At 39.8% G+C, this 121,896-nt stretch overlaps 2 protein-coding genes across 4 annotated transcripts; both read left to right on the top strand.

Moving 5' to 3' along the window:
• Positions 1 to 23,096: 23,096 nt before the first annotated feature.
• CITED2 (Cbp/p300 interacting transactivator with Glu/Asp rich carboxy-terminal domain 2) lies at positions 23,097 to 25,479 on the top strand. Its single transcript, XM_032651737.1, has 2 exons — positions 23,097 to 23,332; positions 23,793 to 25,479. Exon 2 carries the CDS (start codon positions 23,801 to 23,803, stop codon positions 24,617 to 24,619), a length of 819 nt encoding a protein of 272 aa, XP_032507628.1. The 5' UTR covers positions 23,097 to 23,332; positions 23,793 to 23,800; the 3' UTR covers positions 24,620 to 25,479.
• A 59,086-nt stretch (positions 25,480 to 84,565) lies between these two features.
• TXLNB (taxilin beta) lies at positions 84,566 to 121,642 on the top strand. Of its 3 annotated transcripts, XM_032651915.1 has the most exons (10): positions 84,566 to 84,641; positions 86,880 to 87,332; positions 93,871 to 93,962; positions 99,461 to 99,631; positions 103,604 to 103,798; positions 105,626 to 105,745; positions 109,501 to 109,575; positions 116,703 to 116,795; positions 118,922 to 119,017; positions 120,248 to 121,642. In XM_032651915.1, the coding sequence occupies exons 2-10, from the start codon at positions 86,894 to 86,896 to the stop codon at positions 121,295 to 121,297; spliced, it is 2,331 nt and encodes a 776-aa protein (XP_032507806.1). In that variant the 5' UTR covers positions 84,566 to 84,641; positions 86,880 to 86,893; the 3' UTR covers positions 121,298 to 121,642. The 3 variants fall into 3 exon arrangements, with proteins under 3 accessions (XP_032507806.1, XP_032507807.1, XP_032507808.1); XM_032651916.1 differs by lacking the exon at positions 99,461 to 99,631; XM_032651917.1 differs by lacking the exon at positions 86,880 to 87,332 and having other exon boundaries at positions 84,606 to 84,641.
• Positions 121,643 to 121,896: the final 254 nt, after the last annotated feature.

Genomic DNA, 121,896 nt, shown 5'->3' on the forward strand with positions numbered 1-121,896 from the left:
CACTTTTCAAGTATTTCCCAATAAACTGAACAAAACAACAGGATGGTGCAAGAGACCAGAGCAGAAGCAACATCTTGAAGAATCTAAGGCACTGTATTAAAGCAATTACAAACTAAAGTTCTGGAAATTTCTTTTAGAGCCAATATTCATTCTTTTTGGATGTATTATCCTGACTCAGTTTTTCTTCTCTCTCCTACTCTCCTCATCTTTTGGCCAAGATTTGTGAACTCCAAAAGCCTCAACCAGATGTAATTCATGACAAAAATTGCCAAGTATGTTTTCGTTCCTTTTTCATTCAATATTTGTGGGCAGGTCAGAGTATGACAAACACAATGCTAGGTGCTCAAAGATTGTGACTAATTTCAGTAATTCTTCTTTGTTCCCATAGGTTGAGAGAAAACACAGGCCATGAGGACAAAATGGGACAAGCCATCAACCACTCTCTAAATACCCTTTTTCTGAGCCTGGTAACACATCTCTATACCAAGGGTGTCACTTCCTGGCCATGGATTGAAGTGACAGAAGAGGAGAGTAGATGATTTGGATGTCTTTTCCCAGGAAAAAGGTGTATGGATGTGATTCATTAGTGCTTCACATGGGACACTGGTTTCTCCAATTTTCCTTACTTCAAGCATTCTTTATGAAATTCAGTTACTCAAGTGCTCAGGATTTAGGAAGGCTGGCTGATATTATGAGGTAAAGAGAAATTTCATTTTGTTTTCTAATTCAGTCACATATGAACACAGAATTTTCCCCCAAATTCCCAAGATATTTCATGTGGAATTGACACTCTTCAGAAAAATCGATCCCAGACATCCCCTCAAAATTTTTTTAAAGCCAGAATGCTAGTTAAAGGATTACAGGTCCAACAGTTATTTTTAAAAATGGTACAAAAGAACCAAAAATCAGTTACATTTCAAATAAAAACCATAATTTGGTATTTAGTATCAGATGTATAAATTTCAACAAACAGTAATGTAACATTTATTAAAATGTAAAAACAATTTCAGTCCCAGAAACATATGTTAAATAAATAGTAAAGGGGGAGGCTTCCCTGGTGGCGCAGTGGTTGAGAGTCTGCCTGCCGATGCAGGGGACACGGGTTCGTGCCCCGGTCCGGGAAGATCCCACATGCCGCGGAGCGGCTGGGCCCGTGAGCCATGGCCGCTGAGCCTGCGCGTCCGGAGCCTGTGCTCCGCAACGGGAGAGGCCACAGCGGTGAGAGGCCCGCGTACCACAAAAAAAAAAAAAAAAAAAATAGTAAAGGGGATGTTCCAAAAGATTTAATGGATTTGCCACCTAAAAACTACGGTAATTCCAACGTTATGCTTAATTCAATTGACATTTATTAAAATAGTACAGACTGACTGGAAAACAGAGATGAATAAGATGTAATCTTTGCCTCACAAAGTTCCAGCCTAGCTGCACAAAGCAATGAAGAAGCGAATTGGTGTAATACAAAGTAGTATTGCCATGCTTATTGCTGGCAAGTGTCCCAGAATGAGCTTTTAGTCCAATTCTCCTAGTCCACCAGAGAACCCTGAAAGGTGAAGAGGAATCTTCCAGGTGTACGTGGCAGAGGCATAGTGATGGCAGAGACCAGCATGGAACACAAGATAGTTTGGTGATGCTAGTGCGAAGCATCTGTCTTGGGTGGTGGCAGGGAAGGAGATCGGGTAAAGATAAAACGGGAAAGTAGGTGAAGGCAGGGACACTGAAAGGCTTGGAGTGATTGGTAGGGTAACAGCACATCCTGTATTGCCCAGGCAAATCTGGCTTATAACTATGGCCCCAACATAATTATTAACAGTGCCCCTTACACCCTCAAAAGTGTCCCAAATTGACTGGTAAGTTTTATGGTCTTCCCAGTTGGTTGGAAGCTATTGGCCCTAGGGATCCAAATATAAATAAAACCTTGACTCTTGCCCTCAAAGAGTTCACAAAAATGGAAGAGGCAGACAGAAAAAGAGATAATTATAGTACAAATCAAAAGGTGATATATGCTATAACATAAGAATGATATACACACCCAGAAGTGATGACATTTGAACAGAGTTTCAGAGAATGAGTGGGAATTGAACATGAACACAAAACACTCTAGGCATGAAAGGTCATATACCATGTTGGAGAAAAGAGGGCATCCAAGGTGGTCGGACAGAAAAGAACCTCAGTGGCTCTGGTGGCAAATGAAACTGAAAAGTTAGCCTTTAAGATGAATTGTCAAGAGCCTAGAATATCACATCAAGGAATTTGGAGCTGAAAATGTCAGCAATAAGGAGCCTTCAAAGATTTCTAATCAGAGGACCCATAGGATCCAATCTGGCTTTTGAATTGAAAACTCCAGCTTCTCTGTGGAGGATGAACTACAGCAAGGAGATAAATGATGGCTGCACTTCAAACGGAACAGAATTCAGTGCTGCAGATATCAGAGCTCTCTCTCTCTCTCCTTCCTTTTGGAAAACAGTAATGACAAAATTTTTGAAAAGAACATAACTTCAACTGTATATTACATCTGATGGTCAATGGATGGCTATTAAAGAAACTAACATTCAATGGTCAACGGAGAGGTTTAAAAAATGTTCAATAAAAAAGCCTTATTTGCACAAACATAAGATAATTTCCTCAGCTTTCTGAAAAAGGGGATTCTGTGCGGATAAGAAGATTGTGGTCTACATGAGTCCATTAACTAAGGCAGAGACTTCCCCATATTTGTGAAGGATCACAAGGATCACAAGGAATCACCATAAAGAATCACTTTTATTAGAGTTTTCCCGCTTATGATTCCAACTTTTGAGAAATTTCTTCCACTAAACAAGCAGCATTTTAGGTACAGATAACTTATTTTCTAATTGTTTTATTAATCACACATAAGACTTTCCTGCCAAAGTTTCTGATCATTAGGAGAAAATCTCTGTTATCACACCAAGTTGATATGATTTTAGCCAAAAGCAAAGAAACTTGACATTTTATTTAGCCTGTAGGGACTTAGGTTAATAAATGGTTTCTGTTAGCATTTTTGAAATATTGAAAATATCTCAAGGAGTCCATTAAAATCTTCAAGGACCCTGAGGGATGTAGAAACCTTTTGACAGGGAACTTGTGCACCAGAGAATAGACTTTAAAGGGTGATTGAGAATAAGCAAATCCAACATGCATCTTACTCCCCCCAACTCCTATACATTCATTCTGTTTGACAAGAGTTTATGGCACACCAACTAGTCATGCACTAGGCACTGAAGTAGACATTGGGGATACAAAGACAAAATTCCTTGCCCTCAAAAAGCTCACAGTCTAGTCAGAGACATAGAGATGTAAATGAACCCAATACAATTTAATAAGGGTTCGACTGTACACACTAATTTCGTGCTATGGCTGTAGAGGCATCATTTCCCAACTCTGCCTTGGGGAGCCTGGGATGGCTTCCAGAGGAGTTAGCAACTGAGCCATGTTACGGTGGAGAAGCCAGCCAGCCAGCTGAACAAATGGGATAAGCCTTTCCAGGAAGTGGGAACAGAAACAACTTAGCAATTCAGCAGGAGAGACAGTATAGTACACTTGTTAAACTCACAGACCGTGATGACAAACCACCTGGAAGGGACTCTACCCTCCACCACTCACAAGCTGATGACTTCCCACAAGCTACTTAACCTCTCTAAGCCTCTGTTTTCTCTGTAAAATAGGGACATCTAATTTTTGGAGTCATTAAGAGGGTCAAAGTGCACACAAAGCATTTAGCTCCAAGCTTGGTACTTAGTAGTAACTAGTGCTTATACATGCTGTTTCTCTATTGCTCTTAGAAAGCATACGGATTGTGGGAGAGTAGATTTGGGCAGGATGGCAGGGACTAGGGCCTGAAGGATTTCTCTGCTATACTGAAAAGGTAGCATTGCCTTCTGTGGATCCTTGAAGGATTTTAAGTGGGGAGGAAGGAGTAACATGACATGATTTTTGTTCGAAAGATCACTTTAGCTGTAGTGTGTAGAATGCATTGTGAAGAAATGGGAGACTTGGAGGCATAGGGATAACTTGGAGACTTCTCACAATGGCACCAAACAAGCTTAGTGTCACTAAATGGTAATAGTTATAACTGTGATTGCCAAGATGAATCGGCTAAGGGAAGAAAAATCCTAGTTACATTCACTCACACCAGATCTGCAATATTCTGCGAAAACTTCTCTTCCTGAAGTGTTTGCTTTTCTGCTTAGAGCAACAAAGCATCTTTTGAATTAGCACAGCAATGCATGTGGGAACTTCTTGTCAGCTCAACACAGGGGAACGTATAGAAAGTCCTTTCTAAAGAGTTCCACACCTGTAAAAAGCCTTTTTGCCTTAAATGTGATGACTTAACTAATGGCATAAATAAACCCTCTTTGAAATGCAGAAACAGCATAGAAGGAGCCTCTAGGAAGTCGCATTTGATATGCACAAGCATCCTGAAAAAAAAATGGTCTCCCTCTCCCCCGTCCCCACTTGACAATTCTGCAAGCCAGGCAAAGAACACCAACAAAGCAGGGTCTTCACAGCTTGAACTCCACCCCCTAGCAGCTGGGCTTTGAGAAGAGTACATGTTGCAAACCACCTTTTGCCAGAAATCCCCAACTTCAGGCTAACACCAGGCCTCCAAGGGAGATGAGGAGCTTGAGAGCTATGAGCCAGAAAAAAGAGACCACCAAAGTTAGGGGGTCGTGAGGAAACGATGCAAAAGGAATTCTGCCCACCGGGAATACAACTCTACTGTCAGTGTTCTACTTATGTTAAAAGTGTGTACCACTAAAAAAAAAAAAAAATTGTCTGGAGAGATATGTAGAAAGGGAAAGCCCAACAGCTTTAAATAAAAGTTCTTAGGCAAGGGGGTGGGGAAATAGAGTATTTAGAGGGAAGAAAAGGAACTTAGAGCTGAAAGCAAAGTGCCATGTTTGAACGTACTATGTTTTGCCCAAATAAATGGTTTCTTCACAGCCTGTTAACTAACAGCTGAGGCTCTTTCCTATAACCAAGACCACCCTGATGTGATAACTTGGTTCTGAACTCACCTTAGTGGCATGCATAAAGGCAGCTAGCTGCCTGCAGCCCAGAGAGTTAGACACAACCCACAGAGCAATTCCAGTCACGTGCAAGGTCAAGGTACATAGCTTTGCAAGCAATACTGCTGGAGAGAGTCCTGTACTTTCACCCCAAACCCATCTGGAGTCCTTGGAGAATCCTTCTGAAAAGTACCATAAGAAAAATTCCTAAAATGTCAACTTTAGGAAAACTAGCAATTTTTGTGTCATTTTTTAAAATATCTTTTTGTATTTTCCATGAAAGTTATTTTTCTATAATGGAAAATGAATTTTTCTATAATTTTACTCCTCTATAATGTGTTTGAATCAGTTGCTTTCATAACAATCATACAGAATTTATTAGAAATCAGCTGTAAATGTATTGTGCTGTTACAATATAATCTCCCCCTTGGTCTGCCTCAAACTTCAGTGAAGCTTAATCCACATGCAAACTTTTAAAAAAGTTATATACCTGTATAATGCCAGATGTACACAAAATCTATGGATGCAGAATCAAAGAAAGGATGCGTAGAAATGCAACTGAAAAACTGTTATGAATAGGAGGAAGTTGGAAAATAACTAAAAATTGTTATGATTCTAATAAAGATGGGAAAGAAGAAATGGATTATTCAAGTCCAAAATTATCCATTGCAGTCTGTAGAAAGTTTTGATTTCTGGCATGTGCAACAAGAAATAAAGCAGAAACAGAGAAAGACTTGTGAATGGTTCAGTCTGGCTTGTTAGGAGCTTTAACAAGGAGAAAAACAAATACATCAGTGGGTCATAGGTCAGATGTAAAAGATATGGTTTAATGAATTAAACTCAGATGTCTGGCATGACTGCTATGTTTCCCAAGTAGATATTGATAGTAGATTTATTTTTAAATATAAAACATTATAAAAATCTAGCCTCCATGGAAAGATCCTTTATATGCTGTATACTGTGTGTGTGTGTGTGTGTGTGTGTGTGTGTGTGTGTGTTTTATACAAAGCACAAGAAGCCAACATGGTCCTTCTTCAAGGATTTTCAGTCTAAAATGCGGCAGGGAAAGAATAAAGAGACCGCCCCAAAAAACTTCTGGGAGAAATATTCTGAGTGGTATCATCAAAGGAAACTATTGAAGATTTTCAAGGGAAGACTTCCTATGATCAACCTATCAAAAATTTTTGTGCCATATTGAATAAACAACTAAGAACATAAAAATTCACTTCTGGACATCTGTAGTGGACAAAAAAATTACCTTAGTTTTTTTTTTTTTTTTAATAAAACTATTCTCTAGTATTTTCCCTTATGTCATTGAATATCCCTTTCAGGATAACTCACATGATAAATTCCCTTCCAGAACTAAGAGTAACTACAAAGAAAAGAGTTTATCTTTCCTAATGAACTAGTCCTTTCCTCATTTGACACTGAAGCCATATAACCCAGCATACTTCTCCCTTTGCCTTGGCTACCAGGAAGCTCTGAGAAAATTTGCTTCCCTCAGGATTTACCGATCCCATTATCCGTTTTTCTTCCTCCATTTATGTTTATCTTTTGCTGTTTTATTCTTGTGTGTAGGTCCTTCTATCGTACTGTGTCTTTTGAAAAGCTGTTATCTCATTCAAAGTTGGGAGGTGAACAGTAGGAGAAAGAAAAGGATAAGCATTTTCTTCCTTTCCATCTAGGATAGTGCCCTTTGCTCAAAGTGGAGGAAAAAAGGGATGAAAGGCCAATGAACTTTGAAGCCATTTTTCTGGATTTGGAGAAACAATAAACACAACCCTTGCTTTGCAAAAGGTAACTTTGGTCTGGAGTCGTGTTCCACTGTCTTTTAAAGGTAATAGACAATGATAGAAAGTCTTTCACCTGTGAAGTCAAGCAGACTTCATTTAAAACCCCAGCTCTGCCCCTTGGCAGCTGAGTGGCTTCAGTCGAATCACTTTACTCTCTGGGCCTCAGATAATAATACTTTTTTAGCAGAGTTGATATTGAAATTAAATAAGACAGTGTATACAGAAGCAAATGGCATATTATATGGCACACAGCAGGCACCTCAGCAAGTGTCGTCTCCCTCCTTTCTTTCTTTCTTTCTTTTTTTTTTTTTTGAGGTACGCGGGCCTCCCACTGCCATGGCCTCCACCGCCGCGGAGCACAGGCTCCGGACGCGCAGACCCAGCGGCCACGGCCCACGCGCCCAGCCACTCCGCAGCACGTGGGATCCTCCCAGACCGGGACACTAACCCGCATCCCCCGCACCGGCAGGCGGACTCAACCACTGCGCCACCAGGGAAGCCCTCTTTCTTTCTTTTATTTTCCCCGAGGGCACACTCTTTTTCTATTTCTAAGACATTAGGCATAGTGTTGTCTAAGGAGGAGAATTCAGTGTGGCAGTTGGTGATAGCCAAAAGCCATCACCAAAGACTTCTTTTATTGTTTTTCTCCCTTAGAGACTATTTGGGAGGTGTGGGGGGGGGGTGGGAGGGGATAAGAGGGATCCCTAGCCAACTGGATAAGTTAATTCTTAACTTTCTTCTTCTGTTAAATATAATAATATATTATTGCCAATTAGAGTTTCTGATCAACTTGAGGTTCTTATTGTTACTGATATTATTTTAAATAATTCAAGTCAAAAGCAAAACCCCCTGAACATTTTAAAAAGCTTGAGCAGCTTGATGGCCTACAGGCTTCAGAAGTATTGAAAGGCACTAGAATGCTTCTCTCGCTACCTGGCTGACTTGCAGGAGTCCGGAAGCTTCCAGTGAGGCATCACTAGGATGCTGGCTGATGTGGAAGCTATTGCTGATGAAATCTATCGGGCTTGAGATAAACTAACACCAAGGGCATCAGTGTCAAGAGATGTGGTCTTCATAGAGAATGAACTGTCTCTCCATGCCCTAGAGGGTGTCCATTTAGCCATCAGATGACAATACTTGGTTGGGGGGCGGGGGTGGGCGTCACCATATTGCAGAATATGATTCTTAGCTTTCAGGTACAGAAACTCAATGTTTTAAGTGCTTAGCAGACGCTATAGTCTGACATGTCCTAACCAAAATTAAGATAAAATACATATTCATCCCCAGATTTATTCATTTTTAATAGGAAAGGAATATGCTTTTCCAGTGGCTGAAATACTTTGGGGTCCACCACGTAGATTATCTTCTTACATTTATCACCCTATCCTGATTCTTTTCTTTTTAATATCTTATCATTTTCTTAATTATACATAAACAAAGCTGAAAGAAAAAACACTTTTTTGAGAACGATTTATGTAGATTTACACAGACCTACCTAGCTTCTTTCTTTCAACTGCTATATAGTGTTCTATAGTATGGCTATAGTATATTTTATCCATTCCCTCCTTGCACACACATACAAGAGGCTCTCTAAAGTATACACCTGGAGGCAGGATTGCTGATTTACAGGATATGGGCCTTCCGATATGATTATACCTATTCACACCCTAGCAGCCATGTTGGTTTGCTTCCCCACATTCTGAACAACAAATAGTATTAGAGTTTTTAATTTCTCCAAACTTATGAAAGTGAAATTAAATCCCATTGGCATTTTATTTTGAATTTCCCTGGTTACTGCTGAACTTATGAGCACCATCTCATGTATTCATTAATCATTTGGTTCCCTGTGGTTTACTATGAGTTGCTTGTTCATTTTTTTGTCCAGTTTCTTATTGGGTGGTTTCATCTTTTTTTTTTTTTTTTAGCTTGATAGCATTTTTAAACATATTTTTACAAATTTACATATTTTATACATTTTGGGTAATAATCCTTTTCCTATCTTATAATATATTATTCTAGTCCACTATTTGTCTTTTAACATTATTATCTCATTTGTCATTCAGAAGCAGTCTTTTTGTGTATAACTTATGCTTTTTTCATATATTGCTTCAGAAGTTTTTCCCTACCGTAAAATCTTAACATTATTCCCTATGTTTTCTTCTGGTTCTTACAAGTTGAATTATTTATCAGAAATTTCCTTGGTGGACATGTAGTCAGAGCAAGAAGACTGATCATGGAAGATAGCTGACAAAGGCCATGGTAAAGCCAGTGAGCAAACACCCCCATGTAGCAGAGGACACTTCTCAAGGGACCAAAACTTGTGTCTTGTTTGTCTAGTGCCGATAATCACAGCCAAATTCTTAGTCTTTAGATTCCATTTCATCTAGGTGCCATGCTGACCATCTGCCTTCAGTTAATACCTCTTCCCCTAGACAACTCATTAGACTTTGACGTTCATAGTTGATTCGAATCATTTATGTTGCTTTGGGGCTTTTCCAAAGTGGTTCTATTGCTCTGTTGTCATGGGAGCACCTCCCTGAGACTCATAGCCTGGTCACCTTGGTTAGATACCGGGTGATCTCTGTTCTCCCCAATCAAACCCACGTACACAGTCTTGTGAGTTACTTCTCTAGATAGCTAATCTCACCCATTACGTGTGGTCCTTTCTAGTTTTCTTACTTTCAGAGGGCAAACCTCATGTCTGTTTACGCTTCAAAATTCCAGTGATGCCTTATCTCATCTCTGTGTTCTGAAAATTAAAAGAACTTTGTAATAAACCACCTTGTTTGGAAAGAAAGGTGATCAAGTGGTCTCTCTAGCACTGATAAAGAGACACAATTAATTTGTCACTAAAAACCATATCAGGCACTTTTCTTTTTCAGATTCTATTTGTCCACTGAGCAGTCTTCACCCAAGTCAGAACTGCATCATGGCCTCTAGGTGTTCCAGAATCCTAGTTATAAACGCTGATTTCTACCACGCTTGCCTCTGGTATTCTTCAAACCAGTGCTCCGCCTGTCATAAATGGTTCTCGTGAAATAATCTGAAAGCAGAACATCAAGAAGTTATCAGTGAACTGGTTCTGCACCTTTGAACAGGGGTCCTTTTTCTTTCATCTGCTTCAGAGCACACTCCTGGCTACCAGCACAACCTACATGTACTCCCTGGCATGAGTTCTGATAGGGGCTTGCCTGTCTAGCGATTCCAGAAGCTAAGAACAACCCTGGCAGTCTCATGATGACAGTCTTTGGCCTCTACTGTGAGGGCAGCCTTCAGCTACCTGTAGCTTCTCTGTAGCACCAGCCGGTGAGCACTTGATCTTCTCAAGTTTGTCGGCAAGGCATAGGCAACAGGGCAGTGAACTCTGCAGAACAGTTCATATCACCTTGTGCAACTTTTTCTGGCTTGCTCTTGATTCCCTCTGTGTCCTTGGGCAAGTCATTTCACTTCCCTTAGCCTGAATCTCTGTAATCTCCAAATGAAATAGGTTGGACTAGATGGTTTTTATGGGCCCTCCCATCTGTAACTGTAACAATCAGTATTCCATGACTCTTATGAGTTTACTTCAGAAACTCCAGCATCTTTCAAGGTGTGGCTAGAATCAGGCACACGTTTGCATATGGCTTATGAACGCTTCCCTACTATTTTATAGTCACAGTTTGTGCACCAACTAGATTTTTTTTTAATTGAGAAATAGTTTATAACATATTAGTTTCAGGTGTACAACATAATGATTTGATATTTGTATATATCGTGAAATGATCACCACCACAAGTCTAGTTAACAGCCATCACCACACTTAGTTACAAATATTTTTTTCTTGTGATGAGAACTTTTAAGATGTCCTCTCTTGGCAACTTTTTTTTTTTTTAAGCAACTTTCAAATATGTAATACAGTATTTTTAACTAGAGTCACCATGCTGTATGTTACATCCCCGGATTTATTTTGGTTTATAACTAGAAGCTTGTACCTTTCGATCCCCTTCACCCATTGCCACCACCAACACCACCACCACCTCTGGCAACCACCAATCTGTTCTCTGGATCTATGAGTTGGAGTTTTTTGCTTTGTTTTTTTAGATTCCACATACAAGTGAGATCTTGTCTTTCTCTGCTTGACTTACTTCACTTAGCATAATACCCTCAAGGTCCATCCATGTTGTCAGAAATGGCAAAATTTTCTTCTTTTTTATCCATGCATCCATCAATGGACACTCAGGTAAAGATTTTGATGATGTTGGTAACTTGACGCATTTAAAGAAAACTAAACCTTTCCAGCTCTAGCTGCCCAGGCCCTCTCACTTTTAGGAGAACACCTACATCAAGTTAAAATCACTACCATCATGATTCAGTTGCACACTCTTGGTGGCAAAGAGGGGGATACAAAAGAGAACCACCAATGTTGATGATCAGAGAACAACAGATCAAGGCACAGACTCAAACCTCAGTGAACTTCCTTAGTATCTAAGCACACTTTGTAACTTAGTGACCTCCTCCAAAAAAAACTCTTTAAGAGTTTTTTGTTTTGTTTTGTTTTTTTTGCGGTATGCGGGCCTCTCACTGTTGTGGCCTCTCCCGTTGCAGAGCACAGGCTCCGGACGCGCAGGCTCAGCGGCCACGGCTCACAGGCCCAGCCGCTCCGCGGCATGTGGGATCTTCCCGGACCGGGGCACGAACCCGTGTCCGCTGCATCGGCAGGCGGACTCTCAACCACTGCGCCACCAGGGAAGCCCTCTTTAAGAGTTTTGTAAAGCCAATTAGTCCACTTTGTTGTTTACCAAATTAATATATATCAGAATATAGTTTCTGTTCTCCATTTAAAGTCTATATTTAAATAGATTAAATCTATTCTGATCTATTTTTGAGCCTGTTTTTATTGCCTGAGAATAATTTTACTTATCCAAATCTCTCCCCCATCCCCGAATTAATAACTCTCTATAGGCCAAGTAAAGTGAAAAGGAAATAGGTGGCAGTGTCATACAAACCATATTACGAATTCACACTGTGCCAAGCATTAGGACACAAAGAAAAATAAGTTATGATCCCCAGCTTGGAGGAGTTTGTGGTGGTAGCAATGACAGAAAGGGGGTGACCTGTAGGAAAACCATGCTCTGTTAGAGCTAGCTGAATGAGTTTCACTTTGCGGGTTCCAGTCTTGCACCTTTTATCTAATCACCTAAGATCTCAGATAGCAGAGTCCTCTAGCCTCATGAACTCTGGACTCTTTTCTTTATAACTTCACTAGCTTTTCCTGTCTCCTCTGCAAGGAGGTCTACCTATTAAACAACAAAGACCACAGAAAGGACTCCTTGTTGGTGTTATAATGCTCTGGAACTTACATCTAAATTAACATTTCATAAAAAGCATCCTTATGCTCCACTATTGCACCAGATAATATGGGAACACACGAACACACTGCATGTGGGTTCATCTTCTGCTAGATCCACTTCCAAAATATCCTCTTAAATGTAGAAAGAAACATGGATGAGGAGCCCCTACCTCCAGGCAGAGAATCGATTCTTTCTTAGAATTTTCTTCCTCCTGGTAATATGTAATGAAGGATCCACAAAGCCAATAAAAAAAAAAAATACAGGAACAGCGGCCTAGAGAAGAGCTTAATTACTGGGGAGAATGTGGAATCTCAAGAAGGTGGTAAATGCAAGAAGAGCTAAGGAAGTTTTGAAAACATAAATAATAATTAATTTTATGAATGCTCTTTCTAAATTATTTAGCATAGATTAGCACTTATAGAGAAAAATTTTACAGAGTCCACAGAGCAGCAAACTAGAATATTGGAAAACATTTTAATTTTTTTTTTTTTTTTTTTTTTTTTGCGGTACGCAGGCCTCTCACTGTTATGGCCTCTCCTGTTGCAGAGCACAGGCTCCGGACGCACAGGCTCAGCGGCCATGGCTCACAGGCCCAGCCGCTCCGCGGCATCTGGGATCTTCCCGGATCGGGGCACAAACCCGTGTCCCCTGCAACGGCAGGCGGACTCTCAACCACTGCGCCACCAGGGAAGCCCTTAAATTTTTTTTTAAAGAAGGTTTTAAATTAGATCTCAATGGCTTAACTGTAAGGGTTAAAGGAATTAGAATTTTTAGCTTTATGATCACTGCCTCTGAGCCAGGTACTGTTTCTGCACTGGGGATATGATGCTGTGACACTGGGGTAAGCGTGGTCCCTGCCATCATAGAGACAGTAATTAAAGAGTCACAAAATAAATGTGTAACTACACATTGCAAGAAGGACTATGACGGAAGATCACGAGGCATTATATATAATGTGGCAATAATGGAGGTCCTAACCCGTCTGGAGCAAAATCACAGTAAAGCTTCATAGGATGGCAAGGTATTACAAGCTACCAGTAAGTAGGATTCTAATGATTCAGAATTTCAAATTATTTCAGCAGCCCACTGTAGTTGTAGCTCAGAGATAATAGGAAGAGAGGGAGGCCGAAGGATCGGTCATTGCACTTATGTCTTTCCTTTGGTGAAGACACCACAGACCAAGGCCTGGTCCTCAGCTTGGCTGGTCCATCCATCCAGAGCTGAACTGGCTCCCACACTCATCAGACCACAAGAGATTGATGAAGAGCAGGTTATTAATTTACAACAGGAAGTATGCGCTTCTAGTGCCTGGAATTTATGTGGCTACTAAATCTCAAGGGGACCCAGGAGGCCTAAGAAGCTGGGGCTTTCCTGCTAAGAATGCTGATCTTATCTGCAACACATTTATGCTCTTTTCTTTCACTCCTGGGAAGATAATCTTATCTCAAAGTTAATCTGAAGCTGCTTCTCTGATACCCCTACATACCGATTCCAGAAGCTAGGCTGCACAGCAAATTAGCTTAGAAATCCCTTGCTCACTACAAATTGATGGTGTAAACAAGATTGTTTAAATTACTTAAAAGAACTGAAGCACCTACAAGCACTCCAGAAAATACCACTTAAAATACAAATAATTCACACACTCATACAAATCATTCTTATCTAGTTATTACACAGGCATTTGAATGAATGGAAGAAGGAACTAATGAATCAACAAGTGAAAGAAGACTGAACCCACAGACAACTTTGGGGTCATATACTTTTTTGATATTAAAAAGAAACCTATATTTTTAAAAGGAATTGGTTAACATTCAGACTTCCCAGTAGCTTAAGCTCTCCATTCCCTGCCCTGACTCGGCCATTGATCCAAATTATTTATTATAATAAATAATTATATGATCCAAAATATTTATAATAATAAAGACTGAACACCACCAAAATCAGTTTTTATTCAACTAGGGTTCATGGATCTTTCATAGTCCTTAAAAGATTAGGGGGGGAAGGGGTCTCTTTTTCTCTTCAAGACCTCTTTAACTTTATGTTTTCATTTTGTTGTTAATTTTTAATAAATTATTACAAGCATATTATGGATTATCCAAATTGACCTTCTTTCAATATCCAGATCTGTGATTATAATCATGGAGGTGCCAAACGGCATTACTTTAACTGTTAAATACTAGTTAAGACAAGAATAGACGTGGATTTAATATATAAGTGATAGCTTCACACCATGTGAAAACCAAAAGTCATGGTGCATTGTACATAAAGTTTTGCAATGGTTCAAATAGAGAATTTCATTGAACAGCAAGCTATAGCATCAGCTAGCCGAACTTGATAGTAAAAAATCTCGTGCTGCAATTCTTTTTGCTAGATTCACCCTGCAAAGGATGACTTAATCTTGACAAAATCTGCCATGTAAATGCTGTTAATTTCTATTTTTATTGATTCTCTAGTTTCATTTATTATTTAGCATGCAAATGTGTTCTAGTATTACAGTTGTATAGGAGCTATAAACATAAGTGTGTCACATATCATTTTCTACTGTTCCATACTTAAGAAATGTAATAAAAATAATGTAAGTAAGCATTTGAGGCCTTCCTTAGAGATGTTTTTCTTTTGAAAGGGGTCTATATATTACTCTTGAGAAGCACTGATTCAAGCCAGCATTTTTCAATATTTCTATTCTGTGAGTCCCCGTCACTATTATTTCACAAACCATTTAGGCATTTTTAAGTCATTTTTAAATTTTTTATGGCATACAGAAAGAAGAGAGTTCACATGAAATATTATATTTTAGATAAATATATTATTGAAGTTTATTTTGAGGAGTTTATTTTAACCTGATTTTTAATAATATTTATTACACAAAAATATAAAAACAAATTCTTTTTTTCTTATGTACTGGACTTCTATTGTATGACTTCTTTTGAATCAAATCTTAAGGAAAAGCATATTTTGTTGACAAATTTAAAATAGGCAATATATCCTCTTTGGATTTTGTGCTAAATGTGTTTTTAACCTAGATTGAAATATAACTACATAGAATGATATCAGAAATTGACACAAAATACTTTCATTTCTCCATGCTTTTAGTTCTTGCATTTTGTACTTAAAAACCAACTAGGTTTTTAAAAAATAACTTTTGTGTTATTTATAACTAATTAGAGAAAAGGAATAGTTTCAGGCCATTATTTGTAAACGTAACTTCACTATTTTTCCATGTGGCAGGTGAATCTTTATTTCTAACAAATTGAAGGCCAATCTGGGTGTAGTCATCACTATGTTTTCTCTATCTAGCACTGATTTTTGAGTTCTAGAGTTAGGTATTTGTGCTATATAAGAATTTTCATTATATGAAGGAAACCCCTGCATGGGGTGAGCATCGTCATAAGTCATTTGCAAAATAATTATCACAATGACATTTTTCATTGGTTTATTTTATTTTATTTGGGACTATTTGTTTTCTATCTTTAAAAAATTCATATGTGAATGAGAATCAAAGCAACTTCAAGTAGGAAAACAGTAAAAACCTCCCCTTTGACTGAGGTATTTGGCAAGCGAGTAACTGAGTTAAGCGCTTGCTGTTGATGTTCGATGTCTATTACCAGCTTAGTAGGCTCACTCAGCACACTCTCAGAAACTTTCAAACTTCCATTTCCAACTGCAAAAAATACTTTTAAATGATTTTATTTCCCACTTTTTAAAAAGCAGAAATTGATACAGATTCTGTTACTGCCTTTTACAACCCTCCCACCCATAACACAGAAGGCCAGTTGGGAAAAGCTGATCGCAACCATTCAACACATCTCTATCCTATTTCACTGAAGTCTTCATAAAGACTTAGTTCCCTCTGATAATCTGCTCTGGTGTTTTAAAATCCTGATGTTTAGGAAGTCCTTTATGAGCAGTCATTTAACTTCTCAGGACTTCAGATTTCTCATCTAGAAAATCAGGGAGTTTGGATAAGATTATTTTTAAAGTCCCACCCCAAATTAGAATTCTGTGATTTTTGTATTATCCGAAGCTTTAGTTTTCATAACTGTTTAACATCAGAACAATGTTTTAAAACAAATTCGAACAAGAAATCCTTTATATATAAAGCACGTAAAAGTGAAGCTAAGAACACTCAAGGTCTGAAGAACACAATTTGAAAAGCACTGATCTAAAGCTCTTTTTTAAAAAATGCTTTCCTTTCTTCTTTGTCTCAGTGGAAAAGGAAAACATCTGGAAAGGATCCACCATATTAGTTTCCCTATGCGTACACCAGAACATATGGATTAAGTCACCTGTCAGCTTTTTCTTCTCCAGATTAAATAGCCATTATAAGTCCCATTTCCCATCCCTTTAAAATATATTTCCCTTTTTTTAAATGAACCTTATTTAGTTTCTGTAACTCTTTATTAAAATGTAAAGTTAAAAACCAACCACAATCTCTAAAGAAGAGCCAAGTGTAGCAAAAGGACTACTTCCAGCTCTATCATTTGATTTTTCTCACTCCTAACACACTCCAAGTTGTTTCCTTTTTAATAACAGAATTGCATTGCTGCCTTCCATTCAACCAATAGCTCAGTTTGACTCACAATTTTCTTTTCTTTTCTTTTTTTTTTTTTTTTGGCTGAATTTGTTATACCTAGTCGGTAATTTCCCATCCAATACCCGTGCAGTTTGTTATTGTCCTCTGGGGTCTTTGAAGTTTTTCCTATTGAATACAATCCTGATTTTGATGGCTTTTTTTTTTTTTTGCGGTTCGCAGGCCTCTCACTGCTGTGGCATCTCCCGTTGCAGAGCACAGGCTCCGGACGCGCAGGCTCAGCGGCCATGGCTCACGGGCCCAGCCGCTCCGCGGCATGTGGGATCTTCCCGGACTGGGGCACGAACCCGTGTCCCCTGCATCGGCAGGCGGACTCCCAACCACTGCATCACCAGGGAAGCCCTTGATGGCATATTTATCTAGTTAAGGTCACTCAATTCTTCTTCTGCTTTCCAACATACCTCATCCAACTTTATAACCCAAATAAGTATTGTCTAGTTTATTGTTAAAGTTGTAGACTAATAAAATGTCATTTATCAGAACACGCATGAGGTATGTTATGGGCTAAACTGTGTCCCCCAAAATTCATATGTTGACGTCTTAACCCCCAGCATCTCAGAATGTAACTGTATTTAGTTATAAGGTCTTTAAAGAGGTGATTAAATTAAAATGGGGCCATATAGGTGAGTCCTAATCCAATCTGATTCGTGACACGCAAAGAGACACCCGGGACTTCAGCACAGAGGAAATACAGAAAAGACCAGGTGAGGACACAGCAAGAAATCGGCCATCCGCAAGCCAAGGAGAGAGGCCTCAGAAGAAACCAACCCTGCTGACACCTTGATATTGGACTTCTAGCCTCCAGAACTATGAGAAAATAAAGTCTGTTGTTTGAGCCACCCAGTCTGTAGTATTTTGTTAAGGCATCCTGGGCAGACTAATAAAAGCTACTCTATGCATGACATTGTGTAGTCCCTGGGGGCTCACCAAGGAACCTCTGCCATTACAGAGAAGGCTACAGGAGGGTACAAATGCCCATAACTCAAGCCAGAATAAGTCATAAAGGAAGATCTGAGCAAAATGCCTTGGGAGCACCAAGGGAGCCAGAATCCTTTCTATCTGGGAGATCAGGGAAGGCTTGAAAGAGGAGATGTCAGTTGAACTGGACCTTCAAAGATGGGCAAAATTCCAATCATGGCGGGGGTGGGGGCAGAGGGCAGCAATCCAGGGGAACAGGACTTTATGAGCATAAACCAGGCTTACCCCACACCCGTGATCACTTTTAGAACCCCAGTTGTCACCCACCTATGAACAAGATGGGTAGTTTGCAAACTTGGCTAAACATCAGAACTAACTGGAAGATTTTTTTAAAACATGTAGATCCTCAGGCCCCACGCCCAATCTGCTGAATCAGAGATGATGTTCTAGAATCTTTAACCATCTTCTCAGGTGAGACAGAATCAACTCCATCAAGTTTAAAGGCCCTTTTTAACAAAAACATTTCACTGTCCCCCCCTCCATGGTAATAACTGTATTTCTTACCAAATGTGAAAATACATAAAGACAGAAAAACTATTCTGAGTTTAGTGATGATTTCCAGTAAATTTGCACTTTATTAATTAGAACCAAATCCATAGGTTTAAAAATTATATGAATTTCTTATTTTGACATATACACATACATGTAAGACATTATTTCTTCAACTTGCAGATAATGCAAGGTTGTACATAGGGCTTTTGCCTCTTTACTAACCATGTGTCCTCACCCTGCCACTAAAGTCCATCCGCAGTTTCTGGATCTGGATCCACTGACACTTCCTACCCCCAGTTATTCCACAGACCAGTAAAATATCAGAATTTTCCATCCTGTGAATGAGGGAGAATAGGAGAGAGAAGGAGAAAGGCAGAAATGGATTGTTGCCACACTTCATGCTCAGTCAGAGGTCCTGTGTCATTATGGCGGCAGAGTGGATGGTGGAACAAAGCAGCAGCAGTGTTTTTCTCACCTGCTAAGACCTGGAGTCAAGGTCTTGGGAGGAGGGGAAGAGGAGAATGGGCCCAACCAGTGTCTGGCTCTGACTGATTCCTTCTCTCCCCTTTTCCCTAATCCCTCTGAGAAGATAGTTTGGGGGCTGCGGTAGGGTTGTTTTGTTAACTCTCAAAGTCCTCCTTTCAGAAGTGATGAAAGTAATCCCTACTTGCTAAGGTGAGGATTAGGTGAGATCATTTAGGTAAAGCACAAAAAAGACCCCATATTAAACCCCACACTGCGCCCCAACCTCACCCTAGCTCCACCACACAGGTATGAACTCTTTCGTATATTTTTTGAAGCTGGGTCCTTCAGTCAGCCTTTCCTCAACTCAGTTTAGCTGAAGCCCAAGGCTTACCTCCAAAAGCCTTGAATGTGAATCAAATTCAAATTTGATTTGAATTTCAATCAAAATTGCACACCAATGGGGACCTTCCTCCATACTCAGCAGCCAACGATCCCTCCCAAACAGATCAGTTTTCCTCAAGTCCATAACAGGCCACAATGCAGACAGTGGTAAGCTGCTGTTCTCCTTTCCACTAGATTTCTCTACTGCCAGCATTAAAATTAACATTCTCCAGAAAATCTTTCCTGACCACCGGCCCTTAAGCCCTTTATTTGGGTTCCCTTGGTAATTCTGCTATATTCCTTCCTTCCATCCACCCATCCATCCATCCATCCATCCACCCATCCATCCACCCATCCATCCATCCATCCATCCATCCATCCATCCATCCATCCATCCATCGTCTCACTAATCTAATCAGTAAAAGACTTGTTTTAGACACTGAAAAAACAAACAGGCAAGGTCCCTGCTCTCCTGGAGCTGCCATTCCAGGGGGGGAAGAGAGTGAAAATTCAATATGCAACAAGTCAGGTGGGATAAATGCTAAGAGGATAAACAAAACAGTGTAAGAAAACAAAGAGGGATATTGCTAGTTGGGAAGGATAATCAGGAAGACCTCATAGAGGTGGTGTCTGAGCAGCAGAAACATGAAGAAATGAAAGTGTAGGCCAGCAGGAGAGCTGGGAAGAAAGTTCCAGGCTATGTCTTTCTTCCATAATGGGGGGGGGGGCGCCATGTGTTATTCAGTTTCTCCACCACTGGTATGGGTTGAATTGTGTCCCTCCAAAAATGTTGGAATTCTAACCTCTAGTACCTCAGAAAGGACTTCATTTAGAGACAGGGTCTTTACAGAGGTAATCAAGTTAAAATGAGGTCATTAGGATAGGCCCTAGTCCAATATGACTGGTGCCCTTATAAAAAGGGGAAATTTGGACACTGAGACACACACAGGGAAAAATACCACATGAGGATTAAGACGGAGATTGGGGTGATACCTGTACAAGCCAAGAAACACCAAAGATGGCCAGCAAACCACCAAATCTAGAAGAGGGGCACGGAACAGATTTTCCCTCACAGCCCTCAGAACCTACTCTGCCAACATCTTGATCTTGGACTTCTAGCCTCCAGAACTGTGAGACAACAATTTTCTTTTGTTTACGCCTGAGAATTGTAAACGAAGTCTGTGGTACCTTGTCACGGCAGCCCTAGGAAACTAATACAACCATCTAGTACCATCAGGGCCACGTGCAGACCACTGCCTCACCCCGGTTCACAGGATAAACCCCTGGTTACACTGGGCTTTGCCTACCCCTGGATGACTGTAACAGCCCCCTAACTGGACTCCCTGTCCCCGGTCTTACTTTCTCAATCCATTCTCCACAGTTTTGTCCCGGTCTCTCTAAAATGAAAATTTGATCATCTCACTGGTTCACAAGCCTTCACTCACTTCTCATTACCTTCAAGATACAACCCAAATTTCTCAGCATGGGGACCAGTGCCCATAGGATCCAGCCCCTTTACCTCTCCAACCTTGTTTCTCTCCCCGCCCCCCCTGCCTGGGATGGCCTAACTTCTACACATAGTCAGGCCTCAACTTATCACCACCCCACTGGGAAGCCTTCCCAAGGCCCGAAAACTAGGTTGGGTGTCCCTCCTGTGTGACCCTGGAAGTGCCTGTGTGTAATGCTGTTGTGACACTTATCAAAGTGTGTCCGAGGCTTGTTTGTCCAGCTGCACAGTTTGACCATGAGTTCCTGTCTTGGTTGTCTCTCCAGAAGCTAGGAAAAGTGCCTGGCACCTGGTAAATATTCACTGGAAGAATGAATAAATGAACAAAGCATACCAGGTTCTAACCAGCTGGCCCCAGAAGGAATTTCTTTTCCCACTAAGGGGTGGAGGATGGGGAGGTGACCTTTCAAGGGATTTCCCAATAGTATGTGGAACCACTGGAGCAGCATGGAGCTGCACCTTTCCTTAATGGTTGCAAGAGGAATTTAGATTAGACATTCAGGAGCTGGTCTTTGTGTCGCAAAACACTGCAGTACTAGGAAGGGAAGTAAACAATCTATCTGGCAATTTTTGAGTCTGGGGTTGACCAATATTTTCGAGTCTGTTTTTTGATAGGAAGTGGCAGGTCTCTTCCAAGCCTCTGATTCTGTAGCTGCAAGTCCATGACCTACAGGTAAAAGTGGTGGGTGGACAGGAGATGAGGCGACTGTTGCAACCAAAACTGCGATGTATTCTGTGCACAAGTATCCAAAAAGCAAGTATTTCTGAGCTTTAAAAATTATTGCATACACGGTTACAAATACTGGAGAGTGTGCAAAAGGAAAGAAAGGAAAAGAGGAAGACAGTAACAATGTTTAAATATATATATTAAATATTCTATACATATATTATAACTAGAGGAAGACAGAGAGGTAATCGAAACAAATAATCAGGATTCGTTCTCTTCTGCAAATTCCTGAAAGGGGAAATATATCAGAATTTCCAGTCCTCAAGAAGGGCCTAAAGAAGTCCTGCGAGCAAGAAGGGAGAAAAAAAGAGGGGGGCGGGGGGCTTGCTCTTCGCAGCAGGAAGTCGTCAATGGATATCGAGTTATGAAGAAACAACTCTGAACAGAAGTCCTTATTCGGAGCGCTAAAGTCACTTTTACCACATAAAGAGCAATATAAAATCTCCGAGCAGCCTCATCATGGTGTTGGGGAAACAACTCGGCTTCCCCATTTGAAAAAGCAAGAGAGCTCCGACTGGGTAGTGGCCCAGACGGGCGTTAGGGCTTTCATTTGCAAGTCAGTGAGCCAAATGGACGACCAGGCTAGTTGTGCCGCGTTCAGGGAAGCAAGGTTATTATTATCGCCTATTACCCCACTGAGCAATTTCACTGAAAAGGAAGAGTCCCAGCAGTGTGTGCCACGGTGCCATACGGGACGTGCAGCTACGTGCCCACCTCCAGAACGACTTTATTTACAGAGCGATTACCATGTTATCTATTTGTTTTCCTTTTCCAGCTACAGCAGCCTTACTCAGCCCCCGAATTTCTTAATTACAAATCCGTTCGCTTCTAAATCAACCCCAAACCGTCAGGCAGAGCCCGGAGGGAGGCTATGCAAGTTTGCACACACCCCCATCTCCCGGATCAAGGGCAACAGCAGAAGCAAGAAACTGCGTATGTGCAAAAAGGTGGATCTGGGGACGAGGATCGCTGAGTTTGTTTACAGAGCAGAGACGCCTCAGCTCGGATGCCAAAGCTACCAAGAGCTGCAAACGCAAACTTAGCAGAAGCACACGTACCCCGGGAGCGGCGAGCGGCCCCGAAAGCACGGACCGGATTCCAGGGCGCTGGAGCGGAGGCGGTCGGGCCCGCGAGCGCGCTGAGTCCACCTGCAGGTGCTGCCGCTCCCCGCCCCCCGCTCCTGTCCTTGAAAGGAGTGGGGAAAAAATGCATCTACACGCAGAATGTCTAGATTGGGTTTACCTACTGCCCCCATAAAACCACAAAAGCACAGCCCAGGAAAGCGCGCACAGGGGAAGGGGCATTATTTGCCCGGGGCTTAAAAACCCACACGGGTAAACACAGCCATTCTTTGCAACCTGGGTAGGCTTTTGCAAAGCCGGGGAGGTAGAAGGGCACTATGGACAGGGCGCTGGGTAAAACCCGTTTTCCCACAGAAAGCAGCACAGATCGCTAGGTGAGCTCGGGGTGGGGAATCCGGCCAGAGGGGGGCGGTGAGTTTTCCTCGCTGCTCTCCGGGCAGGCGCTACCTTCGGGCTGAGAGTCCAGAGAGGATTCTGTCCTTGCTCCGGGGGCGGCCTGGTCTGGTATTTGTGGGCCGGGAGGAAGCCAGCATCCGGGGTCAGCGGGGCGGCGCCTGGGCCCGCAGCCTCTGTGCACGTGCCTCCAGCAGTGGGGACTCGGCTGCCCGACACGGTCCGGTGTGCCCGATGTTCCGGAATCCGCGTTTTCCCGCCGCCCTCCCGGAGGCTCTCGCTCCGCCCTTCCTGAAATCCCTTATATTAACTGTGGCCAAAGCCCTAAGAAACACAGCTCATTGTTGGCAGCTGCCGGGCGGTCTTGCCGAGCTGTGAGGGCAGCAGAGGGGGAAATAAAAGGGAACGGCTCCGATTCTGCCCCAGCGGCTGCTGCAAGACTTCGGCGCCGACTTCGCGACAGCGAGCGCCTTGCACGCCAGAAAGGCCCCCTCTATGTGCTGCTGAGCCGGTCCTGGACCCGACGATCCCGCCCTCGGTCTTCGGAGCAGAAATCGCAAGGACGGAAGGTAAGCGCGGCGGGCGAAGCTGGCTGGGGCTTCTGCCAGCCCAGTCCTCCGAGGGCTGGGTTTGCCCGGAGGAAGAGCGTGAGGCGGAGCTGGGGAATAACAACAGGATGTGCAACAACAGGATGAGGAGGGCTGATTTAATACCTGAAGTTCGCGGCAGAGCTACGGGGCACTTCCTTTATTAGGCGACTTCGGGGAGCAGAGGGGGGTGTGGGCTTGGGTCCCCCGCCCGATCGCAGGGGAAAGGGCTGTTTGTGCAGCGCGCGGCTCTGTTGTGGGTGGCAGGTCCGCCTTGGTGGCGAGCCCGGGTGCACAGGCTCCTAGTGGGATCCTCGGGATGATGATTCGCAGCCGAAGTGCGTCGGGTGAGCCTGGGGGCCAGAGCCGAGAAAAAGTGGGGTGCACCGAGGTGGGCGACACGTGTGGCGCAGGGCTTACCGTCTGCCCTTTTCACTTTCAGGACTGGAAATGGCAGACCATATGATGGCCATGAACCACGGGCGCTTCCCCGACGGCACCAACGGGCTGCACCACCACCCTGCCCACCGCATGGGTGTGGGGCAGTTCCCGAGCCCCCATCATCACCAGCAGCAGCCCCAACACGCCTTCAACGCGCTAATGGGCGAGCACATACACTACGGCGCGAGCAACATGAACGCCACGAGCGGCATCAGGCACGCGATGGGGCCGGGGACTGTGAACGGAGGGCACCCCCCGAGCGCGCTGGCTCCCGGGGCCAGGTTTAACAGCTCCCAGTTCATGGGCCCCCCGGTGGCCAGCCAGGGAGGCTCTCTGCCGGCCAGCATGCAGTTGCAGAAGCTCAACAACCAGTATTTCAACCACCACCCCTATCCCCACAACCACTACATGCCGGATTTGCACCCTGCTGCAAGCCACCAGATGAACGGGACAAACCAGCACTTCCGAGATTGCAACCCCAAGCACAGCGGCGGCAGCAGCACCCCCGGCGGCTCGGGCGGCAGCAGCACCCCCGGCGGCTCGGCGGGCACCTCGGGCGGCGGCGCGGGCAGCAGCAATAGCGGCGGCGGCAGCGGCGGCAGCGGCAGCAACAACATGCCCGCCTCCGTGGCCCACGTCCCTGCTGCAATGCTGCCGCCCAATGTCATAGACACTGATTTCATCGACGAGGAAGTGCTTATGTCCTTAGTGATAGAAATGGGTTTGGACCGCATCAAGGAGCTGCCCGAACTCTGGCTGGGGCAAAACGAGTTTGATTTTATGACGGACTTCGTGTGCAAACAACAGCCCAGCAGAGTAAGCTGTTGACTCGATCGAAATCCCGGCGAAAGAAATCAAATCCCCCAATTTCTTCGGTGTGAATTAAAAAACATTCCCTTAGACACAGTATCTCACTTTTCAGATCGTGAAAGGTTTGAGAACTTGGAAACAAAGTAAACTATAAACTTGTACAAATTGGTTTTAAAAAATTGCTGCCACTTTTTTTTTTCTGTTTTTGTTTCGTTTTTGTAGCCTTGACATTCACCTCCCTTATGTAGTTGAAATATCTAGTTAACTTGGTCTTTTTTGTTGTTTGTTTTTACTCCTTATTTCCTCACTTTCTCCAGTGCTCAACTGTTAGATATTAATCTTGGCAAACTGCTTAATCTTGTGGATTTTGTAGATGGTTTCAAATGACTGAACTGCATTCAGATTTACGAGGGAAAGGAAAAATTGCATTAGTTGGTTGCATGAACTTTGAAGGGCAGATATTACTGCACAAACTCTGCCATCTCGCTTCATATTTTTAACTATGCATTTGAGTACAGACTAATTTTTAAAATATGCTAAACTGGAAGATTAAACAGATGTGGGCCAAACCATTCTGGATCAGGAAAAGTCATACTGTTCACTTTCAAGGTGGCTGTCCCCCTCCCCGATATGTACAGACAATAATAGGGTGTGGAATGTCATCAGTGGCAAACATTTCACAGATTTTTATTTTGTTTCTGTCTTCAACATTTTTGACACTGTGCTAATAGTTATATTCAGTACATGAAAAGATACTACTGTGTTGAAAGCTTTTTAGGAAATTTTGACAGTATTTTTGTACAAAACATTTTTTTGAAAAAATACTTGTTAATTTATTCTATTTTAATTTGCCAATGTCAATAAAAAGTTAAGAAATACTTGTTTTCTAGAAGTCATTTGGGGGTGGTTATTCCCTTTGGTGGCTTTCTTTTTTTCTCTTGAACACTTTATTGATGAGAGTAAGCATTCCAGAGGATAAATTACAGGACACTAAAACAGGTCATGATGAGCTTAAAGCGGAGAGCAGGATTTAACATAATTGGCATAATGCTTCATTGTTATCACTGTAACATGCCTCTTGGTGTGGTTTAATCAAAAGCTGCGGAAGTTGTCAAAGAGCATTTTTTTTCTTAATTGCCATCATCTTCAAGCGTACTCCAGAGTTTAAAAGGTTTGTAATACTAAATGTTATAAATATTATTTCACAGGGTGGGAGGGGAAAAATCAAGTGTTTCTGGTTATACCTGACTCAACTACTTAAGTGGAGGTAGACTGGAATAAAATACTGGAAGATTGATGAGGATGGCATTAAATATAAATCTACCTTTATCTCTTAGTGACGAATTTTATTTCTCAGCAAAAGTATTAAAGAGAGGCACACATTTTCTAGCTTAATCTCTGAAAAAGCTTCTGGCTGGTTTATAGTTCTAAGAAGAAGAGGGAGTGGTATTCCACCTTGAAGCTTTCGATTTTGTTCTCTTATAATATTTAAAATTTACTCAGCAAGGTTGACGCAAAGGTCAAATTACAATCTTTACAAGATGTTCCCTCTCAAGCATGCCCTGTTTTCCAGAATTCTGAGCTTTTACTGTTACAGGCATTGGGTGCAAAGGACATGAGGATAAGATCCTTTTTAATTTTACCTGGATGCGTTATCAAGAAGACATAACTACAGTCAAGTAGGTGTCAAGTTTTGCCTTATATAATCAAGCACAGGAAAAAGTAATATTGTTAAAATCTCAAATGATCCCAGTTAGAAGGAGAAAGAATTTTGTTTTCCCTTTCATGTTTTCCTAGCTTATAAGAGCAACACACGGTACACTCATGAAAAAATACGGTCTTGTATATAACCTACTGGAGGAGTACAGAAATGTAGGTTGTGGAAAATCTCACAAATAATCCTTTAAAAGAGCATTTCATTTAGACTCTTAGATTCTGATCTTAAATCCCATATTTCTTAATAAAAAAATCAGGAGAGGAGGGTATATAGAAGTGTTAAATTACAGTGAGTCTGGCATAAAAGCTGATTTCGGTATAATTCAGATCACCTACATTCTATAATTCTATTTCCAAGGCAGGCCATTAAAATTAAGATGCATACTGCACTGGGTTCTTTTTACACCTCTTAATTGACACTTCCTTATTAAAAATTATGTTGTAAGTAAATAATTTCTCTGCAAATACATAGTTTAAAGCTCTTTACTCCATTTTAAAGGCTGATCCAGATTTTCCATATTAATAGTTAAAACTTCAGTTTTCTTCCACTTAGACATGTCAATAATAAATCTGCAATCAGCAGTAAATCTTCCTGGCTAAGCATTTTCACAGCAAGTTCTTTTTTCCTTTTTTTTTTCCAGAGGCTCAAGTGAAAAAATATGTTTGCATACATATTAATACAACAATTCTAGTTCTTTTCCACTTGTGCCAGGAAGAAAATAAAAAGGAAGGCCATTGGAGGCACTTTTTTTTTTTGCATAAAGGAATCAGGAGAACTGCCTTGCCACCACCCTTCACCATTTATTCTGCCAGGGAATAAGCCACAACACCTGCTCTGTCACTAAATTCCTCCTGCTGCTCTAACGCCGGAACACGTATGTGGAGATGCAGAGCCGGAGGAACTATTATTAGATCCTGAGCCTATCTCTGCCAGAACAGGGGACTCAACAGGAAAAGCTGGGTTAAAAGCACAATTTCTCTTCAGTACAAACTCTCCCGTCCCCTTCGTTCGAATGATCTCTGTTTCATTAAAACTCTTTCATGATCAACAATTGAGCAGATTCTATGTGATATCTGCAGGTCTCTTAAGCAGGGAAAAATAACTCCTTGTTTGAACAACCTGATTAATGAAACCTGTACAGTGACCTAGATCACCAGCCTACTGGCAGACATTTGCAAAACCTTTAGCGGTCTTGCTTCCTACTAAGTTGCTTGTAGCATATGGGGAAATTTGACCTCTGTACGTTGGCCGTTTTTCAAAAAGTTCTAATATGGTACAAGAGAGCTTCTATTCTTTAAGCTTTGCCCACAATTAGACACTCTTGATTTTCAAGAAGAGATCACTGATAGGCCACAGCAAAATATCATAGAAACACATGAGAAAAAGAAGAACACATTATAAAAAACTTATACCTCTGCTGTGGCTGCTAAAAATCCTGGTGGCAGTATCCCTGCTGGAGCTGATAAAGACGTTACAGCTACGGATGGGTGTTTGAAGAACAGTTACCTAATCACCACTGTTTATGGGGTGCTAGTCTAAAGCACTAGTACCAGAAGGCTGACATCTATTGTGAAGTTTATGGTCTCCAAGACTTTTACTACTGTAAACTGGGATAGCAATAAATTGATGTCAACATTAAAGGCCAGATCCTTTAGAGCATAATAATAATCCACTAATCTATTATGGGTGGCCAGCTTTGAAGTATAAACCTTGCGGTCCTGGACCATTAGGTGTTTTCGCCCCCTTGTGGAATTTATTTAGAAGGTCAAAGAAAAGTCTTTGCTCAAGAGGGTTTTTTTTGTTTGTTTTTTTACCATTTCTGAAGACTTCATTTTCTCTCTTGAAGCAAACAGCATATACTTGAGAAACAAATTTTCTATCAAAGAAGATTCCAGAATAAACACTCATTATGAAAATAAGAGCATTTTACTTATTACCAAAGACCTTAACTTATGATTAAATGTACATACTTGAAATTTCAAAATAGGCATTGGCTAAGGGATTTTCTTACTAAAAGCAATGCTTTTTAGCCTGTCAGTTAAAGCTGACACACTCTTCACCCTCACAACAGAACTGTCGATTTGGGATCAGTGCAAATAATAATGCATTTGATGTACGGGGTTAGAAAGGTGGAGGAGAATCTCCAGGAATGCAGAATGAAATTACCTACATTGGAATGTGATCAAGCCACAGGCTCTAATCTTGTGAAAAGGGCCACAGGATGTTTAATGAGACTGAGTGTTGCTGCCTAATTGATTCAGTAAAATTTACTTTAAAATAAACTTGGCAGATAACATTATCTCCCCAAAATAAACAAATGTAGAATTCAAGGAATTTAGGACTCAAGCCATCGGCAATTTTCTCCTCTCCTCTATTGTTTTACTGGCACAAGAGAGAGACACAGCCTCAGAGATGGTAGTCATCATTTTGGTACTTATACTACTATCATCAGAATGAAGCTCCCGGGCAGGTTGAAGCAGGAGACCCCATAGGTAGTAACACCAAGTAACTTAGCCAATGAACCCCTATTACCATGTGTTCTGTTTGTCTTTTCCCCTCAGAATAGAAGGAACAATGGCAATGTCAGAATTTTAATTGCAATGGATTGGCTTAAATTACTTGACCTATTTTCATCCAGCAAGGAGAAAAATGATTTTTTTTTCCTGGTAGCCATACTTATTTAAATTAGAAAAAACAATATAAGGACATTTTCTAACAAATAGTGTACTGTTCATAAAGAGTTTTAGTTTGCCTTATAGTAAGACCCACCTATATTTTTGAAAAAAATTGACACCTGAAGTAAAGAATGTTTTCCCTTCACAGGAAGACTTAACTTCATAAGTAATGCTAAATAATGAATTGAAAATATTCTAAGAGCTGTTGGTGTGAATTTCTATAGTATTTTGCTATTTATGAACATAGTAAAGAGAAGTTAAGAGAAATAGGGGTCTACTGTGTTGAGGAACCGAACCCACGGTCCTCGGGAAAGAGAGAATATCAACCAACCCCACCCCCCACCCCCATATTTTCTATGAACAGACAATGAGTTTTTAGTGGTTGGATCCTTATCAGTTACTTCTTTCCCTAAGGTGAGCACTAAAGTTGTCACCCAGGAGCTGGTTGGTAGGGCTTCTGGAGAATTCTGCTTGGCTAAACCGAGGCATGCAGAATGAAACAAAGCAGACGAAAGACAAACGATGAGTATCATTACTTGCTTTATTATGTTGTTGGTTTTCATTAGGCTGAACTAATCCGAAAGATTAGTAAGGCAGGGCAATTCCTGGAATTTTCCCATGGCCTGGCCATTGTGCTCCGCCCTGGAATCCTTCCCTTTCTTCCCTCTCAAGTAGAGGGGTTCCTTGAGCATATTTCGGGTTGCTGAACAAAGCAGACAAGGAATTCTGGCTCCAAAGCAGCCTGTGGCAAGACCAGGTTGGTGTGGCGTGCCTTGCCGGAGATATGCAAATAGATGAGCGGCTTTGAAAGTTAATAGTGCTAGAGGAATCCTGTCAATCCATTCTGAAGGCTGGGTGGGAAGCAAGCTTTAGGCTTGAGTGAAAGTCCAGCTAGCAGAAAATCAGAAAAAGCCATGACAGGACAGCCAACTCCAGGTCGTGATATTATTTTGTGAACACCTGTAGGAGACAGTATCCTGGAGTGACGGAAATGTGATCAGGGCTACTGAAGGCTTTTTTCTTTGTATCTCCCTAGGGACTGGTATGAAATTTGGCCTTGTGTTTCTTTAAGCAGCTTGGCCCACAGAGCTTTTTTAAATTTCTGGTATCCCAGCTTTAAAAAAAATTTTTTTCCCCTTGGCTTTCTGACAGTTAATATCTCCATGCTGACAAACACATAGTAGTAAAATTGTGCATAAAAATCGATAGGTCACCTTGTAAATACTGTCCCATTACATTTATTTGGATTGACTCTGAAGGAGGATACGCAGGATGATGGCTAGTTCCACGTTTCTTCTCTTTACCCAATGTGTTTAGCAAATATACGGATGATGAGGCCAGGAGGTAAAAAGTGATTGAACTTCTGTACTCCTAATATGAACCTAAAATAAATATGTAAATCTTTCTTAGGTCTCGCTGTCTGATACCATGTTTTAGAGCAATTACTCTTAGCTGGGTGGGGCTACCCCTCTAGGAGGCAGATCATAATGGGAAGAGGGTAAAAGAGGGCAGTAACTTGAAAAAAAACATATTCTATACTATTATTATATTGGAGAAAATGCTTAAATACATTATACTTTCTGTAAAACATAACGTAGAAGACTTTGAAAAATCTTCTTGACTAATGGGGCATGGATTTTGAAATGGTGAGAAAAACTCTTTAGACTACATGGGACCAAATCAGAGAAATGCACCCTTCAGCCAGCATTACTGAAATCATTTTGTTGACTCAAGTTTCCAGTGGCTGGGCTGACTTTGCTGAGTACCTGCAACATGTCAGGCATTGTGGTAGGCTCTTTACATACATAATCTTATTTAATCCTCACAATATTCTTTCAAGGTACATACAACTCATTATTTCAGTTTTAGATAAGGAAGCTGGTATTTAAAGAGGAAGTGAATTGCTCAAGGGCAAAACAGTCAGTAGGAGGCTGAGTTGCTTTATAGATCTAGCTTCCAAGACAGTGTTCTTTCTAATACATAACACTGCTGTTCTAAACCAAATTACTCCTATTCTTATCACTGATTGTAAGATGATGAGACAACTTAATAAGAGTGCTTCAGGGAAAAACCCACTACCTTATATGTACACAAACTGTAAACTACACTAACACAACTATGACATGTATCTATCCATAAAATTACATACCACTTCCTTTTGGGATTCACAAGATTTGGGTCTACACTTTTTTTCAAACCCATAATAAAGATTCTTCCAACTTAAGTGTGGCCCCTGCCAGTGCAAGAACAGCACGGATGATGAGTCTGCCGAATTCTTTCCTAACACCTTCACCACATTAGCACTTGAAGTCAAATGAAAGAATACCAGTGATTTAAACTAATTTTGTTTTTTTCTTAATTGAATTACATATTGCTGGAGAGTAAATAGTTTTCTTTCAGAAATTAAGCCAACACCTTAGCTTTGTCAATTCTATAATCTATTAAGTGAAAATGTCAGTGGCTAAATTCTTCCATGTAAAGATGACCATATCACAACTGCACACACTGCCTGGAAGCAACTATAATTTAACATTAATTATAAGATTCAGGCTGATTTAAGAATATTAATATGTGAAAAATAAACATCTTAGCATAAAGGAAATACAATATTTAGTTATTTTACACTTAATCTCCCTCAATCTATCGAAACTTTCTTGATGTAGGTGTAAGCCCACTTCCTTTTGCTTTGGTCTTCTACTGAAATGGAGAACTCTTCCATTAATAGTTGGAGTAAAAAGAATAGCAGATCAGGAGTAAAAACCGTTGAGTTGTATTGTAGCCTTAGCTCTGCAACCAAATAGCTGGGTAATTTAATCACTATTGGCTCAAGTTTCTCCATCAGTAAAATGAAGGTGTATGTTTAATTAATACATCCTGTATTCGAATTCTCATGAAGGAAACATAAACCCATTCCTATCATTAAAGTTGGAGTAAAATATTATAAAACCCCTTCGAAATATCATTTCTTGCTGTTCTTTCTCCAAGCTAACTGTGAGCCTGGGGGTGAGCCACAGACCTGATCCAGTTGAGTCATCTCTCCAAGGGTTGGAATCTTGTCTATAAATGTTCCACTTCAATGTCAAAACGACCATAAGTGTTGGCTACTGAGATTTCCCTATCTGTAAGCAAACACCAAAAAATTGCCACCCACAAAATATTTCTAGTACATGCACTTGCAAAGATACAGGTGACTATATAACATTGTTGAAAATAATTTGATCAGGTCTACATTTCAGATTCTGTTCTATTTTCTTACAGATTAAATTCATTTTTTCCAACCTCATAAATAACACTCTTAAATATTTACCCTCTCTTTCCTTCAGACAATTCTTCCTGAACCACAATCATCGTCATCATCACGGTTATCGTTGTTTATTTTCTCAAAGAGACAATCCTATACATAATGCTAAAGTAGAGGAATCTAGCAGGTGTCAAACACTGTAAGCTGGTCCTTAAGAGTTACCATGAAAAAAAAAAAAAAAGAGTTACCATGGAGATAGGAGGCATGCCGCTATGCCCACTGACTTCCCTTTCCTCAACTTCTCAACCCACGGTCTCTCTCTTTTCCCCCACAACATTCCTCCAGTTTGGAGAATCAGTTATTTAGCTAGACGATAAACTAATAGACTAGTCAAAAATAATTATACAGTGGGAATTGTAGAGTATAATTGTAGAGCATAATTCCTATAACTACCCAAGAAATAATTCTTAACTGATTATAAAAGTAACTTAGCTAAAGGACCATGATACAATATTACAATAAAATATCTGCTCCTCTCCCTACTTGGCCACTAGGTGTAGCTAAAGGTCTGTTAAGTCCACCATTGCATTTTTCTCCCGGGCAACTGTTAGACAGACTACAGTGTCACATGCCTAAAGAAACTGCCCCTCCTCCACTGCTGCTCATGTTATTGAAACATACAATATCCCATGTGACCTATTATAACCTTCAAAATTAAAGACAAGCCGAGGACACTTCGATAACACTCTGCCCAGGCACCATTGCTCACTACAGTACTCTAAAATTACAAATTGACGAAAGGTGTGTCTTTGAGCAATCCTCCACTTTTTTACCCTAATTATCCTCCCTTTTTGAAGTGCTCTCATCCTGCCTTCCATTCACTCAGGTACCAGTGGCTCAATTTTCTGCCCTGCTGGGGACACTTATACCTTGAGAGAAATTCTAGAGAGAGGACAGCTTTAAAACTACAGGAATGTTTTGAGTGGTAAGAATGTGCATCAGTCAGAAAGATATTTGCAGGTCGTTAATCCTTTTCCTACTTTCCTCTGACGCTTAAATCATTCCTCTCTCCTGTTTCTCCTCTTGCCTCTCAAGCCCGTCCAGTTCAATGTCTTTCGTAGGCCCTTTGCTCCTACCTTAAACTTTGGTGGACTGGACTACAGCCAGTTAGCTTGTCTGAAGGCTAGCACATTGGCTGACCAGGAAAATTCCAACAGAGAAACTATAGTCAGATCACAGTGGTGCTTAAACTGAAATTATCTTGATGTGAGCCTGAGATGTCCTTCTGGGGCTGTATATTGTACTTATACTGAAGACCAGAGAAACTAGCTTGCCAAAGTCAACAAGAGAGTTGGTGTTCCCAGGCTTCTTCCCTCACCGCACTAGCCAATTCCATGAATCCAGGGGAGTGGAACACCTGGTCAGAAGAAAGCAATACTAAGAGACCATATGACCCCAAATACAGATGGAGAGAGAAGGTACATCTGTCCTTTTAATTCCCTGATTCAGCACCCAGCACCCCCAGCTGTCAGCTACGTATAATTCCTATGAAATATCCCCAGACTTGTCTTTATTTTTTCTATCTTGAGTGAGTTTAAGTTGAACACCTATTTAATCACGCTGTGCTTCTGCATGTTGTTCCCTGTGCCTGGAAGGTCCTTTTTCATCTTCACCCCATTGTTGAAGTGCACTTCAAAATCCATCTCAAGTGTCTTCCTCTCTGAGAGACCTCCCTACATTGTGGCAGATTGGTTAATTCACTAATTTAATAATGTCAACAAGGACTTGGATTTTTTTCATCTCTCTACTGGGCTATCCTCAGTGCTGGCCTCACCTTAGACTGGTGACAGGTGACATTAGCAGAACTTACATGATGTATGGACCCAACAATGTCCAAAAGAATGGCTGTCTCTTTCTGTGGCTTTCTTCTTTTTTCTTTTTTCTTAAAGGGAAAAGAAAACTTCACAGAAGCACTCCTTCCCTCAGTGTATTGTGTCACATTCCCTTTTGTGAAGCAATCAACGACTGGGATTGGTTTTACCATGGGATGGAATTAACACAATTGACTTAAACTAATCACCCAGGGCGGGGTAGGCCAGCAACTCCATCACTAGAAGAGTTAAAAGCTAAAATTTTTGTTTCTGAAATTTTTGTTTCAAGGCATGGATTTTTTGCTGGAACTGAGAAGCACTATTTTTAAAGTTTTTATATTTTCAAATAAGTCTACTTTAATGTAATAAAGATGTATCGCCAACAAAATTATATTATAAATCACTGAGAGCAGGTTTATTTAATAAAGGTTGAAATGTCTTCTATAAAGTGACATTTGCTAATATAAATAAATATCCTCTTAAAAAGAAATATATAATCATTATGTCTTCATTTCAAAAATTCCCTTGTTAATATGATTAATCAACAATTTCTCTGAACCAAGAAAATCATGTACTGTAGGCAGATGATTAATCTCAGTGCAAAGTGAAGAGAACCTAGTATTTATGAACAGATTACTGATAGCTCTGTGGTCTATTTCCATGATAAAATGCATTGGTCCATATGCCAAACCCAAAAAAGAATATAAAATTAGTCTGGTAAGATTGAAACGGTGGAGTGGGGGAGGAAAGAGAAATCTACTACATGACATCCTTTGTTCTATCAACTCATTGCTTGCTCTACCCTTCCACAAAATGCCCCTTTCTCCATTGTAATATATTCACATAAGAACTCCCATGATCTTACTTGATGACCATGCTTGTTTAGGGTTGCCCAGATAGACTTAGTTGGTCTAATCATTATAATTTATCCACCTGGCTGCAGCTGACTGGTCCATGGATAACACCTGACTCAATAAAAACCTTTCCCAAGGAGTGTAATAATAGAGAGGTCAAGCTTTAATTTTTCTCTAGTGATGAAACTATAAGCCTGGAAACTGCTGTTAGCCATAGTGCCAGCTGTACTAAAGGAGCTAGTCTGGCAGAGTAAAGACAATATGAAGAGAGAAGCAGAGACAAAAAAGTGATCTATCATTCATCTGAGTCCCTGAAGTCTAGTTGCAACTTTGCCTTTCCTGAAGTTTAGCTACATGAGACAATACATTTTCCTGTCCCTGAACTAATCTGAGTTAGATTCAATCACATGAAACAAAATCATCCTGACTAATACCTACTAACATTGACACAAAATTTTTTAAATGTTTCGTTGAAATACATGTTTGCGGGAATTTTATTTTATACCTACACTAGTGAGTGACATAAGAATGACCTTTTCCATGAAAAATTTGAGGTATATAATGTGTCAGTATTAAATTTCACCTTTTCCCTCCCCAGGTAAAGTTTCTAACATCCTTTGCACCAGTATTACAATGAGCAATGGACACCGTGATGTGCTGCCCAAGCTTCCCTTCAGGACTGAAGAACTTATTCCCTCAGTTGCCGGGAATACTGCCAGCAGACGGCCCACAGCTCTTTCAGAATTCCTGGTCACCTTGCCCAAGATCATTCCCTTTTCCCAGGCAGCCTGCCTCGAATGACTCGGATAAAGGCATGGCTCTCTGACCCCAACTCAGAACAACTGTGAAAGGCCATCCTAGCTTCAGAGCATCCCATGGGGTGAGCTGAGGACTGTACCCAGGCTGCATCGCAGCCCATCTTCTCTTTGGCCCAATCTGCTTCCTACCCCTTGCTTCCATAGACATTGCTTCCAACAGCATCCCCCAGCCACTTCCCAGTGTGGAGGTGCTAATCTCCAACTCAGAGGCCATCCCCTAAAAAACCCAACCTGCAAGGCAGCGCTTTTCAAAAATTATCAAACCATAAAAATACTATGTGGTTTTAAGAAAAACCCAATAACTATTTAATGGCTTCTTAAATTTTCCTAGCACTCTGCTAAGCATTATGATAGAGGACAGAATAAAAGTATAAGGCATATCTCCTACCCTTAAGGAACTCACAGTCTCACTGGAGACATGCAACTTGAAGCAGTCATCTTCCTTATAGCTCAGCAATGCCCTCAAATGAAGAAAACTAAAAGGAAGCCAAAATTGGCATATAGAGTATGATTCATAAATATTCATTCAATGAGTAAATGAGCGAGTGAATGAATAGGAAGGGATAGGGGAACTGAGATAGACCATGAAATTTATTTGAAGCCAAGCCACATTTACCACTGTCATTTTTCTTTTATTCATTAACCCACTTTACCATCTTCTACGTTTCATATCAAAATATAGACTAATCGACCAAAGCAAAAATATAAGATCCTACTAGGAATTCTGCTTTGGTCTAGAAAGTTCTTAGGGAAAAATGTTCTTAGGGAAAAAAGCTTGTCCTTAGGGAAAGCTTGTCCTTAGGGGAAAAAGCTTGTCCTTTTCCCATGTGCTAGAATCTAATCTCTCACACACTGTGAATGGCCAATGTGGACCAACCACATTCCCATTTCACAAATAATCTATGGAGAAAGAAGGCTTTTCTACAGTCAGTAACGATCACCTCAACACTGACAATCTTACATCAATCTTACATAGACATCAACCTTACCTTATTTGATCCTCACATCATCCTGGGAGGTAGGAAGAGTAAATATCATTGTGTCCCTCTTTCACAGATGGAGAAACTGAAGTCCAGAGGTCCTACATGTTAGAGGTGGGATTAAAATGAAATCTTCCGACTACCACAGCATCCCTACAAACTCTTCAGTTTTACAGACTATTCATGGGGCTCTGTCTCTTAATGCTCCCAAGTGAGAGTTATGGTTTCTGTTAGTAATAAGAGAATTTATATTTTTAGTTCTAGCAGCACAATTAGTTTTGGACTCAGTAAAAGTCAATCAAGCTTAATCAAGCAGGATTTGTATCATTGCATGTATTACTCAGAAATAATGCATTTGAATATAAGCCTTGAATTAGAAAGCGAGAAGTTTGTCCAATTAATTATACTCATATTTGAACACATAAATATGTATTGCATTCTAGATAATAAAATCTTTAACTACTATCTAGGATACTATTTACAATTACACAATTCCTCAAGTGATAAAAACTAGATTCTATCAGAAACGCCTTTCCTTTTCTACTCAGCTATACAGCAAAACGTTCTATTCTTAACCGCGATACACTTATTTTACATGTCTACTCTGGCAGATCCCTTGCAGAGTAGAAGTGGGGGCAGGGGTGAAAACTGATGGGAAAAGAAATTGTGCTGCCAGCTCCTGCGATGCACCTTCAGCTAACAGCAGCTTGCTATTTTCTCTACATGTTTGCAGCCAGCATATGGCAAAAATATCAGTTCACTTTCTCTTCCCTTCATGAGTGAACTGAGGTCATTTCTTGTGCAGACATTATTCTGTAAGGATTATTCTATAGGATGATTTGATTTCCTATTCTCTTGTCTACTTTTGTTTCCACCTATAGTTACATCACACTGATTCTCAGGAATAATGTCTTACTCAGCTCCATTCCATCTGCTCATGTATATAATGAAGATTCAATTTCTAAACTGTTCTATTCCTGAATCTCAGTCTCATCCCAGCAGCCTCATTTATGGACTATATGACCTTGGCCAAGACAATTATGTCCTTACTGGCTTTATCTTCCTCCTTTAGACGAAAGGGAAAATTATAACTGTCCTGCTTATTAATGTGTTTTGAAAGATCACAGGGGATCCCTGGAATGTATGGATTTGATGTTCGTGGTTATGCATTTACATGTAATTCCTGAAAGTCCTTGACGTAGAGAGTAGATTGTCATTTTGAATTAGCGGATGTTTAAGGACAGCACCCAAGATAGTCACTCAGCTGGTGCCTGAGCTCCTGGACTGTCCAATAACTGTATCTTCTTCAGGCTTTGTGGTTCCCTTCTCATAGGCAAAAATTCACATTGAGCAATAAAAACTTTGTTTTTTTGTTAAACACGGACCCCTCAAAGCAAGCCATCTACAGGTGCTGTTGGAAAAACTGCAAAGAAAGTAAAGAGGACTAAGAAAGTGATAATTACTAGTGAGAAAAAATAAGTTTTGAATACATTAAAGAGTGGAATGTTGAATTTGGCAGTGACTAGTGACTCTGTTTTGCAAATGATTCTGCCATATTTATTCAATGTGGAGGGAAGAAAAAGTGATTAAAGAAACTATTTCAGTAAGTACTTTAGCCAGTGCAAATATGGAAATTTCTGGGGAAAAAACCCGACATGTTAAAATAGTTTTGTAACTTGAAGGATTCCAGATGAGTTCAGATGTATCTCTCTCGAACATTACGAACCTACTACAGGGGACTTCCCTGGTGGTGCAGTGGTTAAGAATCCGCCTGCCAATGCAGGGGACATGGGTGTGAGCCCTGGTCCGGGAAGATCCCACATGCTGTGGAGCAACTAAGCGCGTGTGCCACAACTAATGAGCCTGCACTCTAGAGCCTGCGAGCCACAACTACTGAGCCTGCGTGCCACAACTACTGAAGCCCACATGCCTAGAGCCCGTGCTCTGCAATAAGAGAAGCCACTGCAATGAGAAGCCCAGACACCGCAATGAAGAGTAGCCCCTGCTCGCTGCAACTAGAAAAAGCCCATGCGCAACAATGAAGACCCAACACAGCCAAAAATTAAATAAATAAATAAATTAATTAAAAAAAAAAAAAAAAGGACCTGCTATAAACGGTAGTGTGGAAATGCTGGGCATGTTATTATTGGCCTACCCAATGAGATATTGTCCCATGCAATGAGTGCTGATCACATAAAAGTTACTTTCAAATTCTTTTTTGACTGCTACATAAAAAGACAAGAACATTTTAAACCCCCCAAGAGCTCACAGGAGAATACTAAGCAGATTAGATGTTTCCTGTGTTTGCTTAAAACTACTGACTATTTTAAAGGTGTCCCTATGATTGTATAAATGCTCCTACCTTTTAAATTACCTGTTTTCCTTCTATGAATCTCTTCTAAGAAAGTAGTCCAAAATATGGAAAAACATTTACGCATCACAATATTTGTTGCAGCATTTTATGTAGTGAAAACCTTTTGGAAGTAATCTAAATGTCTACTTACAAGGGATGGTTCAGTAAATCATGGTTTAGACATGAAAGGAACATTATGTAGTCATTGGAAATGATGCATTAACAGACTTTAATGCAAAGTAGAAATGCTGTGACAAAATTTTAAGAAATTCAGAATAAAAATCCATTTTACTGTTTGAGCTCAACCTGATAAAGATATGTGTTGGTAAAAGTCTGATAATGAATATGCCAAAATACAGTAGTTTTTGAACACTGGAATTTAGAGTTCTTTATATTTGATGTATGTACTTTTCAGTCTTTCTATAATGTACATATATTACATTTACAGTCAGGGGAAAAAAGAAAATTTTAAATAATCTATCCTTTTAAAAATGAACAATATTATCTGCAGGAATGATGTGTCATGAATAAATGAGACACTACCGCAATGTCAGAAACTAGAATAGTTGTTGACAATCTATGGGTTTGTAAATGTCTCCCAGCTTGCCATCTGCCACTTATGAAATCAGACTGTCTATAACTTTTGAACGTTTCTATAGCTAGTAAAACAGAAATTACTGACAATTATCAAGAAAAAAAACTTCCAGATGCCTATTATTATCCCAAGTAGTTATTTATTTATAAATGTCTGACTAAATACTAGGTACTGAGTATGCCAAAGGCTGGGGAAACAAGACAGAATAAGTAATGCAGAGTTTACAGTCTAACGGGAGAGACAAATGTGAAGCAAATAATTATTTAACCTGAAGGCAAAAAGATGAATGGGTGTTAGCGAAACCAAGTTGAGTCAGTGCCCTTGGAGTTGGGGAGAGCCACGTGACTAATTCTGTCCACTAAAACATGAGCAGGAGTGACATCAGCATTTCCAGGCTAAAGCAGGCTCTCCTTCCCTGACCTTTAACTGAGGAGGCCATGTGTTTAGAGGGTACAGGCCTCAATCACTGAGTCACCACATGGATAGCAGTGGCTCTGGAGGGGCACCGGGGCACACAGCAGACTTTGAACTCTGTTCAACTGCAGAGAATGTGGGGTTATTTACTTCTAGTACAACCCAACCTCTCCTGTCTTAAACAGGGAGTTTAAAGGTCAAAAGTGTGACTGAATCAAGTAAATATACTTTGTTTAGAGAAGGGATGTACATCTAGAAATGAGTGTTAGTGACATCCACTGTGTCTGGCATCATTATAACATGGCCCCCATGGGGACGCTTTCACCAGTGTTATAAGCTGGTGCTCACTCTCCCGTTCTCAAATCTCCCCATGACATGCATCTGGAACATGTTTTTCCCAGCCCAGTTTGTTTAATTTCTGGTCAGTCCTCCCCAGTTGAGGTTATGTTTGAAGTATATTTCACAGTAGACTGCCACCAATCTCTGACTAGTTCCACAACTCTTTCTTTGAAGATGCCTCTAATCAATGTAAAACTTGCATGTTAATACCCAGCATGAAGTTCTTTTGCTTCACTTTTCTCAAATCCTGTCATCAAATATATTTTTCATGCACAAAACAAACAACACAAAGAGAAGTCACAGAAAAGAAAACTACCATGCTGTAACACACAGACAACTCAACTCAGAATGGTGTTCTGGGGAGCATTTGGGGTGTGCCACACAAATGTGCACTGCCATGAATGCAGATTACACTCTGCTGAGCTAGTCATCACTGTCTAAACATATGGTAATGGCTAACATTACACAGGGCTCACCTGTGTTAACAGGTCCGAACCAGAACAGCCACGTCCACCAGTCACACAAAATTGAGATCTGGAAGAACTACCTCCAATTCCAACTTCACAATGTCTTTGGACTCGCATAACATTTCTTTCTTCATTCAGAACTTCAGGTCACTTGTATCAACCCTCAGTTTAAGAAATCAACAACGATCCACAGATTTTTCCCACGTGTGATATTCTAAAACCAAATAACGAACAATAAAAACTGTGCAGTCGGGCTTCCCTGGTGGCGCAGTGGTTGGGAGTCCACCTGCCGATGCAGGGGACATGGGTTTGTGCCCAGGTCTGGGAGGATCCCACATGTCGCGGAGCGGCTGGGTCTGTGAGCCGTGGCCGCTAGGCCTGCGCGTCCGGAGCCTGTGCTCCGCAACGGGAGGGGCCGCAGCAGTGAGGGGCCCGCGTACCGCAAAAACAAAAACAAAAACAAAAACAACTGTGCAGTCATTTCTCCTAATGAGATGCCATTTCAAAATGGAAATTTTCTCCCTTGTCTCTATAAGTTTATAAAGTTCATTTGTTTATATTGTAACAGGTCTCTTTATTTGAAGAGGAGGCTCTCCACATTTTGGAGGACCTACTAAGATTCAGCTGTGACCTTCCTGCCACAAACCAGGACCCATGAGCCTGACAACTTGTGTGTGCATTCCTCAAGGCCCTGTGAGTCTCTTCTGCTTGAGGTTCCTGGCCTATGGTGGAGAGGTGAACCATATACCAGGTCGAAAATACAATTTCACTGAAGCTTTCAACCCTGAATTTCTTTTTCTCTTTCCTGAGAAAATTATATTTTACTTATTTATGTATTGAACTTTCTGATCAGACTTGTTTTGCTAAAAATTCTTGGTAATACTGTGTTCTCTACCTAACCTCAACTTTATCTTATCTGTCTTCTCATAAACATTTGTCAGTAAGAGGGAAAACAACATCGAATGATCAACAGATAGGATTCCAGTAAGTCGAAGTCCATGACAAAAACCAGCTCCAAGGACTTCTGCTAATGACCAAGATGGAATAACAGGAGCTAGATTTACCCTCTTGTCTGAACAACCAAAATGAATGGACAAAATATATGAAACAACAGATTTCAAGATACTGGGCATCAGGCCGTGAAGAACACTGGTCACTGAGAAATGGGAAACAAAGTGAATCCCATGATTGCCTCAGCTTACAGCTTTGAGAGAGTTTTCAGGCCCCAGACAGCATAGAAAAAGAGTCCTGGAGAAGCCTGGCTGACTCTCTGAGTTGAGGAGATGGAGCTAAGAGTCTGAGGAAAATAAGGAAGCTAGAGTTCACAGGACACAGTATTGGTGATTGCTGCTGGGAAAGAACCACCCAAAAGGATTAGAGCTAACAATAGTTGGTGCTCACCCAGGACTGGGAACAGTGCCTATTCCCACTAGCCAGAGAAAAACATCGTATTAAGTACAGAGAGCAAAGATAAGGATGATGGCAGATTTCTTATAAGAAAAATGCAAGTGAGAAAACAGTGAAGCAATATCTTAAACTACAAAAATCTGCCAACCTAGAATTCTATACCAAGTAAAATGTCTTTAAAGAACTAAAGACTAAAGAGTCTTAAAGACTCTTTAAGATGTACAAAGGCTGAAAAAAAATTCATCACCAACAGACCTGCTCTATAAGAAATGTTAAAGGAAGTTTTTCGGGCAAACACGTGAGGAAAAAAGGGAAAAAAAGAAACATGGAACAAATAAAAAAGCAAATGGCAAAATGATAGACTTAAACCTAACTATGTCAATAATCACTTAAATATTAACTGCTAAAACATCCCAGTTAAAAGGCAGAGACTGTCAAATTAGATTTTTTAAATGAAAGGCCCAACTATATGATACCTATCTATCTATCTAGTGCATGTGTGTGCATGTACTGAGTTGGCCAAAAAGTTCTTTTGGGTTTTTCTGTAAGATGTTATGGAAGACCTGAACGCACTTTTTGGTCAACCCATACTTACATTTATAATGAAATAAAAGGAAAGAAAAATAGGTACCATATTAACCCTAATTAAAAGAAAGTTGAAGTGACTGTATTAGTATAAGACACAATAGATTTCAAAGCAAAGAATATTATCAGGAACTTTTTAAAGGTTATTTCATAATAACAAAGGGGCTAACTCATCAAGAAGGCATTAAATATCTAAATTTATGTACCCAATAACAAAATACATAAAGTATAAACTGACAGAACTACAGGAGTAGTAGATAAATCCATAATAGTTGGAGATTTAAATATTCCATACTCAATAGTTGATAAAACAAATATACAAAAAATCTGTAAAGACATAGAAGAATTAACATGATCAACCGACTTAATTGATATTTATAAACCACTCCACCTAACAAAAGCAGAATATGCATTCTCTTTAAGTGTGCATGAAAAATTTACCCAAGGTAGACCATATTCTGGGCTATAAAAAATATCTCAATGTGGGTTTCCCTGGTGGCACAGTGGTTGAGAGTCCGCCTGCCGATGCAGGGGACACGGGTTCGTGCCCCGTTCCAGGAAGATCCCACATGCCACGGAGCGGCTGGGCCTGTGAGTCATGGCCGCTGAGCCTGTGCTCTGCAACGGGAGAGGCCACAACAGTGAGAGGCCCATGTACCGCAAAAAAAAAAAAAAAAAAAAAAAAAAAAAAAAATCAACTGAAGTTCTATTTATTAGTAACAAGCAATCCAAATTTTAAAAAAGCAATACCATTTACAATAGCACCAAAAATGTGAAATAGGGATAAGTCTGGCAAAAGATGTAAAAGACACAATGAAAACTACAAAACATCGCTGAGAGATAAATAATAGAACTCCTAAATACATGAAAGGATAATATCATGTTCTTGGGTTGGAAGACTCAATATTGTTAAGATGCCAATTCTTCTTAAATTGATCTATAGAATCAATGCAACTCCTATCAAAATCCCAGCAGGCTTTTTTGTGGAAATTGACAAGTTGATTTTAAAGTTCAAATACAAAGTTTAAAGGAAGTATAAAGGAACCAGAACAGCCAAAACGAGTTTGAAAAAAAACATGAAGTTGGAAGACTCTCACAACCATATTTTAAGACCTAGTATAAAGCTATAGTAATCAAGATGGTATGTGTTTGGCATAAAGACAGACAACTACATTAATGGAACAGAATAGAGTCCAGAAATAGACCTGCAAATACATGGAAAACTGATTTCAACACAGATACAAAGGAGAAAGTATAATCTTCTCAACAAATATGCTGAAATAATTGGATACCCATATACAAAAATATGAACTTTGACCCATATATCTCACCATATACAAAAATTAACTCGCGACTTCCCTGGTGGCACGGTGGTTAAGAATCCACCTGCCAATGCAGGAGACATGGGTTCGATCCCTGATCCAGGAAGATCTCACATGCCGTGGAGCAACTAAGCCCATGCGCCACAACTACTGAGCCTGCGCTCTAGAGCCCACGAGCCACAACTACTGAGCCCATGTGCCTAGAGCTCATGCTCCACAACAAGAGGAGACACCTCAATGAGAAACCCGCATACCACAACGAAGAGTGGACCCTGCTCGCCGCAACTAGAGAAAGCCTGCGCGCAGCAATGAAGACCCAACGCGGCCAAAAAATATTAAATTTTTAAAAAATTTAAAAATTAAAAAGATAATAAATTAACCCTAATGGGATCATTGATCTAAATGTAAATCTTAACAAGCGTGTGACTTCTAGAAGAAAACAGAGCAAAATATTTGCAACCTTAGGTTAGGCAAAATTTCTTAGCCATAACTACAAAAGTGCAATATTTCTTTAAAAAATAGTTAAATTCTGCTCTTTGAAAGACACTAAGTGAATGAAAAGCCACAGACTGAGAAAAAATATTTGCAAATCGTGTATCTGAAAAAGAACCTGCATTCAGGTTATATAAAGAACTCTAACAACCCAATATAAAATGGGCAAAAGACTTGACTGAACTGACATGTCACCAGAAAAACCCAAAAACCCAAAACAACAACAACCAAAAATACACATGGTAAGTAAGCACAAAGGATGTTCAATATCATTAGTCATTAGGAAAATGCAAATTAAAACCGCAATGAGATACCACCGCACACCTAATAAAGTGGCTAAAATTAAAAACATCGACCATACAAGTGTTGGTGAGTATATGGAGGAATTAGAACTCTCATACACTGCTGATGAAAATATGAAGTGGTACAAACTCTTTGGAAAACAGTTTGGCAGTTCCTTAAAAAGCTGAACATATATACCTAACAGATGATGCAACTCTTCCACACTTAGATATTTACTCAATGGAAAACAAAGCATATGTCCGCATAAAGACTGGTACACGAATGTGCACAGCAGCTGTATTTGTAATAACAAAAACCTGGAAAACACTCTAATGTCGAAGCACAGGTGATGGATAAACAACTGTTGGTATACCCATGTAATAAAATACACATCAACGATTAAAAACAAATGAACTACTGACACACAATAACACGGATGGATCTCAAAATATTCATGTTGAATGAACGAATCCAGAGAGAAAAGAATACATACTATATTCCATGTATATTAAGTTCTAGAAAACATCAACTAATCTATAGTTAGAAGAAACAGATCAGAGGTTGCCTGCAGACCCAGTGGTGGAGAGAAACTGAAAAAAAAGCAGAAAGGAGGTATTACCAAGGGGCATGAGGAACCTTCTGGAAGTGATGGATATTTTCATTATCTTGATTGTGGATTGGTTTATGAGTGTATACACATGTCAAAACTTATCAAATCTCATGCTTTAATTATGTGCATTTTATTGTATGTCAGCTATACCTCCAAAAAGTTGTTAATAAAAATCTTACAAGCTACTGTTCCTCATTGGATGAAATGTACTTTGGGCCACCATCCAAAAACCTTACAAGGCCTATTTTAACTCTTTTCTGTGTTTACAACCCTGAGAGTTTAATTTGGGAAACAAATCTCCACAAACTCTATCTGGCGAGGGCCAAAAAGTATCAAGTCTGCTGTCAAAGATAGCCAACCACTGGCTAGGGGCTCAAGATATGAGCTATAGAATCAACACGTTAGATTGACCATGATCATTTCTTCAGATGCAGCCCATTCAATCCAAGTATGCACTTCTGCGAAGCCAGACACCTGCTTCTTATGTGTAGTATCATTGTTTCTCGAATTCTTGCACACATCTCACAAAATGGCACTATTTCACCCAGGGTAATTTGGAATCACAGTGGCCACTTTAGATGAACTCTAGGTATTTCCAAAATTGTCCATCTTAGAGTCATCTTAGAGCAAATGGGCAGTCAATTTCCTAATGTCAAATGTACTGTCTTTTTTGATTGGTATAGAGAAGCTTCTAAGCAAAATTCTGATTCTACAATAGTTTTAATTATAAGGAAAGCACCAAAAAACCATAGCTTATTACAGTCTCTCTTTTGATCTAGAGGCAAAGACCTACCTTGCCTCAAGGCTATAGCAGTCACTGCCAAATTCACAGTGCCTTCTGCTGGCACAGTTTCAGGCTCTTTCTTGGAGGTAATGCTATACAGTTTTGGCACTTCAACTGGCTTACATCCTCGAAGATAGTAAGTAAAACTATTTGTAATTTACTTTGTAAATTACTAGCTATTGTTCTAACACTATACCTTGCTGCTTCCTTTCTTAGATGAGGGAAACATGCACACAGCCTGGGGTTACATAATCCACAACACCTCCCTAAAGTTAGATGCCACTTAAGCAAAATTGAAATTTAAGGGAAGATGTCTAAAATGAATGAGTTTACTTTGAAGTGATATTTTTTAAATCCTGACTTGATGAGGTTTATTCTGAATTAGCAAAATTAAATTTTTCATTTAAGATTTATAATAGAAAGCAAATTTGGTTATAAAAAATTTTTTAAGTACAATTTTATGCACAATTAGGTCACAGATACATTACATCCAGTAAAAAGCACTAATTCCTGGTAGAAGGAGGAACCAGGCTCTGGATGATCTCACTCAGACAATGATGGAATGAATTGTACAAGCTCCTAGACAGACTTTCAAACTAGAATTTCAAATAATTCCACTGCAAGGATAAAGGAGGTTATGGTACAAACTGGTTGAAGGCTTTGGGACAGAAATGGGAATTTAAGCCAGAATTCACACCTAAGTTTATTTGCATCAAAACCCAGGCTCTCTTTCTTTCTCTGAAGAGGTAGCCCAGGGTTAGAAATCCAACTCACCAGCTTGGTGTCTGGGCATCATTGCCTCTTATGTAAGAGAGGAGATTGCAGTGATCTTGAAGTACGAGATAGCGTCTGTAAATCTCTGACATTACACATTGCATTTAAAGTTATAACTATTTATTAAGCAGAATGCCAGGTGATATGTGAAGAACCTGAGGAGCCACCAAAACAAGAGGTTTTCATACCGAATGATCAGCTTTCTGGCCAAGGAGAATTTGCATCCAAATTGGCAGGAAAGAGGCAGCAGGATTTTTGAACTGCCTATACATGATTAGCTGGAAGTCAGAGGGAGTCAAAGAGTCTTTATACCTGCTTATCCAGCTCCTGTCTACAGTGTGTCATTCCCCACCTAAGGCTCGAAGGTGCTTTGTTCGGACCAGTTCTAAATGCCTACAGAGCTAACGGCCCCACCTTCTGGAGACTATCACTTCACCGACCTCTGCTGGGAGACAAACTAATAGACCCTCCCATGAAGAATATTTCTGGATACTAAATTTATGCATTTTCCTCTGTAGTCTGATCTAATTTCTTTTTTTATATTCACCAGTGTTCAATGATTTCCCTTTGATTTATTCTTGTTTTTTCCTTGACTCATGCTTTCAGGCCATTTCACTTATCATCCAGCTTTCCTCCCCTCCATCTCCCCCACAGCCAAAACAAACAAACAAACAAAAACTCTTCAAAAAACAGTTTTTGGAGTATGCTTCTAAGTAACAGCCTCACTCGAATGTTAGGGCCTCTAAGATTATAAAATCAATACAAATATTTTTCTTTTGAGACAGATTTCATCATTGCATCAGTGAAAGAAATATAAGGTGGTGTTGGGTGTTGATTTTTTGAAGATGAAGATGCCTGCGGAGAGGTCTATTTGATGGAAGATGAGTCACATTTGGCAAAGGTTTAAGTGAAACAGGGAGTTTGATAAATCTGTCCAAGGTTTAAGAATATTCAGACACCTTTTCTTCCCAGGAAAATCCCCCACAGATCTCTTCAGGAACAAAAGCTTCTCTACAATGGTTCTAAATGATTCAGACATAACTTCCTGCATATGCCACCGAAGGGACTTCTTTACTTTTAGTAAGACCATTAGCCAGCTTGCCAAATTCTTCAGCATAACAAAATTATAGGCTATTTCCCTCTTGGGCATGCTGAAATGGTGAAAATTGCCCGGAGAAAACTGAAACCCTGATAATTGATTTTCTTGCTGTTTTCAAAAGACCCAAACCTTTCTACGATTAAATTGAAACTTTTCAGGACAAACACAATCAAAACCATAAGGAATACCTCTCTACATTCTTAGAACAGTTTCACAGCTAAAACCTATACATGACATTTCTTCAGACACAGATTTAGAATTCAGTTATTTTTCTAAAATAGAACTCTTCTTTCTGGGCTTATGCAGAATCAGCTGATTTAACTGTGTTATTCAATTTGTCCTTTGTATCTGGGGTCCGAGAATTAAAGACAGAAAAATAACTGGTAAATATTGTCTGTAAAACAAATGCTTCATGTCACAAACTTGATACCGAAAAATAAATCTCTCTCCCCATCAGTGAACTGCTTCAGACAGAGACTGTTGGCAAAGTGGCCAAAATGTGAGACCTTTAGTTTTCTCATAAAATATAATTCTAAATGATTAGACAGTGCTGTCAATGTAAACATGTGGTGTATATACTTCTAAATCAAGATGCTTTGTGGTTGTCCGCAAGTTACAGATTGGGTTGCCCAATACCATTGTCAGATGATATGTGAAAAAACATGTTAAAGCGTTGAAGGAACATTTTACATATGAAAGTTTTCACCACAGAAACACTGGATGACCTTTTCCAGGATAACCGTACTCCACAAGAATATTTGGGCTATTAAGAGAAGCCTGAATTAGCAAAATTAAATTTTTCATTACCAGGTAGAAATTAACATTTATAATAGATTTCACTCATTCATTTCCTGAACATGATACAACAATATTTAACCTCTCAATGAATTTGTATGCCCTTCATTCCTAAAGACCCAGATCAGAAGAAGGGGTTCATAAAGAGGCTTTCAAGGCCACTGACCTCGAGCTCTGGCCAGTTCTGCCACCGGAACATCCATGTTCTAACTTAGAGTGGATATTTGTTCTTTTGCCAAGAGCATTCACTCCCCCTCATGGTGGGAACAGTATCCCAGTTTTCCTGTGAGTGAGCCGTCTCATCCCCTCTCCACGTGTGTGGGAAAACTCCCTCCACTTTACTCAGGAGTGGGGCCTAGGCCGAACTGCTTGTTTTGCTACTATCCCCCCACCCTACCCCTCACCACTCCTATCAGCAGTGACTGGCTGAAGGATGGGCTGGGCACAGCAACCCAATCTGGGCCACAGAGAGAGTGTGTGTGGATCCCTAGAATTATGAGGAAGGTACAGGAAGCAATTCTCTCTCTGAAGAATTTTAAAGTAGAGTAATATAAATCTGAATCTGTTGTAAGCCACAGAATAGAGCCTACAAATGGCATTATTTGAGCACAAAATCTAGCAGTACCTAAAATTAGCTCCATTTCATCAAAAGGAACATCAAATACTAGGAGTTCAATCTTCAAATATTTGCAATAAAAAAATCTTAATTGGCATTGGAGCTTCTCCACTGTTCAAGAAACAACATGTTCATTTTACATCTTAATTAAATCATTATTCAAGACATGTTTTCAAAGGGAACTTTCATTAATCTGAGAGAAAATGACACAACTTAAAAACATAAGTAGCTATATATGTAACTTATAAATTATGTATATAGTTATCAATTTTACAGTTAAATTGGAATGTATTAAATTCAAATATTTAATCTACACTTTCCTTAAAAATATCATGAAGGGTCCTGAATACAGCCAACAGGATCAATAATAAGTATAGATTTAGGGACGTAGTTACCCCTGCTATGGCTTTCACAAGAGCATCTTGAAAGCACAAATTCTAATTCTTACTAACTGAGCTATTTCACTCAGCTTTACAGGCTTATAACAACCTCTCCTCATTCTATAGCTCCAAGAACTTTTCCTGGTCAATACTTTATTTGAACAAACATTTATAGCTGTATGATGAAAGCTACTTAGTCACCTCAAAAAGAATGGAGACTCAAAAGACAAGCTTTTGTTTACAGAATCCTTTAGAAACTATCCTTAGTGACAAGACCACTCTTTTTTTTTTTTTTTTTTTTGCGGTACGCGGGCCTCTCACTGTTGTGGCCTCTCCCGTGGCAGAGCACAGGCTCCGGACGCAAAGGTTCAGTGGCCGTGGCTCACGGGCCCAGCCGCTCCGCGGCATGTGGGATCTTCCCGGACCGGGGCACGAACCCATGTCCCCTGCATCGGCAGGCAGACTCTCAACCACTGTGCCACCAGGGAAGCCCTTGTCAATTCTTTATTCTCATTAATACCTCAGGTATAGTTTCCTCAGAATGGGCTCTGTGTGGAATCAATCTCCTATGCAGAAGATAATTCTGTTGTCGTTCCAAGTTACAAATTCTTCAGTGCATTCTCTTCCTTTGAAAGTATAGGACAGATTTCAGGTGTAAGGTCTAGGTTTTTCAGTGTTTTTCCTAAGGGGAAATAAATAACCATCTGACAACAGAGTACTGCTCTATTTTCCTTCCTGCCAGTCTCATGAAGCAGTCAAATTAGTGTCAGAATCATGTTGGCATTCATTAACCATTTTAACTGGTTTCCTTTCCATGTAAATGATCTTGGTGTAGAAACCAGCCTTTGAATTTTTTTCCAGCCAGTATCATAACATTCTGGCAGAGTGAAAATGGACAAGAGTAACATCCTGAGAGACAGAATTTTAATTTTAATGTTTTCAAACTTGAATATATTTTAGCCCTTTGCAACAGAAATAAAAGCAAAAATAAATAAATGGGACCTAATCAAACTTACAGGCTTTTGTACAGCAAAGGAAACCATAAACAAAACAAGAAGAAAACCACAGAATGAGAGAAAATATTTGCAAATGATGCAACCAACAATGGCTTAATTTCCAAATTATACAAACAGCTCATACGACTCAACAAAACAAACAACCCAATCAAAAAATGGGCAGACCTAAATAGACATTTCTCAAAGAAGACATATGGATGACCAATAGGCACATGAAAAGATGCTCAACATCACTAATTATTAGAGGAATGCAAATCAAAACTACAATGAGGAACCATCTCACGCCAGTCAGAATGGCCATCATTAAAAAATCTACAAACAACAAATGCTGGAGGGGGTGTGGAGAAAAGAGAACCCTCCTACATTGTTGGGAATGTAAATTGGTGCAGTCACTATGGAAAACAGTATGGAGGTTCCTCAAAAGACTAAAAATAGAGCTACCATGTGATCCAGCAATCCCACTCCTGGGATCTGGACAACACTATAATTCAAAAGGATACATGCACCCCTATGCTCACAGCAGCACTATTCATAATAGCCAAGACATGGAAACAACCTAAATGTCCATCAACAGATGAATGGATAAAGAAGATGTGGTATATATATGCAATGGAATACTACTCAGCCATAAAAAAGAACAAAATAATGCCATTTGCAGCAATGTGGATGGACCTAGAGATTATCATGCTAAGTTAAGTAAGCCAGAGAAAGACAAATACCATATGATATCACTTATATGTAGAATCTAAAACATGACACAGATTAACTTATCTATGAAACAGAAACAGACTCACAGACATAGAGAACAGATTTGCGGTTGCCAAGATGTGGGTGGGTAGGAGAGGGATGGATTGGGAGTTTGGGATTAGCAAATGCAAACTATTATATATAGAATGGATAAACAACAGTCCTACTGTATAGCACAGGGAACTATATTCAATATCCTGTGATAAACCATAATGGAAAAGAATATGAAAAAGAATATATATATATAATTAAATCACTTTGCTGTACAGAAGAAATTAACACAACACTGTAAATCTACTATAGTTCAATAAAATAAATTTTAAAAAAAATGAATATATTTTAGCCCTTTGAATTTGTGTGTGTGTGTGTGTGAAGGATATTATTTAGATCTTAGTTAAATATATGTATTCCAACCTTCTGAGTAGCAAGATGTTTTAGTTAGATGTTCTTGGCTGCATACAACAGAAAATTGGACCCAAACTGACCTAAACAAAAACGGTATTTCTCCAGACTTGGCTGGATTCAGGGCTCAAAAGCTAACAGCCAGGCACTTCTCTATCCAGCTTTACAATGTGTCTTGGCTCTTCAGCGTAGCAAGATAGAGTAAGTAGTTACTGGACTTTTATCCCATGAGATTTCGTGTCCAGCTGGGAAGAAGATTCTTTCCCAGAAGTCAGCAAATGTCATTACACTTCCTTAATTCTGATTGGGTGGCTGGGCAATCTCTGAACCAATCAAGAAATGTAATGTTCAGATTGGCTCCACAAATTCCTGTTACCAAAATGGTGAATGAATAATGGAAAGCAAAATAAAACAAAACACTATCTTTTATGAAATGTTCACTATGGAAGACAAGAATTATCTTTCATTTTTGGAATAGTTGTATAAAAACCTATGAGGGCAGTTAACAGTTAAACCTATTATCTAATTATGGTCACAAGATTCAGCTTAGGATAAACTATACTAAAATACTTTGGAACATTTTCAAATCTACATAGACTGTAAGAAGGAAACTCCACATAACAGGTCAGTTTATCCTGAAGGTATGATATGTTTTACAAATCATTCTCAGAATGTAATTCTGAACAAAATCAGATTTAGAATAATGCCCTAGCTAACCCAGCAACTCAGGGCAGAAACCTGGGTAGAAGGCTTTTTTTTTTTTTTTTTTTTGCGGTACGCGGGCCTCTCACTGTTGTGGCCTCTCCCGTTGCGGAGCACAGGCTCCGGATGCGCAGGCTCAGCGGCCATGGCTCACGGGCCCAGCTGCTCCGCGTTATGTGGGATCTTCCCGGGCTGGGGCACGAACCCGTGTCCCCTGCATCGGTAGGCGGACTCTCAACCACTGCGCCACCAGGGAAGCCCTTTCTGCTTCACTTTAGGGCTCTATTATCATAAGTGATATTTGAGAAGGCCATATTGACCACTGCTTGTCTCTTTTCTAAATAAACTTTATCTTTCTTTTAGATTAGTTCATCGAAAAGCTACAAACGTATACTATCTTAACTCCTTACTGAAAAGCCTTTACAAAAGTTTAACATTATCATCTCAGTATCTGTCAAAGGTTGACATAAAAAATGGTCATTCTTAGACCTTTTTGAATCTTCTACAAAATAATATTGAAAGGTACTGCCCACTGTGTTATCAATTGCTCCTCCTTATGGATCCAAGCAAGGAATTTCTCTTGGAAGATAATTCCTGCCTGGAACACAATGTTGGGAATACTGTTTAGTTTTGTTTTGCTCTGACTGAATACATATGTTTCTTTTATAATATCTCAAAGGACCTCTAGAATCCATTATGTTTCCTTTCTGGTTTCATCTACCAGGAAACTAAAAAATATATATATATTGCTAAATTTATATTAAATCATATATGTATTATATTACATTAATGATACAATGTTAGATTTCTGTGGAAATAAATTTTTCTCCTTAAAAAATTTTGACCATTCTTTTAATCTTCATATCAATTGCTTTGTCTGATATCTGAGAAATGTCAGTAATATGAAAGTGGACTCAAATCCTATTTAGAAGTAAGGGTAAAATAATGTATTTAAAATATATGTTACCTTCCTAAGTTACATACAGTTAAATTAAAGTTGAAAGAAAGTCATGTATAAGGACTTTTTGATACTAAAGCCAAAAGCACTGTGGAGATGTAGAGTACCGTGGAGGTTCATAAACCATAAAAACATTGGTTTAAGCTTTTTCCTCAAAAAAAAAAAGATAAAGAAACACAACTTTCAATTAAGTGGTGATTAATAGCAAGTGAGGTAACCTGAAATGAAATGCCACATGTCTTTTGATATTGGTAATCTAAATTTTGTTCTAACTTATTCATTGATTAATTTACACTGTATATACACTGCCATCTGGGAAAAAGTGTTTCCCTCTCTCAGAGAAATTCAATCCTTTTAACACACATAGAGCTGCAAAAGAGGAAGAGGATACTGCAACCATTCAGTCATTTATTCATTCTTTCAACAAGTATTTACTAAGCACCCACTATGTACTAGGCATTACATTTTCAACCCTATTCTTGTGGAACCTACAACCAAATGGAGGAGACAGTCATTAAACAGACAAAACAAAATTGTTAGATAAATATATCATAACAAAATGGTAAGTGCTATGCAGAATTCAAAAACAAAGTGGGAAGAGGAAGAAAAAAGGTAAGATCAGGGGCCTGGGGAAAACAATACTGAGGAAATGACATTTATGCTGGATGCTGCAAGAACAGTAAGAGTTAGCCAAGTCTAGGAGGGTGAGAGGGAAAACATTCTTAACAGAGGAAAAAGGGTATGAAAGGGCCAGAGGCAAGGAAATGCCCAGCACATGTGAGGAAAAGAAAGACCAGTATGGCTTCAGCTTGAAGAGTGAGGCGAAAAGTGGCAGAAACTTGGTACGGAAATGAACATCTGTTTAAACCGTCAGATCACTCAAACAAATCTAACAATGGGGCAAGAGAGCAATAGATATGGTGGACAGATTGCCCTTAGACTCTCACTCTCAACTGAATTAGAGATTAATATATGTGCATATGGTACTGATTTTTAATAAAGTGAATTTTTCAAAAAGAGACCAGAAATACATGACCACTTGCTGCTGACTGATGCTGAGCTGTTCTCTGATTAGTTAACAAATATTTATTGCACTAGGGCTGGATGTACAAAGGTGAATGTAATAGATACCTCTCTGGCCCTCATGCAGCCTGCAGTCTAGGAAAGATAGAAATAAACAAGCAGGCAAACACCTGGGACTTTTACATAGGTCAGCAGTGGTAGAGATGGCCATTCCATGGAGGAAGGAGAGGAGAAAGCAGTGGTTAACAATGGCCACAATCATGTGGATGAAGCAGTTGTGAAGATTGGACAGGAGTCCAAGGCTCCAGTGGGCAAAGGAAATATTCCCCAGCCATGAGACGTGGACTGACAGGTATGGGGGAGAGGCTACTTTGGTGTCACCAGGTCAGCACTGCCAAGGGCAAATCTCTCCTAGTTCTTGACTATACATGATGCTTCACTTTATCTCCTTCATCAGATGGAAATACTACTGACTTAGAGGATCATGCAGCTTAGAGTTTGGGGTTCTTTCAAGACAAAAATTTATGGTTTTTAACTATAATATAAAATGCTTTACAATTAAATGTCAAATTATTTGACTCTGTGTGTTTGTATTTGAGGGAAATTCTGGTTATAAGCAGGCATAAAAATGAACACCCCTGAAAGAATGAGGAAGTAACTATTGCAGTTAGTACACTGTTTCGGTCTCTGACCACAGAGGCAGAGGCTAGAAACAAACTTGATTTACAAAGTAAATATAATTTCTACAGTTGGGTTCAGCCTGTTGTTTTCTTAAAGGAAATATATTTTAGTTTGCACTGTGAAAAACACGAATTAGCATTTTTCAGAACATTAAGAATCAAACACGGTTATCATAAAAGCATAGAAAAAAAGGAACTAATTTTATCTTCCAGCCATAGATGATGTTCAGAATCAAAAGGACATGTTACTAATGCTCAGATATCAAATTTGTGGGGCTCTTCTCTTATCCACATATTTCTCCATATCTGTCTCTATTTCAGCAGAAGACAAGACTCCAGCAATGGTTCATCCATGTGATGGGAATATTAATATTCCAGAATTTTCTCTGTGTCATCTGATCAGGAACAACAGCCTCTTTAATATTTCCTGACTGTAAAATATGGGCATACATTTGAACTGAACTCAGGATTTTTTTTTTTCAAAAGAAGCCCTAATCTTTTTTAAAAAAATGTTTTATATTCAAATTTGAGCAATTTTTATAGAAATTTTCCTTCCAGAAACAGTGGTCAGGGGAGGGGAAATTTCCCCTCTTTCCTCTCTTAGTTCTTTTGGCTGGCAATTAAAATGACATAAGGCAGATTGACAGGAGAAAATCAAATTTATTACATGTGCACGGGGAGTCCACATAAGTATGAAAAATTCCAGAGACAGCAAAGCAGGGTGAGGTACATACATTCTGAACCAAGGAGAAGGGGGCAGGGGTCTGAGGTTTCAAGAGGAAGTAGCGTCATTCACAGGAAGATAAAAACAGTTCATGCTTGGTAAACAAATGTTTGCTGGGCCGTCCAAAGACAATGGGACACAGAGAGGACTTGGATCAAATGGGCTCAGCTAGGTTCCTCCCTGTTCACCACACCTAATCTTTACTGTAGTTATGCAAGGTGATAGCTCCTTCCTGGGACAGGCCTCCTGTCTTACATTCTTGTAGGCAGTTAGGGGGAAGTTCAAAGGTTCTTCCTGAGTCTTTTGGGCTTTGCTTGTTTTCAGCTCAAAATAATCCACGTGCCAGAGTGGCACATCTTGAGGCGGCCTGCCCTGAGCCCTACCACAATAATAAAAGAAGCAAGGCATTTTATAACTGTGGTCCTGAACTAGTCACAGTACAAAAATAAAAATACACTGAAATCTCTGTCCCTTGAGCTAGGAAGGATAGCTGAAGGCCAACCTACTAAAAACTTTGGGCCGGGATTTCCAAAAACAAAGCTAAGCTCATGCATTAAGGCCGCATGTTTAACATCAGATGCCAGGATAAGGCGATGGAAGATGGGGACTATAAATCAATGCCAGTATCCCAAAGTGCTCTGCAAGGTCAAAAGTGGAGTTGTAAGACTTAAATAAACAGTAACTTGAATAGAACCCATTTGTATGGAGACGACAGTGGAGGCTGGCTTCCATTTACCTCCTATGCTCCTGGGGGCATATTTTGGTTTATGGGACCCTTTCCAAACCCTACAGGCACCAGACTAGACATAGGGTGGGCACAGACCAGAGTAATCCATGCACTGTCCCCTGTTGAAAACCAGAGCTGGATCAATTTTGGGAATCAGAGGCTGACTCAGTCAGAAGTGGGGGATGGAGCAGACTGAAAGGAAGCCCTGAGGTAGACTAAGGCCCTTACAAATTGAAGAGGAAACAAATTATGAGTAAGCAGCGGAAGCTGGTAAGTAAGCCTAGAGAGGAAAATGGAGCAGATGCGCAGAGAAAAGATGTGCCTCATGATTCTTGGTGACTTTCCTGTTCATCCCCAGCTCAAGTGTACACGTGTCCTTATTATTATATAAGTAGGTTAAAAAGTAAACACTTTTTCCTTGGATCACTATAATCTTCTCTAGAGGTTCCTTGCAAACGAAGAGGCTCTAGTCACACACCAATCCAAATCCCTACTTCATCTTGTGCTGACCAAAAAGGTCAACACTGAGAAAATTATTTTGTGTGTTTAAGTGAAGGAAAATCATAGTCACTGACCCAAAACGAAGCTTCTTAAAGAAAAGACAACTGAAATTACTCCTGATCTCTCACAGAAATCCTGGCTTAGCATTTGAAAATGAAGAAAGGTCCAGAGGAGATAAAGGGACCTAGGGAAATGACATAAAAAAAAAAAGTTTCTGATTGTCCCAAGAGTCTCTGTCTTGGGACACTCACTGTTCAACGAGCAAATGTTTATGGAGGATTCAGCAGGGGAAAACCTGACAAAAATTCCTGCCCCCATGGAGCACACAGAGAAGAGGAGAAGATGTAGAAAAAACAAAGTAAAACATCCATTATGTTAGATGAGTTCTAAAGAGTAAACAAAGCAAACAATAGAGATATAAAGCTGGGCGTGGGGCACATTGCTATACAGAAGTGTGTGCAGAAAAAATAAAAATTATTCGTAATCACCAACAATAAAAAAATAACTCCTAGTTGCAGAGTGATGTATTTCCTCAAATTTTTCCCTTTGTATGTGTATATACACAAAAGCACAAACATATATACAAATATCATTCTACAAGGACAATTTTTAACTCATCTCTCCCCATGACCTTATATTATGAGCATGTCCCCATGTCCTTAAGAACTTCAAAATATCCCAATTCATAAATATGTAATAATTTTATTTTTCTCCTGTGGGTATTTCAGCTGTTTTCAATTTTTGGTATTATTATAAGTCTGCCATGAACATTCTTTTGGGTGTAAATATCTGCATCCTCTGATTATTTTACTCAGGATAAATTATTAGAAGCAAAAATACTAAGTACTGGGGAATGAATATCTCTAAAGCCTTTCCTTCATTTTGCCATATTGACCTCCAGAAATCTTGATCAATTTTTCCTTACTGCATCAGGAAAGCATTGTTAATAAATTTTCATGGACGATATTTTATGAAGGGAACCATACTCCATTCAATATACAGCTTACATAGAGTATATCTAGCTTTGGGCCACTATCTTTAGAGTATCTTTCCCTTCATTTCCTGTTCTTACTTGGAGTGCTTCTGCATTACCCTGTTCTTAATCCATCATTGTACTTTGGAGTAGGAGGCAGATATCTTGTCATTCAGTTCACAGGTTTCCAGATTAACAAGAGCCACACTTGGACTTGATGTAGAGACCCCTGTGAACCATCCCCTAATGAAGAGACAATCCTACACCACTCAGACTTACTGGAGTTTGAATTTGATATCATGACTGTGGGACTTGGGGGATGTCACCCTCAGAAAGGAGCTGAGTGTATTTGGCATGCAGGAAGGAAAGTGGCCTGAATTTAATTACCAGAGAGGTGAACTGTGGCGATTATTTGTGCCTGTGGTGGATTTGTACTTCCCCTGGAAGTTAAGCTCATATGACTGGTTTTGGTCAATGATATGTGGGTAGAAGTGATGGTTCCTTCACTGGCTACAGTTACCCAGAGAAACAAACTCCTGTCTTCCTTTTTAGAAAGTGGTGCTTCCTGAGATCTGCCACTTGTGTCTCGCATCTGTTTGTTCCATGGCATATTCTCCATCTCCCTCAGTAATTATTCCTATTTATTCTTAGTCCTACTCACTCAGAATAGTGCTTTCTCCTTTAGAAATGAATGTTGATGGTCATTTCTAATATTTTCCACGATTGGCCCTCTTCACACTACTCATTCTTCCCTATAAACTCAGTACTTCATCAAGGATTCCCGTGAAGATTTCGCTGATCTCAATTGCTTTTGACCATACTTTCATAGAACATGGAGTTTGTAGGATTTCTTTGTTTCTTAAAGATTCATTTTCCTTTCTGACTATATAGTTATAATGTGTTTTTAAATTATTATTTTAAAGATTATACAGTTAAACTGAACTTGGGGGGGTATGTAAAGTTCCATATTCCTCAAAGGTTAGCACATATTTATGTAACTACCACCTCAATCAATGTACAGAACAGTTCCATCGCCCCCCAAAATTTCCCCTGTGCTATCTTTTTATAGTCACACCCTCCCTACCCTTAACTTCTAGTCTGTTCTCTGTCACCACAGTTTTGTCATTTAGAGACTGTCATATCACTGGAATCACACAGTCTATAAATTTTGAGACTGAATTCCTTCATGCAGCATAACACCTTGAGACTCACCTAAGTGGCTGCATGTTTAACAGTTGGTTCCTTTTTATTGCTGAGTAGTATTCCATTCTATAGATGTACCAGAGGTTGTTTATCCATTTATCCACTGAAAGACATTTGAGTTGCTTCCAGTATTTGCCATTATGAAGAACTCTAGAAACATTCATGTTCAGGTTCTTATTTTGAATGGTGTTGTATTTTGTCAAAAGTTGTTCTTTTTTGGTATCAATCGATACAATTATGTTTTTTCTTACACTATTAATATTGTGGATTACATTCATTGGTTTCCAAATATTGAATCAGCCTTGCTTTCCCAGGCTTCATTGCCTGTGGTGTATTATTCTTTTTATATATTACTGGGTTCAACTTGCTAATATTTTTTGGAGAATTTTTATATCTATATTTATGTGGGATATTGATCCATAGTTTTCTCTTTTTTGGGGGGTGGAGTGTTGGTATCAGGGTAATGATGATCTTATAAAATGTATTTAGGGAGGTATTCTTTCCTCCTTGATTTTCTGGAAGAGATTACATAGCATTCATTCTATTCCTTTAAATATTCAGTGTAATTGGCCAGTGAAATGATCTGAGACCATAGACTTATTTCTCTGAAGGCCTTAAACCTTAAATTCAGTATCTTTAATAGTTACAGAACTGTTCAGGTTACGTACTTCATCTTGGGTGAGTTCTGGCAGTTTCTGAATCTCAAAGAATTCATTCATTTCATCCAAATTGTTAAATTTATTTGCGTGGAGCTTTTTTGTAGTGTTCCCCTTTTATCATTATATGTAATATTATATATATATAATATCTGCAGGCTCTGTAGTGACATTTTCTGTTTATAGTTTAATACCACTATGATCAGATGTAGACTGTTTTTGCACTCTCCTTATTGCCCTGTATGATTTTCAGAAGTGGAAACATTTGGAACTTTCTTTTGCATTCTTACTAAAACTAAAATATGAGAAAAACTTTCCTCAGACTTCCAGTGCCTCATCTCTAACCTAGGTCCAAAGATTTAGATTTTAGGTGACACAGCAACTGTCACCTAAAATGGAAGGAAACTGAGTTTACTGACAACACTATTTCTGCAGGACTGAAACTGGCAGGTCATAACAAACTAGCAATAAAGGAGATTGTCTCATTCATTGTGTAAATATTCTTTGTGGTTTCCAGAAATTATTTGGGAGCAGAATCCTAAAGGAAGAGTGCATAAGTACAGAATATCACATTAGATTTCAATATTTTTAAGAAAATTTAATTTAAAAAAAGACGTAAAGCACTGTATTTAATAATCACCACAAATTACAAAATACATCAGTTCTCTATTATAGCCATAAGCAAAATATTTATAAAGTTGAAGAAATTTATTTTTTAATCTGATAATCTTTTTTTTAAATCTGATAATCTTTTGACTTTTTACTCACTTAATTGCCATTTTAGTATGCTGTGTTTTGCTGAGCCTTTCTAAATCTGCCCATCACTTCCTGTTACAATTGTTTCTCAAATTCTACAAATGGCCCTTATTGTCATTCATTAGTTAATGTGAAGTACTCTTCCAAAGGATTTATTTGTTCTCATGTTGCTCCTTTTAAAAAGGAGAAAAGTAAGCTAATAAATCCTGAACAAAGCTGCACTTTCTTAAACCCCCCAAAAGTTAACTACCTTCTGTGAATTCATCATTTTAGTCTATTCATTTATATAAATTAATATTTGAGGGTATCTCTACATCAGTCAATTTTACTGGCAAAACTCTCAGATCTTTTTTTTTTTTCTTTTTTTTTTTTTTTGCCGTACGAGGGCCTCTCACTGTTGTGGCCTCTCCCGTTGCGGAGCACAGGCTCCGGACGCGCAGGCTCAGTGGCCATGGCTCACGGGCCCAGCCACTACGCGGCATGTGGGATCTTCCTGGACCGGGGCAAGAACCTGTGTCCCTTGCATTGGCAGGTGGACCCTCAACCACTGCGCCACCAGGGAAGCCCTCAGATTTTGTTTTTAAAAAATGTCTTTATTAAACTCTCATTTTTGAAGGATATTTTCACTGCTTATAGAATTCCAAGTTGGCAGGTTTTTTCTTAGAGCATGTCAAAAATATCATTCCATTGTCATCCAACTTTCATCTTTTTTTTTCTCCTCAGAGCTGATGTGTTTTATCCTCTGGATGCTTTCATGATTTTCTCTTTGACTTTAATCTTAAGCAGTGCCTAGGTATGCTTTGGTCTTATAGAAATTCTTGAATCTCTGGCTTGATGTCTTGTATCAGTTTTGGAAAATTCTCAGATAATATCTCTTCAATTATTGCTTATCCCCCATTCTCTCCCTCTTCTCCTTCTGGGGCTCCAATTACACATATGCAAGAACTACTCTCACCATTTGCCATATATATCTTGTTCTCTTTTGTACTTTTCATCTTTTTTATTTCATACTTTCTACTTAGCAGTTCAGTAATATTCTGCTGTCTAATCTACTGTTAAATTCATTTGATGAAATCTTTTGATAATTGTGTTTATCAACTCCTGAATTCCCATGGACCATGTTTATAGGTTCCAGTCCTCTGGCAAAATTCTCTTTAATCTATTTTCTTAAATATATTAATCACAACCATTTAAAAGCATCTGTCTAATAACTCCAATACATAGATCACCCTAGGGTCTGTTTTTATTGCTTTTTCTCTTTATTTTTGGCCATTCTGTCCTGTCTCTCAGGATGCCTGACAATTTTTTATTGAATGCCAGGCATGTGTGATGAATTATAAGGGCTCTGGATGATATCTTTCTTTACAGAGGTTGTTGGTTTTTTATTGTTGTTGTTGTTTGTTTTGTTTTTTCTGGAAGACAGAGGAGTTACAGATCACTTTGATCCAATCAGATATAAGATGATTAAAATCCAGGAGGTCTTTGGAAATATCTGAATCCAGTTTTTCTGTTTCTTAAACACTGTGAAACTGCCTGACGTTCTAGTTAGCATCTTAGCTTCCACTTTTTGCTTTGTTGCTTATATTCTCACTGTGTGTGTCTTATCAAATACACTTACGGGGAAAAAAATTGTAGAATATCAAGCTTACTTATCTGCAATTCCCTTTTCTCCAGGGTCTTGACCCCTAAAGTCTTAGCTACTTTTGTCATACTGAGCTCCAAACTTTGCCTACCCAACTTTGTGAGCCTACCAAAAGTTCTGAGACTTTTCTTTCTGCTTACCTTCACACCTGTGCCACTTTCTTATTGGAAACTGGCTTCACAGGATAATCAATAAAGAACATCAGGTTTACATCAATGTCTTGCTCTTGTTTCTAGGGTTTTATCCTGTTAATCCTAACAGGTTGTCAGTTGTTCTTTGATGCCTCCAAATGCTATTTGGCTTTTTTTGTTTTTAATAAATTTTACTATCTTTTTTTTTTTTTTTTTTTTTTGCGGTACGCGGGCCTCTCACTGTTGTGGCCTCTCCCGTTGCGGAGCACAGGCTCCAGACGCGCAGGCTCAGCGGCCATGGCTCACGGGCCCAGCCACTCCGGCATGTGGGATCTTCCCGGACTGCGGCATGAACCCGTGTCCCCTGCATCAGCAGGTGGACTCTCAACCACCGCGCCACCAGGGAAGCCCTTTACTATCTTTTTTTAATTGTTCTTGTCAGGGGAAAGGAGTCGATCTGATATAAACTACTCTGCCATAGCTAGAAGTAGAAACTTTCTAATAAGATTTTTACATTATTCTCTATATTCTTACTAAACATATTTTCTCCCTGTCATTTTTCACTTACTATTTCAACTGAAAGAGATTTTACTATTATCATTAATTATATAACGTAGCTTTTTAATTTCTTTCCATTTATTTAAGCCTATAGACTTATATATTGTTTCTTTTTAATCTCTAAACTTCATCTCATAATCCAAATTCTCTGTAAAGTTTCTGTGTCTAAAATAGTACACCCACTATTATCCTTATGATTAAATGACTTATTTCTAAAGTTACAAGAAAGGTATTATGATATTTAAAAAACTGGCCCACAGATATTTTATTCATGTTGGTATAAATTCTTTTCTTCTATCGTTTATATTATTTCCATAAAGAATTTCAAATTCCCTTGCCTAGATATCCATCCTTGCTTTTCCCAGTTTTTTTTTTTTTTTTTTTTTCGGTACGCGGGCCTCATGCTGTTGTGGCCTCTCCCATTGCGGAGCACAGGCTCCGGACGCGCAGGCTTAGCGGCCATGGCTCGCGGGCCCAGCCGCTCCGCGTCATGTGGGGTCCTCCCGGACCGGGGCACGAACCCATGTCCCCTGCATCGGCAGGCGGACTCTCAACCACTGCGCCACCAGGGAAGCCCGCTTTTCCCAGTTTTTAATAATATATTCTACTTAAAGAGAATTTGAAACTTAAATTTTTCTGGGATGCTATAAATATCCTACTTCTATGAAATTTGTATTCAAATAATTGTTTCTTTATTACTTCACTCATATGAGTAATAGTCTCAATAAGAGGTATGACAAATAAGTACATGGATGCAGATGTCATGCAAAGAATGCAAAGTGTGAATTTTACTCATAATTTACTCTTTCATGCCAGTAATACGTTAAAAAAAAAAAAAAACTAAAAAAATTACTTTGTATTGTTCCAGGTAAAGTTGAAAAGTTTGCAGTCCCATTTTGAAGGGAAAAAATTCTTGTAAATTAATACTACGGCTTCCTGCCACACAGATGTCTTAAAAAATAAGTTTCCAGTTCTGTTTCTATCAGAAATTTACCCTCCCAGCATAAAACTTCCCCATGTCAAACTCTCCTCGGTTGTTTCTGAAAGCACCACTGAGCTCCTTCTCGCATGTGCGCCACAGCTGATCCTGCATGTGGTTCTTTGGGCCCAAACTCCTGGTCAAGGTACACTTTCCTTTCTTTTCTCCTGATCCATGTTCTGAGATCACCATGATGCAGAAGCAGCTACACGCCTTGGATGATGGCCTTTGCTAACACCCAACCAGCCTAGGAGACAGACCCTTCCCTCTCCATGATGCAGCCATGTTCAGTCGGCAGCATTTAACAAAACTACCGTAGTTGCTCTGATACAAGATACCAAATGGAAGCGTCTCTTATAAATGCTACCCTCACAGTTCAGTCTCAACTTGCTTTCAAGGTCTCCATGGGTGTCCCCAGCCAGCCTGAACAGAGTAAGGGTACGGCTATTCTAACCCCAGGAATGCTCTGCATGTAACTGTGCCTACGGGTCCAGGATCACTTAAGATGAGAGAGAAAGATTGTTTACCTTTCCTCAAGTTTAAGGTCCTAAGATTAGCTCCTCTAGCTCAAGGAGGACTGAAGAAATGTCTCCTTCACAGGGAAGTCTAGTCCTCGACCACAGGAGTGTGTTGCATCGCAACCCCAACAGAACAATGGCACCAGGACAGAACAATGCAGTAATAGCCATCCCAGATTCTGTCTTAACTCCTGGTGACATTTAGGACACAAACAGTCCCATCCGGGTGGAGCTGTAGCAAATCCAGTCCTGTCCTCTTTGACTGTTTTTCCTCCAGCCTGAGGTCAAGATTCTTTCTGGAGGGCCTTCCTTCAGTGCTCTGCAGTTCAGTGCATCCCATGCAAAAAAAAAGGCTAACCGCCACAAATTACTTGTGGAAGAGCATTTGCAGTTTCACAAGGTCATGCAAGAGGTTTGTCAGCAGCAGATTCTAAATTCATTACCCTAGACACCCCACAAAAATTCAGAGTCTCAGAGGCATGGTCTGGGCTTGAATACACCATGCACTTCGTATCACTAGACAGAGCATTCAGCAACAATGTCCTCTGCAGAAAGATCCACCCACAGATGCCTGATTTTCATTTGTATGACTCGATTATCCATTCTAGAGGCTTTATGCAAAATAAAAGAATGGTACGGCCCAGAGATAAGCTGTGCCTCCAATTTAGCAAGCAGAAATGCTGGCTACTTTTTTAAAAGTTTCTTCAGCTTCTACCATTCAAAGTTTCAAAATGCAGCTGGGCCACCTCGTCAACCCGTGTTCCCAATGACACAAGATGCAGGGAAGGCAGAAAGAATACATGGCTGGCTGGCTCTGCTCCTCTGGACTTAGCTCTTGACCAACTTATTTAAATCACGATTCCATCAGTTATTACGTATCAGTACTCATGTCACCAACATTTCCAATCAGGCCCCAACAAGGGTCCTCCTGCCCAGTGTCACTTGAGCCAGTAGAACGAGACTGACTACTGAGTTTGGTTCAGAAGCAAAGCAAAGCTTTCTTCCTTGAGCAAAGAAGGAAGAGCAGAGCATGCTGTAGCATATACGCTCTCCAGGACAGGCGCGGGCAGGGCCGCCATTATAGGGTTCTCCTCAGCGGGGAGGGGGCAGAGTTCTCCTGGGGTTGGTGCAGGCACGTTGATCACACTCCAGATCGCAGTGCCGGTTGCAGCATCTCTGCATACAACTTGCCGCCGCCATCTTGAATTGAGGTGTCCTGGGCGGGGAGGGGCTTCTGCACACTGCCCGCTGATCTGACAGGTCTGCGCAGCCCTTCGGCACTAGGAACTCTGGCCTGAAGTGGCGGGTGCAAGACCTCCGCATACAGCACCCTATGAGCAAGTGAAACTAGACTAAGCACGGAGGAAACGAAAAAGGTTGGACCTTTTATTACCCAGATTTTATTTTTATTTTCCGGGAATGTTAATGGGCCTTGCTGATGACACTTACAAAGGTAATAAGACTTGACGATGTCTGGAAGTGAAACAGAATGACATTTTAGTTTCCAGTGCAATGGTAATAAAATTTACCCAAAAAGGACATATAAATGTCCCATTTAATAATTAAAACTCTTCTTCATTAGGTAGCTGGGTGGCCGGATCTTGGTCTGAAGACTTCATAATTAAGAGGAGAGAGAGAATGGCCATTCTCAAACTGCCAGAAATTTACATCTGAGAGATTGAATTGCAGGGGTAGGAATTTGTAGTTAGGATGGACACCTTGCGTTTGGGGAGGAACACTTTGATGAGCATTTCAAAGTCAAGAACCTATTCATTTCTCTTCAGATATCTCTGATCTCAGTGGCTGGAGGAACCCAGAGGCAAGTGCTTCAGCCTGAGACACTGAGTATTCTGTTTAATAATGTTACAGATTATCTCACAGGAAGCAGCACATGTCCAATGAAGGATTTTTTACTCCAAATTGACTGTCACTTTCTGGGTCTGAAAAGAAACAAGGTTGGGGGAGGAAGGCGAAGGGGAAGGCTGAACCCAGCATAGGGATGCTAGGGGCACACCTGCCCTTCCTCTGCCTGCACCCTCTGCCCTGGGGCTTTGAATGGCCAGTTCTGTCTGGTCATTTGAGTTTCAGCTCAGATGTCACCTCCGCAAAGAAGGACTTCTTCAACCTCCCTGTGCATGGCAGCTTCTAAGATGGCTTCTCACTGTTGCAGTCTTCAAGGAAGGAAAGGAAATTATTTTCAAACACTTCACTAAAGAAAAAAAATTTACCACAGTTTAAAAATCTTCTCCCTCTTTTGTACACAGGAACGTCATTTTTTATCAGAACCATTCTTAGAAATGTATGGCTCCAAGCAAAATTTCAAGAAGGAATTCCCATATTGTTTGTTAGGTCAAAAACCAAACCAAACAAACAAACAAAACCGATTTAACTCTTCCCACCTCCTAAGCATTATAAACGTTGTAACCAAAGAAACTAGCCAGAACTATATAGCACCACTTCTGTTTTCAATTTGCTTGCTAGGGCATTTTTGTATTTTCACCCACGCTGTTTAGATCCTTTAAGGAATCAGTGATGAGTTCTAATTTACTAAGAAGAGTGTAATTTGGGCAAGAAGCAGTATTAACTGCTTTCTTTGTACAAGGCAACAGAGTAAGCACCTTTTTGGAGGGGGTTAGTGAAGAGAAATAGACCTTTAAAGAGCTTATAATACAACTGGGAAGGCAACAAGGAGGAAAAGAAATCACCATTTAATGTGCATCTGTGAAGCCCTGTGATGTGTACTTTGTGTACTGTACTGCTTTGAGATCCTGTTGCAAATGATAGAAACTGATTCTGGAACACTTAAAACAGAAAGGAAATTTACAGTTAGCTTACTAAATCTAAGAAATAATGGGGAATCAGGTTTGGAAAATGATAAAGAATCAAGGAAATCTAAACAGAAGAGACTTGGCTTAGAAATACTCTGATTAAGGTTATGCCGCTAAAATCTCTTGCAGTAATACCAGGACTGCTGGAAACTCTCCATCCCACTGGACACTTACCACTACCCCAGAAAATAATCTTTGTCCCCTGCATCACTGCATCACTCCCCAGATTCAAAGTTCCAGTTGGGAGTGTGTTTGGACAAGTTTGGGTCATGTGCTCACTTCCTAGCTGTCGCGAAGGAAACGGTCCCCTTTACCTTACTACAGGTACGCAGAACCCTGCCCCCAAACAAACTTGATTCACTGATGAATGAGGTTTGAAATGGATGGATTTGGATGTTGGGCAGCCAACAGAATAGCAAGTGTTCACAGCTGTCTACCACTTTGGTCTCCTAATATCTATATGCACCACACATCCTATATGTTAAAACAAACTTTACATGTCAAAATAAATCCTCCTTCCTAAGATAATACAATGCTTGGCAAAAGCTTGGAATGTAAAAATTTTAATGGCAGAACCACCATTCCAAAATGTCAAAATAAGTTGGAATAATGAGCCCAACCTATCAGTTTAATAGAGAAACAAGTTAAATCCTTAGGTCCAAAATAGCGATTTAGTTCAAAATACACAAATACAGAACTGGAAAATCATATTTAAAACATATCACATTAAAAACAACCAAAACAAAACACGGGGATGTGAGTTGACTGCAAGTATGGTGAGAGTAAGGCTCCAGGCAGATGATGACATTTTGACTACAATGATGTGCAGTGCCCAGAAGAAGGGCAGCAAGGGTTCCCTTCTCTCTGCTTCAGTCAGGCCATAAGGTTCTCATTTCTGGACCTTCAAGACAATACATAGGAGAAACACAGACAAATTAAAAGAGGAAAACCCGGTGCAGGAAAGGTCTGGAGACTGTGTCATATGAGGAACAGCAGAAGAAAGCAGGAGTCGTTAGATAAAAGGGGTACGGTTTTCAGACATTTTTAAGGATTGTCATGCGGAAGTGGTTTGAAATTTATGATCCATCACTCCGCATAACAAATGCTTAGTCAGGGTCTGACAGGAAAACTGTCTCCATGCCTAAACCATGTGGCATTCAAGCATAGTTGCTGGCAAGCAGACCTTTGTACAGCACATCATTTCACAGAGAATGTCAAGGGAGCATCCCTGAAGTTTGACCCTTCCCATCTGTAAACATGACCTGGACTAAACATCAAAAACATCAGAGAAATCTTTTCCTCTATTTCCACTACATTCTGAAATGGCTATCGGAAGGAGCCTTCAAAGTGGGGGCAGCTCAGCAGTACTGAAATGAGACAGACTTTCCTCTGATCTCTTTGGAAGAAGATACTGTGAGAACCAAATCTGTCTACAGCCTTAAGGACTTCATTTATTTACTCATAAAAATCTACTGAGCACTGACTCTGGGCCCGTCACTGTGTTGAGAACACTTAGATAAAAGACACCATCTTTGTTCCCAAGGAACTCACAGTCTAGTGGTGATATGGGTAAACAGATCATTGTAATGAAACTCAATGAAATGTTATAATCAGGAATATTTTCCTAGGTAGATCTTATAGTTCCCTACTTGACACTAATATTAATAAATCATTTTGATGCTTTAAGTTTTCCATACTTAATTCTAAATGTTCTGAGGATTAACAGATGCATACTTATTACGAAAGATATTTCCCTTCCTAATTAACTGAGGTTATTTACTATTTAGAGACAGACGGAGGATATGGATAATTCCCAACACCGAAGGATACATGTTCCCAAGAGTTGAAGATACATGCAAACTCTACTAATAGTTATTATGTTAATATCGCATAACTCTGATCAAGGTTATCATCCAGTCCACTTTCCTGGATTTACAGTGCCTAATAACTCTCTCATCTACCTATAGGAACCTATAACTGCTATACAGGATGATCCATTTGGTGTGTTTGGGATTCTTAAACTATGTAAGTATGTCTTTGACTCTAAAAACTTATAAGCCGATAACAACATAAAACATATAGATGCCTTTCCACTTAATCTTTTTCATAATTGAAATTTTTGTTCCATAATCAGCCCACAGATGTTATGAAACTATCTGTAAATAATTCTTAATACTGAAAAATTTTTAATTCATGAGTTATAATCCATAGCAAATTTCCAATGATTTTCTATCTTAAAATTTGCAGACAGATTGTTCTTAGAGGATTTCAAATACCAATATTTTAAAATAATGATAAGCTGTTAGACCTAATTTCCCTCCAACTTGTAATTTAATACATATACACCACATGCTCAAAAATGTCCAATCTTTCTCAACACATTATTAAAGTAATAAGGAAAACTGGACTAACAGTATCAGAGATGTCACAGTTCTAATGGAAGAGCTAAGGACAGGAGGCAAGCATTCATGGGAACAATGCTACTTTTAAAAATGGGTAAAAAAGGTAAGTCATTTAAAATATTTGTCATGTGAATGCATGATTATGACTTCAATTGCTATTTAGTTACATTTCATATTGTAGGCTATTAAAACTGCACTTCTGCAGCCTATCGAATGCTAAGTTGACAAAGAAAACAGTATTCACTTTTTTAACAATGGTTTGCACTAAGAAAAAAAGAAAACAAAACAAACCCACCTACCTAAATATGTTAAAAAGAAAAACATAGAATAAGAGGTGAGATTCTTCCCTTTCAAACGTCCTCCCAGAGCTACCAAATATTTGCATTTATAAATGAACTGATACAAATGTTTACCTTGAGATTAACAAAAAGAGAAACACATGAGGATCACTGGTGAGACTTGGTTTACACAGCTGGACTTCGTTTCTTTTTCACTTGCTTCATCAGAGGCCAGACTGCCTTCATGTTTAGCCACTCTGCTTTCTGCAGGAGTCTCCTGTAGTTTCTTCATTAGCCACCTCAGGCTTTTCTCTTTTGTTTGCATTTATTTTTATCTGAAGAGCTGTCCTGTCCTGGGCCTTTCCTGGCTTTTTCAACATGCACTTGCAGGCTTGGCTTCTGCTCCTGCGGTTGAATGGACCTCCTTTTTTGCCTTGTGGTAATGTTTGCTTTTTCCACTTACCTAGAAGAACATTTGCAGCTTGCAGCGCTGCATTCTTTCACATTCTTTACATCATTTAAAAACTGATACAAATGAATTGTGGCTACTTCCTGTGGTGTTTTTCTGACTTGTAGGCACAGCATAACAGCATATTCTACTGACAATCCCACCTTGTGTCAGAAAATGCCTCCTGATATATTTAGCATTAGCTAATTTCTATACTCTTTATAGACACAATAAATGAGCCAAGAACACCAAATAAATGACAAGGCTCAGCAGTAATAAATTCTAGTCCCTTCATCTTCTTTCCAAAACTTAATGTAATTTTTTTTCCTTTTGTTCATCACTGGGGAATCACGGCTTTTAAATAGATTAAATGTGTTTAAGTTAACTGGAAGATTTATTATAATTTTTAATGTCACAACTTTGGCCAGCAGTAGCTTCAGTGGTAGATTTTTAGGTAGGTTCCTATGTCTTTTTGGTATGAGTTTATTAATCTTTGAAAGCTTTCTTGCTTTCTGGCACAAGATGATCCAAGCTATCTGGTATGTTTCTAAGCCAAGCATAGACTGAGATGTTTCTCCAAGGAGCCTTAGTTTCCTTTAGTGAAAAAATACAGAGAGCAAGAACTGGGTGATAGAGTGCAACATGGGGTACCATTGTCCCTAGGTTATTGCAGTATCAAAGGTACAAATTTTTCTTTTAAAGTTTATATCGGTATTTCTAATTCTGTTCTAGAATTACAATGTTCCTATGTAATTTGAGGGATTCTATAATTGTAGCACTTTTTTTCTTACACAAGCAAGAATAATTCCTATTTTCCTTATTGAACTAAGAGTTCCAAGATACCCACCCCCAAATCAATATGGACGATAAAGTACTAACGAAAACTCAGTATTTTCTGGGTAGCCGTTTTGTTTTGAGAAGGGATCCCAGGAAGGATGGGATCCTTCCAGCTACTCAGTTATAGGTTCACTCTTCAGCCTTCATTCTCTGTGGCTATGTAGGTGCTTGTTCGACAGATAGTTTGCTTCACTTTTTTCAACTGGTTTTGAGTGAGGTCTTTTGCATCCTCATCACTGCCAGCTCTGCACTGTCAGAAGTAGAAGCTTTGGGTCACTACCCTTCTTGGTTATAATACCCAGTTTCGGAAGAGAGTCCAACAGCTAGTCTAGTTCAGTCTGAAAGGATGGAAAAATTTCCCTATGTGGTCCATTATAACTTACTGCACAATTAAAAGTACAAATTCATTTATCCAAGGGGATGCTGGGCAAATTGATTCTTCCCACTTCTCTTTAATTTCTAGTAATTAAATTAAAATTTAGCTCTCCTAAATTTTGCCCTTATCATAAAACTCTTTAAATGTACCCTGGTCTCTTTCCTAAGCCAAAAGCACTTCCTTGTATATACCACAAAACATTTTCTCGTTCCCTTAGCAAACTGATATATCATGGAATGTTGTATTTGTATTAATGAACCTAAGTGATTGTCCCAGTGAATACCACTTCCATCCAGCCCGGGCCAGTTCAAAGTGTTTAATTTTCTTCAGGAAGATCAAAGAAAGACCTCACGTGCAAATAACATTACATGTAAACTCAAGAGTTTTGAAGTTTAGACTAAAAGTCTCTCCTTTGACCCATGATCCAAAATTCATTTATTTTGAATATATCATCTGATAAATTTTCATGTATCAAAAACACATATAACTTTAATTATAGATGACACTGGTGTAGAACTCCAATTTTTCAGTCTTGGACTCCATTTTTCAATCTTCCAGAAACTACTTCAGAATATCAGAAAACAAGCAGAATGCATCAAAATGAGACAGTTCAATAGAAATACTATGTACATTTACATAAGGTAATTGCATATTTTCACTTCAGTTTTTCTGTCACTTATCCTTATAGAGAAAAAACACGACATCACATTTAATTTACCAGTTCCATTATACAATATAGGTGTGGTTACCCTTTGAAATTTTAACAGGTTTTTAATTTAAAAAACACCAAATTTTGGAATAAATATTATTTAAAAACCCACCAGATTAATTTTTGTTGTTGCTATTTTTCAACCCCTGTTTTTCTATAACTGGGACTTTTACTATTTAGGACAGATTTTAAAACTATCACATTTTTCCCTTCTCAGACTCAGGCCCAAGATTCCGATCTTTTCCATGACCTTATTCTTTTCTTATTTGTACAAAGTTAAATTTCTCTTCTTGAGTTTAAGTCTCTGATATAAAAAAGTATTCATTTAAAACAGCTTAGTTCATATAATATTTAACTTTATATACATAAATTTATATTGTCATCCTATTTTTTTAGCTAAATATACAAAACACATTCAAGCAAAATATTCAAATTTTACAGATATGCTTCTTACCAATAAGGCTTCATAGTTTCAATTAAGTGTATGGTTTTTGTTTAATTGTTTGCTTGTTGTTGCTTCCCCCCTCAAAAGATACTCATTCTTTAGATTCTAAGATCTCTGAATTTTACATTTTGAATTTTAAAAAAGTTAAATATATTAGTAGCCTGCCAAGTGTGGTTTGTTTTGTCTTGCTTTTCTGTTTCTTGTTTTTCTGTTTTGTTTTGTTAATGCACACACAGTTATTTATGATTATACATATTTAAATATGTACTCTGGGGGGAATTAGTCCATTTTTATCCACACCCTGTGACTCTAAAAGTAAGGTTCAGGCAGTGGAAGTGTTGATTTCTGTGAACAGACTTCTCCTGGAGAGGCCCCTTTTCCCGTTCTGTGTGGGACACTGCAGGACTGCACTTCCTTAGGTGAGGACCCAAACCCATTACTTCTAGGCTGTGCTCTTCTAATCCATGGGGATGTGGTGATCCATCTCAGGGACTTAATCTTATTTCCAGACAATCTATAGAAAACTTCTTTTCACCAATGGGGACCTCATAGGAAGGTAGATTCGGGGCTACGAGTGGAAGTTTACAGCTGGGTTTTCATTACTTTTTAATAATAGTTACATTTTCCCACAAGAAAGTCTTTAAAGAAGTCATCTTTTGCGCTTGGTGGCACCATACAGATAGCTGAGAGGATTCCCTTGCATTTTTTCTTCGTGCTTTTAATGATTTTGCAATCTCTCTTGCATATCTGTGGGGAAGGCAGTTAGGAATTTGTCCTTTCCAAGGATACCGTGACTGCATCTGGCCATAGTTCCAGGTTGAGTCTAGGACCGTCATACTGCAGAAAACCAGTGGGGCCCACATTTATCTTGCTTGAACAGTGACCCCTGGAGTTAGGCAATATGGCAGCTCTGTCAGGATTCAGCTACAATTTAGGATCATAACTGATAAACAAGATTAACTGATTAACATGATTAATTTGGTACAATTCAAATTGATACAGAATGGATTACAAAATGGTTTAAAGATGAATGGAAGAGGTGAGGTGCTTCCTTTCCAGTTCCTGAACTTGAATCAAGGCCCGCACATGGTAAATTAATCGAATCTAGGGACAACCAGTCACAAAAGATATTTAGAACAGGGAAGTGTTCTTAAAGACTAGGCAGGCAGATAGACAAACTCAATTAATACTCTGTTTCTAAAATAACAAAGCCTAGGCATCCGTGCAACACAGAGGGAGGTAAGGAGGTGACATAATAAAGAGGATGAAAAAGCAAAGGATCAGAGTTCTAACCATTTGCTCACTCCCACCTAACCAGCTGACCACCTCTGCCTTCTCAGGGTTTCTGTTGTTCCAGATTCTATCAAAACTACATCAAATTATTGTGGAGAAAAAGACCACACACTTAGAATTTAAAAATAGGTCCATACTCTTTGATAAGACCTGCATTGCAAGAAGGAAGGAAAAGAGTACTCACCGCATCATAATTAGGTGACCACCACACCCCTGTTTTTTAACACATCAAAATGAAAGGCTTTCCTTTAAACATAATTTCAACCTTAGACCCCTTCTTAGAATTGCTTTGTGATCAACAGCAGAAGTGGAGCCTCATGACACTCAGGTAGGGGAAAGGAGAACTCATGAGCCTTAGAGAAGAAAATCAAAATCAAATCAATCAAAAACTAACACTAGGGGCTTCCCTGGTGGCGCAGTGGTTGAGAATCTGCCTGCTAATGCAGGGGACACGGGTTCGAGCCCTGGTCTGGGAGGATCCCACATGCCGCGGAGCAACTAGGCCCGTGAGCCACAACTACTGAGCCTGCGCGTCTGGAGCCTGTGCTCCGCAACAAGAGAGGCCGCGATAGTGAGAGGCCCGCGCACCGCAATGAAGAGTAGCCCCCGCTTGCCACAACTAGAGAAAGCCCTCGCACAGAAACGAACACCCAACACAGCAAAAACTCAAATTAATTAATTAATAAACTCCTACCCCCAACATCTTAAAAAAAACTAACACTAAAAGTGTTAGTTACCAAACCTCAAAAAAAAAGCTATTTGAAAGAGATGCTTTTGGCAAACCTTTGAAAGGAGGCACAGTGCTCGAATGGCAAAACACCATGGATCTATCATTTTTGGAGAACTGATTCCTTTATTTAACTATTGGCAAGCAGTGCTGTCTTATTAGGAAGGGCTGATTTTTTTTTTTTTCATCAAATCTCATCTACCTGAGGATGGATCAGGGTGGCTCTGGACAGGACCTCTGAGTCCAAGGGAGGTGGGAAGATGATCTGTGGGATCCCTTCCCTTGCCAAGATTCTGCAGATGCCACTATGACCATCAAACCCCAGAACAAGGAGGAATGAGAAGAGGGGATGGAGGAAAGAAATACACCTGACAGTCAAGTCCCAGTGCAAAACCACAGGTCCTCAAAGTTGGGAACATCAGCAACTGACATTTCAGTCAGTCTGCATCATTGCCTTCTTGTCATTAATTTTGGTATCTTATGACCAGAGTTCTTTCAGAAGGGATATATTTCCCAAGTCTCCTGTGGGGAACATGAGCCAGAGGAAGTGGGACACCACGAAGTGACTGTAACCCTGGAGTTCGGGAATTCTGCCCCCAGGGTTATGCTAGAGTATTCGAATGCCAGCAGGATTTTCCTGCCAAGCTGCAGCAACAAGCAGACCACTACCCAAAATAGTATCCTAGAACTCGGCTGGATAAACTGTTAGTAACACAGGTTTAGACAGGATGGAGGGGAGAAACATCACCATGCTTCAGCCATACGGTCTTCCAGCCCTTGCCGGCAGGTTAGAACAGTGAAGCCTGTTCTGGAGAATGCCATTGCTGCAGTCCTTGGTGGCCATGAAAACTCAGCTCTACCCACAGTGCACACATTTCATGTGAACAAGGCAGTACACAGTCCCATGCTCCTGGGTCTCTACTACATTCAGCAATGCAGTAGGGAGGGACTCTTCAGAGATGAATCCAGTATTACTGCAATATGACAGATTTTATTCTGACCTTCCTTGAACAAAATATTGACATGAGCCAAATCTCCTTTGTGGAATGCATGCAGCAAATCTTTTTAATTGAGATCAGAGAATCTGTGTAAAGGAGCTTACTCTAAAATTTATCTGCATTATTTATAAGAAGAAATTCATGATTAAATTGTTATCATGAAAAAATATTTAAGTGTAAATATTTTTACACTTAAGAAGTGGAGTTCTTCTTTCCAAGTGTGGCACCCAATACTTATGCAAATTTCAAATGATTTATTTTATTTGTGAAAGCTACTTCACATTGCCCTTTAACAGAGACAATCCTTGTTTAATTCTCACTTTAAAGTAATAAAACTAAATTCTTTTCATAGGGTATGAATCATACATTTCACTTCTGGAGACCATCTACACACAACTAGTACAAATTAAAGAGGTATCACCATAGGAATCGAATATTGTAACTTGCTCCATGGTTTTGTATTTAGACTAATGGAAAATAATCTCTGCTTGACCACAAGCCCACACTTTCTCCTATTCTAGAAACACAAAGGTGATGTCTGCTGAGGAAAACAGAGTGTACAGACTTGCTCCTTACCCCAAGACAAATCTAACCCAGGTCAAGTGTATATATATATACCATGACCAAGAAATGATAAAATAGATTCTCACACTTAAACTCGATTCTAAACAGCAACAATTTCAAAATGCTATTAGTTTAGAAAATATTAATTCCCATTTCACAGGCTTGACTTAAATGCATCATTACTGGAATTAGTTAACATAGATTAGTGTTCATTACATAGATCATATTTACTGTGTTAATCTCAGATCAACCGTATAAAATAGGTAGTCCCATTTTACAGAGTAAGAAATTAAAGCTGAAGAAATTAAAATAGAGCCTAAGTAAAAGAACTGGAATTCATATGGAGGCTGCCTAATTTTCAGGATTATAGCCATAATTATTATATGATTTCTGCTTCTCTTAAGCCCGTGGTATAATTCATAAACTCTTATATTTGAAAGAGATCGTAAATGAGTCATTTAATCTAATCCTCCCCCACTGCTCCCACCATGCAGAAATTTCTTCTTCAGTATCTTTAAAAGAAAGAACCACCAGGCTTTATTGGATATTTCCAAAATTGGAGCTTGTTTCTTTGGAAGATAGTTCATTTCATTGCTGGACTATTATAATGGTTAAGTAGATTTCCCTGAATCCAAGATGACGTTATAAAGATTTTTTTCTGACCTCTTTCTCCTCTAAAACTCACTAGCAAACAAGAACAAGAAACAGAAATAGAAACTCTAACATCAACGAAATCAGAAGAACTGAATCCATAAACCCCAAACCACAATGAATGAGGACTACAACACAAGACATAATGGCAAATGATCCCACAGAAAAAGTGTGCTTGACAGAAACAGGGTTGGATGGCCACAGGAAAGGCAGTGAGAAAGTGAAAAGCAAGCTAATTTGCCGGGTAGACTCTGAAAAGACTAAAGAATTTCAAGTTAATACTCAGCAAGCGGTGATACTATCAAAAGTAATAGTAAGGCAGGGGACTACAATGGGATCGCTTGATGGCTAGTCTTTTGTTTGGCTGGTTTTTGTATTTGGTTTTTTAACTAGGAGAACAATTAAACCGAAGGGTCCCCAACTCCACATCACAAAGTCAAGTAACCTCTCTCCACCTTTTTGGGATACCTGAGGATTGTTCTCTGGAGAAGGTTAACCAAAAAGGTTCTGGACTCAGGGATATGAGGCCCAGAGGAGGACAAGGTGAGAACAAATTATAAAGTGGGAAGGAGGTTAAATACATGAGTCTCCAGATTTAAAACCCATTAAGCACCCAACACAATAAATGAAAAAAGGCCCACATCAAATTTTATTATTGTGAAGCTTCATGATATCAGAGTAAAGAGTAGATTCTAAGAGGTTCCAGAGAGGAAAAAAGAAATAGATCATACAAAGGACCAGGAATAAAATTTTAAGAAAAAAATTTGAAATGAATAGACAAGGGAATAATGCCTTAAAAACTTTGATAGAGATGTAAAAACGTTTTATCCAAAATTTTTTTTTACATTTTGTAAAAAGGTTTATATCTAACCAATTAATCAAGTAAGTACAAGAGTAGCAAAAAGGCATTTGAGGCGTACAAAGTTTCCCATAAATGCTTTCTCAGGAAGCCAATAGACAATATGTTTCACTAAATGAGGAAGTAAACCAAGAAAGAGGAAGAATGGAAATTAGGAAACATGAGAAACGTAAAGGGAATTCCCAGGATGACAGCAAAGGAAGTGCTAGCACCACAGCTGTGCAGCAGACCAAGAAAGTTACCAAACTGGACCAGAGCAGGAAGTCAAGGCTCTGAGGGTATTGGTATGTGGAAGTGATATCTCCAAGAAATATTAGAATGTATAAAATTACCTGATAGATTTGATCTTGGAGGAAACTGCATAGAGAGGTATTTTACAGAGTTCTTGTACAGGTTGGGAAGACAGAGTGTTCTCAATACTAAACAAATAAAAAGAAAAGGTAATCATTAACTCCAGGAAAAACAGAACATTGCCAAAGAATGGAACTATTATCACAGTGTTCTACCTGATTTAGCATTGAACTTTATTTCAATAATGAAAACATAGATATGAATTAAAAATTGAGATGTAATTTTCTTGAGAAATAAGGAAAGGAAAAGTGGTGTAAATAATTTAAATCTTTCCCTATCATTATGGGAAGACAGTAGGTAATGTCAAAAACTGATGAGTTGACAGATAGCAATCTAGGCATCTTATTTACAAATGAGAAAGTAAATCACAGAAGCAATATCTGTAATAGTTTAATATTTTTGCCTGGGGAGCTTTGGGGAGCATGGCAAAGTTGGAGGAAGGGATAGTGGGGAGAACAAAGGAATACCGTTTCTCGTGATAAGCTTTTTAGTATCATTTTCAACTATTTTCTTGTAATACTTACATAACAATGTTATTTTCAAAAAATAAATTTATTCCTTACAGTAGCTCCAAGATTGATTGATTTTATAATAAAACACTGAGCTCTATTGATTTGTCTTTTTAGTTGCCTACTCCAGTTCTTTGAGCCTCTACCACGTTACAGATAGATTCTTGGGAGTCACTAGTTAGTGTGTTTGTATATTCATTTTAATTGTAATTAATATGTACAGGCATACCTCATGTTACTGAGTTTTGCTTTACTGTGCTTCACATATATTGCATTTTTTACAAATTGAAGGTCTGAGGCAACCCTGCATCTAGCAAGTCTATTGGTACCATTTCTTTCTAATAGTATTTGCTCACTTCATGTCTCTGTATCACATTTTGGTAATTCTCCAAATATTTCAAACTTTTTCATTATTATCATATTTCTTATGGCAATCTGTAATTAGTAATCTTTGATGTTATTATTGTAATTTGTTGGAACACCACAAACCACGCTCACATAAGATGTGGAACTTAATGGATAAGTGTTGCTTGTCCACCGACCAGCTGTTTACCTGTCTCTCTCCTTCTCCTCAGGCCTCCCTATTCCCTGAGACATGACAATATTAAAATTAGGCCAAGTAATAACCCTACAATGGCCTCTAAGTAAAAGGAAGAGTCATACATTTCTCACTTTAAATCAAAAGCTAGAAATGACTAGGCTTCGTGAGGAAGCCCTGTTGAAAGCCAAGACAGGCTGAAAGCTAAGTCTCATTAACAAGTTGTGAATGTAAACTTTTTTTTTGCGGTACGCGGGCCTCTCACTGTCGTGGCCTCTCCCATTGCGGAGCACAGGCTCCGGACGCGCAGGCTCAGCGGCCATGGCTCACGGGCCCAGCCGCTCCGCGGCATGTGGGATCCTCCCGCACCGGGGAATGAACCCGCGTCCCCTGCATCGGCAGGCGGACTCCCAATCACTGCACCACCGGGGAAGCCCTGTAAACACTCCTGAAGGAAATTAAAAGTGCTATTCCAGTGAACACATGAATGATAAGAAAGCAAAACAGCCTTCTCACCGTTAGGGAAAATGTTTTAGTAGTCTGGATAGAAGATCAAACCAGCCACGATATTCCCTTAAGCCAAAGCCTAATCCAGAGCATTAACCCTCTTCAATTCTATGAAGGCTGAGAGAGGTCAGGAAGCTGCAGAAGAGAAGTATGAATCTAGCAGAGGTTGGTTCATGAGGTTTAAGGAAAGAAGCTGTCTCCATCATATAAAAGTATAAGGTGAAGCAGCAAGTCCCTGATATAGAAGCTGCAGCAAGTTATCCAGAAGACCTAGCTAAGATAATTAATGAAGGTGGCAACAACTAAACAGATTTTTAGTGTAGACAAAACAGTCTTATATTGGAAGAAGATGCCATCTAGGACTTTCACAGCTAGAGAGGAGGAGTCAATGCTTGGCTTCAAAGCTTCAAAGGACAGGCTGACTCTCTTGTTAGGAAGAGAAGTTGAAACCAATGCTCATTTACCATTCCAAAAATCCTACGGCCCTCAAGAATTATGTTAAATCTACTCCGCCTGTGCTCTATCAGGGGAACAACAAAGCCTGGATGACAGCACATCTATTTACAACATAGTTTACTGAATATTCTAAGCCAACTGTTGAGACCTGCTGCCCAGAAAAAAAGACTCCTTTCAAAAGATTACTGTTCATTGACAAAGCACCTGGTCATCCAGGAGCTCTGATGGAGGTGTACTATGAGATTAGTGTCGTTTTCATGACTGCTAACAAAACACCCATTCTGCAGTCCATAGATCAAGGAATTATTTCAACTTTTAAGTCTTATTATTTAAGAAATATATTTTGTAAGGCTACAGCTGCCATAGATAGTGATTTCTCTGATAGATCTGGGTAAAGTATATTGAAAACTTTCTGGAAAGGATTCACCATTCTAGATACCTTTAAGAACATTCATGATTCATGGGAAGAGGTCAGAATATCAACATTCACTAGAGTTTGGCAGAAGTTGATTCCAACCCTCATGGATGACTTTGAGGGGTTCAAGACTTCAGTAGAGGAAGTAACTGCAGATGTGAAATAGAATTAGAAGTGGAGTCTGAAGGTGTGACTGAATTGCTGCAATCTCACGGTAAAACCCTTAACATGAGGAGTTGCTTCTTATATATGAACAAAGAAAGTGGTTTTTTGAGATGGAATCTACTCCTGGTGAAGATGCTGTGAAGACTGTTGAAATGACAATAAACGATTTAGAATTTTATATAAACTTTGTTCATAAAGCAGCAGCAGGGCTGGAGAGGACAGACTCTAATTTTGAAAGCTCTACTGTGGGTAGTAAGATGTTATCAAACAGGATTGCATGCTACAGAGAAATCATTTGTGAAAGGAAGAGTTAATCAGTGTGGCAAACTTCACTGTTGTCTTATTTAAGAAATTACCCCAGCGGGCTTCCCTGGTGGCACAGTGGTTGAGAGTCCGCCTGCCGATGCAGGGGACACAGGTTCGTGCCCCGGTCCGGGAAGATCCCACATGCCGCGGAGCGGCTGGGCCCGTGAGCGATGGCCGCTGAGCCTGCGCATCCGGAGCCTGTGCTCCGCGATGGGAGAGGCCACAGCGCTGAGAGGCCCGCGTACCGCCACAAAAAAAAAAAAAAGAAATTACCCCAGCCACCCCAGCCTTGAGCAGCCACCATCCTGATAAATCAGCAGCCAACACTGAGGCAAGACCCTCCCCTCCATCAGCAAAAATATTCCAACTCACTGAAGGCTCAGATGATGGCTAGCATTTTTTTTATCAAAACAGTATTTTTTAATTAAGCTATGTACACTGGTTTTTTTTAGACATAATGCTATGGCATCCTTAATAGACTACAGTACAGTGTAAACATAACTTTTATATACACTGGGAAACGAAAAAGTTCATGTGACTTGATTTATTGCAATATTAGCTTTATTTTGGTGGTCTGAAACTTAACTCGCAATATCTCCAAGGTATGCCTGTGTAAGTCAATGCTGGATTATCTGGGTAGCTGTCATTTCGGTGTTACCATGTGTATCGTTCATTTTTGTGCCTTCATTATCATGTGTACATCTAGTTAAGTTAGCACCAATTATTTTAATAATTGCAGGAAGATGAGAAAGAGCAATAAATGATGTATTAATATCAAAGGCAGTCCAGTTGAAATTATGGCAGGTCATATGAATGAAACTTACGTAGTAATCTGAATGGACCAAGTGTTGATGAAATTGAGTCATTTCATAAAGCCTATTGTAGAAGAGTGCCAGGAACTCAAAAGGACCAGTAGCCAGTACCATATTCATGTTGCAAGTAGCAATCTGGGTTCAGCAAAATATTATCAGTCACATAAAAGTAATGTTATTTTGAATTGTATTTATTGGTTCTGTAGGGTTTTCTAAATAATATTTTTTTAATTGTATCATATAATAACTAAGTATCAGAAGTTTATACCTATTTTTACATCAGTATATATTGGTACAAATAATAATATAATTTGTTTCGGTCATGGTGAGTTCTCTTTCTTCCTTTAAATTAATTTCAACATTAAGTTATTCTGTTAAGAGAATATGTACATTACTTAAATTTGAGAAGCACTGACTTATTGTTTGTATTTACTGAGAGATCTCTCCGGGCTGGTTTGCCACAATCCAATATGAAATATCACTCACTGTGGCCCTCACCAAGTACTCATTAACTTCGAAGGAAGGAAGTACTTTTTTCTCTCACCCATTTTAATTCACCAACTTTATTATCAAATGATGCAGTAAACAGCTTCACTGTCTTCCTCTCTGGAATTTCTTTATCCTGACCTCCACTTACTGGGTACTCATCTGTCTATAACCTGTGCCTTCCCTGAACTCGGAGAAAGGGGTGAAAAAAGTTGGGGAGTAGGATTATTTCAGTTTCCTTTTGCTACTATAACAGGTTACCACAAATCTAGTGGCTTATAAACAACACAAATTTCTTCTTTTACAGTTCTGGAGGTCAAAAATCCAAAATGAGTTTCACTGGGCTGAAATCAGGTGTCAGCAGAATTGCATTCCTTCTGGAGGATCTCAAGAAGAATGTGCTTCCTTGTCTTTCCCAGCTTCTCGGGGGTCCTCACATTTCTTGGCTTGTGTCCCTCCATCACTCTGACCTCTGCTTGGATCATCAAATCTTCTTTTCTGACTCTGACCCTCCTGCTTCCCTCTTTCATTTACAAGGACCCTTGTGATTACAAGGGACCCACCCAAGTAATTCTGGATAGTGTGTCTATCTCAAGATCCTCAACTTGATCACATCTGCAAAGTCTGTTTCACCATGCAACATAGCATATTCACAGGTTCCTGGGATTAGGATGTGGAAGTCTTTCTGGTGGCATGATTCTGCCCAACACAGTGGCTATCAATATGCCCAGCCAGTCCCAAGAGCAGAAACTCTGATGGGGGAACCCAACTTGGAAAAGTGTGGGAACACATTCTCCAGAAAGAGAAGAAAAGGGGAATGGACGTAGGTTAAGGGAAAGAGGCATTATACGGTGAATGAAGAGGAGGTTATTTTTCTGAGGAGGATTAAGGAACAGGTTGAAGGCTTGAGATGGTGGGAAAGACTTGGAAAAGTCACTGTGGAAGGTGGGAAAGTCTGCAACTAAAGAAAAAGCAACTGCTTCCCCCGGGCTTACCTGAGTAAAGGCAGTTACCTGAGTAAGACGTGGGGTCTGAGGTCACGCCAATTAGCATGTACATGAAGATGGCACTAAACCCAGTGCCAAAAGAGCTGTCTAAATTTTTATTTCAAATTTTAGGACAAAACCAAACAATGACATCAGAATTAAAGTGTTTCTACCATCTCCTTTTTGTTATGCCATGTTTCTTCTTTTTCCTTGATTCCTATAAGAAACTTGACACTAATTAAGCTAGCATAAGAAGGTGGTAAAAAAAGAAGAAGAATCATAGACCACACTGGAAATAAATCAAGAAATAAGAAAAACTGATCTCTGCCCCAAAGAACAACAATGGTGAAAAACTGCACTAGCAAAGGGGCTATGTACTGAGAGTTTAAATATTTTTTAAAGGACAAAACGTGGAGTCTGATAAGATGTACCAGCTGCTTCTCTTTTCTAAGACATTTGCCCAGGAGACAGCTACTAAAGCTTGAGTGTATTTCTCTCTTGCTGTGTCACAGGATGTTCCTCTCCCCTCCCCACCCCCTCCCTGTTCTCCTGCTGCGTGTGTGTGTGTGTGTGCGTGCGCGTATGTGTGTGTGTGTGTGTGTGTGTGTTTGGTTTCTCTCTCCCTAGTAAGAACTCAGCCCCCGCCTGTCTCCTGCTGTTGCTGCTGCTTGACTAGCTTGCTGCCTCTCGCCTCTCCTTTCTCTCTCTGCTTAGCACCTTGCCTTCTGGTAAGTATGACAAACACTCCCCCGAGCCCTGTGAGATGATGTAGGGTGCGGTTTGTAGTGTTCAAAACTTGCAACTTTGAGACTGCCAGTGAACTGTTGAAGAACTTTCCATTGTTTTATTTACAATTAAAATGTGTTGCTCAGGAAGGGATGTATGTGTGGTAATCTGTTGGGACTGCCAGGACAAGTGAAAACTTCTCTCTCAGAGGAGGCAAAAGATGGGCAATGAAGTTTATAGAAGATAAAACAGAAATAATTTCTTGCTGTAAAACTGATTGATATAGAAAGAGAATTTAAAAGTAACAGAGTTCTTTGACTGTTTTTTTCCTCTTGTGGATTTGTTTTGAGGCTACTTTTAGGAATCGAGTTGTCCTGTGGTTTACAACAATTCAGTTATTCTGTTTTAAAGTAAATGTGGAGCATGAGTTTAAAGGAGATCCATGGACTTAATATAAAAAAATCAATGATTATGGCCTCTGATGAATGAAGAATAAATCAAATACAAACAAAACGCTTGCATTTAGACTAACCACACTAAAATTCCTATGGACAATCGGTTTTAAATTCATTGCTTTAAACTTTGGTTTACTTTAGATTTTATTTCATCCTCAGGAGGCTTCCTAACACTTTAAAACCCACATATGGATTTAAACCAATAAATGTTTACTGTTTTCAATTTGATTTAAAAAGTATTCTCTTCCCTTGATTTCCAAAGACGAAGTGCTAAAGGCCAGGGCTCCTTTTAGAAGAGCTTAAAATAACTTCTGGCTGGACAGCAGGTGCCATGTGTCTTTCTCCAAGTTCAGGGGAAGCATAAGTTATATATAGATGTGTGTGCCCAACAAGCAGGGGTCAGGATAAAGAATTCCAGTGATGAAGACAACGAAGCTGTTTACTGCATCGTTTGATAATAAAGATGGTGAATTAAAATAAATGAGAGAAAAAAGTACTTCCTTCAAAGTTAATGAGTATTTGGTGAGGGCCACAGGTAGGTGGCAATGTCTGTACATTGAATTTTCTGTTCTTGTTTGCATTCGAGCATTTGACATTGCCTGCCCTAAGAACCAGAGGAGGAAGCTGCATAGTACATGGAGCAGTATGTTTTAGTTTTCGCTCTCATGCCACCACAACAGCAAAACCTGTGTGTTATTAGGACCCTGTCGTAACTGTATGCTGCTAATTAGCAGCATCACCATTAAATATTATTTACAAATAAAGTGCACCATAACTTAAAGGTCTAAGCCAAAGGTACTGCAACACTAGAAATGGTGATAGCCAGAAACCCTCAGCCCATTCCTCACCCCCTATTTCCAAAGAGCCCGTATTATACCTGGATTATTCCCCTAGTTCATTCCCTCCCTGCTTTTTAGACATTTCTACTTCTTAAAAAGTATTGTTATCCTAGAGCTCCTTGACTGAGACATGAAAGTTGTAATCTGTTTTTTTTTCTAAAAGAAAGTCAGTTTTTATATCAGAACAAAAAGGTACAGAAACCCAAGGAATTGTTATTATGAGCATCACCACGTTTCCATACAAGTTCATTAGTTAATTTATACCTTTCCTCATTCTCTCTTATTCCAAAAATGAGGCTGGTTTGAACCTCAGAAAATAAAAAGTGTTTTTCTGATTGATAATTACATGTTGCTCATTTGGGAAAAGGAAAATACCAGACAAGCAAGTATCTCCTGTATCCAATATAATAATTCATTTATATTAATGGACTCATACTAATCAATATGGATTAAAATAGAGTTTAGAATGTTATCATTATGAATGATTTTAGTAAGGTCAATGGCTCTTGTATTCAATGTTTTAACTTTGGGGAAAAATGCACCAATTTAAATTTAAACATTAAATGTATACATCTATGTATTTATAACGATGTATTTGTAAATCTACATAGAATTATATAAGAGAATGGTAACACAAACTGGCTATTCTAAGCAAAATTACAAATATGACCATGAAAAACGGTATCTTGAATTACTCTGTTAACATCAGTAATAGGAGATACTATCGGAATTTAAAGACCAAAACCAAAAATATGCTAATGGTATGACTCGATTTGGAAAGATTCTTCTCACTGTTCCTACTCAACTAATTGCAATATTGATGGTTTGTGGAAGTACATTCATTCTATGTTAGAAACTGTAATTAGTAGGTGCCCATGTGGGAATAGCCTTACCATTTACCTGTAACTGGGTTAACCACATCAACGCTGGCTGTGCTTACCACCAGATACCACTCCCAGTATGGAGACCAATCAGTCTGTACAGCTGTCGGGGGAGCCACAGTCAACACCTGTGGGGGACAGTTCAGTATCGCCCAGTCAAAATGGCCTTGAGAAGCAAGATGATCAGGATTCCTCAACCCCACTCCTAGCACCTGAGGAGGAGGCAGGTGTGCAGCCTGAACAGGGAGCCCATGATATCTCTGAAGAACTGAACCGACAACTGGAAGACATCATTAACACGTACGGGTCTGCTGTCGGCGCGGCAGGGAAAGAGGGTCCCACCACGGCCAAGGAGCAGCCTGAGAACACAGCACCACCTGACAATGAGGACAGGGCCTGCGAGGAGGCCGCTGAAGAGACGGAGAGAGAATCTCCGGCCTCTGGAGAGCCGCCCACATCCAAAGAGCCTGTCAGCAATAAAGAGCAAAAACTGGAGAAGAAAATTCTAAAAGGATTAGGCAAGTAGTTACGTTCTAATGTATGACTTTTCTTTGAATTATTCCTAAAAAGGGGCACTTCCTCCAATCTTGCTAAGAGCCACATCTCATACCTGGATTTTACCACAATAGCTTCCTTCAGGATCACCAGTACCTTACTGTACTTATCCTCAGCCCCTTAGTAGTGTGTTCCATTACTACATATACAAAATATTTTTTAATTTAACAAAGCTCTTCAGAAATGTATTAATTATAGAATGTTGAAAATCTCAGAAAACAATTTTACTCTCATTAGTTCACTGGTTCAGCAAATATTTACTAATGCCTAGTCTTTATGAGGTACACAAAGATAAAAAAGTCTTTGGTTAAGGAGCTCTAGGTCTGGAGAGAAAAATAAACATGTACACTAATTGTTATATAGGATAAGTGCTACAACAGGCACAGGAAAATTGTTAGGAGAGCATGGAGGATTGGTAACACCAAAAATGGATGTGAAAGAAGGATGAGAGAGTTAATTTTTTAGCTATAAGTGAGAGCATGTTACTGCACATAGGAGCGTCCCTCTGCTTGTCTTGGTGAATTTCACTGAAACACTCACTACAATCACCACCTCCTATGTGATACATTCCCTGACATGCCCAGGTAGAGTTAGCATCACCTTCCGTCGTTCTCCATGAAATTTTCTGCAGCAATCATTTGTTTATATACCTGCCTCCCAAGCTGGAGGGAGAATCTATTGAGACAGTGGTCACATCTTTCTCGTTTCTGGAAGACAGTGTGGAAAAGTAAAAGATCATGGGCACTGGAGTCAGACTCCAGTGGACAAGTTACGTGTAAACCCCAAAGTATGTCTATGCTGTCACAGGACCTCACTTTGGCGCGTGAAACCACTGCTGGCAACGCTTTCAAGAAGGGCTAAAGGACACGTTCAGACAGCTACTTTACCTACTTAGCATAAAGATTAACCCAGATAACACCAAGTTCTAAAGTGCAAGATTAGAATCACTTTAGTGTTTTGGAACTCTGGGAAACAGAATAAAGTTGCTCTGTGTTACAGAGCTATTTTTTCTTCCCTATCCAAGGCATCTCAGAAATAACCTTTTACATTAGTCATTGTTAAACTTTCCATAAGATAAAACAAAATCACATCGCAGCGGTAAATGATTTTAAGTATTCCTAACCAGGAAAGTTCTTTGGCTTTATCACTTTGAAACTACTTCTACATAGGAATTCCTATGTGTTATAATGGGGGGATAGGTATGAAGAAAGCAGGGGTGAAGTTAAACATGACCAATTTTGGTTTCTATTCTGTCTTCCATGAGTTATTTCAAAGTCTGTATTAACCTCATACTTACCAAATAATCAAAAAAATTCTTAGAGAAAGAAAAAATTTCACAACTAATTCTGCCACTTTCAATAAGTTACCAAAGTTCAACTGAATGTTTATCAGAACCAATGTTTGTGATCAGAGTGCCCAGGTGGGTCCACTCTAATTACATGTATATAAGCTGCTGACACTTTGATGCTGTTCCTCTGAACACTATCAGTATATTCTTCTAAACACTGTACTATTTCAGCTATATTATGAGTTAAAACAATTTTTTTTTTAATTAATTAATTATTTTTGGCTGTGTTGGGTCTTCGTTTCTGTGCGAGGGCTTTCTCTAGTTGCGGCGAGCGGGGGCCACTCTTCATCACGGTGCGCGGGCCTCTCACTATCGCAGCCTCTCTTGTTGCAGAGCACAGGCTCCAGACACGCAGGCTCAGTAGTTGTGGCTCGCAGGCCCAGTTGCTCTGCGGCATGTGGGATCCTCCCAGACCAGGGCCCGAACCCATGTCCCCTGCACTGGCAGGCAGATTCTCAACCACTGCGCCACCAGGGAAGCCCAAAACAATATTTTTAAGCTAATTTAAATATTTTAAACATCATTTCAATTATCTGCAAGTGGTTTTAACAGGTTTCTTGGCTATTTTTCAATTAAATGATACTACACTATGGTCTAGACCAATGATTTCAAACTTACTGTGCATTGGAATCAAATGCAGAATTTGTCAAAAATGCTGTTGCTGAGCAGAGAGATTCAGAATTGGTAGGTGTGGACTGGGGCCAAGGCACCCTGGGTAATTCTGACACAAACAGATTGCGGAAGCAATGGTTCTGATGCTTCAGAAAGTTCTTCCTCCACCCATTTGGAGAAAATATAAAGTGCCGGCTGTGGTCTTCTTTTAGAAACTATTTGAAGCTTTTATAGAATATTAGTATGTCATTCAATCCATACCTGAAGATGTATCTCTAGTCTTTGCTTACATATTTGATCAAAGATGAGTCTTTAATTATTGTATGTTTATCAGATAACATTTGCTTTATTGATACATTTGAGATACTGAAATGTTCTGACTCAATAACCCCAAATTTTCCAAAGTATATACTTTGGGATATTTGAGATTTCAGACCAAGCTTGTTTCCTAACTGCCAGAATTCTCTGACCTCTAATATATACAATAGTGAAAAATCTCCAATAGTGATGGGCACAGTTTACAACATTTCCTAAATTTATTGGACCAAAAACACCCATCTTTCACAGAACACCTCTGAATATTTGGGAAATGTCTCTACAACCCAAGCACTCAAGACTTGTTTTTCCTTTACAGGCTGCATATCCTCCCACAGTTAACATATTATACACTGGAGCAGCTGGGGGAACACTTTAAAATCTCTTTAGTTGGTGGAATCACTTTCTCCTTGGCATTGACCAAAACAAAAAACAGATTCCACATTAGACAGCACCATGACATGTCCTCTTAACATCTAAGTGTCCCCCTTCCTTCCCCCACCATGTTCCAGCTCACAAGTGTCTTATTAATCTCTTCTCTGTCAACGTTACATGGGCTGCACAAGTCCCACGTAGTAAGAAGCACAAAACAATGATAAAATGTAATATCCCTTCTGATATTTAGATTGATAACTGATTGAGTAGGAATTCATATGTTTGAAGCATAAACCCACGAGAAAAACAAAGCTGATCCACAGGTCCATTCTGAGCTCAGAATCTATCTAGTCAACTCACTGATTTACTGAGAGGGAAATTAAAGCCTAGAGAGTTTTAAAGTCTGCCCCAAAAAATTATTCCACTAATTGATGTGGTTGTGAGATTAGCCATAAAGAAAGCAAGGTGCAGACCTGAAGTCACTAATATTACAGGGCCAAAGATATATAAAAATAATTGATATGTTGGTTGAGGAGCATTTAATTGAGCTACAGTTCAGTTAATTGGTTTCATCTTTCCAGTGACAGGTGAGTTTCAGTTCTACCTTCTGAGTAGCATCTTGACTAGGACATTGATTTTCTAAAATCTTTTCGGCCATTGACTTACTCTGCCTTAGAATGGTCACCTTCCCAGGTAGTCTATTTTATAAGATTTTAGCTTGATTTTTTTTCTAGTTTCACTCTGAGAAGGAAATAAACTGTTGCTTTGATATAAATACTAAATTTTCTGGAAGAAATGGTAGAAAACCAGAAGAATTTAGGAGAGAGAGAATCCACAGAGACTGAAGGGTCCATGAGTAGATTCATAGAGAAGCTCAAACTTAGGCCAGATCCTGAAAGGAAAGGAGGGTTTAGAGGAGTAAGTGAAGTAAGAGAAAAAAAAAATTTGTCTTGGGCAAAATGATGAGTACTTTCTTCTGACCCAAGTTGGGAATGGATGTATTTATTTCTTACTGCTTTTTCTGATATTATTCTTTTTTATTGTAAGGTTTTGCTTTATTTTGTTTTCCCTGGAATAATCTCCTCATTATTAGGCTCAAAGTTGTTTTCTTTTTAAGAAAGTTTTCTTTACAGTTATATCTAAGAAATTGCTAGCACCTTAAACACATAAAGCCGATTTTTCCTCTTGTGTCAGACACTGTCACCAAATGACCCCATTTCCTAAAATTGTAAATTATAGCCTTTCTTAGAAGATGAGTGGGTCTCTGTCTATCCCCCTCCTCAACATAATCCCACACAGCACTCTAGTCCAGTGAAACCAATGTAAGTTTACAAATTAAGCTCTCTGATGTTACAAAGTTACGTATTCCATACATGCTTGTCTCCAGTTTCTTGGATTTTTTTGTTGAAATCATTTTTGAAGGGCAGACTGATGCATCTGAATGTTAAACTTCTATACAAAATAAGAGAATATGAGAGCAGAAAGACACCTCAGTGAGTGTGACAATTAAAAAAAAACAAAAAACACCTGTTCTCATCATTAAAGAAAACAAAAGGGGGAGAAGATACTGAATGTGGAGAGAAAAAGAGGGCCACTGGACTCACTCAAGACACGATACGGTTTTCTATGTCGATACTCACACTGAGAGGTATGCTAAGCATACATTAAATGTCACAGGGGAGGGGAAGACCTGTCTTTCCTCTAGCTGATCACAGAGTTGTCTTCTGGACAGCGTTTACTTGACTTACATGATATTAGTGCACAGGTTGGCTTTGTTCCATTATTACCAAGATTTACTAAACACTTGCCATGGGCCAAACACTGTGTGGGGTCCTGGGCCAAATCTGACCAACAGTGCAGTCTCTTGCCTTTAATGGATGATCCTCCAACTCAGGACAGCAGTCATCATGTGAGCACAAACTGAAGACAAGGGTGAGGGGATGGCCTGACCAACACAAGTCTGTCCCTGCTGCTACAGAAATCACTCAAAGCCACGCCTGGTGGCGGCGGAGCGCAGAGCTTACCAGTTTAAAGGCAGTGTCATGCCACAGGCCATATTGGATTGCTGGTGGGGCACCACTCACCCCCACCTTCTCCCCTGTCTCAGACTGTGTCTCTAATCTGAGCTGATTCACTGGGCAAATATAGATGAAACCAGCTGTTAGGAATGAGGTCACTTTTTTCCAAAAAAGTTTCCTTTAATTTCTCTAGGTTTCCCTGGCATCAAAATTCCACATGGGAGTGGAGTGCTTTAGAGCAAGTAGACAAACCTTGGATTCAAGCCTTGGCTCTGCCAGTACCGATTATGTAACTTTGGACTTCTCTGGGCTTTCGATTCTTAATCTATAAAATTAACAGTTGTCTGGGTGCTCTTTGAAGTTCCTTCTAGACCTAAAATTCTTTGATGCCGTTAGAGTTATCAGTTTGAGCAAATGAAAATACAAGCTGCCCAGGGAACTTTGAATTTCAGATAAACAAACCATTATTTTTTACTACAAGTGTGTCCCATGTCCTGTACTTCATCTGGCAATCCTAATTCCATGATATATCTGCCTCTCCAGGATGAAAGCAAAAATTCCAGCAAAGGAGACATGGCTGTTCTTGGGGGAGAGGTTGTCAAAGTTGTTAATATTCTTAAGCAGATTTATATCAGGAAACTTGGGCTCCACTGTATGGTCTGACCTCCCAACCCTGATTAGAAAGGGTGGCTGTCACAGGTGGGTGAGGATGGGGAAGCTGCTCCACCTTGGCCCTACTGTTTGCAAAGATACATTCAGTGGTACATACACGTAGGCCTCAGGGTCTGGCTCTTGCCTACAATGCTCAGCCCAGTGGGCACTGAAAGACAAGATTTCCAGGCATCACAGAAAGGCTAACCAGGCAGTTTGAGCTGAAGAGGACAAAAGGAAGAACAATGGGGAAAGAAAAGAAAGAATCTGAGGCTTACTGTCAAATAATCATGAACAGATGAGTTTTTAAATGTAGCATAAACTCCAGCTGGAAACAAAATAAAACTGCCAACAGAGATTAAGGCCTGGGTGAGAGAAGGGAAGACCCAGGGAGACTAAATCTGCAGCCAGAGAGACACAAAAAGGCCTGTGAAAAAGGCCCTGCATGTCTTGGGTCCATTTTCTCTATGTTTTGACTTTATTCCCCACTTGTTAGGAAATACAATCAGAGTCATTCCACCCAAACTTCATGGAGTAGGCTCATGCACAGAAACAAGAGAATTGGTCCCCCCCCCCCACAAAAGAGCAAAGAGGTACTAAAGGAACAAAACCAAAAAATGGGCAGACTAAACTGTCATGTTTCTCTGCTTTGGGCTGGAATTTTAACAGCTCCATGTATTAATGCTGGCTGTTTCACAGTAGTCAGATACTTGGATAGGCTGGTTTGCTTCTTTTCTTAGATAATTAACATGGGGAAGTGGATGATTTATTCTTTCATAAAGTCAGTGTTTTTTATTCTTTTGAGTATTTTCAGAATGTTCAAAATCCCTTGGAATATTTAGAACATGGGGGGAAGTAACAAGAATGGATTCTTGGGATGAAAATTTGGGGACTACCCTTATTATAGCAGACATTTATTGAGAATCTACCACGAGCCTGACACTGTACCACACATTTTTACAAACTTCTCATCTAATCACTTATTCTGCAAAATAGGTATCATTCCTTCATACAGGGGAAAAAAAACAAAATTACATCTGCGGCTCAGACAAGTGAAGTGGCTTGGCCAAGGTTGGATAGCAGCTAACAAGCAGACAACCTGAGATTCTAACTCTTATCATTTGACATCAAGTTCAACACTTATTTTTTAAAATGTCTTTATGGTCTTTGTTTTCTTTTAAGGCAAAGAAGCCAATCTGCTAATGCAAAATCTGAACAAGTTGCAAACTCCTGAGGAAAAGCTTGATTTTTTATTCAAGAAGTATGCTGAATTGGTAAGTTCTTGGATTAGCCCTTTTTGTCAGAAAGATTCAAGCTCTGGTTAGAGCTGAGAAAAGGATGCTGTTAGTTTTTCAGGTATATCATTATAGCTGGTTACCTCAGACAAATCAAAGCCAGAATTCATAAAGGCAGAATTTTAAAAAAAGAAAGAAATAAATAAAAAGAAACAGGAAAACTGAGGAATAACAGCAAAAGGAAGAAAGAGGATACAGTTGGAGTCTACTCCACCTTCAATTATGTGCATAATTTGGGAGATGGAAGAATCATAATTAAAAATTGTGAATACTTAAAAGTTCTTTTTGCCTTTGCAATAAAACAGAAATATACTAGAATAAAGGCAAACTTTCATCCGGTCCTTGTACACAGATTTTTTGAGGGGGTGGTCCCCTCAAGAAGGCAGAGGGTTGAGTTAATCCCACCCCTCAGTTTGTGACACATTCTCATTTATTCTTGATGACTTTATTGATTGATTCATTCATTCATTCTCTTTGATCTACATTCTTCTCCTTGTCCCCCACGATGGCAAAGCATTTGACATGGATTGTTTTGTTTCCAGTTATAGGTCCTCCCATGCAGTCTCCCTCTCTATAAGGTAGGACCACTGGCAGGAAGGGAAGCCACTCCCAGACTTCAGAGAATCTGTGAAGTGGATGGTCTCCTCGCCAGTACTCTTTTTTTTTTTTTGGCGGTACTTAGGCCTCTCGCTGTTGTGGCCTCTCCTGCTCTGAAGCACAGGCTCCGGACACGCAGGCTCAGCGGCCATGGCTCACGGGCCCAGCTGCTCCGCGGCATGTGGGATCCTCCCGGACCGGGGCACGAACCAGTGTCCCCTGCATCGGCAGGTGGACTCTCAACCACTGCGCCACCAGGGAAGCCCGCCAGTACTCTTATAATAGGCCAGTTGTAAGAAAGAGGAGGGTTTAGTGAAGCCAGCCCCCCTAGTTTCAGTGAACCCTCACAAAAACTGGCTAAAGGAGTAGCACCTGAGGTCCGTGCACCACCCCTGAGGTGTACGAGACCCACTGAAGAGATGTGGTGTCCTCTCAAGTGAGGCTGGGCAATGTACCTCTCTCTCATTTCTGCTTCTTTCCCTCATTTTTTTCCACTTTCTTATTTCTTTTGGAGAAGCAGTGACAGGAAAATGAAACTTAAGCCCCTACACACAACAAAACAATTCCTCCAGGCAGTAGATTGAACTGCCCCTGAAGGCAGATTTACCTTACAGCAAAGAAGCTTAAAGAGTCAGCGCCTCTCACTTGTATGGGCCCCTCTGAGGCCCTGAACATAATTCTCTTTTTTAAATTTTTTCCTTTTTTTTTTTTTAAAGGTCTCCAAAACTGAGACCCACAAACCCCTCAGGTCTCTGGCTGCATCTTATCCCTATTGATGGAGTAGAGTTTAGTGAGTGACTTGTTTTCCTTCTTTTTTTACTCTAATTTTAGCACTGTGATCCCTATTTATTCTTTCCTTTCTTCCTTGTACCTCAATGCGTCCTGTTATGCTGAACTGTCATGCAACAGACCCAGAGAAATTCTGAAACCCTGAATGACTAGTGATTGCTTAACTCTACCAACAATACTTTTATTTTTTAATCACATAAACCACATCACAATAAGGAAAATGCTGAATATACAAGTAAAAATATCTCTAATCCTACAATCTAAAACACAATCGTTGATTTATCTGTCTTCCTTTCCAGTTCTGCCATACATTCAGAGATACCTTTTGTATAACTACCATCATAAGGTACATATAATTTAGTATCTGTTTTTTTGGCTCATATGACAGACATTTTCCCATGTACTCTGTAGTCTTCATAATTATATTTTGTCACAGCTATGTAATTTTCCATTAATTGACTTTATCTACTGGTTCTCTAATTTGGGGACATTTAGACTCCTTCCAGTGTTTGTTTTACCAAACATTCAGGCAGTGAACATCATCATGCATGAGGTCTATTCGTTCTCTTTTATGATCCTAGGAAAAAGTTTCAGAATTGGGATTACTAACTCAAGCAGCATAAATGCTTTTTTTAATGGCCATATTGTTTTCCAGAAGAATGGTAGAAATTTATAAAGCAAGTATTAGTGTATCAATTTTATTGCAACTTGTTTAACATTGGCTGTTAACCACTCATGAGCAATTTCAGTGCCATTAAATGGTAGGTGTCAAATTTAATATTTTTCCCCAAAATCTGGCCCCATCCTCACCTGTCCATCCTTACTCTTTTCAATAATTACTACATTGATTTCCCTTTGCCCTTCAATTTACTCACTCATACCAAGGCCATTCATATTTAGTTCCTAGTGCCATGTTCCATACTTGGATGAACCGGGCATCTTTCTAGACTACTACTCTTTATGGTGCTGTAGCCCCACAGCAGATTATTGGGAAAAAACCACTTACGCAGTCCTTCCAAGATTTTCTTCATGAGCCAGGGCTGTTCACCCTGGTCTCCAGGAACTCCCCAAGCCCACTCACTCTCCTAGCCAAGAAGTCAACCCCACAGAGGTTATTTTTCCAGAAATTCTACTCAATTCAAGTCTTACTATACTTTGGCATTTGTATCATACCCTATAATAAACTTTTAAACTCAAAATATCATTCTAGAAAAAATGAATAAGAGAAAATTGACCCCCAAACCCCATCACATATCCTTTTCAGAAAGGAAAAATTATGAAGAATTTCAATCTTTTACTTGGACACTTAAAAGCTATTTTCCCTGCTCACTGATTCAGATATTAATATAGAGAGTGTCTGAAATACAAGTGTAAACATAGAATAAATCATTAAATTCAAGGCTGTGAATCAAACTGTCACCCTAGCTCACCCATCCTTACAGATTCTAAATCCTGTAATATCATCAACTATTGTATTTACTAATAAATAAGGATAAGTTCATTAATAAATAAGGACACCTCATGACTAAATTAAGAAATGACCTGGAAGAAATATTTTTTGCAAATTTCCTCCATTTAAAAGTAGTTACAACGTTACTAACTACTTGGCATTAATTTTACTTTTTTAACTTAATAGTAAAAAAGAAAGAGAGAACAAGAGAAATTCCAGATAAAAATCTTATATGCCTGTTAGAATTGTACAGAAGACACATGTCTAAGGGTATTATTAAATCACAAGGCCAGCATTTGACTGAAGTTGACCCAGCTGCAATACGTTTGCTTTCATTCATTAAGAAACCCCATATGCATTCACATAAATCTGAAGTATGGAACAAAATTAGCCACACTCTAAAAAAATATCATCAGCAAGTTAAGGGGTTCTATTTAGAGCAAAGCAAGACAGACCTAGCTATATTTCAGATGTGTATGATCCTGTCTTAAAACTGGACCATTTAAATGGCCAGTGAGGTACAGCACAAATCCTCTCTTCCAACTTATGAAACACATGCAAGGTATCCTCCTCCTGGTGCTCAGATAAATCCACACATAGGGCAGTGTCCCCCAAACAGGGGAAGCTGTGCCAACCACGGGCCAGTAGGCAATGTCTCTGGAGAGACTCTGGATGTCACAGTTGGGGGTGCCACTGGCATCCGGTGGGTAGGGGCCGGGGATGCGGCTAAACAGCCTACAATGCAGGGGACAGCCTCCACAGCAAAGGACGATCTGTCCCCAAATGTCAACAGTGCTGAGGTTGAAAAACCCTGACAAATGGTTTAATCTTCCAAAGGTAAAGTCTGAACCAAAACGGCAATAACAATAACAACAACATATAAATGTCAAGAAAGGACAATAGGTCATGTAAAGTACGAACACAAGTATGAGAAGTTTCACCCCTGTCTAATAACTATGGTGCAAAATGAGATTAGCACGAGAAGTATATAATAAAATATAATTGGTTTTCCAACTGAACATCAAGAAGGATACCAACTTCAATCGATATTTATAGTAATATGGACTTAGTTTTTCCTGATGCTAATTCTCACTAATAAGTAAAAAATGTCCTGAAGTATGAAGATAGAATATCATGTATGAATAGCCCCAGCTTAATCTGGCAAGGGTTTATCATGGACATTTCAGGCTGATGGGAGGGAGGGAGGAAAGGATTAAAATAAGATGTAAACTGAAGAAAGTGTGACAGTCCTGTTCATCTAGTTCAGAAAGAACAAATGCTTTTTCAAGACAGGGTAACTGAGGCATGTATCAGGGCTCACACTGTGTGTGTATCCATTTGCATCTGGCTCTGCGAGGTACCAGGAGCACCTGGGGTCCAGAAGCACCCAGAGGCTCCCAGGCCTTTTCCTCTTCATTAGCCAACAAGGTCATTATTAGGACGAGTACCTTCCTGGCCTTTGCACCATTCAGGTTCTAAGGGAACTAAGTGCAGCAGAGGAGATGGGTCTGGAAAAAGGCTCCAGCTTGTTCGTGGCCACACTGATCATCAATCTGGGATCCACACTTCTACTACGCTAGTCTCTGGAGGCTGAACCCCCAATTCCCCCCATTCCAACAAGATTTCCGTAAAAATGTGTTGCCAAATTTACCAGACAAAAATACAGAACGCCCAGTTAACTTTGCATTTCAGGTAAACCAACAACATTTTTTTTTTAAGTAAAAGTACCTTCCATGCAATACTTTGGATACCTTTTACTAAAAACTTATTCACTATTTATTTAAAATTCAAATTTAACTGGGTGTCCTACACCTTACCTGGCAGCCCTACCTCAGAACTTTAGCATCCTGAGATGGAAAGCCCAGGGGTTCATTGGTTTCATTTTCCATGCCACCCCTGATTTCGATACTTCAGCTGTGGCTGTTGGAGAAGTGAGAGAAGAGGCCCCACCTGTGCTCAGCAGATACAAGTGTCATGGTTTATTCACCATAAGTACAGAGGGTGAGGGAGATGGGCAGGGAGCAAGGCTTGTTAGGGATACTTGCCATGTGTGCTGTTGGGTTGTGCAGTGGCTATTTCTGAAACTTTGGAGACAGATCATCAATCCTTAAGTAGTCGAGGGGTACATTCTCCGCTCCCCCTTTCTCATAACCACAGACTTCATCTTCTGTCTGCTAGGAAGCTGCTTTTCACTTTCCTTTTAAAAATAGTTACTAAAGCTTGTCTTGAGAAAGAATTGTGAAAACTAAATGTAAACCAAGCAGACACACCATTGACTATCCTCCTAACGCAAGGCATTATCATGAATTCTGAGACATGCTTCTATACTGACTGACTTCATTAGACTCAAGAAAGATAAAACTGTTTCTAGACCACCAAGAAGATCAAAGCAAAAGAGATCAATAATAAGAATGATGAAGGAAAAAAAAACCATAAATGTTATGCTCTTAAAACCATATCTACAAGTACTGCCAAGTTAACATTTATGAAGTTCTTTTGATTCCAGAGAGACAGTGATAATAGCAAAACATTTTCCAAACAACCATACAGCGGTCTTTAGGCGTTTCCTCTTTGGGTCCTTTTCTATCAACTCAACAGAGATCCCTGCCGTTTTCTTTCACATTTGCATCCCCACATCCAGCTGGATGAGCATCGCTCTGAGCAAAGGAAGTTAAAACTCCTACAGAAGAAACAAGCACAGGTCCAAAAAGAAAAGGACCAGTTACAAGGTGAACACAGCAAAGCTATCCTTGCACGAAGCAAACTGGAGGGTCTGTGCCGGGAGCTGCAGAGACACAACAAGACACTGAAGGTATGTGTCACCGAGGCCCCACATAACACACCTTCTTGCATGCTCTGTAGGCACAGGCTTCTGCTACTTACGGTAAGGTTGTGAGTTTTAGAATCAGAGAGAATTGGGTTCAAATACTAGCCCTGCCACTTGCTCACCTGTAACTTGCAATAAATTATTTTACCTCCCAAGCCTGTTACCTCATACATAAAATGAAGATTATATCAACTCTGCTGCGTGGTCAGGGAAAAATTAAATGAGGCCACACATGTAAGGTGCTCACATAGTACCTGATGTGGAGCAGACCTTTAGTAAAATGTGTGCCATTCCTCTTCCTTATGTTGAGTTTGTTTTGTTTTGCTTTTTAAGGTAGGCCTTAGTTCTACTCTTTAAAATACAAATTTATAAAAATTCAACATTTTTTGTACGATAATGAAATCTGCATGACATGAAATAAATTGACACAAAGCTAACTGACAGAATAAGGCAAGATTCAGAGCTAAAATGTCAATAGTCACCTGAAAAAAGAAGCTACTCGAAAAAACAGTGAAGCTCTTCAAGCTTAATTATTCAATCTAAAAATAATAGACTGATCACTTCAGTCAGTCTGCATGGGTTTCATTAATTACAGCGTAAGCCTCTAGCAGTGTGGTTAATTTGATTACACACAGACACTAGCTCCATCCAGTGAAGCAAGATGCAGGGCTCTCCAAGATAATACTGCATGCATCCACAATCCCCTTTCCAGCTGAAGATCCTAAAGCTTTTGACAAACAAGAATTAATTAGATAGCAATATTCTTGTGAGACAGTTATTATTACACGTGTTTAAAAGAAGATACTTTAAGATACAGAGAGATTAAGATCATCGCTAAGTTTTTACAATGGAGTTAGGAAGAAAAATGGAAGAGGATAATGGCTCCTCATATCCCAAAACTGTTTTCCGATATCTGGGAAATGAGAGGCCAGTGTGATGAACTCTAACTCTCAAATTACGAGTTGTAGGCGATGGGCTTCTGACATCTCTTTAATCATTGCACTGGGACAATCGAAACCCAGGTTATACGGGAATGGAGTCACCATCCTCAACTTCAGATATGTAATCAAGTAATAGCACTCTGTGCTTACATAAATCTCCTGGCTTTCAGTAGTGTTGTACAGTAAGGAGATAAAAGTTAAATTTCCTTTAATGATGTGGATGGAATGATGTGGCTTGATCTCTTTGGACAGCATTCAATGACAGAATGACGCAAGTGGCAGGAGATCCTGTAGCTATACCCACACACCCTCGGTAATGGCTTCCAGTTATGGAAATGGAATTAAGTAGCATTATTATGCCAGGACTTGTGCTGAGTGCTTTTACATACACATTAGGTGTAATGTTCCATAAGTAACAATTAGCTCTAGATCATTTATGTCTTTACTGAATTTTTGTCTTGTTGCTCTATCAATTGCTGAGGGATGGGTGTAAAAAATCTCCTACTGTAACTGTGAAATTGCCTACTTCTTTCTTTTAATTACATCAATTTTTGACTATAGGAATCTTCTAGTTCAAGCTATTCATATGTCTATATGTAAATTAATAATTTATTGATTCATTAAATAAACATACACTGAATACCCATGGATTGTGTCCCAGGCATAGCACTGGTTCTAAGATGCACAGTGATGCTTGAAAAGTTTTCTTAGTTATTTCAGATTTTGTCCCTCAATTTTCTTTGCATTATTGATTTTCACTTTGAATTTTGTGCATGATAAAGAAAATTTTATCTCAGACATTGTCCAAATGATTGCATTTTCTTTACCAGTGGACTCAAATTTTATGACTGCAGTACATTTATTTTTCTCTCATTGAAAAACAATGTAATGTAAAATGCAAGACGCCATTCTGTGGGCCAGGATTGGGTGCTATGATGGTCTGACATGTGTTTAATGCCATATTAACAGCCATACCTTCTTTCTCTAGCCAGTGGCCAGTGAAAAACTCAGACTTGCTGGGTAGCATGGGGTGGTCCTTTCATTTACTCATTCATTCATGGATGGAATAGTTATAAATGCAAATGACATTCAGATCATGGAGTATAATTCTACGACTAGGAGGTTGTTGGCTTCTAAACTAATCGGGAACAATAAGGAGACAATCACTATCACATGTATATTCAACTGCTCTTAACAGACGCCAAAATCACTTTTAGTGAAATACATATAGTAAGTGTTAGCATTCAAAGTTCAGGGAAATAACATCTCCGATAGTTAATTTCTTCAGATTAGGAAGTGTAGATTTCTTCTACAATATCCCTAAGAAATTTCCACTCAATAAATGTTTATACTATGAATAAAGTATTCTGATATCAGGAGTCATATTAGAGTTAGAAAATATGCAAATATTGTAGAAGAAAGGGGATATGTAATGATAAATTAAAATATTTCCAGAGCATGTATTTTCAGCATCAACTTTTATTTTGATCACATTATTCTACTGTAATAATAAAGATTTGCACAATTACTTGTTTCAATCAGCATTTCTTTTTAAAAATCCTGTTACATAATTTGATCACGGTAGGCAACTAAATGCAGTATAATTTTACTTGCCAACAATGAAGCAAGCTTTCATAATAACAATTAATCAGAACTAAAGGAATCCTAAAATGTCTGTAACACTTGTCAGCAGTGTCTCTATCTTTGGTACGATGTAGCAAGATTAAGCCCTTTTATTTTAAAAGAATGAGAGGAATAAGTACAACGCAAGTAATTCTCAATATAGATATGGGTAAAATTTGGGTACACTGTCAGCAGTTAGCAATGAAGGGGGACTTCTGATTTAGGAGAAAAGAGAACAGCAATGATATAAAAGTTAATTTTCAATTCTTAAATGTTAACAAAGTAGAAGAGAATATTAGATATTTCATTTTAGAGTTAAAGAAGACTTGAAACATAATATTGCTTTCAAATTCAAAATTTACACTGAACATTTCCATTACCCTATGAGACACAATGGATGATTGTTCCTTCAAAAAATATCCAGCATAGGGGACTTCCCTGGTGGCGCAGTGGTTAGGAGTCCGCCTGACAATGCAGGGGACATGGGTTGCACTCTGGTCTGGGGGGATGCCACATGCCGTGGAGCAAGTAAGCCCGTGCCCCAGAACTACTGAGCCTACTGAGCTCTGGAGCCCGCGAGCCACACTACTGAAGCCTGCGCGCCTGGAGCCTGTGCTCCGCAACAAGGGAGGCCACCACAAAGCCCATGCACCGCAATGAAAAGTGGCCCCCGCTCGCCGCAACTAGAGGGAGACCACGTGCAGCCACAGGGAGCCAACACAGCCAAAAATAAATACATAAATTTATATATATATAAAAAAATCCAGCATATTTTCTAAGATTTCCTTTTACATTCTTGAATTGCTGTAATTCATCTATGGTTATCTTAGTTTCCTTTTCAAGCTTTTTGATGAAAGTTCTTTTTTTTAACTAAAAAAAATTTATATTGTGATCACTTATATTTTAAAAACTTGGGCAATACAATTATGTGATTAATATGCCATCATTTTTATAGAGGCATAAGATCTATTGTTCTTCTTTCTATACCAAACCAAAGGAACACATGATATGTCCCATCAATCAGTAAAACCAAGTGGCCTTTTTTTCCAGGCTACAGCCAAGAGAGCAGAACCTTAGGGCTGCATGTCTGTTAGAAATCCCTGCAGTTTATTCACTCAACAGGGGACCCGTTGTCTTTAAAACAAGCCTACTCATCACCAACTATTAAATTCAAGGCCCTTGCTGCACCTGCTCTGAGTGACCGTGTATTCACAGCTGAAACCTTTGCTCAAGCATTTATTTTGGGGCTGAGCAATGTTATCTCTAGAGAGCTGAGGAAAAAACATCCTTCTTACCCTGCACACTAATCTCCTTTCATTGACCAAACCCTGAGTTCTGTAAACCCTGGTGCGTGTAAACCAGCATAACAAAAGAGTTTGCTTTCTATCCACAGGAGGAAACCCTTCAGAGGGCACGTGAGGAAGAAGAAAAAAGGAAGGAGATCACAAGTCATTTCCAGAGCACACTCACAGATATCCAGGCCCAGATCGAGCAGCAGAGTGAGCGAAATATGAAGCTCTGTCAGGAGAACACTGAGCTCGCAGAGAAACTAAAAAGCATCATTGATCAGTATGAGCTCAGAGAGGAGGTGAGAACCACATCAAACAACTTAGAAGCACTGCATATAAAACCAGATCTGGGTTGTGAAGGTGGGGAACTTGGTTAATGACAAAGTTATGGCCAGCCCTCTCGATTGATTAATATTTAGGATTGGATTTCTTTTACTAGCCAAAACAAAAACAGACAGTATTGCAAAGTACCTGGCTGAAAGGCATACAGGATTTCTTCAAAACTGGAATCACTGCAAAGCAAAGGTAACAAATAGAAAGTGGTGGGCCATGAACACAGTTATTCTTGAAAATAGTATTTCTCAGCCTTTTTGAAACTCTCTCTACAGAACCAAGAAATACCTCACACACTCCCTCTTAAGAATTACTATGTCACCTAAATTAAAAGTCTGCATTGTATATACCCCACAATCAAATAATATATAAAATATTACTATATAGTAATTATAGTAAGAATGGCATTATTATTTATGCTTAGCTTGTGCCAGGCAATGTGCTAAGTATTATACTTTACATACAGTATGTCATTTAATTGTCTCAACAATCTTATGCACCAGATGATAACATATTATCCACATTTTATAGATGGGAAGCAGAGGCTACGAGATTCAATCACTTATCCATAGACACAAAAGCCAAAGAGTTTTGTTGTCAATGGTTTACATTAGGGGGACTATAAGGATCTTTTATTATTCCAAAATTAAACTTTAATATTCAATATGTTTTTAAGACTCCAGATGCCCACTCAGGATTTTGATATATCATATCCCTTTTCCCATCCCACCCAAATTTTAAATATCTGCCTTAAAATGTAATATAAAATAGTCAAAGTAGCCCTGTTGGCAACATGCTAAGGTTTTATCAAGAAAAAAACCTGAGCCAATAGAAGGTGGTAATAGCAGTTAGGTAAATCAAGAAACTCCTCACAGTAAGCCATAATGCCACGCTACCGTTTTATCTTGTCACGAAGACCAATCCTGCTCCAAAGTGGAGGTTCAGGAGAAAACAAAACGGAAGGAGCTAAAAAGAAAATGTCCATACTCTTCAGAGAGATCTCATATGGGAATGGCCTGGTAGACTAGTTGTATATTCCTAGGATTGGTTCTAGGTAAGGCCCAAGGATGGAATTCCACATGCCCTCTTGCCAGTGGGACCTCCTAATGACCAAGAAATTCTCCACACTGAGGTAGAGTTGGAAGTTTCTCTTCACCAAGGTAGTCAAGAGGTCAAAAGGCATGGAGGAGGCAGTAGCACATCTACGTGTCAATTCACCTGTGACCCTCGGCCTCGTCTTGCCCACCAGCGAAACAGAGCTGATGTCAGGGGTTCCTGTTTCAGTCCCAGACCCAAGGCCACAGGCTGTTACCTCAGGGCTTCCTCACCACCCTTTGAGGCAGGCATGTAGAGGAGAATTCACCATGATAAAGTGAATTAATGTTGTGATTAAAAGTGGTTTTATATTCACAGAAAGCACCAAAATACCAAGTGATAGTGCTGTAGCCCTTGCAACATACATCATTGTCTGTGCTGCCTAGCATAATTACTAGCGCCATATCTAATAGTTACCAAATTTAGAAAAATACTGTTCGGACCTTTTGGAGTTAGCACTGCTGAACTCTGGCACCTCCACCTTTTGCAGCCACTTTTGTGTAGTGCAAAATGCAGGGGACTCCACCAATTTATGACTTTCATATAAAACCATAAGCGATGCCAATGCATTTATTCTCTTTTTTTTTAAATCTTAAAACCCAGCGAACACGTGTTTATGTCAACATTACTTTTTTTTTACATTGTTTTCAGCACCAATAATAAGTCAAGCTTGATAATGTGCACTTTATTTTTCTTAGCACCTGGACAAAATATTTAAACACAGAGAACTGCAGCAGAAGCTGGTGGATGCAAAACTCGAGCAGGCGCAAGAAATGATGAAGGAAGCAGAGGAGCGACACAAACGTGAAAAGGAATATGTACTTATCACCTGAGTCTGTGTGCTTGTCTGGTCTGCCTTGGGGTCAGAGAACCCCTGAGAATGTTGTTTCTGACAACAGTCATAGAGCACTAGACTGATGGAGAAAGAGCCTAAGCTTCCCTGGAGAATGAAATTGGCTAGCCCAGTAGGAAACACTGTACTACACTGTTTTTTACCTAAAACAGTCATGCACCCATTCACCAAACCTTTTCAAACACGTTTCATGAGCTATGCACCCTTCTAGGTGCTGGGGTGTAGCGGTGAACAAGAAGGAGAAGGCCACACTCCAGCATGAATCTAACTGGGAAGAGACGCAATAGACAAGAAAACAAATAAGGATAATTTCATATAATAGTAAGTGCTACTAGGGAAATAAGGAGGAACCTCAAATGGGGCAGAAAGAGAGGACCTACTTTAGACTGGGTGATTAGGAAGGCCTACCGAGAGGAGGACGCTTGAGCTGCGCCCTGCCTGATAAGAGGGAGGGAGTCAGAGAGGAGGTCTCCAGCAGCAGTGTCTGCAGAAGAGACAAAGATCCTAATGCTGGAACCGGCGTGGCATCCTCCAGAAATTGGAAAAGGTCAGGGTGGCAAGAGCAGGTTGACCCATGGGAGAAAATTTCAAAATAAAATTGTAGACGTAAACAGGGGCCAAATTGTATAGCTCTGTAAGCTTGAAATGTAGTTTGGATTTTATTCTAAATGTAATAGGAAAGTACTGGGTAGTTTTAGCAAAGGAAGTGACATGATCTGCTTTGCATCTGTAAAAGCTGAATTTGGCTCGTAGGTGGAGAGTGAACTAAAGAGGGACAAGAAAGCAAGAAGAGAGCTAGGCAGCAATCTGGGCAAGATCTGATGACGGCTTGGACTGGGGAGGTGGCAGTGGAGAAGGAGAGCTGGATGTGGATAAAAGTTATGTTTTTAATGTAAAACCAACAGGCAATGCTTTGAACAGGAAGATGGTGACAGCGAGGAAAGGAAGGAGTCAAGGATGACTCCTGAGTTTTTGGTTTAAGAAACTGAGTGGTGGCTTTTACTGACATCTCATTAACCCCAAACACTCCAAAACAGGTGAGAGAATTGAGGCTCAAAAAGGATATGTGACTTGTTTAAGGTCACACACTACTAAGTGACCGAGATGTGTTGGTCACGTCTCCAGTGTATCTGTCCCCAAAGCCCAAGCTCTGTGATAGTACATCACACTCAGAGATGTGTTTCAGAGGCATGAGTTAAAGCAGTGTCTGTTGCTGGGGAGAGAGAGATTTGACACAGTCAATGGACCAGTTGTTCAAATGTAGCCATTTAACAATTGATCACAAGCTCTGTATTTACCTAAAATCAGACTATAATCATTTCAATTTGTTAGAATAGGAATTTTTTTAAAACTTCGGTTTTCAAACTTGGCAACAAAAGGATAAATTCTGGAGAACATAACCTAGTGGACATTGCATAATTTCAAATCAGATGTCCATGTGCTCTTAATAAAAAGATTAATTGATTAAATCCATCTAAAACCTAGCTCTCAAAGTAAGAAGTAAAGCATTTATTTATTATTCAGAATCCAAGAAAACGGATACTCCACTGTTGATGTAATTACTCTCAGGTAAGATATGCTTCCTACAGAATATCAGTACCTTTGGTATTTAATATATGAGGCATGAGAGAGGAACAACTAGGAAAAGATTCATGTGAGAGAGACTGGGGGGCAGACACAGAGTGACTCAACCTTAGCAAGAAACTAGCATGCTGCCCTCTTTTCCTTCCCTGATTTAGCAAAACAGCAGGTACAAGTCAAAGAAAGGTAGTCTCCCTCAGTTCTTCAAAGCTAGCGGCTACCTTCCTGGGTTCCAGCTCTGACACTTCTTTTTGAAACTGATGAAATATCAAGTCAGAGCTGCGGGGTAGGGGAGGGACCGTTCTTCATTTCAAGAACAGGCAGCCTCCTTCTTCCTTCTTCGGGAACCACCCATCACAACAGGGCCCCTGTGTGTCAAGCAGGGGCCGGCCGTGTACATTGCAGCCACACAGCTCAGATGGCCAGAGGGGGCGCTGCAGGTCTTCCACTCCGCGGCTGCCTCAGACCTCTCTCTTAACAGTGAGTCAATTGTGCTTCTATAATAATTGATCCTCACTGCTCACTGGGAGGCATGGAGGGACATATACAACCCCCTTTTACAAATGGAGAGGTCAAGACTAACTTGGATAAGAAAAAAGTTTTTACAAATAATGATTTTATTATTTTTGGTTCTGATAGCAAAAATGAACATTTTTTTACAACATGAATAAACAAAAAGAAATTTATATCAGCCTATCTTGAAATAAAATAGAAACTTCTTAACTGACAGCCACCTGACTGACTAACCAGGTTATCCATGATGTTCACCATTCTCTGGAAGCACGCTGACAGGTGGCCATAGCATGCTGAATCCTGGGGCTAGTTAGCCACTCTGGAATATCTACCCGTGGTTGCCCATGTTAAGTAAGATAGAGCTTACTAAGAATCGGGTGTTTGCTCCCAAACCTTTTGTTCCCAGTTATCCTTGGTTTTGTATTATGTAAATCAACAGAATGATACATAAACTGATGAAATATGTTAAAATATGTTAAAGGAAATATGTTAAAAGAAAGAGTTGCTTTCTAAAAACAAAAACTATGCTTAATGAGTTGAAAGCCTAGATGTAGGCCAATAGCAAAAAAAAACTGTCAACTTAGATGTGAGCAACTATAAAAGACTGGAAGAAAGCTGTAAAACTCTAGAGAATTATCCAATCAAGCTGCTTTACAAATACCTTAGGTCTTTAGGTTCTAGCAGTATTGTTTTAAAAAAATTATAAACCTTATATGCCATATTATAGATATGATTTTTGTAAAAACAAGCAAAAACCCTCCGAATTCCAATCAGAAGATCCATACCTAAAACAAAGATCACAGCCCTACATCAAAATTGATAAATAAATGAACATACATCTTAAGTTAAAATAACATGTCTTACATATGTATGTGTCATTTTTACGCCTAAAACAACTTTTTCAATTTAACCCATGAGTTCCAGTTCTGATCGTGTTTGACATGAGGGCCTTGGTTGTATTTGAAGGGCTGCCTTATAGAAGAGAGGTGAGGCTTCTTTTGTAAACCTTATATAGGATTTGGAGTAATAGGTCAAATTTCTAACCTGGTGTTTCTCAAAGTATAATCCATGGACCACCAATATCCAAACCATCTTGGGTATTTGCGTTAAGTACAGATTCTAATCACACCCTAATACTTCCTAACTTATTTTCTCTGAGAAGGATCTGCAGTTTAACATGCCCCTGAGGAGATTCCAATGCATACTATGGTGGAGAACAGTGGTCTAATATAAAGGAACAGTTGGGTTTAATATAAAGGAACAGTTGGTCACAATGCCCCAGGTGGTAATATTATGGAAATGTTCAAGCAGAGGCTGAATGATAGTTGGCCAGAATTTCTACAGACGGGTCCAGAATTTGGTGGGAGGTTGAATTTTGGGTGATTCATGCTTGAGTTGGAGACTTTTTTCCTCTTTTTTTTTTTTTTTCCATTGGAATCACTAATTTTTAGTTGAGAATCAAACTTTTTAAACTAGTTGTTTTCTTAGCTTTCTTAGATTCTTTGCAAAGTTCCCCCAAAATTACTTAAGAGGATTACTTAGCAAGTAATTAAGTTTACACACAAGTTACAACAAATGGTAATCTAAAAGATAATTTGAGTCTTTCCATGCATTCTCTTCTCACAGTTGCTGAACCAGGCAGCAGAGTGGAAACTTCAGGCCAAAGTGCTGAAGGAACAAGAGACAGTCCTGCAGGCTCAGGTGAAGTAGGGGGACAACAATGCATGGGTGTGTCCTCCTTGCTGTGAACCAAAGGTAGTCTGCAAGAGGCCTTCCATGTGGGAGGGGAAATAGGGACAGGAGTTGGAAATGAAGAATAACTTCATATTTATTATTTTTAAGTAAAAATAAAAGTACAATGTTATATCTAAGGAAAATAAATGCTCTGCACCAACAACTTCTAGTCAAAAGGTCTGCTGACATATCAATACAAATGAGGGACAACCAGAATAAGCTGGTGGCCAGGTCCTTGCCTACCTGTTCATATGTCCTCTCTCTCCTCCCCCATTAACCTGTCAAGGTAAGGGTAAAATGTAACTGTCCAGATGCACCATCTACAATTGTCAATACTGAAAATTTCCTTACTTGTTTGACATTATTTATAATAAAAGGAAATTAGAAAAATAGAGTCAGCACCCACGTTTTTGTGCTATCAGAGGTTGGCCTTGTCAGTGTCACACGATTAAAGATGGCAGACATCAGAAACCATTTTGATTTGGCTTCGTGATGTTATGTGTATGTTTTGATTAGACTATGGGAATTCGTATTTCAGGCTCAAAAATAAAGCCTCAGGCAACAGCTGGCTCTGGAGGAAAGCCAGACCTATCCATCTTTCTGGTGCCCTTGGGGCTCTGCCCCTGCTGGCAAATGCTCCCTGTTAGGTTCCAGGAGAGCCATCCTGCCACAGGCCGGGCCACAGAGGGGCTCTAGCTCCCCTGCTGGGAGAAATGCCCAAGTGCTAAAGGGACTGTAAAATCTCACAGAAAGCGAGAAAATCAGAAGCCTTCCAAACTGGGCAGCATTAATTTAAGATCTGAATAATTCACTTGTAAATGTTTATGTGCTGACTGCTGAATATTTGTTCATTGTGAAAAAAATTCTTCACTGTATGAATGAACAAGTTCAATGAACACATGTTCATTTTTTAAAAAGGAAAGTAGGAAAAATAAGAAACTTAAAATCACAAATTATACCACTACACAGACAAAAACAAAATAACATTTTGATATCTAACCTTCCTAAAGCACACCTTTCCAATGTGTGTACAAAACCCAATGATGAATTGTTTCCCCCACTAGTAGATCAAAATAGTTTAAAAATATTAATTACATAGAAATACGAACCGTAATTTTTTTTCACTATTAATAGAATTGAAGGACTAAACTCTAAGGTTACAAACTCAAGGTGATCCTTTAGGCAGTCATGGAACACATCATATCATGGTGTGGGGTGGGTGGCAGGCAGTGGCAGTTTTCTAACCAGAGGCAGGCAGGGGGGAAAGGAGGTGTGACCTCACTGTCCAGTGGTGGGGGGCTGCTGGGGGGAGAGTCCAGAGAAGCAAATCAGGGCTTCTGGCTCTATCCCTGTCCCATTCACAGCACAGAACCTTGAGGGGTACAACAGGCAGTACTTGAAGCTATTCATTGTTCCATCTGTTATAAGCAATCTCTACTCCTCTATGTTAAATGAAGAACAGATTAATACCATTAGACTCTGGGCTAGAGAGTGACTCATTTGGCTGGTATCAGAATCTAGATCTTTAATAACCTGTGAAATAACATAAAGGTGTGATCCAATTTCCCACCTATACCCACTCAAGTTTGAAAAAGTATGACCCAGGGTTCTAGACTTGCCAGTGTTCCTCGTTCATCCCTCAATACTGGGTCGAACCCAGGGACCAGGGTCAGAGTCCTGGCTCTTCTACTGTGAAGCTGTCTGATCCTGTGCAGCTCACCTAAACCTCCCTGGACCTAAATTTCCTGGTCTGTAAAATAAGGATGTTGTAATGGATCAATGATCCCAAGCTGGAGTCCTCTGACCTCTGGGAGGCCCATTACTTTTCAGTATTTCCAAAACCTAACAGCACATTGGGCAGCAGCTACTATCTAAAATGTAGCTGTTTCTGACATTATATCAGCTTTTGCTTAGCAGCATGGATGGCAGTTATTCATATGTTTAAGTTTATAGAAGGAAAATGAGTTAATTAACATGTAGTATATGCAGTTTGTTTTCAAGTTATGCACTCAAAACACTTAGCTCAGGGCTTCCCTGGTGGCACAGTGGTTAAGAATCCGCCTGCCAATGCAGGGTACACGGGTTCGAGCCCTGGTCTGGGAAGATCCCACATGCCATGGAGCAACTAAGCCCGTGCACCACAACTACTGAGCCTGCACTCTAGAGCCCACGAGCCACAACTACTGAGCCCGTGTACTGTAACTACTGAAGCTCGCGCCTAGAGCCTGTGCTCTGCAACAAGAGAAGCCACTGCAATGAGAAGCCCGTGCATCGCAACAGAGTATCCCCCGCTCGCCACAACTAGAGAAAGCCTGCTCATAGCAACAAAGACCCAACACAGCCAAAAATAAAAATAAATAAACTAATTAAAAAACAAGAGTAGACACATTCAACAATTAAAAAAAAACACTTAGTGCCTGCCCCCATAGTAAGCATAATTAATTCAACTAATATTTATTGAGCATCTAAGTGCTAGGCATGGTTCTAGATGTTAGAAATATAGTACTTAATAAGAGAATCAAAAATCCCTGCCTAATTAAACTCACAATCTAGTGATAAATATTAATTAAAATGCTAACAACTGATTAGTGTATGTGCTAACATTAGTATTATTTCATAGGTAAGGATCCACATAGTGATATATGAGACAAAAGAAGTCTTTATTTGAAAAAAAGTTTAAGAACCACTGGAAAAGATGATCTCAAAACCATGTTCAGCTCTAGTTTATGAATGTAGAGAATATCCAGAGCTGAAGAACTCAGCTAAACTAGATAACCCTGCCTCCTCCATCACCTTTCTTTCCATGGCACTCTCTGTAAGGACCCTCCCTTGTCTATCTCTTTTGTCTTCAAGGCATTTTCAGAACTGCAATAATTACTTAATCATCACGAAGAATACAGAGGCCCCAAATCCCTGTGTGTAATAATGTTTAAATGAGCTCCTCTTGAAAAATATCAGCATTATATTTTTTAAATGTTTAAACCTTGAAAAACAAAGTCTATCACAGATGATCTTGCAAGGCACTCAAACACTTCCTTTGGTTTGACAATTAAAGGAGTCGGATGGGGCTTCCTTGGTGGCGCAGTGGTTGAGAGTCTGCCTGCCGATGCAGGGGACACGGGTTCACGCCCCAGTCTGGCAAGATCCCACATGCCGCGGAGCGGCTGGGCCCCTGAGCCATGGCCGCTGAGCCTGCGCGTCCGGAGCCTGTGCTCCGCAATGGGAGAGGCCACAACAGTGAGAGGCCCACGTACAGCAAAAAAAAAGAAAGAAAGAAAGGAGTCGGATGGTAGGAAGGAGAGGCCTTAGTCTCCATTTCTATGGTCTTAGCAAAGGAAATATCAAGGATAGATTGTGTTTTCCTAGGCGGAAGTCACTTTTCAGTCATAAGACAACATGTTGCCAATCTGGGGCATGATTCTCACTTAGGGAAGAGATGTCTAGCTTTCAATTATACAAACCAAGGCAATAGAGTAAATGTCAGATATGATCGATGGGATACAATTGTGGCTACAAATAGAGTGTTCATTGGATCGATAAGGATGAAGATGGTAGTAGATGTGGGAAGTCAGCAATAACCACAAAACACAGCAGCACAGACACAAAATACTACCCCAGGGGGAAGATCAGTGAGTCAACTGTTAAAGATGGGTATTCATAGTCTTTAATCTCAGAAGGCCTCACCTTATCTATATAAGATGAAAGGAGATTCCTCTGCAATTACTATTATAATTGGACTAGTTCCCAAACCAAATCTCCCAAGTTGGCTAAGACTATTCCTGGACACGTTTCTGTTTCATATATGCTATGAACGTTTGTAATTAAAATTTGTGCTCAGGTAAAGGAATGTGTGTGCCGCTCCACCCATTTAAAAGTGAAACGTCAGGGCAACTGTTGTTGTTACTAACCCTAGAATAGTCTGTTTCTATTTCTGCCTCTGGTAAAAATACTGAGGAAGACCTCTGGATGTTCCTTCCACGTTTCCCTGAAATACCAAAGTGAAAGAGGGAATATGACACATCAAACATGCATCACGAGCTTCCCTGGTGGCGCAGTGGTTGAGAGTCCGCCTGCCGATGCAGGGGACACGGGTTCGTGCCCCGTTCTGGGAAGATCCCACATGCCGCGGAGCGGCTGGGCCCGTGAGCCATGGCCGCTGAGCCTGCACGTCCAGAGCCTGTGCTCCGCAACGGGAGAGGCCACAACAGTGAGAGGCCCGCATACCGCAAAACAAAACAAAACAAAACAAAACAAAACAAATAAAGCATGCATCATGTCAGCATAATCGTGAGAGGGAAAATATGACCAAACACATATCCATAAAGTAAACAGGAAGTGTGCATTTTAGTTCGTATCAATAAAGAGTGACAGAGTTGGTTACTTGAGAAAAGTACAGTCCATACAGGTTTTGCCACCTATGACAAAGAGGTCAAATAGGAAGAAAAGCAGACTATTAAAAACAGTCACTAAAAGGAAGAAATGGAGAGCTATCGTTTAACAGGTGTAGAGTTTCAGTTTTGCATGATGAAAAGTTCTGGAAATTGGGGTGCACAACAATGTGAATATACTTAACAATATTGAACTATATACTTAAAATGGTTAAGATGGCAAATCTTATGTTATGTGTATTTTACCCAATTTAAAAGATGAAAAGAGAGAAAAAGTTGATGGTCACTAGAAAAAAGCCAGAAGTGGTAATGAAATGAGACACTACTCCTTGGAACTCTGGTATATCTGCCTTCTCCATGCCACAAGAAAACATGGGGAAGGGAAACAAAATCTGCCGAATTTATACACCAAAAGAACATTTTGCCCAAAGAATGAGGAGAGAGCTGGCCGGGGTGCATGTGGTTGCCCCCGTTGAGCCTGTCAAGGTTGTGCAGGTGAAATGCACCGCACACATGCCCACTCCTTCCCTTCCTGTCTGCAGCCTACAACTAGAGAGAGGGTCTAGTTGTGCAGGAGAGGGTCTGGGAGGACCAGCTCAGGAGACCATATCTGCGATCCCCCTGTACTTCTGCTGGAATTACTGAAAAGCTGGAAAAAGAAAGAGGAGAAAGTAAGGAAAAGAAGTTAACAGGAGGCTTGGCCAAAAATACAAATGAATGGATTTTGTGATAGGTGAAGAGGATCAGCTGGGGGTAGCTGTCCCCACCCTACACCACTAGACCATGGGCAGTACAGGCAGCCAGTCCCACAGGAGCTTACCCTCAAACTGAGGGACTTGACCTATTCATGCACCCTGAAATCAATTCAGTGGATCTCAGCCAGTACTTTGGGAAAAAATGAAACAATGAAACAGACTATATCAAGAGTGCACTGCATATAATGATCAAGTACAGCTGACACTTGAGCAACATGAGTTTGAACTGTGCTGATCTAATTACACGTCGATTGTTTTCAATAGTAAATACTACAGTACTGCAGTATCCAAGGTTGGTTGAATCTGCAGATGGGGAACTGCAGATATGAGCACCCAGGAGTACAGAGGGCTGACTATAAATTATACACAGATTTTGCACTTCATGGAGGATCAGTGTCCCTATTACCCTGAGTTGTTCAAGGGTCAGCTGTATTGTCTTATGCACTATGTGTGTAAAACCCCAGGGTACCTTCCTGGCCATGAATTCCCTTCTGCCACTTTACCCAGTCTTTTTAAATCTGTATGCCAAAGAATCATGAGAAGAATTTTAGGCCACTAGAGTTACCTCAAGTTTTATCACATATCCACAGAGTTAATGATTGATTTCAAAATGATGGTCAGCTGTTGTCTGATTTGGGAAAATCTGTGTCCTATGAAAAGTTTTACGTTATTTTGTTGTTCTTGTGTACTGCAGTAAAACCCTGCTATTCTGAATCATGTGAGAACGAGCCATTCTAGATAAGCAAATTTTCTTGGTTCTAGGGGTTGTTTGATTCCCACACCCTCCCTCTAACTCCCATCCCCAAGACTGGGAACTCTCCAACCTACTGGCTTTCGGTCAGTCACTCTTCTCTGCTTTTGAAAGGACAGTCTCACAAGTACCACCAGCCAGCTGGCGCCCAACTGAGGACTTGAGGCTGTTCCAGACAGTTAAGAGTACCAAAGTCTCATTTGAAAATGGAAACTTTCCATGTTAGTCAACAAGAATCATCCATATTAAATCTCCACTCACTCAAAACGTGCTATCCTAAAATTATTTTCAAAAGATTTTATTATTGTATCACTGTCAGTAACAATCAAGTATTTATACACTCTCCTTCCCTATCCTGCCTTATTCCTACCCCAAATACAAGCCTCGGAATTAAGGATGTAGAGGTACAAAGGCTCTTCTCCATACTCCCAAGCTAACCTGTATGATGTTTTATTGGTGCAAATTAGAAAAAGGCATTTCTTCCTCAAGACTCATTATTTCCATCTATAAAAAAAATTGGTATAATAAACCGATTTTGTTGAAAAGGGACAACTAACTGCTGTTGGCTAGAACACTGTATTCATAAATACCCAAAACCACAATGTCAAAAAGGGAAATGACGATTGCTTATAATAGCACAACCTGCATAATGGCAGCAACCCTAGTCCATGTCTGGCCCACACTTGTCTTCATTCTTGCTTCCTTCAAGACCAAGTTCAAGGCTCACCTTCTCCAAAAAACTGTGGCTCAAATGATCATGGGCCACACTCACCTCCTTCTCTGATCAGTACTTAACTGACTTGGTACTTTGTATTCACTGTCCTATAATCAAGTTGTCTTTGGGATTATCTTCCCGTCAGGAGTGCAGGTCCCTCAAAAACAGGAACTACAGGTTAAATGCTTTTGTACACAGAGTCAGTGCTTATGTTCAGTGCTCAAAAAATGTTTGCTGGTAAAAGTTATAATGAAATGGTGATGACGTATTTTATTATTTCATTTTTCTTTAAAGAAGTACTTCAGTCATACTCACTGACCTAGGCTGATCTCGTAGTAAAAAGAATTGAACATATCACTAACATTGTATTAAAAATTACCTTATATCATTTTTCTTCTCAAACAATAAACAATGACATGTTGTTTTGTTCTGGAAGCATTCTGAAAGCAGTCCTAAAACAAATCTACTCTTTCCCCTGTTTACAGCTTACTGTCTACTCTGGAAGGTTTGAAGAGTTTCAGAACACACTGACAAAAAGCAATGAGGTGTTTGCCACCTTCAAACAGGAAATGGAGAAAGTGAGTATTGCTTATCCCCCACGAAATACTGACATCTTCTAGTTCGACACGCAACACTCCTTTGGGTTCATTTTTCTCTTGCTAAGATATTTCAGTGCATTTCATGAAGTAATGAACCATTTATACATGCAAATGTGATTTGGACTGTATTTTTTTTATCGGTAACTATTTGGTGAATTAGTCTTAGGAAGAGTCTGAAAACACTAGGATACATTTTCACTCTGAGGAAGAATATTTTCTTTTTCTAGGCCATGGAGAGGTGTAAAAAGAAAAGATAAGAGCTAGAAATTTAATATTATGTTGTTTATACTGAAATTAAAAACTAATCTTTTAAAGATTAAAAAAATTAATTTTCATACAAATATGCAAAAGCAGAATGTTAGAGTAGAAAATACCATTTCATAGGATCCTTCTCAGAAGAGAATATATGTAATAAGATATAACGGACAGGGCGTTGAATGAGGAGATGAAGTCTGGGTGTGTTTTTACTCAAGTAGCAGTGAACAGTTCACTTAACTTCCCCCTTATCTATAAATTAAGAAACGATTTCCCTTGCCTACTTGACAAGATTGTGAAGTTCAAATAAGTTAATGTATTTTTAAGGGTCTTAAACTTTTTAAAAGTCTTTTACAGATATGAGGTGCTAATATTATTGTTGGACATACTGTTTACATTTTGTTTAATTCAGTGTCTTCCCAAAATAAAATCAGCATCAGAACTGTGTTTCTGAACAGGCACTGGCATTAACCCTTTTTAAGTGTAGAAAGCATTCTTTGAAAAAATTTTCATAAACTGATATGATAAATTTCACAATTCATGAGCAAACTTAATGGGCCAACATTTGTTAAAAGTTACAGCTTTCTCACTCCACGATGGATCCATCCATTTAAAAAATTTTTTTTTAATTACAGAGTTTTAATTTGGAATAAATATTAGAGTAGGAAAAATGCTGTTATTTATTGCAAAATTACATAGTTTTAAGATTGGAATAAATATTAAAGGAGTTTTCTATCTGGAGTTCATTTATAGACTCTTAGCAGAATTAGCAAAAAAATTTGATATGCATATTGCATTTCTTTAGGTGTGGTCCCATGGATTTCATCAAATTCCTAAAGGTGCTGATGACTTTTAAAAGTTTAAGTCAGTTAAGAAATGATCAAAATAAAAAAGCACTCAAGGCTCACGTAGCTTCTCTATAGGGCCCAGGGGCCAAAGGCCTGGGCCCAGCCTCTAGCCTCCAAGCAGACCCGCCTCAGGCAGGTTAGCATGAAGCAGCCAGTGCCCAGGTGTGGTTCATCCAGGGAAACTGCACCTGAACACACGCCTTGTCCCTCACTTCAGGCAAGCAAAGAGGAGCTCCTATAACCAGGAACGTGAGTAGTTTCAGGTCTGAAAAAGCCAGACTTCATTTTATTAACTTCTGGATGCCCTACACCCAGCCCGGCCTGGCAACTAGCATGCACTCTGCACATGTTGCATTAAATGAAATAACTCCAGCCTTACTCTTCTGCTAACTCACCTGAATATTACTCCATCTCTCTGAACCTTAGTTTCCCCGTTTATAAAGTGGAGGTGAAAACAGAACCCTCCTTGGGGGACTGTCTCAAGGATGAAAGCAATAACGCATGTAATCACATTCTGTGAATCCTACTGCACTCTACAAATGTGAAGGCTGAGAACATAGAAAGTTGCCTTTGTGTGGCTACTTCTCAGATGTGCCCAGATATTATCAACATTTTAACATCTGAAAAGCCAGGCCGACCTTCTCACTAATAGTCTTCCATTCAGTACGGTAAATAATCTAAATTTCAAGCTTATTCTTGGAACTCAATAAGGCTATTTTTATTTTAAGCAAAAGAAAAAGCAATGACAAAACAGAAAGGCCTTAAGTAGTTTTCCTTTCTCCTTAATTGGCTCTGGTGCAAGTAAGTTTGTTCACCACTGACCTAGATGGTTCAAAAATAAATCATGACTCTCTCCACTCAGTCATCATTTCTTGACATCGAATTTTTGCTTGCTTCAGCAGCTGGTAATGAAAGGACTTTTCTTGAAGTCACATAGGGAACTGATAGTTTCTTTGATATATTAACTCTTCAGAATTAACATTAAAACACTCATTTTTGTAGACCACTAAGAAAATGAAGAAGCTGGAAAAGGACACAGCCACGTGGAAAGCTCGGTTTGAGAACTGTAACAAAGCTCTGTTGGACATGATTGAAGAGGTGAGGAAGTTTTTCCCCTTCTTCATCTTCCCTTGTCTAGTCAATATATTTATACTCAGAAAATAATTATGGTCTAATACCACAAAATAATTACTTTTGAAAAAGAGCAGAATTTTTCTGGGATGTGGTATATGAAATTGTAATAAAAATAATTAGAGCAAACGTCAATTTAGTAATTTAGTCTCAGGTCCAGACTCATAAAGAGTGTTGTGACCCTAAGTCACACGCCTACTTGTTGATTCCAAAGCTGTCCCCAAAGCAGCACCACACCTGCTGGACCGTGAATTCCTTAAAGGCAGGATGAGTGTTTTACCTGTCCTTGAATTTCCCTGGTGCCTGACACATTACAGGCGCAGAATAAATTAATTAGTTGATTTGAACATAACTGAGAGAAGACACTAGCCCAAGCACCCAGGGTATGTGCTATTTTATAGACAGATACATATTGTTTAATTCCTCCAACAGGCATTTAAATACTGATATTACATCAGGCTCTGGAGATTCTGAGACCATAAAGGCAAAGATACATGGTCCCTAACCTGAGAGGCAGGGCTTTCAAGTGAAGGCCTCTCGACGTAAAGAAGTGGGGGAAAAAAAAGGTACAGAGTAGCACAAAGGTGGGGCTGAAGGATTAAGATGATTTCCTGCACAAACACACCAACATTTCTAGAGGAAAGGAGAACTGAACAGTTCAAGCAGCATCATGAATGAGCGTGTGGTGAGTTTCTCTGGATATAATTACTGTTCTAACAATTCATTCCAAACTGCAACCAATTCCAAAGAGATGTGCTTATTATGCATAAACATAAATCAAACAGTTGCTGGATTAGCATATAGCAGTTTATCTACAGAACAGATAAGGCATTGCTGATGGCCAAGACCCAGTCCATCTCAATCATTTTGTCATAAACTTCTACTTATGCCTTCTAAGTCTTAGAAGCAGAAAATTCATTATAAGATTTTAAAAGCCCTAGACTGAAGCAGAGAGAAGCTTTGCTATCTTTCTTTTCTAAAGAAAAGAATACGTGGCTTAAAATTCTACCAGAGTCTCCAACACAGTACAAAACTAGAAGTGATGTCCCTGACCGAGTATCTGTCCAGCCACCACCCTGTGGTCAGAGCCTAACAGACAAATTCCTGGACAAATGGTTTTGCTTCTCTCCATAGAGCATCCTGGCAATTTTGCTTTTCATGTCGTTTTATAAGTGTGTGTGTCTGTTTAAATCACAGAAAGCATTGAGAGCTAAAGAATATGAGTGCTTCGTGATGAAAATTGGAAGGCTAGAGAACCTCTGTCGAGCTTTACAAGAGGAGAGAAACGAACTCTACAAAAAAATTAGAGAAACAAAAATGCCTGAAAAGGATGACCAAGGTCAGCTCACCTCTGACGACGACGAACCGGAGTCAAATACCTCCGTGGGTGAAGAGGCAGATGCAAAGGAAGCCAACAGTGTTCACAGTGCTGTGCAAAATCTGACCGCGGCCTTCATGGTCATTCATCGTCCGGAGTCAACCCTCGAAGCGTCCAAAGAAATCCAAACAGAACTCAGCAGTCCTCAAGGGGGCGGCGGCACGGCCCTCAAGGGGCTGGAACAATCCCCTCTGAGCCCAGCATGCCATTCAGGGAGTCCCCTGCAACCCTCAAGTCCTCAGGCTGAGGCGGAGGGAGGCAAGGAGGCAGAACCTCCCCTCAGATCAGGGTCAGGAGCACAGGCCCAAGGCAATGGCCCCCCTGCTGCACCACTGGCTGATCCGCCGCCCCGGAAGCCAGAGGCAGCATTTTCCAGCCAGGCGCCGGAGCCTCCGGCAGAAGCGTTTCTACGTGAGGTGGAGACCAACGGGCGGTCCCGGAACTCAGAGGCAGTATTTTCCGGCCAGGCCCCGGAGCCTCCAGCAGAAGCATTTCTACAGGTGATGGAAGCCAACGGGCAGCCCCGGAAGCCAGAGGCAGCAGCTTCCGGCCAGGCCCCGGAGCCTCCGGCAGAAGCATTTCTACGGGAGGTGGAGGCCAACAGGCAGCCCCGGAACCCAGAGGCAGCATTTTCCGGCGAGGCCCCGGAGCCTCCGGCAGAGGCTTTTCTATGGGTGATGGAGGCAGACGGTCGTGCCCCCCCGCCCGCAGCGGGAGAGCACGTGCCAGCTGGTGAGTCTAGATGGGAGCCCAGGAGGCAGCCCCCAGCAGTAGCAGCAGCAGCAGCAGCAGAGGGACTGCCAGGAGGGGCCTCAGCTGGGCCCCCGCTGCCCAAAGTGGCCGACACCAATCTGGAAGGAGCCGACTAAGCCTCCTCTGCCTTCTGAGGCTGTTCTTCCCGACTTTCCATCGTCCTAACAGATTGCCTCCTGAAAGAGGCGTTAAGGGCTGGGGACGTCTAATGGAAGAGACTTATTTAGAATCAAGACATTTTAATATGTTATGCGGAGTACCTTCAGCCTTTGCTATTTGTTCTCAACTTATAACTGATTTGGAGCTTTTCTATTTAACGCTGATAGGATAATTTTCTCAAATGGCGACAAAACATACGAGTAGCAAATTTATATTAATTTGCCATTAAGATGGTACTTAATTCAATTTCTTAATCAACAGTAAGATTTGGTGTTTAAAGACTCCCATCACAATATATAAATACTGAAAATGTGATGCTTTATTTATTTCCATAGAGTTTAATAAGTGCCATAGTAAGTAATGGATGACCAGGTTCCATTTAAACATTATATACATTGTGTGTGTATATGTATATGTATGAATATATACATATTTGTGCTTATGCACTTATATACACGTGTATATTTTATACACATGTATGCAGATATATATTACACATATATTCTATCATCTCTTTTTGGCTTTCTGTCATGCAGAATATTTAGATGCTTATCAA

This window comes from Phocoena sinus, chromosome 12 (assembly GCF_008692025.1).
Source record: "Phocoena sinus isolate mPhoSin1 chromosome 12, mPhoSin1.pri, whole genome shotgun sequence".
In the NCBI taxonomy this organism is placed as follows: domain Eukaryota; kingdom Metazoa; phylum Chordata; class Mammalia; order Artiodactyla; family Phocoenidae; genus Phocoena; species Phocoena sinus.

Coding starts and splice junctions, on each gene's coding strand:
- CITED2 (XM_032651737.1), top strand. CDS start 23,801: ATGGCAGACCATATGATGGCCATGAACCACGGGCGCTTCCCCGACGGC.
- TXLNB (XM_032651915.1), top strand. CDS start 86,894: ATGGAGACCAATCAGTCTGTACAGCTGTCGGGGGAGCCACAGTCAACA. Junction 105,746..109,500: donor ACAAACGTGAAAAGGAATAT/GTACTTATCACC, acceptor CTCTTCTCACAG/TTGCTGAACCAGGCAGCAGA. Junction 119,018..120,247: donor TGTTGGACATGATTGAAGAG/GTGAGGAAGTTT, acceptor TTTAAATCACAG/AAAGCATTGAGAGCTAAAGA.